This window comes from Pristiophorus japonicus, chromosome 6, assembly GCF_044704955.1.
Source record: "Pristiophorus japonicus isolate sPriJap1 chromosome 6, sPriJap1.hap1, whole genome shotgun sequence".
Taxonomy (NCBI): domain Eukaryota; kingdom Metazoa; phylum Chordata; class Chondrichthyes; family Pristiophoridae; genus Pristiophorus; species Pristiophorus japonicus.
Window position 1 is genome coordinate 66,002,479 of NC_091982.1, and position 144,179 is coordinate 66,146,657.

The 144,179-nt window shown below is 47.4% G+C and overlaps 2 protein-coding genes across 5 annotated transcripts in view; one reads left to right on the forward strand and one right to left on the reverse strand.

Annotated features, from left to right (window-relative positions):
- Window positions 1-8,591, forward strand: part of mcf2a (MCF.2 cell line derived transforming sequence a) — a 199,988-nt gene extending 191,397 nt beyond the window's left edge. For 2 of the 4 annotated variants that reach the window (XM_070882893.1, XM_070882896.1), the window contains 2 exons: window positions 3,459-3,559; window positions 7,380-7,518. In XM_070882893.1, coding sequence (XP_070738994.1) covers window positions 3,459-3,559; window positions 7,380-7,429 — 151 coding nt within the window. In that variant the 3' untranslated portion in view covers window positions 7,430-7,518. Of the gene's footprint in view, window positions 1-3,458; window positions 3,560-7,265 lie in introns of all 4 variants that reach the window. The other 2 variants (XM_070882894.1, XM_070882895.1) reach the window with 2 other exon arrangements.
- A 25,848-nt stretch (window positions 8,592-34,439) lies between these two features.
- Window positions 34,440-120,685, reverse strand: f9a (coagulation factor IXa). Its single transcript, XM_070883965.1, has 10 exons — window positions 120,619-120,685; window positions 109,095-109,255; window positions 108,397-108,421; window positions 101,089-101,202; window positions 91,782-91,916; window positions 80,400-80,653; window positions 73,136-73,256; window positions 70,733-71,264; window positions 70,129-70,153; window positions 34,440-34,874 (listed from the first exon to the last, which is right to left on the reverse strand). The coding sequence occupies exons 1-10, from the start codon at window positions 120,683-120,685 to the stop codon at window positions 34,440-34,442; spliced, it is 1,869 nt and encodes a 622-aa protein (XP_070740066.1).
- Between the last annotated feature and the right edge of the window lie 23,494 nt (window positions 120,686-144,179).

Sequence of the window (144,179 nt, forward strand, 5' to 3'; positions counted from 1 at the left end):
CTCTTCCTCCACTTAGGGCGGTCTTTGGCCAGAGACTCCCAGGTTTCAGTGGGGATGTTGCATTTTATCAAGGAGGCTTTGAGGGTGTCCTTGAAACATTTCCTCTTCCCACCTTTGGCTCGCTTGCCGTAAAGGAGTTCCGAGTAGAGTGCTTGCTCAATGAGACATGATATAGAAAGAAAGGAAAGAAAATGTCTTGCATTTATATTGTACCTTTCATTACAAAGTACAAATTATTTACAGCACAGAAACAGACCATTCAGCCCAACAGGTCCGTGCCGGGATTTATGCTCTACACCAGCCTCCTCCTACCCCTCTTCATCTCACCCTATCAGCATATCCTTCTATACATAAGAACATAAGTACATAAGAAATAGGAACAGGAGTAGGCCATACGACCCCTCGAGCATGATTCAGTAAGATCATGGCTGATCTGATCATGGACTTAAGTCCACTTCCCCGCACGCTCCCCATAACCCCTTATCCCCTTATCATTTAAGAAACTGTCTATTTCTGTCTGAAATTTATTCAATATCCCAGCTTCCAGAGCTCTCTTAGGCAGTGAATTCCACAGATCCACAAACCTCTGAGAGAAGAAATTTCTCCTCGGCTCAGCTTTAAATGAGCGGCCCCTTATTTTAAGATCATACCCTCTAGTTCTAGTCTCTCCTAACAGTGGAAACATCATCTCTGCATCCACCTTGTCGAGCCCCCTCATAATCTTATAAGTTTCGATAAGATCACTTCTCATTCTTCTGAATTCCAATGAGTAGACGCCCAACCTACTAAACCTTTCCTCATAAGTCAACCCTCTCATTTCTGGAATCAAACTTGTGAATCTTGCCTCCAAAGCAAGTATATCCTTTCGTAAATTTGGAAACCAAAACTACACGCAGTATTCCAGGTGTGGTCTCACCAATACCTTGTATAGCTGTAGCAAGACTTCCCTGCTTTTATACTCCATCCCCTTTGCAATAAAGGCCAAGCTACCATTGGCCTTCCTGATCACTTGCTGTACCTGCATACTATCCTTTTGTGTTTCATGCACAAGTACTCCCAGGTTCCGCTGTACTGCGACACTTTGCAATCTTTCTCCATTTAAATAATAACTTCTCTTTGATTTTTTTTCTGCCAAAGTGCATGACCTCACACTTTCCAACATTAGTCTCCATCTGCCAAATTTTTACCCACTCACTTAGCCTGCTTATGTCCTTTTGCAGATTTTTTGTGTCCTCCTCACGCATTGCTTTTTCTCCCATCTTTGTATCGTCAGCAAACTTGGCTACGTTACACTCGGTCCCTTCTTCCAAGTCGTTAATATAGATTGTAAATAGTTGGGGTCCCAGCACTGATCCCTGTGGCACCCCACTAGTTACTGATTGCCAACCAGAGAATGAACCATTTATCCCAACTTCCTGTTCTCTGTTGGCATTGATAGAGGATTGGCTAACTAATATATTACCCCCAACCCCGTGAACTTTTATCTTGTGCAGTAACCTCTTATGTGGTACCTTTCTCCCTCATGTGTTTATCCAGCTTCCCCTTAAATGCGTCGATACTATTCGCCTCAACCACTCCCTGTGGCATGAGTTCCACATTCTCACCGCTCTCTGGGTAAAGACGTTTCTCCTGAATTCCCTACAGGATTTATTAGTGACTATCTTATATTGATGACCCCTAGTTTTGGACTCCCCACAAATGGAAGCATCTTCTCTACGTCTACCCTATAATTTTAAAAATCTTTATTAGGACAGGTCTCGGTCATCTCTGTTCTAGAGAAAAGAGCGCCAGCCTGTTCAGTCTCTCCTGATGGAACCTCTCAGTTCTGGTATCATCCTTGTAAATCTTTCTTGCATCTTTTCCAATGTCTCATATCCTGGAGACCAGAAATGTGCACTCCAAGTGTGGTGTAACCAAGGTGCTATATGAGTTTAACACAACTTTTTTGCTTTTCAAGTGTATCCCTCTAGAAATTAACTGCAGTGTTTGGTTTGCCTTTATGTCTGTATTAACCTGCATCGCTATTTTTAGTGATTTGTGAATGCATATCCCCAGACCTCTCTGCTCCTCTACCCCATTTAGAATCCTATTTTCCAAGGAATATGTTGCCTCTTCATTCTTCCTACCAAAGTGCACTACCTCACACTTATCGATATCGAAATTAATTTGCCAATGACAGGCCCATTCCGAAAGTTTATCAATGTTGTCATGTATTTTGTCGCGTGTTAACCACACCACCCAATTTGGTGTCGTCTTCAAATTTTGAAATTGTACTTCCGATTCCTGAGACTAAATCCTTTATGTAAATGGTGAAGAACAGTGGCCCCAGCACCGATCCCTGTGGAGTACAGCTTCCCACCAGTAGGGGGCACTAAAGCGAGTGGTGTTCCAGTTTGATTTAGGATCAGGAGGAGGCCATTCAGCCCCTCGAGGCTGTTCCGCCATTCAGTGAGATCATGGCTGATTGGGATCATTTTCTATATTTCCTTTAGAAATACGAGGGGGGATTGCACAAACCAGGGTTGCATTCCTAAGAATTTAGAAGGTTAAAGGGTGATCTGATCAAAGTTTTCAGGATATTAAGGGGAACGGATAGGGTAGATGGAGAGAAACTATTCCCGCTGGTTGGGGAGTCTAGGACTAGGGGCCATAGTCTAAAAATTAGAGCCAGACCTATCAGGAGTGAAATTAGGAAATGCTGCTACAAGTTGAACCTTCCTTATCCGGAACCCTCTGGACCTGGCCTGTTCCGGATAAGGGATTTTTCCGGACAAGGGGTGGTCACCTTAAATTGGATGGTACAGGTACTGAGCAAGGGGATATCTGCTTGGGGCTGGGAGTGTGGCAGAGAGCTCATTGGGGGGGGGGCACGCGGTGGATCGGGGTGAGGTGGTGGATCGGCGGTGGGGGGGCTCGGTGGATCGCAGGGAGTCGGCAGCGAGGAAGGACTTCAATTTGTTCATGTCGGAGTTCTGCGCATGCGCCACCCAGTGGCCGGGAATGGTTCCGGACGAGGGGTGGTTCTGGATGAGGGCGTTCCGGATAAGGGAGGTTCAACCTGTACACACAAAGGGCGGTAGAAGTTTGGAACTCTCTTCCGCAAACGGCAATTGATGCTGGGTCAATTGTTAATTTGATTGATAGATTTTTGTTAACCAAAGCTATTAAGGGATATGGGCCAAAGGTGGGTGGATGGAGTCAGGTCGTAGGTCGGCCATGATCTCATTGAATGGCAGAGCAGACTCGAGGGGCCAAATGGCCTACTCCTGCTCCTATGTTGGAGGTTGGAATGCTTTGCCAAGGGATGTGGTTGAGACCAAGACCAAGACCTTTGCACCTTTTACAGGGAGAGTCGATTAACAGATGCAGGCCGTGGAGAGGGAGCAGGGCAGTGGGAGTTGGGTTTTGGAACAATGGGAATGCTTCAATGATTGACGCATGCTCTGTGATATTTAAAGGTTTGTGAAAAACCTGAACCGGGGGCAGCAAGCTTGGGTCTCTGTCAACAGTTTACAGATCATTGTTGGAGATTGTCGCTCCCAAGCCACCAGCTCATCGGGTAAGGAGACTGCTCTTGCACTCAGATATTGTACTGAACCTTTGTGTTGCATGTGATATTAATGAACATAGGAACAGGAAGAGGCCATTCAGCCCCTCGAGCCTGCTCTGTCATTCAATTAGATCATGCCTGATCTGCAACCTAACTCCAGCTTACCCGCCTTTGGTTCCGTAACCCTTAATACCCTTACCCAACAAAGATCCATCAATCTCAGTTTTGACATTTTCACTTGACCCCCCCAGCCTCAACAGCTTTTTGGGGGGAGAGAGTTCCAGAGTTCCAGATTCCCACTGCCCTTTGTGTGAAGAAATGCTCCCTGACATCATCCCTGTATGGCCTGGCTCTAATTTTAAGGTGACACCCCCTTGTTCCCACCAGAGGGAATAGATTCTCTCCATTGACCCTGTCAACTCCTTCAATCATCGTAAACACCTCAATTACATCGCCCCTTAATCTTCTACACTCGAGGGAACACCAGAGGGTACGGTAGCCCAGTGGTTATGTTATGGGACTAGTAATCCAGAGGCCTGCACTAATTCAGTTAATTAGATAAATTTGGAATAAAAACTAGCATCAGTAATGGTGACCATGAAACTACCGGATTGTTGTAAAAACCCATCTGGTCACTAATGCCCTTTAGGGAAGGAAACCTGCCGCCCTTACCCGGTCTGGCCTCTATGTGACTCCAGACCCACAGCAATGTGGTTGAGTCTTAACAGCACTCTGCAGTTCAAGAAAGCGACTCACCACCTTCTCGAGGGCAATTTAGGGATGGTCAATAAATGCCAGAATCCCGTGAATGAGTAACCAAAAGCCCAGTCTCTGCAACCTGGTTAACCCTTTTAGCCCCGGTATCAATCTAGTGAATCTGTGCTGCTCCCTCTCCAAGGCAAATATCTCCTTCCTGAGGGTCAGTGCCCAGGACTGAGCGCAGTTACTCCATATGTGGTCTGACCGAGGCTCTGTACAATTGGAGTATCACGTCCTCCCCTTTGCATTCCAGCCCTCTTGAGGTAAAGGCCAACACTGCAGCGCTCCCTCAGTACGGCCCCTTCGACAGCACGGCGTTCCCTCAGTACTGCCCCTCCGACAGTGTGGCGCTCCTTCAGCACTGCCCCTCCGGCAGTGCGCCTCTCCTTCAGCACTGGCCCCTCCGACAGCGTGGCACTCCCTCAGTACTGCCCCTCCGACAGCATGGCACTCCTTCAGCACTGCACTGGAGTGTCGGCTTAGATTTTTGTGCCCAAGTCCCTGGAGTGGGACTTGAACCCACGACCTCCTGACTCAGAGGTAGGTGTGCTACCCACTGAGCCACAGCTGTTGTGAGGTACTTTTTTGTCTGGCTGTGCTGTACCTGAGCTTGGAGTGGCCAAAGTGAAAAGTTGGAACACTTGAGTACCAACTCCATCCCTGCTCAAAGAAGTATTGTGAATAAACAGTGAATACATGTACATTATGAATAATATACAAATTAACTGAACTCAAAGTAATATTTTGTACTAAAATAAACTCTGCTTATCCAGTTAAACAATTTAAATAAATCAGCAAAAGCAATTTTATTGTGAATTTAAAACAAATTGAATTAAGTGACTTTGAAATAACAGGAGCAGATATACTCTGGAAGTAGTTTATTTTCTATGGGTGAGCAGCCCAGGCATGTTCTGTACTCGTCGAATTTATGAAAGACAGATGTATGTGGTTATATTTGTTTGGCTTTAGTTTATCATTGTTTCCGCTACCTGATTCTTGCCGTGCAGCGCTGCACGGTTGGAGGGTACATGATACTGCGCTGTGTACGCTTCAGAATTAGTCTGAGTCTGAACCTTTCACTGTGTGATAACACAGAAAGGAGCTACATACTGCAGATGCTGGAAATCCGTAAGAGGAACAGAAAATGTTGGAGACACTTGGCAGGTTAGGGACCATCTGTGGATTCTAATCTGCTGCCTGACCTGCTGAGTGTCTCCACCATTTTCTGTTCCCTTACAGTATGCTGTTGTTCAGCTGAGCTGTTGCCAGAGTTTGCACTGCACTCAACAGGCCCTCCCTCCCACCCTCTGAAATATCTTCAGCCAAGAAAAGCAACTCTTGGCAACCATTGGTAATGCCTCATAAATAACAGTATAAAAGTACTGTGCCCAGATATTGTTGTCCAGTATAAAAGGAACAGGAGGAGGCCATTCGGCCCCTCGAGCTTGTTCCACCATTCCAATATATCAGGGCTGATCTATATCTTAACTCCATTCCCCGCCTTTGCACCATATCCCTCGATACCCTTGCCCAACAAAAATCTCTCCATCTCAGTCTTGAAAGCTCCAACTGCCCCTAGCATCTACAGGCTTTAGAAACATAGAAATTTACAGCGCAGAAGGAGGCTATTTCGGCCCATCGTGTCCACACCAGCGACAAAGAGCCGCATGGCCCTCGGTCAGCCGCCCTAAAGGTTACATACAACCCATGAACAATGACGGAAAGGCAAAGAGCACCCAGCCCAACCAATCCGCCTCACACCACTACAACACCTCTTATACTAAAAACATCTACACTCCACCCTAACTCTGGGGAGAGAGGTGCAGATTTACACTGCCCTTAAAATGAAGAGGGCCTTCCTGATTTCATTGATCTTTGTGACATTGTTTGTGACACACTTGGACGTTGCATGAAACACCAGAAAGAAAGTTCCACTCGTTGCTTGACTGAAGCCCAAACCATTGAACATCTTGCCACTGGTTTTACACATTGTATAAATTGCTCACATTTCTGTGGCTGCCGTTAATGGACAGAAAATGGAAGAATCACCCTGCACAGAAGGTGGCCATTCGGCCCATCGCTTCTGGTATTGGCTTCTGAAGGAGTTATCCATCTAGTCCCATTCCTCCGACCTTTCCCCACGTCCTTTCAAAATTTTTATAGAATCATGGGAAAATCATGGGAGTGGCTTGCCTGAAATTCCTGATTTGTAGTCCCAGTGGGTGATGTCCCCACACCTGGAGTGCAAATATGTAAAGCGTTATAACGCTGTGCCACGCGCCTTGTGCGTTTCCGCACTTTCCTCTTCCGCTGACACAATCCAACGTGACTGCATAGCTCAACAAGGCAGAACGGCTCTTTAAGCTGTTGCCTTCATCCAAGCTTAGAAATGATAGTAGGCGATTTCAACAAATGCTTGATGCCTTTGGACGACAGTTGTCTCTCTGCTGTTTTAATTGCCAGCATTGACCTGTTCAGAATAAAGGGGTTTGACGCCTGAATTAAACTTGCGGGCAGAAGGAATGTAATAGAAATGCATTTAAGCATTTTTCCATCAGTAATTTATAGGCCAGACATGTCTGTTCATCAAAGATTGACCTTTTTCTAACTTCTGCTATTACCATCTCAATTCGGCCCATCATCCCTTGCGTCTCTCTAATCTCTCCTGCCTTCCACCTTATCACCAACCTTCCCTTTTGTTCATTCAGCCCCTCCCCCCTTTCAGTGCTCTGTAAAAATCTGTTCATTTCGAACATTCGCCAATTTTGACGAAGGGGTCGTCGACCTGAACAGATGCTGCCTGATCTGCCGGGTATTTCCAGCATTTTCTGTCCTTATTTCAGATTCCAGCATCAGCAGTATTTTGCTTTCGTTTTGATTGTTCATCAGATACTTGCACTAAGGAGACGTTTGTGGTTGAAGTGTGAAGAGTGCAGCCTTGTGTTTTGTCTTTCAGGGTTGGACATTCACAAGATAAGAAAAATCAATTCATCACCTTGAGCTGAATAATTCAGGAGACCTGGCCCTGACACATTCGGTATATAGCTTATCCTCTCTTTTTCTCAAACAGCTTCTCCATATCTTGGCTTCCTCTCGTGTTGGAGGAGCTTTGCAGGATGAATGTTTCTCCACCTGTACCTCATGCCTCTAGTCAGCAGGGACCTGCGGAATCCATCCCATAATTCATGGATGAAGAGGAAGCCGTTTCTTAAGGCAGTTGTGCAATAAACTCAGAGACGGGTCTTGATGGCGTGACTCTGTGAACCGCAAGAGAGTAAAAGACATTCAGAGACGGAGCGATGAGCACGGAGCCGACCTTCTTGCGGCCATTCAGGCAAAGACCCACACTTATGGGCAGTTCCATGGACCTGCTGCATTCTCCTGACTGAATTCTTGGGTTCTTGTGCTGAATATGGAGAGGAGTCTCCTTGTTTTTGTAATTGCTAAGTATTTTGTGTGTGGATGCTAGATCATTCTGAGGAAATAATGTTTACATAATCCATATTTTTAATGTTGCGTTGACATAGAAAAATAATATAACTCCGTGTAAGAAAGTTCTATGTTTTTATCAATGATATATGTTGACATTGTTGACAATCATGGCTGATTTTTATATGTAATTATAACTGTCACAAGGCTTCTTGTGGAAGTATTTAGTGTGTTGGTATGTTTTCATACTTTATTTGTGTCCGCAGAGAAGACTAGGGATCCCCAATACTCCCATTGGCCTTCGACTCGTGTCCCATCATGCACAGCACCCTAGTGACCACCGGCTGATGTCCTTCCTCACGTTATGATCCTTCGACAGCTCGGAGAGTGCATTGCCTCGTTCCCATAGCTTGCCTTCTTTGTCCCTTTTCTTTATGCCGTGTCCCTCCCGATACCTCATATCCCTTCCCGCCCTGGATCCATCGGATTCCCACCTTCCACTCTTTCTGAGGTCGATCGGATTCAGATGCCCAAATCCCGCATCACCACAACCTTTGGGGAAATTAGTGGGAGGGATGGGATCAGCCATTCTCCACTAAATATTAATTCAATATTTGAAGCCGCAGAAATCCATTAAAAATGTAAATGCCTCTCCTACTGCAGCAGGTTGCATCCCCTGAATCTTAATTGCATTGCGCTCATACCAGAGAATGTTTCTCTCTATCTGTTTCTCTCTCCCTATTTCTCTCACTCTCTCTCTATCTTTCTCTCTCTCTCTATCTGTGTCTCTCTCTTTCTCTCTCTTTCTCTCTCTTTCTATCTGTTTCTTTCTTTCTCTCTTTCTCTCTCGCTCTCTCACTGTTTCTCTCTCTTTCTCTCTTTCTCTCTATCTATATATATCTGTTTCTCTATTTCTCTCACTCTCTCTATCTGTTTCTCTCTATTTGTTTCTCTCTCTCTATTTGTTTCTCTCTCTCTATTTCTCCCTCTATCTGTTTTTCTCTCTTTCTCTTTATCTGTTTCTCTCTCTCTCTCTCTATCTATTTCTCCCTCTCTCTATTCCTTTCTCTCTCTCTCTCCTTTCTCTCACTCACTCTCTCTCTCTCTCTCTCTCCCTCTTGTACACTCTCCAACACTTATTGCCCTTCTCAGTTGTACCTGACCTGCTGATGACCTGCTAACCATGCCATTGCATTCAGGTAGACCTCATTCACCAAAGAGTCCTCAGCTCTTCCGTTCGTCATTCCTTCATCTGTCGCTCGCCTTCCTTTGTGTCCATCTGTCCTTCATCCCGTCACACCCAATGCCACTTTTGTACGTATTGGCTCCCTTCAGTGACAGTCACTGTTCCCAGTGCTCTTCAGCATGTACCAGTCTATGAGAATGAAGCGGCTTCACGCACACTGAAGGCTACAGTGAAGGCCGGAATCACTGGCGCAATTCCAACCGCAGTGAAATCCGGTGCGGCTCCGGACGCACCTTCACTCCTCTTGACATAACTGGTGACCTTTTGAAATATGTAGAGAGAGAGTGTAACTGCAAAAAAGAATAACCGTGTGTAGACCTAAATCCTCAGCATGCATGTCCCTGCTTGGCTCTAAGCTTGCTTGCTACGCATTCGGCGATTAGAACACGATGAAATGTTCTGCATCACAACCTCGAGCAGTTCACCGGGCACTATAGTAGCCCCTCTACCTCTTTGTACTTCACATTTCCCATTGTTATTCATTTTAAAGGTAAGGATGGTAACTGTACCATACTGAACTGAGTATTTAATCCTTATTTATCTATTTATAATAGTTATTGTTTTGTTTGTGACATTGAGATGAAAACTGAGATAAGGAGAAATTTCTTCTCTGAGGGTTGTAAATTTGAGGAATTCTCTGCCTCAGAGAGCTGTGGAATCTGGGACATTGAATAAATTTAAGACAGAAATAGACAATTTCTTAAACAATAAGGGGTTATGGGGAGCGGGCGGGAAAGTGAAGCTGAGTCCATGATCAGATCAGCCATGATCTTATTGAATGGCGGAGCAGGCTCGAGGGGCCGTATAGCCTACTCCTATTCCTATTTCTTATGTTATTATTGTGTTCGAAGCTCTTATTCTGTGAGGGAGTGTACTCCACAGTGACGCTTTTAAGGTTGAATGATATGGCAACATTCCCATTTTTTTGGTGTGTGGTCCCTTAAAGTTTTCGCGCATGTGCGGTTTCTCTACAGTCTGCACTCCATTCATAAAAACAGAAGAAATAGGAGCAGGAGTCATCCATTCGGCCTCTCGAGCCTTCTCCATCATTCAATATAATCGTGGCTGATCTTCGACCTCAACTCCACTTTCCCGCCCAATCCCCATATCCCTTGATTCCTCTTGAGTCCAAAAATCTATCGATCTCAGCCTTGAATATATTCAACGACTGAGCCTCCACAGTCCTCTGGGCAGAGAATTCCAAAGATTCACCATCCTCTGAGTGAAGAAATTCCTCCTCATCTCAGTCCTAAATGGCCAACCCCTTATCCTGAGACTGTGACCCCTGGTTCTAGACTACTCAGCCCGGGGGAAACATCTCTACCCTGTGATCACCTCTCGTTCTTCTAAACTCCAGAGAGTATCGGTCCAATCTACTAAATCTCTCCTCATAGGACAACTCTCTTATCTACATCAGGTCTTTAGGGACCAGTGTATGAATAAATCAATTATCTCAACCCAGGGTCAGTGTTCGTGAAGGTGGCAATAACTGTATAGAATCAGCCTCCCTCCGACTTCAGAGGAAGTTCTAACTGCTACTGTGCCACTGATGACTTCCTCCCCATTCCGGTTCTTACCCTACCTTTAATCTACGAATGTAACTCAACACTTTTGCTCAACTCTTTAACCAGGTAACTAGTCTCAATTCATACACAAGCATCTGGTAGAAAGAAAATTGTGAGGTATTGAAAGTAAAAGAGCCAAAAAATGAGACAACCCGTTCATTGCGAATTTAATTCCCCGGCAGGCGGACAGATCTGCTCAGAGGTACCGCGCGCACTTGGCCATTAGTCATTCGATATCTAGACGCATCCAAATGCAAGATCTTCCAGGATATTAGATGAACGCCCCCTCTTTCATCATCTCTGATGTTTCAGTTCCATCCCCGCTCCTGCACTGAGGGGCTGCTCTGCGTTTGCTGGGGACACAGCGGATGGTTCAATTCCTATTTATCTTCACCTTCGTTCAAAGCAGAAGAATGGATGTGAGAGAGAGCGACGTATGTTCTGTGCAATACGGCTAGTGCTGTCGCAGCTATTCCGTCCTATGTCGGGACTGTCTGGTGTACGAGCACTTTAAATGCATGAAGGAACTGATATTTGATAAGATTATGTGCAAAGTGCAAAGTCTAATATACTTCTTGCCGCTGTTGCATAATCTAATTTATTTTCAATTCATCAACTTTGTCACTTAGTACACACACCGCTGACTACAGCTCTTGCATTGAATAGGGTGAAGTCTGTACATAGTCGTAAATAAAATGAAAAGATTCCAAGATTAAAACTTTGATTTGATTTTTTTTCCCCCCAGTTTCTCTTTTTTTCTTCTCTTTTCAACTTGCTGACGGATACTCCTCTCCTCCAGCCTGGTCTGGGCAATCGTTGTGTATCTCTCTGATCCCAATTACGAACATGCGGAATTTTTTAAAAAATCATTCACGGGATGTGGGCGTCGCTGCCAAGACCGGCATTTATTGCCCGCTCCCGAGTTGCCCCTGAGCAGGTTGTGGTGATCACAAGTGAGGGGCCTGCTAGTGGCCATTTCAGAGGGTAGTTAAGAGTCAAGGGCCAACCACATTGCTGTGGGTCTGGAGTCACATATAGGCCAGACCAGGTAAGGGCGGCAGATTTTCTTCCCTGAAGGACATTAGTGAACCAGATGGGGCTTTTTTTAATGATAATCATTAGTCCAGGCCGCTGGATTCCTGGCCCAGTAACATTGCCACTATACTGCCATCTCCTGATCCAGAGGTTATGGATTGAAGTATTCTAGTAGCAAATCAAATCAAACATCAATATCTAAGTCAGATATCCAGGCCAAAGCTTCCGGTGTAACAGCGTGGATATCCTGTAGGCTGCCTGTGAATTCCCTCTGAGGGCAGTGCTCAATGATGTGCTTCTGGGTCTGATTAGGAGCTCTGCAGTCGCATGATGGGGAGGCTTTAATCTTCCACCTATGGACAAGGTGGCAGCATCGACCGTGACCGGTTCTGAGGCGGTTGATGGTTGTCCACTGTTTGCGAGGAAGGTTTGATCCTTCAGGTTGTACTGTGGGCTCCTCGATAAGGAATCCATTCCATATGTCGCAATTCTTCCAAGCATTTCGCCATCCGTCATTGAGGCTGAGGGGAGATTGCTGAAGGACTTCAGCAATGGTGCAGAATGGCCTTCTAGATTTGAGATGGATTGGTGGCAGGTTGTTCAAGTCGGCCTGGATCGGCATGTCTTTGCGGGTGTAGCGGTTGTATTCTCTGGAGATGGCATATTCGCGGTGTAGTTGTGGTGGTGAGATGTTTGCAAGCACAGACAGCCAAGGTGTTGGTGTTGATAAAAGCATACCATGCTTGAATTGGGCGTAAGGTGCCCTGTCTTTGCAAATAGGGGTCCTAATGCTGGTTGTGGGACCTCGATCCAAATTGGTCAGCAAATGGAAAGGAACACCAGGGGAGTGGTTGTATTACAGACAGTCAATTTGCTGCCACCCATTTTCTGCAAATGCCCCAACTGGGAGGCACAGAATTAGTCCTCGGGCCGTGTAGACATTTTTTGGCGCGCACTGCTAGATCATCTGTTCTTAACAACGTTTGTGAGCGATAAATATTGGGCCAAGACACTGGGAGAACTGGGAAGTGCTGCACTGTCGGAGGGCAATACTGAGGGAGTGCCACACTGTCGGAGGGGCAGTACTGAGGGAGTCCCGCACTGACGAAGGAGCAGTACTGAGGGAGTGCTGCACTGTTGGAGGGGTAGTATTGAGGGAGTGCTGTACTGTCGGAGGGGCAATTCTGAGGGAGCGCTGCACTGTCGGAGGGGCAGTACTGAGGGAGTCCCGCATTGTCGGAGGAGCAGTACTGAGGGAGTGCTGCACTGTCGGAGGGATAGTACTGAGGGAGTGCTGCACTGTCGGAGGGGCAGTACTGAGGGAGCGCTGCATTGTCGGAGGGGCAGTACTGAGGGAGCACCGCACTGTCGGGGGAGGCAGTACTGAGGGAGCCCGGTACACTGTTGGAAGGGCAGTACTGAGGGAGTGCTGCACTGTCAGAGGTGCCCCTTTCAGTTGAGATGTTAAACCGTCTCATCTGAAGGTAAAAAATCCCACGGCACTATTTCAAAGCAGAACTGGGAAGTTTGCCCCGGCGTCCTGCCCAATATTTACTCCTTTAGCCAACACCCAAAACCAGATTGTCTGGTCATTATCACACTGCTGTTTGTGGGAGCTTCCTATGCGCAGATTGGCTGTCGCATTTCCTACATTACAACAGCGACGGCACTTCAAAATGTACTTTGTCGGCTGTAGAGCTCTTTGAGACATCCTGAGGCGCTATAGAAATGCAAGTTCTTTCTCTGAACAGTTGCTGGTGGAATTCCATTGATGAGGTATGAGAAAATCCTGACCACCATCAAGGCAAAGCATGTGGGGGAATAACGCTCAATGTCATTCACCGGGCAGCAATCTGCTGGAGCGGATTGCTCATCCATCATCGAACCCAACCGATTGTCATGCTATTGAAATCTCTAATGGGCGGGCGAGCGATGCACTCGGCCAGATTACCAGAAGTGAAAATGACCCCTGTGGGGTTTGAGGCAGAGGTTAAGACCATTGATTCTTGGTGGCAGTGTGTCCTGTCAGAATGAAGAGTGAAAATCCTCAATCTTGCATTTGAGGACTCGGTTTCAGAAGGTTGTGAGCTTCTGATAAAGTGAAACATTCAGTCCTTTAGCCCAAATGCAATTTCGTGCAATCAGTGTGGTATTGACAGCAGTCATGATGCCCAGATCTATCTCCCTGAGGGGCTGAACGTTTGTGTATGGCTGGATCGATTATAGGAAAAAAAATGAGAGACTTACATTTCTAAAGCGCCTTTCACAACCTGAGGAATGTCCCAAAGCGCTTTACAACCAATGAAGTACATTTGAAGTGTAGTCACTGTTGTAATGTAGGAAATGCAGTAGCCAATTTGCGCACAACAAGCTCCCACAAACAGCAATATGATAAGGACAAGATAATCTGTTTTTAGTGATGTTGATTGAGGGATAAAACATCAGGGATAGCTCCTCTTCTTCAAAATAGTGCCATGGGATTTTTTACATCCACCTAAGAGGGCAGACGAGGCCTCAGTTTAATGACTCATCTGAAAGTCAGCACCTCTGACAGTGCAGCACTCCCTCAGCACTGCACTGGGAGTGTCAGCCTAGATTATTGTGCTCAAGTCTCTGGAGTGGGACTTGAACCCACGACCTTCTGATTCAGAGGTGAGAGAGCTACTCACTGAGTCATGACTGACACCTTTGTCAGGGCGATTGTAGGACCTGAAAAGATGGAAAAGTAGGAAAGGAAAGGTGAGCGGACAGCTACAAATTCTCACTCTGGCAAATTCACCGATGCCACACTGGCAGCAGGGAGATACACTTGAATGGAATGTTGGTCTTCATTACAAGGGGGTGGAGTATAAAAGCAGAGAAGTCTTGCTACAACTGTACAGGGTATTGGTGAGGCCACACCTGGAGCACTGCGTACAGTTTTGGTCTCCGTATTTACTTGCATTGGAGGCAGTTCAGAGAAGGTTGACTAGGTTGATCCCGGGGATGAGGGGATTGACTTATGAAAACAGGTTGAGCAGGTTGGGCCTCTACTCATTGGAATTCAGAAGAATGAGAGGTGATCTTATCGAAACATATAAGATAATGAGGAGGCTCGACAAGGTGGATGCAGAGATGATATTTCCACAGATGGGGGAAACTAAAACTAGGGGACATAGTCTCAGAATAAGGGGCCGCCCATTTAAAACTGAGATGAGGAGGAATTTCTTCTCTCAGAGCGTTGTAAATCTGTGGAATTCTCTGCCCCAGAGAGCTGTGGAAGTTGGGACATTGAATAAATTTAAGGCGGAGATGGACAGATTTTTGAGTGATAAGGGAATGAAGGGTTATGGGGAGCGGGCAGGGAATTGGAGCTGAGTCCATGATCAGATCAGCCATGATCTCATTGAATGGCGGAGCAGGCTCGAGGGGCCAAATGGCCGACTCCTGCTCCTATTTCTTATGTTCTTATGTTGAAGAGAGTGCAGGGAGGGCTGCAACACTGATTCTCCTACCCACGCCCCCACTCGTTCCCTCCTGAGAGTGTGGGATTGGTGACTTCACCCTGAAGTGGTTAATTGATATTGTGGGTGGATATTAAATTGAGAGAGACTTCAACATAAGTTAGAACTCTAAAACTACCGCCAACGTTTCCAGTACCTCTGCCAATCGCAAGTGTTCTTGAAGAATAGATATTTGTTGCATTTGCAATTCCCATTTATTTTTATAAATTTAATGCCTTTGGCAAAACTAACAAGAGCATCCCACAGTAAATTTACATTTTTGAAATGGAATATTATTCACAGTGTCAAACTATTAACTAGGAGAGAGGTCTTCCCAGTCAGGCTAACATAAATCATGGAATGATAAAGCTCAGAAGGAGGCCATTCGGCTCATCATGCCTTTGACAGGGCGATCCAATTAGTCCCACTCCCCCTGCTCTTTCCCCAGAGCATTAACATATTTACTTTCAAAGTATTTATTCAATTCCCTTGTGAATGCTACCATTGAATCTGCTTCCACCACCCTTTCAGGCAGCGCATTCCAGATCATAATAACTCGCTGTGTAAAACAAACTAACCTGGAAGTGTTTACATAAGATATACGGCACAGAAACGGGGCATTTGGCTCAACCAGTCCATGCCGGTGTTTATTCTCCACTTGAGCCTCCTCCCGTCTTTCCTCATCTAAATCTAACAGCATAACCCTCTATTCCCTTCTCCCTCTCATGCTTGTCCAGCCTCCCCTTAAATGCATCGATACTATTCGTTTCAACCCCTCCCTGTGGCAGCAAGTTCCACATTCTCACCACTCTCTGAGTAAAGAAGTTTCTCCTGAATTCTCTGTTGGATTTCCTGGTGACTGCCTTATATTGAAGGCCTCGAGTTATGCTCGTCCCCACAAGTGGATCATCATCATCATCGGCAGTCCCTTGTATCGAGGAAGCCTTGCTTCGACGCCAAAAAGGGATGCGTTCACAGGTGTTTCAATGAAGGAACTAATATTCCAGATCGTGAACTACATCTTGAAGGATGGAAAATGCCTGTGCATGGATATTTTTTAACAAACATTCTTTAACTACTCTATCAAAACCTTTCATATTTTAAAGACCTCTATTAGGTCACCCTCAGCCTTTTTTCAAGAGAAAAGAGACCCAGTCTGTTCAACCTTTCCTGATATGTGTACTCTCGCATTCCTGATATCATCCTTGTAAATCTTCTCTGCACCCTCTCCAGTGCCTCCATACCCTTTTTATAATATGGCGACCAGAACTGTTCGCAGTGCTCTACTCCAATGGGTAATAGTTTCTCCTTATTTTTTCTCAAGGGTATCAAGGGGTATGGCGAGAAAGCAGGAATGGGGTACTGAAGTTGCATGTTCAGCCATGAACTCATTGAACTCATTGAATGGCGGTGCAGGCTAGAAGGGCCGAATGGCCTACTCCTGCACCTATTTTCTATGTTTCTTAAAAACCCTCAAAATTTTAAACATCATCATCATCATCAGAGGCAGTCCCTCGAAATCGAGGAAGACTTGCTTCTACTCTAAAAGTGAGTTCTCAGGTGACTGTGCAGACCAATAGGGGAATTACAGTCTCTATCACAGGTAGGGCAGACAGTGGTTGAAGGAAAGGGTGGGTGGGGAGTCTGGTTTGCCGCACGCTCCTTCCACTGTCTGCGTTTTCTGCATACTCTTGGCGACGAGACTCGAGGTGCTCAGTGCCCTCCTGGATGCAGTTCCTCCTCTTAGGGCGGTCTTTGGCCAGGGACTCTCAGGTGTCGGTGGGGATGTTGCACTTTATCAAGGAGGCTTTGAGAGTGTCCTTGAAACGTTTCCTCTGCCCACTTGGGGCTCGCTTGCCGTGTAGGCGTTCCAAGTAGAGCGCTTGCTTTGGGAGTATTGTGTCCGGCATGTGGATGATGTGGCCCGCCCAACGGAGCTGGTCGAGTGTGGTCCGTGCCAATAAAACCCCTCAAGATTTTAAACAGCTCTATTAAATCTCCCCTCAACCTTCTCTGCTGCAACGAGAACAATCCCAGCGTCTCCAGTCTCTCCACGTCACTGACATCCCTCAGCCCTGTTCTGCCACTCAATCAGATCACGGCTGATCTGTATCTAAACTCCATTTACCTGCCTTTGCTCCATATTTCTTGATACCTTACCCAACAAAATCCGGTCTATCTTGGTCTTGAAAGCTCCATTGATCCCCAGCATACAAAGCCTTTTGGGGAAGAGAGTTCCAGATTCCTCTGAGCCTCTGTGTGGAAAAACCGGGAGGATGGTGTAAGAGAAGACATCCAATAGAATGTTTCTTCTTGAATGAGCAAAGTTTTGTTAACACAAGAGTGCTGTTCACTGATACATGTCGACAGTAATTGTGGTGTTTGTTGCAAAAATGCTGAAAACAAGCTTTTCATTTGGATTTGGTTTCTGGTATTGATGCCTCCCAGATGCTATAGGCAAATGTTCTGTCTGACTATATCGTGCGGCATGAATGGTCTGGGGGCACTCTCGTGTCTCTCTCCCCCCCCATGTCTCTCTCCCTCCCGTGTCTCTCTTCCCCCCCTCCAACCCCCCCTGTGTCTCTCTCCCCGTGTCACACCCCCCTCCCCCCCTGTGTCTCTCTCCTCCCCCCCCCACGTGTCTCTCTCCCCCTGTGTCTCACCCCCCCCCCCCCAACCATGTCTCTCTCCCCACCCCGTGTCCCTCCCCCCCGCCCCATTGGAATATGGTGCTACAGGAGCGATGGAACTTTAACTCCTACGATGCACCTCTCTCACACGCAGAATTCGCCCATAATCGCTGGCAATCCCAGGCGTCTCTGGCTAGCTATCTGCTCGGGAACACTTGCTACCATTAAATGACCATTATTGAGGGTATGTTTAATGATTTTGGTAAATTTCAAACGCTGGCTCTGAAATGACGCTCTTGTTCCATTGTACTCCCACCGTGAGCCCACAGGATTCTGCTGCGGCAGACATTAACTTGCCGCCTGCCAATGTTCCTCGGAGGGCCTGACTGGGTAGAGCCTCAGTTCATCCCTACAAGAGTACTGTTGAGGGGGATGACTCATCAGGGGAGGGCAGCAGCAGCCAAGTTCATGGCACCGTGGCTGGCTCTGTTGCACAGGAGGGCAGGAAAAAGAGTGGAAGAGCGATAGTGATAGGCGATTCAATTGTAAGGGGAATAGATAGGCGTTTCTGCGGCCGCAACCGAGACTCCAGGATGGTATGTTGCCTCCCTGGTGCAAGGGTCAAGGATGTCTCGGAGCGGGTGGAGGACATTCTAAAAAGGGAGGGAGAACAGCCAGTTGTCGTGGTGCACGTTGGTACCAATGACATAGGTAAAAAAAGGGATGAGTTCCTACGAAATGAATTTAAGGAGCTAGGAGCTAAATTAAAAAGTAGGACCTCAAAAGTAGTAATCTCAGGATTGCTACCAGTGCCACGTGCTAGTCAGAGTAGGAATCGCAGGATAGCTCAGATGAATACGTGGCTTGAGCAATGGTGCAGCAGGGAGGGATTCAAATTCCTGGGGCATTGGAACCGGTTCTGGGGGAGGTGGGACCAGTACAATCCGGACGGTCTGCACCTGGGCAGAATCGGAACCAATGTCCTCGGGGGAGTGTTTGCTAGTGCTGTTGGGGAGGAGTTAAACTAATATGGCAGGGGGATGGGAACCAATGCAGGGAGATAGAGGGAAACAAAAAGGAGGCAAAAACAAAAGACAGAAAGGAGATGAGGAAAAGTGGAGGGCAGAGAAACCCAAGGCAAAGAACAAAAAGGGCCATTGTACAGCAAAATTCTAAAAGGACAGAGGGTGTTAAAAAAACAAGCCTAAAGGCTTTGTGTCTTAATGCAAGGAGTATCCGCAATAAGGTGGATGAATTAACTGTGCAAATAGATGTTAACAAATATGATGTGATTGGGATTACGGAGACGTGGCTCCAGGATGAGCAGGGCTGGGAACTCAACATCCAGGGGTATTCAACATTCAGGAAGGATAGAATAAAAGGAAAAGGAGGTGGGGTAGCATTGCTGGTTAAGGAGGAGATTAAGGCAATAGTTAGGAAGGACATTAGCTTGGATGATGTGGAATCTATATGGGTAGAGCTGCAGAACACCAAAGGGCAAAAAACGTTAGTGGGAGTTGTGTACAGACCTCCAAACAGTAGTAGTGATGTTGGGGAGGGCATCAAACAGGAAATTAGGGGTGCGTGCAATAAAGGTGCAGCAGTTATAATGGGTGACTTTAATATGCACATAGATTGGGCTAACCAAACTGGAAGCAATACGGTGGAGGAGGATTTTCTGGAGTGCATAAGGGATGGTTTTTTAGACCAATATGTCGAGGAACCAACTAGGGGGGAGGCCATCTTAGACTGGGTGTTATGTAATGAGAAAGGATTAATTAGCAATCTCGTTGTGCGAGGCCCCTTGGGGAAGAGTGACCATAATATGGTGGAATTCTGCATTAGGATGGAGAATGAAACAGTTAATTCAGAGACCATGGTCCAGAACTTAAAGAAGGCTAACTTAGAAGGTATGAGGCGTGAATTGGCTGAGATGGATTGGCGAATGATACTTAAGGGGTTGACTGTGGATGGGCAATGGCAGACATTTAGAGACCGCATGGATGAACTACAACAATTGTACATTCCTGTCTGGCATAGAAATAAAAAAGGGAAGGTGGCTCAACCGTGGCTATCAAGGGAAATCAGGGATAGTATTAAAGCCAAGGAAGTGGCATACAAATTGGCCAGAAATAGCAGCGAACCTGGGGACTGGGAGAAATTTAGAACTCAGCAGAGGAGGACAAAGGGTTTGATTAGGGCAGGGAAAATGGAGTATGAGAAGAAGCTTGCAGGGAACATTAAGACGGATTGCAAAAGTTTCTATAGATATGTAAAGAGAAAAAGGTTAGTAAAGACAAATGTAGGTCCCCTGCAGTCAGAATCAGGGGAAGTCATAACGGGGAACAAAGAAATGGCGGACCAATTGAACAAGTACTTTGGTTCGGTATTCACGAAGGAGGACACGAACAACCTTCCGGTTATAAAAGGGGTCGGGGGGTCTAGTAAGGAGGAGGAACTGAGGGAAATCCTTATTAGCCGGGAAATTGTGTTGGGGAAATTGATGGGATTGAAGGCCGATAAATCCCCAGGGCCTGATGGACTGCATCCCAGAGTACTTAAGGAGGTGGCCTTGGAAATAGTGGATGCGTTGACAGTCATTTTCCAACATTCCATTGACTCTGGATCAGTTCCTATGGAGTGGAGGGTAGCCAATGTAACCCCACTTTTTAAAAAAGGAGGGAGAGAGAAAACAGGGAATTATAGACCGGTCAGCCTGACATCGGTAGTGGGTAAAATGATGGAATCAATTATTAAGGATGTCATAGCAGTGCATTTGGAAAGAGGTGACCTGATAGGTCCAAGTCAGCATGGATTTGTGAAAGGGAAATCATGCTTGACAAATCTTCTGGAATTTTTTGAGGATGTTTCCAGTAGAGTGGATAAGGGAGAACCAGTTGATGTGGTATATTTGGACTTTCAGAAGGCGTTCGACAAGGTCCCACACAAGAGATTGATGTGCAAAGTTAGAGCACATGGGATTGGGGGTAGTGTACTGACATGGATTGAGAACTGGTTGTCAGACAGGAAGCAAAGAGTAGGAGTAAATGGGTACTTTTCAGAATGGCAGGCAGTGACTAGTGGGGTACCGCAAGGTTCTGTGCTGGGGCCCCAGCTGTTTACACTGTACATTAATGATTTAGATGAGGGGATTAAATGTAGTATCTCCAAATTTGCGGATGACACTAAGTTGGGTGGCAGTGTGAGCTGCGAGGAGGATGCTGTGAGGCTGCAGAGCGACTTGGATAGGTTGGGTGAGTGGGCAAATGCATGGCAGATGAAGTATAATGTGGATAAATGTGAGGTTATCCACTTTGGTGGTAAAAACAGAGAGACAGACTATTATCTGAATGGTGACAGATTAGGAAAAGGGGAGGTGCAAAGAGACCTGGGTGTCATGGTACATCAGTCATTGAAGGTTGGCATGCAGGTGCAGCAGGCGGTTAAGAAAGCAAATGGCATGTTGGCCTTCATAGCAAGGGGATTTGAGTACAGGGGCAGGGAGGTGTTGCTACAGTTGTACAGGGCATTGGTGAGGCCACACCTGGAGTATTGTGTACAGTTTTGGTCTCCTAACCTGAGGAAGGACATTCTTGCTATTGAGGGAGTGCAGCGAAGGTTCACCAGACTGATTCCCGGGATGGCGGGACTGACCTATCAAGAAAGACTGGATCAACTGGGCTTGTATTCACTGGAGTTCAGAAGAATGAGAGGGGACCTCATAGAAACATATAAAATTCTGACAGGGTTAGACAGGTTAGATGCAGGAAGAATGTTCCCAATGTTGGGGAAGTCCAGAACCAGGGGTCACAGTCTAAGGATAAGGGGTAAGCCATTTAGGACCGAGATGCGGAGGAACTTCTTCACCCAGAGAGTGGTGAACCTGTGGAATTCTCTACCACAGAAAGTTGTTGAGGCCAATTCACTAAATATATTCAAAAAGGAGTTAGATGAGGTCCTTACTGCTAGGGGGATCAAGGGGTATGGCGAGAAAGCAGGAATGGGGTACTGAAGTTGAATGTTCAGCCATGAACTCATTGAATGGCGGTGCAGGCTAGAAGGGCCGAATGGCCTACTCCTGCACCTATTTTCTATGTTTCTATGTTTCTATGTTTCAAGAATTTAAGGTGATTGGCAGAAGAACCAAAGACGACATGAGGAATAACTTTTTTATGCAGTGAGTGGTTAGGATCTGGAATGCGCTGCCTGAAAGGATGGGGGAGGCAGACTCAATCACAAGGGGATTGGATAAGTACCTGAAGGAAAAAAAAATTGAAGGACTACAGGGAAAGGGCGGGGGAGTGGGACTGGCTGAGGTGCTCCTGCAGAGAGCCGGCACCGCTCGACGGGCCGAATGGTCTCCTTCTATGCTGTAACCATTCTATGATTCTAAGAAGCTCGACACATTCCGGGACAAAGCAGCCCACTTGATTGGCACCCCATCCACCACCTTCAACATTCACTCCCTCCACCACCGGCGCACCGTGGCTGCAGTGTGTACCATCTACAAGATGCACTGCAGCTCACCAAGGCTTCTTCGGCAGCACCTCCCAAACCCACAGTTGAAGAAGGCGGCTCACCATGACCTTCTCGAGGGCAATTAGGGATAGGTAATAAATGCCAGCCTTGCCAGCGACGTCCACATCCCATGATCAAATTTATTAAAAAGCTGTTTGACATCAGGTGGGACAGTTTGGGGTCGGGGGCGGGGGGGGAGGGGGGATGGTGGGGGTTGGGGACGGATGGTTACAAACTCCCTAATTCAGGAAACCCTACTCCGAGATCCTCAGTCGGGTCCCAACGTGACTGCTGTGGGTGCCGGGTGTACCCAGCAGGCTCGGACCCTGGATCAAGGGCTAAACATTTCGATCGGAGGGGCAGCGCGGGTGTTAAAGAAGCCTCCTTTGGGAGGGGGCCACTCAGTGAACTCAGAATCCTCAGCTGGGTTGTGACCCTTGACGTTTGACATGTACTTGTAGACAAGAGTTTCGGGAAGTGACATTTGAAGGAATGGAACACATGAAGGAAATAGTTGGAGGTTCTTGGCAAGCTATCGATTGACCTCACCATTTCTTTGTTCTCTTTTTGTGTCTCGATTCCTGTGGTTTTTATGAGTGCATCGCTCACTAGTTCCTTTGAAGTGTTGTGATGGAAATAGAAACCGCATGCTGAAGGAACAGAAACTGAGACTAATCTTGCAGCACTGACCATAAGATGACGCACTGTCACTCTGACCCTAACCTGGAGCAACGTGTGTCTGGCTTAAATTAGCAAAGCGTATATTAAAATATATCTCTCTTAAGTCACTATGGCCCCGCCCTGGGCTGTTCTCACGCAGGTATATATAGAATTACTGCAGTAAACAAGCCGATCATTGTTGCGATACCTGAAGGAGTCCAGTTTGTGTTGATGACCAGGACAAAGCAGCCGCTTGGTTGGCACCCCATCCACCACCTTCAACATTCACTCCCTCCGCCACCGGCGCACCGTGGCTGCAGTGTGTACCATCTACAAGATGCACTGCAGCAACTTGCCAAGGCTTCTTCGGCAGCACCTCCCAAATCCGCGACCTCTACTGCCGAGAAGGACAAGGGCAGCAGGCGCATGGTAACACCACCACCTCCTCGTTCCCCTCCCAGTCACACGCCATCCTGACTTGGAAATATATCAGCCTTTCCTTCATTGTCGCTGGGTCACAATCCTGGAACTGATTTTGCAGATGACACGAAACTTGGAAGTATCGTGAACAGTGAGGAGGAGAGGGATAGACTTCAGGAAGACACAGACAGGCTGATGAAATGGGCGGACACGGGGCAGATGAAATTTAACGCAGCAAAGTGCGAAGTGATACATTTTAGTAGGAAGAACGAGGAGAGGAAATATAAACTAAAGGGTACAATCCTAAAGGGGGTGCATGAACAGAGAGACCTGGGGGTATATGGGCACAAATCGTTGAAGGTGGCAGGGCAGGTTGAGAAAGCAGTTAAAAAAGCATGAGGGATCCTGGGCTTCATAAATAGAGGCATAGAGTACAAAAGCAAGGAAGTTATGATGAACCTATATAAAACATTGGTTCGGCCCTAGCTGGAGTATTGTGACCAATTCTGGGCACCGCACTTTAGGAAGGATGTGAAGGCCTTAGAGAGGGTGCAGAAAAGATTTACAAGAATGATTCCAGGGATGAGGGACTTCAGTTACGTGGATAGACTGGAGAAGCTGGGGTTGTTCTCCTTGGAGCAGAGAAGGTTAAGAGGAGATTTGATCGAGGTGTTCAAAATCATGAGGGATCTGGACAGAGTAGATAGAGAGAAACTGTTCCCATTGGTGGAAGGGTTGAGAACACAGATTTAAGGTGATTGCAGAAGAACCAAAGGCGACATAAGGAAATACTTTTTTACGCAGCGAGTGGTTAGGATCTGGAATGCACTGCCAGAAAGGGTGGTGGAGGCAGATTTAATTGTGGCTTTAAAAAGGAGTTGGATAAGGAGGTGCTCTTGCAGAGAGCCAGCACGGGCTCGATGGGCCAAGTGGCCGCCTTCTGTGCTGTAACCGTTCTATGATTCAAACTCTCTCCCTAACAGCACCGTGGGAGCACCTTCACCACATGGACTGCAGCGGTTCAAGAAAACGGCTCAGCCCCACCTTCTCGAGGGCAATTAGGGATGGGCAATAAATGCCGGCCTTGCCAGCGACGCCCACATCCCTAGAATGAATTTTACAAAATAGATTTTTGATGGGCAGGGAGAAGGAGGAAGAGATGAAATTGGAGAATGGTGAGCGAATCGGAGCAAAGATTTCTAAAGGGCAATTTTATCGCGCTATTTGAAGAAATGATAGAGAAGATAGATTAAGGAAATGCAGTGGATGTAGAGTGTACAGCTTCATGTACAGATTGTAAAAATCATGTCATAGTAATGATAATTAAGTAGTAGTAGTAACTTTCAAATGAAAATTGGATACATATTTGAAAAGGAGAAATGTACAGGACTATAGGGAACGAGCAGGGGGGAGCGATTGGACAGAGACAGGTGAGAGCCGGTACAGGCTCGGTGGGCTGAACGGCCGCCTCCTGTGCGGTATGATTCTATGGTTCTAACGACGTGAGGAGCTAAATGGCCTACGCCTCTTCCCATGACCGAGAGAAAACAATTCCTGCCCACAGTACTGCTGCATCTGCATCTCTTCAAGTCAGGAAGGTAAATTGCCCTAAGCTGCAGTACTCTCTACAATGAAAAGACTTTCCCACAGTGTGTAAAGGAAATCGGGCGGGGTGTAAATCGAGCGTCTGATTCGCTTTCGCTCATTTCACGCTAACGCCAAGACCGCTTTCACTCCTCGAATCCCATCACCACTTCTGCATTGTGAGGGTGACATCTAGCGATCAAAGCCAAGAATTGCAGCACCATCGTTCCGACTGTTTGGAGCAGTTTTTGTTCCTGTTGCGGGCGGGATTGTTGCTGCACCGCCGTCTCCCCTCCAAGCTGCACGTTGCCACGCAGTTACAGGAATGATCCCGCGCAGGCCGCTCACCCGCTCCCCCACTGTAAACACCGCGCAGGCATAGAGATTTAAAGGGACCGTGCGCTAAAAGAGACAGGGCCCCTCAGAGCAAAGCACAGTTCACAGGGAACATCGCTGTGCAGGTATACAATCTATGGGCCACAGGCAGCCTGGGATACTTGATTCTATTTGTGCCTCATACAATCACAGAGGTTTGGGGCGCAGAAGGTGGCCATTCTTATAATTCTGATTCACTGTTTGTCCTGTTCAAAACTTCTTGGGCCTGGGGTTCTGCATAGGCATTTGCCAGCATTGTTGCTTCATTATAAACCTTGAAACAGATCACTGAGATATTTCCCCACATTACAACAGTGACTACACTCCAAAAGTACTTCATTGGCTGTAAAGTGCTTTGAGACATCCAGTGGTTATGAAAGGCGCTGTACAAATAGAATCCTAGAAATTTACAGCACGGAAGGAGGCCATTCGGCCCATCGTGTCCGCGCCGGCTGACCAAGAGCTAAGCAGCCTAATCCCACTTTCCAGCTCTGGGTCCGTAGCCCTGTAGGTCACGGCACTTCAAGTGCACATCCAAGTACTTTTTAAATGTGGTGAGGGTTTCTGCCTCTACCACCCTTTCAGGCAGTGAGTTCCATGCAAGTATTTCTTTCTTTTAGTATCCACTACTTGTGATAATAAATGCCGACCTTTTGACTTCAACATTATATGTGACTTACAACAACAACAACCACCTGTATTTATATAGTGCCTTTGACGTGGTGAAACGTCCCAAGGTGCTTCACAGGAGCAATTATCAAACAAGATTTGAAACCGAGCTGCATAAGGAGAGACAGAAAGAAAGAACTTACATTTCTATAGCGCCTTTCATGACCACCGGACGTCCCAAAGTGCTTTACAGCTATGTAGTCACTGTTGTAATGTGGGAAACGCGGCAGCCAATTTAGGAACAGCAAGCTCCCACACACAGCAATGTGATAATGAGCAGATAATCGCTGTTTTTAAGTGATGTTGATTGAGGGATAAATATTGGCCCCAGGACACTGGGGAGAACTTCCTCCGCCCCCCTGCTCTTCTTTGAAATAGTGGCGTGGGATCTTTTGATGTACACAAAGCAACTGGGGATGGATAGTAAATGCTGCCCTTGTGACGTTCCCAGAATGAGAAAAGACAAAAATAAATATGCGCTAGTTGATGTGGTAGTGAGCCGTCTGGATCAGCAAAGTCACAGGGACAATCACCCGTCCGTGCTGTCTCTGGTGTCCGCACCTTGCCGGTAAGGAACAAATGAGGTCAGCGGACTAGTTTGCCATGCATTCAGCATCCTGCACCAGCTCATGACGTCCAATCGTGCTTCAGAGCCAATGAAGTACTTTTGAAGTGTTGTACTGATTGGATAAGCAGATACACAGTTGCTTGACCTGTTCATGCAGGTCCCAGGTGCCCTACAGAGGGCGCTGCGCTGTTTTGACGTTTGGCTGACAGCAACTTCCCTGTGCAAAAACCCGCAGAATATCTGTGGGCACATATAACAAACGTGAGGCACCGTTCAGAGTCAAATCTGGCCCAATGTTTTCTTCATGACTCTCTCAACAGCTGAGCATTTCCCAGCATTTTTCTGTTTTTATTTCTGATTTCCGCTGCAGTTTGCTTGTGTTGAGGGAATCAAATTGTTTATACCCGGTTCAGGGCCTTACACTCCCAATTTTACTTTCAAGGCAGCACAGAAAGCTGTTCAATGGCGCGGCTGAAGTTGCTGGGGTGCATTTAGCGCTCCACGTGGGGAGGGAGATGCTCTCAAAGTAACCTTGGGTGAGTTTGTGCAATACATCCTGTAGATCACACACACACTGCAGGCACAGCATAGATATCATCATAGCAGAAAGACACACAATAAAGCGTTGACAGAGTGTGCGTCAGTGGCAAACTGGGAGCAGGATACTGTTGCGATTAGAGAGAATAGGGAATGATAATGTTGTTTTCCAAATAGTTGATATAAATATTCATTGCCTGCTATTTTAACTGACCTAGTGTGCATGGGGTCAGTAGTGCAGTACTCGCAGTCCCTCAGAGTGCTGCACTGCAGTGCTCAAGTCTGCGGGAGATTCTGTGGGACTCTTTATGAACATATAATAAACTACATTGGCCCGGAACTGGCGGTCCTGATCATGGTGAGCTGCCGGCGTTAGCTGCCATTTCGCCTCTGTAACCGACTGCAGCTTCAGGGTGTAGCGTACACACAGCTTAACGTGGAAACCTTGAAGTTGCGGTCTGTCATTCACCGCTCCGCCGCAGGCTGAGCTTCTCCACCTTTATACCTATCTCCTACATAACACCGAGGCTGCAGTGTGTACCATACACAATATGCACTGCAGCAACTCGCCAAGGCTTCTTCGGCAGCACCTCCCAGACCCGCGACCTCTACCACCTAGAAGGACAAGGGCAGCAGGTGCATGGGACCACACCACCTCCACGTTCCCCTCCAAGTCACACACCATCCCGACTTGGAAATATATCGGCCGTTCCTTCATCGTCGCTGGGTCAGAATCCTGGAACTCCCTCCCTAACAGCACTGTGGGAGCACCTTCACCACACGGACTGCAGCGGTTCAAGGCGGCGGCTCACCACCACCTTCTCAAGGGGCAATTAAAGATGGACAATAAATACCGGCCTTGGCAGCGACACCCACATCCCAAGAATGAAAAAAAAAACAAAGTATTTCTAGTTCACCTCGCACCGGGAGTCAAGGTGGAGTGGAGTCTTCAGGGAAAGAGTATTAACTGGCTTGAGCCATGCAGTTTCCCAGTGTGCCAGGTGGGAAGAGGAAACGTCATAGGGACACCCTCAAAGCCTCCTTGATAAAGTGCAACATTCCCACCGACACCTGGGAATCCCTGGCCAAAGACCGTCCTAACTGGAGGACAAGCATCCGGGAGAGCGCTGAGCATCTCGAGTCTTGTCGCCGAGAGCATGCAGAAAACAAGCACAGGCAGCGGAAGGAGCGTGCGGCAAACCAGACTCCCCACCCACCCTTTCCTTCAACCATTGTCTGTCCCACCTGTGATAGAGACTGTAATTCCCATATTGGACTGTACAGCCACCTAAGAACTCACTTTTGGAGTGGAAGAAAGTCTTCCTCGATTTCGAGGACTGCCGCTGATGATGACATTGCTAAGCTTTTTGCTGCTAATCTAGTTGGGAATACTTTATTGGTTCGGACATTGGTTTGCAGGTTTATCTGGAACAGAATGGGAAGAATCGCTGGCCCCTCCAAATTCTATTAGTCAGTAAGGTTATCTGGATAATCATTAACGGTGGTCTAGAATACTCCAGCTCTGCCGTGTTCATGTACTGGATTACTGAATCTACCACAGAAGTGTGACTTGTTTCTGAGTTCCCGTTGTCCCGTGTACCATCTTGGTGCCACCTTAACCTTTCTTTTCCCTACTGACATTAGTCACTAGTACGTTGTCAGACAACTAATGTGCTTTAGCGCTCAGTTATGTGGAGACCATTAGCAACCGGGGCCTTTAGAGGGAGCAGCACGCGGCGGCATGCCACTGCAGTCAGCAGCGCGTGCTGCTACAGGAGGGCGACGGCTGACTGCAGTGCGGGCAGGTACAGCAGGAGCGGCGAGGTCGGGGCGAAGGAGCGGCGAGAGTTCGTAGAGCGATGTGATCGGGGCCCAGGAGAGGTGTGAGTTCGGGGCCCAGAAGAGGCGAGGGCCCAGGGGCAGCACGGGCCAGCCACACTGCGATGTGTGTGCGCACTAGGTCCATGCAGCAGAGCTGGTCTCCAGTCGTCTTGGTTAACCCTTGCCACTGGACCAAGGCCTAGCTCTGTGAAGCCCGTGTGGTGGCTGGTGTGCAACGTTCACCCCACATTAAAAAAATCCACGCACAGGCATCTTCCACCCTTCAGGATTTAGTTCGGGATCTGGAATATTAGGTCCTTCATTGAAACACCTGTGAACTCATCCCTTTTCGGTGTGGAAGCAAGTCATCCTCGATACGAAGGATCGCCTGAGATGATGTGGAGACACTGGAGAAGAGAAAGTTAAGTTAGATTTAATAGAGGTGTTCATAGTTATGAAGGGATTTGATAGAGTAAATAAGTGGTGGGAGGATCAGTAACCAGCGGACACAGATTTAAACGGGATTGGCAAAGGAACCAGAGGGGAGATGGGGAGAATGTTTTTACGCAGCAAGTTGTTGTGATCGGGAACGCGCTGCCTGAAAGGGCGGTGGGAGCAGATTCAATAGTAACTTTCAAACAGGGAATTGGGTAAATACTTGCAGAGGAAAATTTCCCGGGCTATGGGGAAAGAACGGGGAGTGGGACTGATTGGATCACTCTGTCACAGAGCCAGCACAGGCACGATGGGCCAAACGGCCTCCTCCTTGTTGTAAGATTCTATAAAAAAGCTGCAATATCAGTGTGAGCGGTGTTTAAATGCTATTTCAGATGTGATTTAAATAGAACTTGTTTGCTACTGAAAAGAAAGGGGACCAATATGTGTCTGATGACTCATTTAATGAAAGTTCAATAATTGTCTGAATTGCCTTCTATTGAATGGATCCTTTTAATTACCGTTGTACTTCATATTAAAGCTAGACTGTGGAGTTACGCCAATTACCACAAGTCTTGGATTACAGCCAGCAGTAACATGGCGAGAGCTGTGCTGGAACACAGCGAGACCCTGGATGAACTCGCAGCAAGTTTCCTCGGTGTTAGCTTGCTGTGGTGCTACATCAATCAGAGCACAGGAGCACCAGTACCCAGCGGTAGTACAAGTGATCAATCAATTATACTTTGGCAATCAATCTCCAACAAACTGCTATCACCATCGCACAATTGGAATGAAATCCTGCCTGTATTTGCCAAGAAATGGCAAGTAAGCAGATTAATCCTCCTGGATTTTTTGTGGTATGATTCAAAGGGTAGTCTGCTGGGCAGTGGGGGAGGTGGGGGTGGAGTGGAGTGGGAGTAGATCCAGAGTGGGGGAGAGGGGGAGTGTGGGAGAGGCAGAGTGTGGGAGAGGGGGAGGGGGGAGTGTGGGGGAGGGGGAGTGTGGGAGAGGGGGAGTGTGGGAGTGGGGGATTGGGGGGGATAATGGGAGTATGGGAGAGGGGGAGTATGGGAGAGGGGGAGTGTGGGAGAGGGGAGTGGGGGATTGTGCGGGCTAGTGGGAGTGAGGGGGAGTGGGGGAGAGGGGAAGTGGGAGTGTGCGAGAGAGGGTATGTGTGGGAGAGGGGGAGTGTGGGAGAGGCGGAGTGTGGGAGTGGGAGAGGGGGATGAAGCCACCTGATCTGCCAATTCTACCTGCGTCCAGTGAATGGGCATCGCAGCTGGCGAAGCGACCATCAGTATGACTGCAGTCCACAGGGTGCCTGTGCCGTGGGTGAAACCCCTCCCCCCCCCCACCCTGCCCCATTATTGCTCCTTCTAAATAGCATGTTTAGCGAGTTGGTCTTACCGCAGGTAAAGGGTACACAGCCAGATAGGGAATGGGTTACCAACAGGAAAAGCAGTGCAAGGAAGGTAGTGCAGGGGTCCCCTGTGGTCATCCCCCTGCAAAACAGATACACCGCTTTGGGTACTGTTGGAGGGGATGACTCATCACCAAGTTCATGGCACTGTGGATGGCTCTGCTGCACAGGAGGGCAGGAAAAAGAGTGGGAGAGCTATAGTAATAGGGGATTCGATTGTAAGGGGAATAGATAGGCGTTTCTGCAGCTGCAATCGAGACTCCAGGATGGTATGTTGCCTCCCTGGTGCAAGGGTCAAGGATGTCTCGGAGCGGGTGCAGGGCATTCTGAAAAGGGAGGGTGAACAGCCAGTTGTCATGGTGCATATAGGTGCCAACGATAAAGGTAAAAAACGGGATGAGGTCCTACAAGACGAATTTAAGGAGCTAAATTAAAAAGTAGGACCTCAAAAGTAGTAATATCAGGATTGCTACCAGTGCCATGGGCTAGTCAGAGTAGGAATCGCAGGATAGCTCAGATGAATATGTGGCTTCAAGAGTGGTGCAGAAGGGAGGGATTCAAATTCCTGGGACATTGGAACCGGTTCTGGGGGAGATGGGACAAGTACAAACCGGACGGTCTGTACCTGGGCAGGACTGGAACCAATGTCCTAGGGAGTGTGTTTACTAGTGCTGTTGGGGAAGAGTTAAACTAATATGGTAAGGGGATGGGAACCAATATAGGGAGACAGAAGGAAGTAGAATGGGGGCAGAAGCAAAAGATAGAAAGAAGAAAAGTAAAAGTGGAGGGTAGAGAAACCTAAGGCAAAAAGCAAAAAGGGCCACATTGCAGCAAAATTCTAAAGGGGCAAAGTGCGTTAGAAAGACAAGCCTGAAGGCTCTGTGCCTCAATGCGAGGAGTATTCGGAATAAGGTGGCCAAATTAACTGCATAAATAGCAGTTAACGGGTATGATGGCTCCAGGGTGACCAAGGCTGGGAACTCAACATCCAGGGGGTATTCAGCATTTAGGAAGGATAGGCAGAAAGGAAAAGGAGGCGAGTGGCATTGCTAGTTAAAGAGGAAATTAATGTAATAGTAAGAAAGGACATTAGCTTGGATGATGTGGAATCGGTATGGGTAGAACTACGGAATACCAAGGGGCAGAAAATGCTGGTGGGAGTTGTGTACAGACCACCAAAAATAGTAGTAAGGTTGGGGACAGCATCAAACAAGAAATTAGGGATGCATGCAATAAAGGTACAGCAGTTATCATGGTGACTTTAATCAACATATTGATTGGGCTAACCAAACTGGTAGCAATGCGGTGAAGGAGGATTTCCTGGAGTGTATTAGGGATGGTTTTCGAGACCAATATGTCAAGGAACCAACCAGGGAGCTGGCCATCCTAGACTGGGTGATGTGTAATGAGAAAGGACTAATTAGCAATCTTGTGCGAGACCCCTTGAGGAAGAGTGATCATAACATGGTAGAATTCTTTATTAGGATGGAGAGTGACACAGTTAATTCAGAAACAAGTGTCCTGAACTTAAGGAAAGGTAACTTTCATGGTTTGAGACGTGAATTGGCTAGAATAGACTGGCAAATGATACTTAAAAGGTTGACGGTGGATAGGCAATGGCAAACATTTAAAGATCACACATGGATGAACTTCAGCAATTGTACATCCCTATCTGGAGTAAAAATAAAATGGGGAAGGTGGCTCAACCGTGGCTAACAAGGGAAATTAAGGATAGTGTTAAATCCAAGGAAGAGGCATATAAATTGCCCAGAAAAATCAGCAAACCTGAGGACTGGGAGAAATTTAGAATTCAGCAGAGGTGGACAAAGGGTTTAATTAAGATGGGGAAAATAGAGTACGAGAAGAAGCTTGCCGGGAACATAAAAACTGACTGCAAAAGCTTCTATAGATATGTGAAGAGAAAAAGATTAGTGAAGACAAATGTTGGTCCCTTGCAGTCAGATTCAGGTGAATTTATAATGGGGAACAAAGAAATGGCAGACCAATTGAACAAATACTTTGGTTTTGTCTTCACGAAGGAAGACACAAATAACCTTCTGGAAGTACTAGGGGACCGAGGGTCTTGTGAGAAGGAGGAACTGAAGGATATCCTTATTAGGCGGGAAATTGTGTTAGGGAAATTGATGGGATTGAAGGCCGATAAATCCCCGGGGCCTGATAGTCTGCATCCCAGAGTACTTAAGGAAGTGGCCCTAGAAATAGTGGATGCATTGGGATCATTTTCCAACAGTCTATCGACTCTGGATCAGTTCCTATGGACTGGAGGGTAGCTAATGTAACAGCACTTTTTAAAAAGGGAGGGAGAGAGAAAGTGGGTAATTATAGACCAGTTAGCCTGACATCTGTAGTGGGGAAAATGTTGGAATCAATTATTAAGGATGAAATAGCAGCGCATTTGGAAAGCAGTGACAGGATCGGTCCAAGTCAGCATGGATTTATGAAGGGGAAATCATGCTTGACAAATCTTGTGGAATTTTTTGAGGATGTAACTAGCAGAGTGGACAAGGGAGAACCAGTGGATGTGGTGTATTTGGACTTTCAAAAGACTATGACAAGGTACCACATAAGAGATTGGTGTGCAAAATCAAAGCACATGGTATTGGGGGTAATATACTGACATGGATAGAGAACTTGTTGGCAGACAAGAAGCAGAGAGTCGGGCTAAACAGGTCCTTTTCAGAATGGCAGGCAGTGACTAGTGGTGTGCCGCAGGGCTCAGTGCTGGGACCCCAGCTCTTTACAATATACATTAACGATTTAGATGAAGGAATTGAGTGTAATATCTCCAAGTTTGCAGATGACACTAAACTGGGTGGCGGTGTGAGCTGTGAGGAGGACACTAAGAGGATGCAGGGTGACTTGGACAGGTTAGGTGAGTGGGCAAATGCCTGGCAGATGCAGTATAATGTGGATAAATGTGAGGTTATCCACTTTGTGGGCAAAAACACGAAGACAGAATATTATCTGAATGGCGCCAGGTTAGGAAAAGGGGAGGTGCAACGAGACCTGGGTGTCATGGTTCATCAGTCATTGAAAGTTGGCATACATGTACAGCAGGCGGTGAAGAAGGCAAATGGTATGGTGGCCTTCATAGCTAGACGATTTGAGTATAGGAGCAGGGAGGTCTTACTGCAGTTGTACAGGGCCTTGGTGAGGCCTCACTTGGAATATTGTGTTCAGTTTTGGTCTCCTAATCTGAGGAAGGTCGTTCTTGCTATTGAGGGAGAGCAGCAAAGGTTCACCAGATTGATTCCCGGGATGGCTGGACTGACATATGAGGAGAGACTGGATCAACTGGGCTTTTATACATTGGAGTTTAGAAGGATGAGAGGGGATCTCATAGAAACATACAAGATTCTGACGGGACGGGACACGTTAGATGCGGGTAGAATGTTCCTGATGTTGGGGATATCCAGAACCAGGGGACAAAGCCTTAGGATAAAGGGTAGGCTATTTAGGACTGAGATGAGGAGAAACTTCTTCACTCAGAGAGTTGTTAACCTGTGGAATTCCCTGCCGCAGAGAGTTGTTGATGCCAGTTGATTGGATATATTCAAGAGGGAGTTAGATATGGCCCTTACGGTTAAGGGGATCAAGGGATATGGAGAAAAAGCAGGAAAGGGGTACTGAGGGAATGATCAGCCATGATCTTATTGAATGGTGGTGCAGGCTCGGAGGGCTAAATGGCCTACTCCTGCACCTATTTTCTATGTTTCTATGTTTCTAACCGAGTGTGTGAGATCTGGCAGTGGGAGGTTTGTGTGTGACCAAGCCCGCCGGTCTGGGGGGTTGCTGGAGGAAGCTGCTTTGTGCTCTGGGGCTCTGGGCAGAATGCCAGGAAGATGCCCACTCGCCGCATGTATTGCTCCCACGGCGATGCCAGGATGGTCTCTGGCACGTGCTCCACCAGCTGCTGCAGGCGGCACTGGGCCAGCTCCAAGCGTATCATCATGGACATCTGCTCAACATTGACTGCCCTCCGAGGGGCGGTCCGGAGTGAAGCCATCCCTTGTCCATACACCTGGTGTACGCTGCGGGCAGTCCCACTGGCTGCCTTTCTCTTGTTCTCTTGTGATTTGAACAGCTCGGTGGAAAGTATCACTGAGCCACATGAGACCTGCACCCCGGCAGTTTCTGTTTTACGAGAGTGCTGTGAAAAGGGTAAACGTTCTGTGCTTGCTGTAATATATTTGCTTCTTGGGTTCTTTGCTTAAGAATTCATAGCAACACACTGCTGTTAAGAACCAGTTGGTTTATTAGCAAGGGTTTAACAATCACACGACACATTACCAGTTCATCCACCAGGCTCACAACCACCTGCCCCATCGTGGATCCCCCAAACCCAACTGGCTGGGGTTTTATTGAGTCTTGTCAACATCGCGTGACTGGCTCAGCCCTTCACAATGCAAAGCTCTACGACTATTTTGTGTAAAACCATAAATCAAATGCCCCCTTATTAACGGGGGGCACTAAAACCGACAATTAAACCAATTAACTTTTAACCAGAAACATCAACTAAATTAAAATTTGGTTGCCGGGGGTGATGATGCACTCCAGTCCCTCCGGTGCCCACCTCTCGTGGAAGGCTACGAGCATACCGGTGGACACCGCGTGCTCCATCTCCAGGGACACTCTGGCTCAGATGTAACCGCGGAAGAGAGGCAGGCAGTCAGGCTGAACAATCCCCTCGACCGCCCGCTGCCTGGACCGGCTGATGGTCAACAGCTCTACAAACATGTGAGCAATGACACTAGTGCATACATTTCCCTTGCTTTGCATGTCCCAGGAAGGGTGAATATTGGAGCCCATGTGTACCAAGCGGCGGGGGTGGGGTGGGGGGGACATACTTACCTCAGCATGTCTCCTGACACACCGACAAGATGCATTCACTTGCTCCAGAACCTCCCTGCATTCAGCTTGAACCTCCGATTGAGCAGCTGGTTGGCATTCCGTTCCATAGAGGGCCGCACTCCCCTGCTGCCCCTCATGTGGCAGGACCTCCTGTAACGGGGTGGTCCCGGGGGTCAGGTTCACCTCTGACCTATTTGAGCAGTTCGAATCGCTCCCACTCCTTGGGTTCTAGACTCTGGGTTTATTTGGGGGTGTGATAAAGTGCAAAGGACCATTGGTTTGATGCAAAGAACTTTGATTTTATTACAGACAAGAAAAATACTAGGTCAAACTTATAATCACTCTAATAAAGAACAATACATTACACATTCAAAGGGGGTTACAGTAAAAATTACACCTCCCACCTCCCAATACCTAGCTAGGTTAGACTCCAGGGCAGGCAGGGACTATGCTTACCAATCCTTTCTGGTCAGTTATCAGTAGTTCGCGATTTTGGGGTTTGTTGAATTCTGTAGGTTCTGCTTACCGTACCCCGAATCTCGGAGAAGACTTCTTACTGCGCAATCTTCAGTTGGGTTGAGTCCGCTGATGCGGTAAGATGCGTTTTGGATCTATGGGGTAAGTACCCGGTTTTCTTCATTAGAAATAGGTTCAAAGTCTCTTTAGGTAATGTTTTCACCTGTTGGTACTCAGGGCTTAGATTGTAGAGTGGAAACTTTCGATTCTTCGGTTTATTTCTGTTGGAGTTTTGTCTCGAGTTTGGTCGATCGCGGTGGTTTTTCCTTGGTACCACATTGGCTGTGGTCGGTTGCTGCCGCGATGGTGATGTTCTTCCTTCCTTCAGGACTTCAGGACTTTGAGGCTGGTGGAGTTCTTTGCAACGGTCGTGATGGTTTCTCTCCCATCTTGATGACATAAGCGTAGTATGGTACTAGGTGTAGAATGGCATACCCTTGGTTTATGGCACAGTGTGTCAAACCCTCTGTTAAAACAGGGGCCAGTTATAGGGTTTGAGTTGTCCTAATCTTTGCGCCAAATCAGTCCAGAATTCTTTGTTTAAATTTGGCGGGCTTGACTTTTCTTTGTAATATTTTGGTGGGCTCGTTAAAAGTTAATATGTCTTGGGTGGGTTGCATTTCTAAATCTATTTCCTGATGGAAATATTAGCTTGGTAATCGCAATGTCCTTTTGTGCTTGGTTTTTGCATACAGGCTGTAGTGGGCCCGTTGTTCTAATTCATGCTGAAGATGGCTTTTCTCAGTTCAATTCGATGGCTGGCCATCTCTGAGTTATTGTTGTAATGTAAATGTCTCTTGTGGAGAAGGGTTTTCGAGTATCCATTTCTCCAGACAATTTACCTTAGTCCCAACACTCAGACAGTTCCAATAATCAAGTGGGCTTCTTTAGTTCCTTAGGCCCGCCTACAGACTTGAATTTGTCTTGTAAAAGTCCAAAATTCGATTAAAGTTCACAGTTTCTTTCATAAGAACTTTAGGATTTCCAATTTTCCGGTAGATAGTCCCCAATTAAATTTCCTTTCCAATGAGCCCAAACACTGGGGTGGGAGATGGGGTAGGGGGTTCTCCTTGAATTTTGACCTTTCACTCCGAGGAATGGTCACTACATTAGCAAGTCTTCCCTGCTGCCCACACTTTGCCATAAAAGAATTGGACAATTCCTCGCAGCTAAAGGAAGAAAACTAAAGGGCTCATTCTTTAGTGAAAGAAAAGACTTGCATTTCTATAGAGCTTTTTACAACCTCAAATCATCCCAAAGCGCTTTACAGCCAATAAAGTACTTTTGGAGTGCAGTCACTGTTGTAATGTAGGAAACGCGGCAGCTATTTTGCGCACAGCAAACTCCCACAAACAGCAATGTGATAATGACCCAGATAATTTGTTTTCGTGATGTCGATTGAGGGATAAATATTGGCCCTAGGACACCAGGGATAACTCCCCTGCTCTTCGTCGAAATAGTGCCATGGGATCTTTTACGTCCACCTGAGAGAGCAGACAGTGCTTTAGTTTAATAATAAGAACATAAAAACATAAGACATAGGAACAGGAGTCGGCCATTTGACCCCTCAAGCCTGCTCCGCCATTCAATAAGATCATGGCTGATCTGATCATGGACTCAGCTCCACTTCCCTGCCCACTCCCCATTACCCTTTACTCCCTTATCGCTCAAAAATCTGTCTATCTCCGCCTTAAATATATTCAATGACCCAGTCTCCACAGCTCACTGGGCCAAAGAATTCCACACGTTTACAACCCTCTGAGAAGAAATTCCTCCTCATCTCAGGTTTAAATGGGCGGCCCCTTATTCTAAGATTATGCCCCCTAGTTTTAGTTTACCCTATGAGTGGAAACATCCTCTCTGCATCCACCTTGTTGAGCCCCCCCATTATCTTTTAAGTTTCAATAAGATTACCACTCATTCTTCTGAACTCCCATGTGTACAGGCCCAACCTACTCAACCTATCTTCATAAGTCAACCTCCTCATCTCCGGTAATCAACCTAGTGAACCTTCTCTGAACAGCCTCCAATGCAAGTATATCCTTCCTTAAATACAAAGACCAAAACTGTATGCAGTACTCCAGGTGTGCCCTCCCCAATACTCTGTACAGTTGTAGCAGGACTTCACTGCTTTTATACTCTATCCCCTTGCAATAAAGGCCAAGATTCCATTTGCCTTCCTGATTACTTGCTGTACCTGCATATTAACTTTTTGTGTTTCATGCACGAGGTCCCCAGGTCCTTCTACACTGCAGCACTTTGCAACTTTTCTCCATTTAAGTTATAATTTGCTTTTCTATTTTTTCTGTCATAGTGGATAACCTCACATTTTCCCACATTAGCCTCCATCTGCCAAATTTTTGCCCACTCACTTAGCCTGTCTATATCCCTTTGCAGATTTTTTGTGTCCTCCTCACAATTTGCTTTCCCACCCATCTTTATATCATCAGCAAACTTGGCCACATTACACTCGGTCCCTTCATCCAAGTCATTAATATAGATTGTAAATAGTTGAGGACCCAGCACCGATCAGTGTGGCATCCCACTAGTCACTGTTTGCCAACCGGAAAATTACCCATTTATCCCGACTCTCTATTTTCTGTTAGAAAGTCAATCCTCTATCCATGCTAATAAAATACCCCGAACCCCGTGAAATTATATCTTGTGCAGTAACCACTTATGTTATCATCATCATCATCATCATAGGCAGTCCCTCGGAATGGAGGAAGACTTGCTTCCACTCCTGAAGTGAGTTCTTTGGTGGCTGAACAGTCCAAGACGAAAGCCACAGACTCTGTCACAGGTGGGACAGACAGTCGTTGAGGAAAGGGGTGGGTGGGACATGTTTGCCGCACGCTCTTTCCGCTGCCTGCACTTGATTTCTGCATGCTCTCAGCATTGAGACTCGAAGTGCTCAGCATCCTCCCGGATGCACTTCCTCCACTTAGGGCGGTCTTTGGCCAGATGTGATGTCATACTTTATCAGGGAGGCTTTGAGGGTGTCCTTGTGATGTTTCTGCTGCCCACCTTTGGCTTGTTTGCCGTGAAGGAACTCCGCTTAGAGCACTTGCTTTGAGAGTCTCGTGTCTGGCATGCAAACTATGTGGCCTGCCCAGCGGAGCTGATTGAGTGTGGTCAGTGCTTCAATGCTGGGGATGTTGGCCTGGTCGAGGACGTTAACGTTGGTGCGTCTGTCCTCCCAGGGGATTTGTCGGATCTTGCGGAGACATCGTTGATGATATATCTCCAGCGACTTGAGGTGTCTTCTGTACATCGTCCATGCCTCTGAGCCATACAGGAGGGCGGGTATTACTACAGCCCTGTAGACCATGATCTTGGTGGTAGATTTGAGGGCCTGGTCTTCAAATACGCTTTTCCTCAGGCGCCCGAAGGCTGCACTGGTGCACTGGAGGCGATGTTGAATCTCATCAATGTCTGCTTTTGTTGATAAGAGGCTCCCGAGGTATGGGAAATGGTCTACGTTGTCAAGGGCCACGCCGTGGATCTTGATGACTGGGGGCCAGTGGTGTGCTGCGAGGACAGGCTGGTGGAGGACCTTTGTCTTATGAATGTTTAGCGTAAGGTCCATGCTTTCGTATGCTTCAATAAATATGTCGACTATATCCTGGAGTTCAGCCTCAGAATATGCACAGACACAGGCATCGTCTGCGTACTGTAGCTCAACGACAGAGGTTGGGCTGGTCTTGGACCTGGCCTGAGGCGGTGTAGACTAAACAGCTTCCCACTGGTTCTGTAGTTTAGTTCCACTCCAGCGGGGACTTGTTGACTGTGAGATGGAGCATGGCAGTGAGGAAGATTGAGAAGAGTGTTGGAGTGATGACGCAGCCCTGTTTGACCCCGGTCCGGACGTGGATTGGGTCTGAAATGGATTCGTTGGTAAGGATCATGGCCTGCATGTCATCGTGGAGCAGGATGTTGACAAACTTTTGGGGGCATCCGAAATGGAAGAGGACGCTCCATAGACCCTCGTGGTTGACAGTGTCAAAAGCCTTTGTAAATTCAAAAAAGGCCATGTATAAGGGCTAGTGCTACTCCCTGCATTTTTCCTGCAGCTGTCGCGCTGCAAAGATCATGTCCATTGTGCCCTGAGGGAGACGAAATCCGCACTGTGACTCCAGGAGGACTGACATATGAGGAGAGCCTGGATCGACTGGGCCTGTATTCACTGGAGTTTAGAAGGATGAGAGGGGATCTCAAAGAAACATATAAAGTTCTGATGGGACTGGACAGGTTAGATGCAGGAAGAATGTTCCTGATGTTGGGGAAGTCCAAAACCAGGGAACACAGTCTAAGGATAAGGGGTAAGCAATTTAGGACTGAGATGAGGAGAAACTTCTTCACTCAGAGTGTTGTTAACCTGTGGAATTCTCTACCGCAGAGAGTTGTTGATGGCAGTTCATTGGATATATTCAAGAGGGAGTTAGATATGGCCCTTACGGCTAAAGGGATCAAGGGGTATGGAGAGAAAGCAGGAAAAGGGTACTGAGGTGAATGATCAGCCATGATCTTATTAAATGGTGGTGCAGGCTCGAAGAGTCGAATGGCCTACTCCTGCACCTATTTTCTGTGTTTCTATGTTTCTATCTTTCCTCGGCCACAGGGAGAAGATGGTTGAGGAGAACTCTAGCGACAACCTTCCCAGTGGCTGATAGCAGGGTGATTCCCCTGTAGTTGCCGCAGTTGGACTTGTCCCCTTTTTTAAATATGGTCATGATCACTGCATCTCTGAGATCTCCCGGCATGCTCTCCTCCCTCCAGATGAGAGAGATGAGGTCATGTACCTGCACCAACAGCGCCTCTCCGCCATACTTTAGCGCCTCAGCAGGGATTCCATCCGCTGTCGTAGCCTTGTTGTTCTTGAGCTGTTTTATGGCTTTGCGTACCTCGTGCAACGTTGGGGTTTCACTGAGGTGGTGGTGGGTCGCATGCTGCGGTATGGAGTCTAAAACACTTGAGTCAAAGGCAGAGTCTCGATTAAGGAGATCTTCAAAGTGCTCCTTCCATCGGGCCCTGACAGCCTCGGTGTCCTTGATGAGTGTTTCCCCCTTCTTGGCCAGGAGTGGGGTGGGGCCTTAGGAGTTTGGACCGTAGGTAGCCTTGACTCCGATGAAGAATCCTCGCATATCATGGCAGTCGGCCAGTTGTTGCATCTCCTGTGCTTTCTCCATTCACAACCTGTTCTTTAGGTCCCGGGTTTTTTGTTGGACCTGAGCCTTAAGCCGTCTGTAATGTTGCTTTGCTGCTCCCGAGTTGGGTTGTTGCTTGAGGCTCAGAAATGCTCTGCGCTTGCGATCTATTAGTTCTTGGATCTCCTGATCATTCTCATCAAACCAGTCCTGGTGTTTTCTAGTTGAGTGACTAAGTGTCTCTTCACAGGCATTGGTTACAGAGGTCTGTGCAAGGGGTTCTCGGGGAGTGTTGTTGTGCCTTGGGTGTCTCTCTCTGGGCTTCTGCCCTCACAACTTATGCCTGGCCTGTGAACATAAGAACATAAGAACATAAGAATTAGGAACAGGAGTAGGCCATCTGGCCCCTCGAGCCTGCTCCGCCATTCAATAAGATCATGGCTGATCTGGTCGTGGACTCAGCTCCACTTACCCGCCCTCTCCCCGTAACCCTTAATTCCCTTATTGGTTAAAAATCTATCTATCTTTGACTTGAAAACATTCAATGAGCTAGCCTACATTTCCTCCGAAGCCACGTACCTTTATCTTCTGCAGTAACCTTTTGTGTGGTACCTTATCGAATGCCTTTTGGAAATCTAAATACACCACATCCATCGGTACACCTCTATCTGGGAAGAGAGAGACTGTGGGGGGAGAAGAGAGACGGGGTGGGGGGAAAAGAGAGACGGGGGGGGAAAGAGAGACGGGGGGGGGAAAGAGAGACTGGGGGGGGGGGAAGAGAGACTGGGGGGGGGAAGAGAGACTGGGGGGGGAAGAGAGACTCGGGGGGGGGAAGAGAGAGAGACTGGGGGGGAGGAGGAGAGACTGAGGGGGAGAGAGAGACTGGGGGGGGAAGAGAGACTGGGGGGGGAAGAGAGACTGGGGGGGGAAAGAGAGAGAGACTGGGGGGGAGGAGGAGAGACTGAGGGGGAGAGAGAGACTGGGGGGGGAAAGAGAGACTGGGGGGGGGAGAAGAGAGACTGGGGGGGGAAGAGAGACTGGGGGGGGGAAGAGAGACTGGGGGGGAAGAGAGACTGGGGGGGGGAAAGAGAGAGAGACTGGGGGGGAGGAGGAGAGACTGAGGGGGAGAGAGAGACTGGGGGGGGGGAAGAGAGACTGGGGGGGGGGAGAAGAGAGACTGGGGGGGAAGAGAGACTGGGGGGGAAGAGAGACTGGGGGGAAGAGAGACTGGGGGGGAAGAGAGACTGGGGGGGGAAGAGAGACTGGGGGGAAGAGAGACTGGGGGCGGAAGAGAGACTGGGGGGGGGAGAGAGACTGGGGGGGGGAAGAGAGACTGGGGGGGGAAAGAGAGAGAGACTGGGGGGGAGGAGGAGAGACTGGGTGGGGGAAAGAGAGAGAGACTGGGGAGAAGGAGAGAGAGAGACTAGGGGGGAGGAGAGAGAGAGAGAGAGAGAGAGAGAGAGAGAGAGATTGGGTGGGGAAGAGAGAGAGACTGGGGGGGGGGATGAGAGACTGGGGGGGAGAAGAGAGACTGGGGGGGAAGAGAGACTGGGGGGGAAGAGAGACTGGGGGGGAAGAGAGCCTGGGGGGGAAGAGAGACTGGGGGGGGGGAAGAGAGACTGGGGGGGAAGAGAGACTGGGGGGGGAAGAGAGCCTGGGGGGGAAGAGAGACTGGGGGGGAAGAGAGACTGGGGGGGGAAGAGAGACTGGGGGGGAAGAGAGACTGGGGGGGAAGAGAGACTGGGGGGGGAAGAGAGACTGGGGGGGGAAGAGAGACTGGGGGGGAAGAGAGACTGGGGGGGAAGAGAGACTGGGGGGGAAGAGAGACTGGGGGGGGAAGAGAGACTGGGGGGAAGAGAGACTGGGGGGAAGAGAGACTGGGGGGGAAGAGAGACTGGGGGGGAAGAGAGACTGGGGGGGGGAAGAGAGACTGGGGGGGGAAGAGAGACTGGGGGGGAGGAAGAGAGACTGGGGGGAGGAGGAGAGACTGAGGGGGGAGGAAGAGAGACTGGGGGGAGGAAGAGAGACTGGGGGGAGGAGGAGAGACTGTGGGGGAGGAGGAGAGACTGAGGGGGAGAGAGAAACTGGGGGGGGGAGAGAGAGATTGTGGGGGAGTGAGAGACTGGGGGGGAGAGAGAGAGACTGGTGGGGGAGAGAGAGAGAGAGCCTGGGGGGCGGGGGGAGAGAGAGAGATTGTGGAGGGGGAAGAGAGAAAGAGAGACAGGGCGGGGGGGGGAGGGGGGAAAGTGATAGAGAGACTGAGGGGAAGTGAGAGGGAGAGACGGGGGGAAGAGAGACTGGGGGCGGGAAGAGAGACTGAGGGGGGGAAGAGAGACTGGGGGGGGAAGAGAGACTGGGGGGGGAAGAGAGACTGGGGGGGGGAAGAGAGACTGGGGGGGAAGAGAGACTGGGGGGGGAAGAGAGACGGGGGGGGGGAAGAGAGACTGGGGGGGGGGAAGAGAGACTGGGGGGTGGAAGAGAGACTGGGGGGGGAAGAGAGACTGGGGGGGGGAAGAGAGACTGGGGGGGGAAGAGAGACTGGGGGTGAAGAGAGACTGTGGGGGGAAGGGAGACTGGTGGGGGAAGAGAGACTGGGGGGGGGAAGAGAGACTGGGGGGTGGGGGAGAGAGACTGGGGGGGCAGAGACTGGGGGGGGGAGAGAGACTGGGGGGGGAAGAGAGACTCGGGGGGGGAAGAGACTGGGGGGGGGAAGAGAGACTGGGGGGGGAAGAGAGACTGGGGGGGGGGAAGAGAGACTGGGGGGGGAAGAGAGACTGGGGGGGGAAGAGAGACTGGGGGGGGAAGAGAGACTGGGGGGGGAAGAGAGACTGGGGGAGGGGGGAAGAGAGACTGGGGGGGGAAGAGAGACTAGGGGGGGAAGAGAGACTGGGGGGGGGAAAGAGAGACTGGGGGGGGGAAGAGAGAGAGACTGGGGAGAAGGAGAGAGAGAGAGACTAGGGGGGAAGGAGAGAGAGAGAGAGAGAGAGAGACTGAGGGGGAAGGAGAGAGAGAGAGACTGGGGGGGGAAGGAGAGAGAGAGAGACTGGGGGCAAGGCGAGAGAGAGACTGGGGGCGAAGGAGAGAGAGAGACTGGGGGTGAAGGAGAGAGAAAGACTGTGGGGGGAAAGGAGAGAGAGAGACTGGGAGGGAAGGAGAGCGAGAGACTGGGGAGAGACGGGGGGGGTAAGAGAGACTAGGGGGGGCGGAAGAGAGACTGGGGGCGGAAGAGAGACTGGGGGGGCGGAAGAGAGACTGGGGGCGGAAGAGAGACTGGTGGGGGAGAGAGACTGGGGGGGGAAGAGAGACTGGGGGGGGAAGAGAGACTGGGGGGTGGGGAGGAAGAGAGACTGGGGGGGAGGAAGAGAGACTGGGGGGGGAGGAAGAGAGACTGGGGGGGAGGAAGGGAGACTGGGGGGGGAGGCTGAGAGACTGGGGGGGGAGGCTGAGAGACTGGGGGGGAGGAGGAGAGACTGAGGTACCCTGAGTGCTGCAAGAGCACCCCTGGAGAGACTGTGTCCACAGCTTATGAAGGGGGTTTTGAGACTCGTGCGTCCTCACAGCTTATGCCTAGCCTGTGAGGCACCTGTGAGTGTCAAACACTCCTAACCCCTTCTTCCCTAGCCTGTGACACACAGTTGAGCATTTTCGAGGAGCTCCTAGCTTCCCTTACACTGTTCTGACATGAGACTCACAATCAAGAGATGTAATACAATAGAACTGAGACAAGGTGATTCCAAGAGGAACTTAGGCTTCCAATTTATTTGACGAGATGTATCTCAACAAACAACAATCCACCAACAAAACAATCCCCCTAAATCCCACTAAACAGACACAACAAAAATCTTTACACAAGTTTAGCAGTACAATGCCCAACCTCCCACCTTTCCTGGCCTAACTGAGTTGGGAGTTCTGGGGATCAGAGGTTATACTCACTACTATGCCTTTTGCAGTCTGGTGGTTTGTTTCTTCTATCTTCGGTGTCTTCGGACACTGGTTTTCCTTCAGTGTCGAGAGGCTTGCTGGTTGTTGGATCACGAGAGCAGAGAACTCACACACTGGGTCAGAAACCCCTTTTTATAGCCAGATTATCCAGTCCGCCTCTCATGCTGAAATTGATCCTTCCCATTGGTGGGCTTTGTGATTTTGAAAAATGCAGCAGTTTTAGATTATTGCGGGTTTTTTCCACTGATGTTAACCTACTCAAGGTTTGAGTAGGGGTTGATTGCGTTGGCCTCCTGTAGCCATTGTGTAGGCCCTTGGGTTATTTTGGGTTCCCTAGTTTTCTGAAGGTCTGCATAATTTCCCTCCATAGTGTAAACATGGGGAAGACAATAGCCCGATAATGGCGATGAGTCAGTCCCACAGTTTTCGAGCAAGTGCTCCCCCATTGGCTTGAAAGCACCATGCTTCAGGCTGACTCTGTCCCACCATTGGCCCTCCGGTGTCCTCCCCCGTCCAATCACTGCTCTGCCAAGGTCAAACCGTCTCGGTTTCAATTCACATTGCAGCACAGACAGATCCCACAGCTCTTTACCTTCTGGGCAAAATGAGGGGGTTTTCGTCCTCCCCTACATAATCCCCCATCTGACACAGTCAGACACCACTCGAGTGTATCAAAGTTCAGGGTGGTGAGAAAACCCTAGGTCTCCCAAATTGCCCAACTTTCCCCAGTTTAACTCTAAACTGATCCCGTCGATATATATCATAATTTCTTTTAATGCGGTACAAAACACAGAATCCAACAGATTACAATATACAACAGCAATATACATATATGTTCTTAAGGTTACAGCAGTAATTGTACATTGAGTCTCATTTTAGTCTTAACCGTAAAACAAAGAAACCTGCCCTGCAAACTCCCCAGGGGCCATGTATGAAAACGCAGTCATCCCTGGGAATAACATAACCGCCTAAGTGTCGCGGTCAAGCTTTGTTTACACGCCTTGAGTGTTTAGCAACGGCTCTCCTGTCTGTGTAGTAGCCTGAGGAACTGCTTTCTTTTTCTTTTTCTCCTGAGCTTACAGCTTGTAACTAGCAGATATGCTACAATCAGGAGTTGGCCGATTACTAAGGCATGCGATCCCACCCGGATCCACGCAGGTATGTCTGCCCGTATCCCCAAATCCCACCATGCTGGGGGTTTCATCTGGGCAATCTCCCCTGCTAGAATTTTAGTTTTCTGCTCCATGGTGTAAAAATGTTTTTGAGACAAATCCACTGCCTGGAGGAGGGCTGTAAGTTTCTCAGGTAGTGGAGCAATGGGATAGCCAAAATGCGCGACATTTTGTTGTAGGTGGCTGAGATTGTTTTGTACCGTGAGGTGAATCGTGGAAGGTTCAGGGATGGGTGTGATTCTGGTGTGTGCTACTTGAACCTCTGCCCTGGGTTTAAAGCAAAAGCTGCTGTACGGTATTGGACACCACCTTCCCGGTCCATGTTCATACCGTTGGGCACTTGTGGTGACACAATATGTCCCACCGCCTACATATGCTACCTGTGGAGGCATGTGGTTAGGGGCTATTACCTCCATTGTGCAATTGATGGACTCTGCCCCAGCAGTGCTGAACCCGCATTGTGGCCTTGCAAAAGCATTCAAGTGCTGGGGGCACAGGATTACCTGTGCTCCCCTGCTCCGACAACCCGAGAGGTCTGTACCTGTCACAGTGTGCTCCCACATTGTGACATAAGGTGGGACCTCTTGGAATCGAACATGCACCCCTCCACGAATGACTCCCACATTCTCCACTCGGTACAGGGGTGCTGGTCGTGGGGACGCCCCCATCATGGGCATCCTGACCACCACACCCATGATGGTATGGTTTGACTTTCCACAGTCCACCGGTACCGGGTAGGCTTTTGACGCTACACGAAGTTGGCAAGGACTCAAAACATTATCTTAAGGGTGCAGTGCTGCTAAGTGCTGGTTGCTGATCCAGGAGGGGACCTGTCCCTGTCTCAGATCCTCGTGGTTACTCCGTCCCTCTCCCAGCAACCAGGCCCCATAGAGCACGCACTCCTCATTTTAGGCGGCTTGATCGGAGGCGTTTCTATCCTCCTGAATCAAGGCGTTTACAGCCCTGGCCTGTGCCTCCAATTGAGAGATAATCTCTTTTAAGTGAACTGTCATTGCCACCTCTTCGTGGAATGCAGATCCCACTACGGTACTCTCGTCCCCCAGGATTTTGCGCAGCTGATTCTTTAACCCATTTATCTGGAGGGCCAGCTGCATGTTATCCAAACTGTTTATGGTGGGCGCCCCGATGTTAAACCCCGTGAAAATGTCATTTAAAGTGCCACGCCTCTGCCTGCCCGGTTCGGCCCTATCCCACTGTTTATACAATTCTGTCACTTTGACATCCCCGAAGTCCAGTTCATAGAACTTCCGGAACATCTCCCGCAGCAGAGCCTGGTATAACAGCTCGGTTTCCCGGGGACACCACGTAGGTAGACGGACTTCTGTCAGATTTAGCACCACTGATGCCACCGCATAGTGTACCCCCTGATAAAATAGTTTCTCGGTAGGGACCAACACTAAACCATTCCCCGGCCCCCTGGTTGTTGTCGGGCACCCGTGTGGGATGGTGGGCTTGGCCGTGGGTGTTTTTTTTTTCCAGAACTACAAGTTCGGTGGCGTTTACTGGGGGATTGGGGGTCACACACGCCTCCCCACTGCGATCCCATACCACCCCATCCCCGACATCCTGCCACCACCTATAGAAAGCAATGGAGACCCCCTCTGAACACACGCGAGTGGATCCCCACATACACAAATAGATTCCTTGGTCGTACGCCCACCATTTCTCCCAGCACACCGTGACCCCGCCAAATGACCCCATGATGGTTCGGTAGGTATCATTATCCAGACGTTCCCAGTCCGAGTGTTGGTCTCCCACATCCCTCTTGAGCTTTCTGAGCCACCACCACCGTCCCAGAGGTATGTCCCCTTGGCAAGTTAGGCATACATTCCTGCCTTCTGTCACTCTCACTCTGGAAGTGGCCACAGTGATCTCCAGGCAGGGGATGGAGGCCTCTCTGTAGGTAAAGTCCTTATGGTTGGAGTACTTGGTGGAGTTCGATCCCAACCATCCAGGCCATCTCCCCTCGTGGGAGTAGGTGACCCGGCCATCCGCCGCCGGAGTCCCTTCTCCTGTGGTCACTGTCGGTGCTCTGCCCCCGGAGCATCCGAAAACCAGGGAGTCCTCGGTGTCCCCTCGGTGCCCGGTGCAGATCTTTAGCGATACCAGCATCACTAACGTCCAGTAGGGAGGTGTTGACATCTGAAAGGCAAGAAGAACATGGCCTTGCCTTGAGAGACCTCTCCAGGCTTGGCCCACGTAACATGTTCCGAACACAAAAATGCTGTACCCAACCGTCACTGCCTTACCTAAACACATATGCACACAACACAAAGTAACAAAACAGGAAGGGAAAATATACACACCGCCACCCGTCCCCAGGTGGCCAGGCTACACCCTGTCACTGTACAGGCGTCGTCGACCACTCAGCTGACCGTACCCTGGGGACCAGGATGCCCTCCGCTGAGGGGCTCGTATAGTCCCCCTTAATGAGTCTTGTGCTGCCCTCCAAGGCCCTCCCGAGCCCCGGATAATCGGTGGGAGACCCTTGATAGCGCAACAGAGCACCCTCCCTGTTGTCTTTTGCCTTCTCGGTCTGGGGCGGGGAGCTAAGTAAAGAGGGGACCACGGCGTCCTGGGCTGTGGCACTCTGGCACTCCTCCTTACTGTCGGTGCAGAGTCCCACGTTATGGGCTGCAATGCTATCTCCTCCACCTCTTGGGCTAGCCCCAGCTGATCCACCATGGGAGGTTCAGCTTCCCCTTGGACCTTGCTAATGATAGAGCCTTTCTCCCTACTTCTGTTAGTGGGCTGAGAACCTCTACCCAGTGGTGGGATAGCCTTACTGGAGCAGTGAACCATCCCCGGCTGTAGAGCTTCGGGGCCCGCTGCCTCCTCCGGAGCCTCCAAATCTACCGGGGCCTGTTCTTCCCCCAGTGCCTGATTCCCTTCCCTTGCTCGTCCCCTCTGTTTTTTTACCTCTTTTGGGGTAAAACAATTTACACTGATTAATGTGATACCACTTCACCCGGCGAGATAATTGAACCGCATAGACCATAGGGCTAGCCTTGTCGACTATGCTGTATGGTCCCATATACAGTGGTTCAAATACCCCGACCCGGGCGAAGCTTCTCACCATCACCTGGTCGCCCATCTCCCAATCATGGTGACTGCGGGGTTCCAGCAGCAGCCGATTGGCACGGTGCTGTTTACCCATGTTGTTAGCCGCCTGCCAGTGAATCTGTTGAAGCTGTTCAAACAGATTCCTGACGAAGCGGTCCCGGTTCACCTCTCGAAGCTGCCCTTCGGTGAGAACCGGCGCCAACACATGCACTGGGGTTCTCATGATCCGGCCAGCCATCAGCTCATGGGGTGAGTACCCTGTGCTCTTTGACTGACTGGCCCGGATTCCCATGAGGACCAACGGTAAGACCTCCACCCACTTGTTCGGTGAGTCTCCCGTCTCCTTGCGCAGCCTTTCCTTTAGGGTCCGGTTCAGGCGTTCTACGGGGCCTGAGGACTGAGGGTTGTAGGCGACATGCCATTTGGCTCTTATCCCCAGCACCTTTACGGTGGCCTGCATCACCTGGCCGGTGAAGTGGCTTCCCCGGTCGGACTCCACGATTTGAGGTAGACCCCACCGAGAGAACACCTCCCTCACCAGGATTTTTGCAGTCCCCACCGCGGTAGCTGTTTGGCAAGGGAAGGCTTCCACCCACTTGGAAAACACATCCACCAGGACGAGGCAGTATTTATAACCTCCCTGGGCGGCCGGTAGGGGTCCAATGTAGTCGATCTGGATCGACTGCCATGGTCCCTCTACACACCTGACGTGTCCCATAGACACCTTCCTTTTCTGAGGGTCTGGGTTGTTTGCAGCGCAAACCAGACAGCCCGCACAGAAGTCGCGGACGTCTTCCCGGAGGCCTGGCCACCACCCTGCCTTTTCTACCCATTGCCAGGTAGATTCCGGCCCGGGGTGTCCGGCACCTGGACCCTCATGAGCCAGCTGAAGGAATTCCCTCCGGTGTTGTGGCGGCACTACCCATTTGTCCCCTTTAAACAATATGTCTTCCCGCACAGCAATATCTACGGCACTGTATGGGCCCTCCGCCTTTCCCCCCTTATTGATAGCAGCCAAGGCAGCCTTCAGGACCGGATCCTGCATCTGGACTACTTTAAGGTCCGGGGCCTCAGCTGCCCCTATGCTCCCTTGTGTTCCTGGCTTGCTTCTTGCTGCTGCTATCCTGCCTGCATCGTATGGGTCCCATGGGCAACCTGTACGAGCACCTTCCCTTGCCAGCAGGTCTGCCTGCTGGTTACCTTCCCCCGGTGGCTCAGTTTTGGAGTGGGCCTTTACTTTATGGATATAAACATCCCTGGTTTCTCCCACTGCTGCCACGATCTTTCCTAGCAGGGGTTTGGTCAAAAGGGGCTTCCCATCCGCAGAGGTGTACCCCCGGCGTGACCAAATCGGCAGATACTCTGTACACGAATTGCAAGTGAACATGCTGTCTGAGCAAATCGTGTATGGGGTAGGGAATTCCTCGGGGTGTGTGACCACATACATCACCGCCGAGAGTTCCGCCTGCTGGGCGCTCAGGGTGCATGGGAGTTTAAGAGCCAAGGCAATCCCTTCCTTGGGATGCCAAACTCCGCAGCCCATGAGTCTTATACCCGCGGACACTGAACTGGAGCCATCAACGTAGATCTCGCGGCCTGTGGGGTGTATCCCTGCCCGAAATCCAAAGTTGATGTCCCATACCCCCTCCACAGAGCATCTATGCGGCTGCCCTGGATAGATTAAATTTGCTGCAAGCTTGGGCTCGCAGAGGCCCTTGACATTTAAAGTCATTTGGGAGAGGAGGAGGGTCCAGCGAGTGATTGTAGCACTGCTCACTGTACCGTCCTTAATCTTCCCGTCCAACAGCATCTGCGTCGGGGTATGATGGGTGAGGAGTGTAATGGGGGATACTCCGGTAAAGATCTGAGCTCTCTTTACTGCCCAGTGCAAGTGCCTCTCACAATTGGAGTATCCCTTTTCTACCTCCGTGAGGACCCTGGAGGAGTACACCACTGGTCTCAGCTGACCGTTTCGTTCCTGGAGCAACACTGCACTTAAGCTGTCGCCACTGGCCACCTCCAGGAAGAATTCCTTCCCCCCATCAATTGCCCCGAGGGCTGGTGCTACCTGCCGGTCTCTCTTAAGAGGGACAAATGCTGCCTCACAGCCCTCGTCGCATTCCTACTCGACCCCCTTGTGTAGGAGTCTGAGCAGAGGGGCGGCAGTGGCTGCATAGTCCTCGATGAAGTCCCTACAGTAGCCAGTGATTCCCAGGAAAGACCTTACCCCCGACACATCCCTAAGGACAGGGAGTTCTTGCACTGCCTTTCTTCTAGCCTCATCAATGGCCCTTTCTCCTGCCCTTATCGTCAGGGCCAGGAATTTTACTTCTACTAGACCTATCTGGGCTTTCTTGGGGTTAACTTTAAAACCCCCTTCCTTCAGTAAGACCAGCAGTTCGGCCAGCAGTGGACCGTGTTCCTCACTGCTGTCTGTGAACAACAACAGGTCGTCCACATACTGGACCAGCTGGTGTGGTTTTAAGCAGTTCGCCATGCATTGGTGAAAGATGCTGGGACTATTATGAAAGCCCTGTGGGAGGCAGCTCCATGTATACTGCTGTTCCTGGAAGGTGAAGGCAAACTTGTACTGGTCTTCCCTCTGTACAGGGATAGACCAGAACCCGTTGGATATGTCCAACACTGTGAATGTGGTTGCGGATGCAGGGATTTCCCCTATCAGATCCACAACCGCCGCTACTGTGGGGGCACAAGCTGGGATGATTTTATTGAGCATCCTATAACCCCCGTAGCCCTCCAAGAATTGTCCGGTTTCCTAACCGGCCAAAGCGGGGAGTTGACATGGGTGGCTATGGGTCTCAAAACACCCTGCTCGACAAGTGAGCTTAAAGCTGTCTCCAAGTCTGCTTCTGCCTCTCGGGGAAAGCCATACTGCTTTTGCGGGCGGGACATGGGATCCCCATCTATTCTAACCTCCACTCCTGTGACTCTCCCACAATCGTGTTTATGGGTGACAAATGCTGTAAGATTTGCTTGCACATAGGCCCGGTACTCGGCCGGGGTGTTACTGACCAGAACCTTCAGGTCGTATCCCCCTTTTGGCTTCATTGTACACAGAGTCCATTTTCCCTGTTTCTTATCAATAACCATGACTTCTCCCTCTGCTCCCACTGTGCCCCATAAACAGTGATTCTTCAAGTCTACTAGGATCTGGCGAGCGATGATGAAATCAACCCCCAAGATCCCTTTTCCCACCTGCTCCCAGTTCATCAGGACGCATTTCCATTGTGTTTGGAGTGCTCCTAAACGAACTGCGAGCGGGACTGAGAAAAACCCAGCCTTCTCATTTCCTGTGAACCTAACTAGTTGATACGGCACCCCGTTTGATAGAGGTGACGTTGCGGGGTCCTCCGAATGGACTATCGTGCTGGAAGTGTCCAAAAGGTAAGTACCCAGTACACCCTCAACCTCCATCTTGACCCAGGGGTCGTATTCTAGTGGGCACAGGTATGCAGGCTGGCTCTGGGCTAGTCACGGCCTCTGTACTGGCAGGGTTGCCGTGGCTACCTTGCCAGTCCCTTCCAGCGCTGTCCTCACTGCAGCTACTATCTCGTCAAGGGACGGTGAGGAGCTCCCTCCACTTCCCCCACTCTAGGCAGCTCCTGAAGGACTTGTCCCCCCATATCTCTTTACTCCTGCAATCCCTTTTAAAATGCCCAGCTTTCTCGCACCCGTAGCACGCTTCCTCCTTATCAGACGAGCGGCCACTCTCCTGGTGCCATTCCCTTTTGGGAATTGAGTTGGGTTTTACTTCATTTACCCGACCTTTGGAGGTTTTCTCCTCCTCCCCTCCTCCATTCCGTTGGATTAGTGCCAGTTGCCTGACCACTTCTTCCTCAGTGAGGGTGGGGTCCCGGGAATTGAACCACAGTTCTGCCCTGGCCTTGAGCCGGGGCAAGCAGTTTGCCACCAGCATCCTCAGCCAGCGGCTAGTCTGTACCGTGGAAAGATTCGCCCGGTCGAGGAGCTCCCCACAGGCTGCGTGGTGTACCACCCACAGCCTGTCCGCAAACGCCTGCGGAGTTTCCCCTGCGAGCTGCCTTGTCCTCTCGACCCGTTCGAAAGGACTGCCATCATCGAAGCCCATGGCCTCAGGGACGGCCCTCTGGAACTCAGTAAATGTGCGCTGCCCCCTCCAGCATTTTGCCGGTAGGGCCTGGTACAGTTTGCTGTCCAGAGAGAAGAGCAGCAGCTTGGCTGTCTCTTCCTCGTCGCACCCATTAATTTCCCCTGCCTGCATCACCTCCATGAAGTGGATAGACGGGTCCCCGCTGCGAGTGAGTTTGGCCAAATGGGCCACCATGGCCCTGAGTGTTTGAACTCCATGGGGAATAATAAAGTCGCTCTCCAGCGCTCCCCGACCTTGGCCACCTCCCTGTGGAGGACCGTACTTGCGCTGCCTGACCGGGCACATCCGCCCTGGTTCAGGATCTTTCTGCGCTGGTCCCTCTACCACCGGCTGTCCCACCATACCCGGTGAAGCAGACAGTGCCTGGTCGCCTGATCCAGCCCTTAACTGACCCTCGGCGGGAGCCTCACATTCCTGCTGCCGAGTGGGACATATTGGTCCAGCCCCCAGCCCTGGGCATGCTACTAACTGCGCACCCCGCTCCTTCTGGTTCCCCACCGGACAAACCACCGGTGCCTCAGGAGGTGGTCGGGCGTCTCTTGCCTTTGGATTCTCCTCTAACCCCCAATACTCTCCTTTGTCCCCTGTGGACCCTCCAGGTCCTATCAGGGCGACCATCCCCTTTGCCTGGGATGGAGCGTGGGTGAGAGTTTTAATCCTCTCCTGGCAGGGACCGTGATCTGCAAACTCATTGCTACTGGCCACTTTATAGGCTGCCTGTACGTCTTTTAATTTATTCTCTAGTTTCCAAATTTTCTGGGTGTACCGAGAGTTCTGTTCCCGGAGGGACCCCTCACTACCCTTGGCCTCAGTGACCTGACACTGAAGATAGTCCCGGCTATTTCGGAAGGTCTCCTCCAACTGCCTCTTCCCTTGCTGCTCCTCAGCTAATTTGGCCAGCAGGTTGTCCCCAACCGCAGCCCGGATAGCAGAGAGCGCCTCTGATTTCTGAAGACTCTATTCCAAGTCCTTCACCGCTGGTCGAGCTTTTGCACTTGGCAGGTGAAGCAGATAAGCCAGATGGCCTTTTCCACCCAGCGGTTGTGTCCTTCCCTGCTGTCCACTGGGCAGCAGCATCCACTGGCGCTCTGCCCGTGTGAGGGCTTGCACCCAAGGTTTGGTGAGGTTCACCTTGCCAAAAATGTATGAGGAAATTATCTCCTCCATTTTAGTTTCCTCTCTTATCACCTCATCTGTTATATTAATATCTTATGTTTGCTTATGTCCTGCCGCAGTCACCATGTTCTGTAAGGGGTTCTCGGGGAGTGTTGTTGTGCCTTGGGTGTCTCTCTCTGGGCTTCTGCCCTCACAACTTATGCCTGGCCTGTGAGGTACCCTGAGTGCTGCAAGAGCACCCCTGGAGAGACTGTGTCCACAGCTTATGAAGGGGGTTTTGAGACTCGTGCGTCCTCACAGCTTATGCCTAGCCTGTGAGGCACCTGTGAGTGTCAAACACTCCTAACCCCTTCTTCCCTAGCTTGTGACACACAGTTGAGCATTTTCGAGGCGCTCCTAGCTTCCCTTACACTGTTCTGACATAAGACTCACAATCAAGAGATGTAATACAATAGAACTGAGACAAGGTGATTCCAAGAGGAACTTAGGCTTCCAATTTATTTGACGAGGTGTATCTCAATAAACAACAATCCACTAACAAAACAATCCCCCTAAATCCCACTAAACGGACACAACGAAAATCTTTCCACAAGTTTAGCAGTACAATGTCCAACCTCTGACCTTTCCTGGCCTAACTGAGTTGGGAATTCTGGGGACCAGAGGTTATACTCACTACTGTGCCTTTTGCAGTCTGGTGGTTTGTTTCTTCTATCTTCGGTGTCTTCGGACACTGGTTTTCCTTCAGTGTCGAGAGGCTTGCTGGTTGTTGGATCACGAGAGCAGAGAACTCACACACTGGGTAAGAAACCCCTTTTTATAGCCAGATATCCAGTCCGCCTCTCGTGCTAAAATTGATCCTTCCCATTGGTGGGCTTTGTGATTTTGAAAAATGCAGCAGTTTTAGATTATTGCGGGTTTTTTCCACTGATGTTAACCTACTCAAAGTTTGAGTAGGGGTTGATTACGTTGGCCTCCTGTAGCCATTGTGTAGGCCCTTGGGTTGTTTTAGGTTCCCTAGTTTTCTGAAGGTCTGCATAATTTCCCTCCAATTCAGTTTTCTCTAACCTACTCAAGATTTGAGTAGGTGTTGATTGGGTTGGCCTCCTGTAGCCATTGTGTAGGTCCTTGGTTTGTTTTGGGTTCCCTAGTTTTCTGAAGGTCTGCATTTCCCTCCATAGTGTAAACATGGGGAAGACAATAGCCCGATAATGGCGATGAGTCAGTCCCACAGTTTTTGAGCAAGTGCTCTCCCATTGGCTTGAAAGCCCCATGCTTCGGGCTGACTCTGTCCCACCATTGGCCCTCCGGTGTCCTCCCCCGTCCAATCACTGCTCTGCCAAGGTCAAACCGTCTCGGTTTCAATTCACATTGCAGCACAGACAGATCCCACCGCTCTTTTCCTTCTGGGTAAAATGAGGGGGTTTTCGTCCTCCCCTACACCTGGAGGGCAGACCAAGCACTGTGGACATTCAGCATCTCAGGGTCATCAAGGCACGCCAGGTTAGCTGTGAGGCGCTGGTGTATAGGGCTTTCTTAGCTGGGTCCTTAAGTGCCCTGGCATTGACTTTTTTGCGGCATTGCTTCTGCTGTCCCCTCTGCTTTGGGGCTATGATCATGCCGATGATGGATCGGATTAGGCAGTGGTCCATCCAGCAGTGTACAGCTCCGGTCATGACGCGGGTGATGCGCACATCCTTGCGATCCCTGGCTCGGACGATGACATAGTCGAGCGGGTGCCACTGTTTGGAGCGAGGGTGTTGCCACGATGCCTTGTATTTGTCCCTCTGGTGGATGAGGAGTTCATGTTCTCGACATTTTATCAGGAGTAGGGCACGACTGGATTTGGCTTTCCCTATCCCCTCTCTTCCAATCACGCCTCCTCAGAGGTTGGGACATATGCACTGATGACTGTGGCACATTGTTTCCAGGATAGGGTGAGTCGACGATTCAGGAGGCATTTGTTAACCCCACAGGGGGAGTCTTTGAGGCAGTCGATCAGCTCATTTTTGATGATGAAGCCAACTCCGTGAAGGCGGCGTTCTTCCTCTGGTTTTCCTTTCCAGAAAAAGGTGTAGCCTCCACCTTGTTCCTTGAGCTGGCCTTCCCCTGCCCGCCAGGTCTTGCCTTGGGCGGCGACGTCGATGTCAAAGCATCTAAGTTCCCGGGCAACTATGATGGTGCAGCATTCCGGCCTGTCGCTGTTGGAGTTGTCCATGGTGGTCCTGATGTTCCAGGTCCCGAACTTCATGTTAACGAAGTGGAAGATGTCTGTGCGTGAATTCTTTTAATATGGGGTGGCCGTTGCACATCGGCAACCACACGGGCTTACTTGAGCAAGGTCTTGGTCCAGTGGCAAGGGGGTCCAAGACAACTGGAGACTAGGCACAGCAGTATGAGCCTAATTGCCTATGGCGAGATGTTGGCCGCAAACTCAGCGCCAAGTTGCGCCATTGATGGTAGATGGCCCGAGGCTTGGTTGGGGGCAGGCATTAGGAAGGTCAGCTGTCCGCTGGAGTTCCGCGGGATATTTTAAAAGTTTCTTCCAAAGTTTTAATTAAAAAAAAGGTTTTCCAAAATTATTGAAAAGTTTCTCCAGAGGTTCCAAAAAAAATTTCTCCAAGTTGTTTAAAAATTTTAAAGTTTTCCCAAATTTAAAAAAAAGTTTCTCAAGTTGATTAAAAGTTGATTAAAAGTTTAAAATGTAGGTCAGAAGCAGGTTATTCCCTTGGCACTGCTCCATGGGCGTTGCCAGCCCTCTGCAGCTGCACAAAGCCCTGGGAGGCCACACCCGGAGTACCACGGGGAAGTAAAGGCCCAGTCGTCCCCGAAGGCTTAACCGGCCGAAGGGACTCCGGGGCCGGAACTACCCGAAACTCCTGCTCAACACACCCAGCTTGCGCTCGGGCCCCCGGCGACATCCAGGCCTCTCCCCGCTGGCATCCGGGCATTCCTCTTATGTGGCACCTTATCGAATGCCTTCTGGAAATCCAAATAAATATCCACTGGTTCCCCCTTATCCACCCTGCTCGTTACATCCTCAAAGAACTCCAGCAAATTTGTCAAACATGATTTCCCTTTCATAAAACCATGCTGACTCTGCTTGATTGAATCACGCTTTTCCAAATGTACCAAAATCAAGACTGAAGCACGTCAAGGTTATTTATGGCATTGTTCATGTCACTACATTGGGCTCCGTCAGCTTACCCCAGAAAGAAACGGTTAAATGATTGACCCAAATCAACCGATAGCTTTTTGCTGTTCCTAATGTCTTGTGCAAATGCAGGAAATTTGTGTGATCTGGTGTTTTGCCTGGGGGCCTTGCTACGTAAAGAGCAGCTGTGAATTTCGACAGACTTATCTCAAAAGTGGCTCAAACGATTGAGGAAATCCGTCTGTCAATGCTTTGGCGTAAACGTGGTGTAACTCATTTTACCCACAAATTTCCTCTCAGAATAAAGAGGGTAACACTGCATTTACCCTCTAGTTATGCCAACAAGGTCCAGGAAAATCCATCCAGCAAACTACTTTTGAAGTGCAGTGACGCGTGTACAGGCAAATCTCGTAATCATTCTGCGAATAGCAAGATCCCACAAGCAGCAACGAGAGAATGAGGAATGAGAGCAAGTGTCTGAGGGAGAAATGTTGGTCAAGATAGAAACATAGAAACATAGAAAATAGGTGCAGGAGCAGGCCATTCGGCCCTTCGAGCCTGCACCACCATTCAATATGATCATGGCTGATCATGCAACTTCAGTACCCCATTCCAACTTTCTCTCCATATCCCTTGATCCCTTTATCCTAAGGGCCACATCTAACTTCCTTTTGAATATATCTAACGAACTGGACTCAACAACTTGCTGCGGTAGAGAATTCCACAGGTTCACAATTCTCTGGGTGAAGAAGTTTCTCCTCATCTCGGTCCTAAATGGCTTACCCCTTATCCTTAGACTGTGACCCCTGGTTCTGGACTTCCCCAACATCGGGAACATTCTCTTTCAATGTCCTTCAACAAGCAGTAAAAAAAGAAAAGCACTTGCATTTCTATAGCACCTTTCACATCCAAAACTGCTTTCCAGCCAATGAAGTACTTTTGAAGTGTGGTCACTGACTTGGAAATATATTGCCCAATGTTCAAGTTAAGGCCACACAGCTCTCCAGGGAGCCCACGCAAGAGGCGTTTGAATGTAAAAACCATGCATGCGTGGTATTTTGAATGGCCCACGCAGCCCCTTACCGGAGCAGTGCAAGGCCAAAAAACATTACAGGGAACATTGGTATCGCCGTTCCTTCATCGTCCCTGGCCCAAAATCCTGGAACTCCCTCCCTAACAGCACTGCAGCGGTTCAAGGAGGCGGCTCACCACCACCTTCTCAAGAGACAATTAGGAATGAGCAATAAATGCTGGCCTTGCCAGCGATGCCAACATCCCATGAACGAACAAAAAAAAAACTGCTGTCCTGTAGGGAAGCTTGAACATCTCATCCCAGGGAGAGTGGTTACTGGAATAGGCCTCAAACCCGTGACCTTCTGATTCAGAAGAAAGAGTGTTGTCAACTCCTGCCAAACTACCACCTCTACCCAAAATGGCACAGCTATTCTGGCCCAAGGTGCAGATGGACCTCAGCAGGTACGCCTGCTTCGGCGAATTTTGGGAGGAAAGCCCCTCCCTCTAATTTCCACTTGCTCCCTGCACATGGAATAAGAACACAAGGTCCCAGGCTTGCAAAATGATTGGCTTGGGTAGTGCAAAATTGAGCGGGCCAGCAGCTCTTAAAGGGATGATGCTTGTATTTGTGTCAGCTGCGGCTCAGTGGGTCATAATCTTGCCTCTCAGTCGGTAGGTCGTGGGTTCAAGCCCCACTTGAGATAAATGAGAACAAAATCTAGGCTGACACTCCCAGTGCAGTGCTGAGGGAGTGCCGCACTGTCGGAGGTGCCGTCTTTCAGGTTAAATCGAGGCCCCGTCTGCTCTCTCAGGTGGACGTAAAAGATCCCGCGGCGCTATTTCAAAGAAGAGCAGGGGAGTTATCCCCGGTGTCCTGGGGCCAAAATTTATCCCTCAATCAACATAACAAAAACAGATTATCTGGCCATTATCACATTGCTGTTTGGGGGACCTTGCTGTGTACAAATTGGCTGCCGCGTTTCCCACATTAAAACAGTGACTACACTCCAAAAAGTACTTAATTGGTTGTAAAGCGCTTTGGGACATCCTAAGGTCATGAACGCTGCTATATAAATGCAAGAGCTTTCTTTTGTGTTGACATAGAGTTATGCACAACTATTCAGGCACATCACGCCCTGAATTCACCTGCTATCAGCGTGCCCGAGATTTCTGGTTTGATAGTGATTTTCTTTTTTTTAAATAGAAGCAGGAGTAGGCCATATGGCCTCTAGAGCCTGCTCCGCCATTTAATACGATCATGGCCGATCTGATCATGGACTCAGCTCCACTTCCCCGCCCACTCCCCATAACCCCTTATCCCCTTATCGTTTAAGAAACTGTCTATTTCTGTCTTAAATTTATTCAATGTCCCAGCTTCCACAGCTCTCTGAAGCAGCGAATTCCAGAGATTTACAACCCTCTGAGAGAAGAAATTTCTTCTCGTCTCAGTTTTAAATGGGCGGCCCCTTATTCTAAGATTATGCCGTCTAGTTCTAGTCTCCCCTATCAACGGAAACATCCTCTCTGCATCCACCTTGTCAAGCCCCCTCATAATCTTATACGTTTCAATAAGATCACCTCTCATTCTTCTGAATTCCAATGAGTACAGGCCTAATCTACTCAACCTTTCCTCATAAGTCAACCCCCTCATCTCTGGAATCAACCTTGTGAACCTTTTCTGAACTGTCTCCAAAGCAAGTATATCCTTTCGTAAATATGGAAACCAAAACTGCACGCAATATTGCAGATGCGGCCTCACCAATACCCTGTACAACTGTAGCAAGACTTCCATGCTTTTATACTCCATCCTCTTTGCAATAAAGATTCCATTGGCCTTCCTGATCACTTGCTATACCTGCATACTAATCTTTTGTGTTTCATGCACAAGTACCCCCAGGTCCCGCTGTACTGCGGTACTTTGCAATCTTTCTCCATTTAAATAATAGCTTTCTCTTTGATTTTTTTCTGCCAAAGTGCATGACCTCACACTTTCCAACATTATACTCCATGTGCCAAATTTTTGCCCACTCACTTAGCCTGTCTATGTCCTTTTACAGATTTTTTGTGTCCTCCTCACACATTGCTATTCCTCCCATCATTATATCGTCAGCAAACTTGGCTACGTTACACTCAGTCCCTTCCTCCAAGTCATTAATATAGATTGTAAATAGTGGGGGTCCCAGCACTGATCCCTGCGGCACCCCACTAGTTATTGATTGCCAACCCGAGAATGAACCATTTATCCCGACTCTCTGTTTTCACTGAACTTACTGAACTTAACACTTACGCTCTATTTAATTGCGGTGCAGTCAGTCTCTGTGTGACTGAAATGTTTCGTAGGGCCTCCCGTTCCGCAGTGCATTGAGAAGGATCCAGCTACTGGAAGGGGCTTTCCATTATCGACTCCACTGTCCTGCAAATTAACGGAAGAGAAAGAGTAGCAGCAGAGGCTCGAGGCTCTGAGAGGGCGACGCCAGGGCAGGAGATGGAAGCTCATTTACTGTTACCCCCATCGGTGGTGCTGGATTTGCCATTGTTTTATGTCAGTCTTTGCATAGGCACAGGGAAGCTTCGGCGAAAGTTGGGCAAGATTGGCGCAGCAATCGATGTCAATTTTGGCGTAAAAGCGCTCAAGGAAATGTCGGTATTCGCGAGACAATAATTCAATTATTTCAGTTTTGTGGCAGATGTTTAAGCGACCTTCAGCAGAAGTGGGTCCCTGGGAAATGTTCCCTTTAAAGTGTTAGCTCAGTGGGCAGCACCCTCGCCTCTGAGTCAGAGATTGTGGGTTCAAGTCCCACTCCAGAGACTTGAGCACATAAATCTAGGCTGACACTCCCAGTGCAATGCTGAGGGAGAGCTGCACTGTCAGAGGGGCATTACTGAGGGAGAGCCGCACTGTTGGAGGGGTAGTACTGAGGGAGAGCCGCACTGTCGGAGGTGCCGTTGTTTCAGATGAGATATTCAGATGCTCTCTCAGGTGGACAGTGGTTGGTTATAATGTGGTGATAATAACGCCAAGGTACCCAATTTGATCCCCGTAAGGGCCATTCGAATATTAAGTCAGTGGCTGCGTAGCTTAATGGATAAGGCATCTGACTTCAATTCCCATCGCAGCATTATCAGAAGCTTGCAGGTTTGAGTTCTGCTCCAGTTAGTTAATTCGCTGCATGGAATTTTTACGATAAAAGTCATAAAAGATCCCACGGCACTATTTTGAAGAAGAACAGGGAAGTTATCTCCGGTGTCCTGGGGACAATATCCCTCAATCAACATGACAAAAAAATAGATGATCTGGTCATTATCACATTGCTATGTGTGGGAGCTTGCTACGTGCAAATTGGCTGCCACATTTCCCACATTGCATCAGTGACCACACTTCAAAAAGTACTTCATTGGCTGTAAAGTGCTTTGAGATGTTCGGTGGGTCATGAAAGGCGCTATAGAATTGCAAGTTCTTCTTCTAAGCTGCGTGGCCGTGCAGTGCTCTGGAGCTCCCGTGCAGCCGGCTTTCAAATGGTAAAGCTGCATGGGCGCAGAATTCTGAAGGGGCTGCGTGGCCCATAAAGCAAATAGATGGAACATTGGTTCCGGGGCTTGTGTACGCTGGCTGCTGTCCGATTCGGGAGTGAGATGCTGCTTCAGGTTATTGTCGTCGGACGAGAAAAAGGCTGAAGATGTAGGTGATAAACGAGATGGAACAGATTATTGAATCATTCAAGCGCCGGGACTGCAAGCTAAACGCTTCCCATTTATAATGCAGCATAAAGTGTTTACATTGCAGTTTGTCACAACGCGAATGAATAGGCTTACACCACAGCTCACAGTATCCCTCCATTACGCTGCACAAGCACTGACAGTTCAGATTTGTAAAAATCTAATCGAAACAGGAGATAAAAGAAATCTGCAGGCAGCAGGTCCTTCGAATCTGTAGGGAGACCAATTAACCCTCCGGAGTGCGGACAAAGGGTTCACAATATTATGTTCCTAACACAGATGAGACTGCACACAGGGAGGTTGAAGTAACAGTGACCTCAGTCTTTATTAAGACACTCCAGAGTGAGGAACAGGCCTTAGGGGTCGGCTTATATTCAGTGCTCCCAAGGGATGCTGGGACCCTTGGGACTTCAGGGGATGAGCTCCTTGGTGGCGGAACATGTGAGTGCATGTTTTACAGATACACAACATCACTCCCCCCCCCAAAGTGAAAGTGAAAACTATTTACAAGGTGAGGCGGTCGGGAGCCTTTCTTTCCCTGGTGGACCGCCTCAGTAAAAATGTCTGTCTGGTGTGTTGGCTGTGCCCTCGCTGGGCTGGCGTGTTGTTGGCCCTGCAGGGCTGCTGCGTGAGCCTGGCCTTGCTGGGCTGTTGGGCGTGATGGGTTCGATTTCCTGATCTGGGGTGGTGTCGTTGCTCCTTTGGGTGTGTGTTGTGGGCTCAAAAAAGGTGGTGTCTGCTGTGGGTTGTTCAGGGCAGTCTGTGAACCGCAGCCTCGTTTGGTCCAGGTGCTTTCTGCAAATTTGTCCATTGTCTAGTTTGACTACAAACACCCTATTTCCTTCTTTAGCTATCACCGTGCCCGCGATCCACTTGGGACCATGTCCATAGTTTAGCACATACACAGGATCATTCAGATCAATTTCCCGTGACACAGTGGCGCGACCATCGTTTACATTTTGTTGCTGCCGCCTGCTCTCTACCTGATCATGCAGGTTGGGGTGAACCAGTGAGAGTCTGGTTTTAAGTGTCCTTTTCATGAGTAGCTCAGCCGGGGGCACCCCTGTGAGTGAGTGGCGTCTCGTGCGGTAGCTGAGCAGTACTCGGGACAGGCGGGTTTAGAGTGAGCCTTCTGTGACTCGTTTGAGGCTCTGTTTGATTGTTTGTACTGCCCGCTCTGCCTACCCATTGGAGGCTGGTTTAAACGGGGCCGAGGTGACATGTTTGATCCCATTGCGGGTCATGAATTCTTTAAATTCGACACTGGTGAAACATGGCCCGTTGTCACTGACCAGTATGTCAGGCAGACTGGGTGGCAAACATGGCCCTCAGGCTTTCAATGGTGGCGGTGGCGGTGCTTCCTAACATTATTTCATATTCAATCCATTTTGAAAAAGCATCCACCACCACCAGGAACATTTTACCGAGAAACGGGCCCGCATAGTCGACATGGATCCTTGACCATGGTCTGGAGGGCCAGGAGCACAAACTTAGTGGTGCTTCTCTGGGTGCGTTGCTCAACTGAGCACAAACGTTGCATTGCCGTACACAGGACTCTACGTCAGAGTCGATACCGGGCCACCACACGTGGGATCTAGCTATCGCTTTCATCATTAATATACCCAGGTGTGTGCTGTGGAGATCCGAGATGAACGTCTCCTTGACCTTTTTGGGTAGCACTGCGCGGTTACCCCACAACAGGCATCTGCCTGAATGGACAGCTCGTCCTTTCGCCGCTGGAATGGTTTGATTAGCTCTTGCATTTCAACGGGGATGCTGGCCCAGCTCCCATGCAGTACACAGTTTTTTACTAGGGACAGCAGAGGATCTTGGCTGGTCCAAGTCCTAATCTGGCGGGCCGTGACAGGTGATTTATCATGTTCAAACGGTTCCATGACCATCAGCAAGTCTGCGGGCTGCGCCACCATCAAAAAGTTTGCAGGCTGCGCCATTTCCACCCCCGTGGTGGGCAATGGTAGCCGACTGAGAGCATCCGCACAGTTCTTGTGGCCTGGCCTGTGGCGGATGGTATAGTTATATGCTGATAGCGCAAGTGCCCACCTTTGTATGTGGGCTGAGGCATTGGTATTTATCCCCTTGTTTTCAGTGAACAGGGATATGAGGGGCTTGTGATCGGTTTCCAGCTCAAATTTGAGGCCAAACAGGTACTAATGCATTATCTTTACCCTGAACACACACGCTAATGCCTCTTTTTCAATCATACTGTAGGCCCTTTCAGCCTTAGACAAGCTCCTGGAGGCATAGGCGACAGGTTGCAACTTCCTCGCAGCATTAACTTGTTGTAATACACACCCGACTCTGTACGATGACGCATCACATGCTAGTCTTTTACACGGGTTATACAATACAAGCAGCTTGTTGGAGCATAAAATGTTTCTGGCTTTCTCAAAAGCAATCACTTGTCGGGGCTCTAAGAGCGTGCTTAACCCCGGTAGGAAGTTACCAAAATAGTTGAGGAGTCCCAGGAACGACCGCAGCTCTGTGACATTCTATGGCCTGGGCGCGTCCCTGATAGCGTCTGTCTTGGCGTCTGTTGGCCGAATGTCGTCCACAGCGATCTTTCTCCCCAAAAACTCCACTTCCGTTGCCATGAAGACGCATTTCGACCTCTTCAGCCACAGCCCTACACGATCCAGTCGCTGGAGGACCTGCTCCAGGTTTTGTAGGTGCTCGACGGTGTCCCGACCCGTGACCAATATGTCGTCCTGAAAAACCACATGGTACCGACTTGAGTAAGCTCTCCATGTTTCTCTGGAAGATCGCTGCAGCCGACCGAATTTCAAACGGGCATCTGTTGTAGATGAACAGTCCCTTGTGCGTGTTGATGCAGGTGAGGCCCTTCGAAGACTGCTCCAGCTCCTGCGTCATGTAGGCCGAAGTCAGGTCGAGCTTGGTGAACGTCTTGCCTCCTGCCAACGTCGCAAATAGGTCATCTGCCTTAGGTAGCGGGTATTGGTCCTGTAGCGAGAAACGATTAATAGTTACTTTATAATCGCCGCAAATCCTGACCGTGCCATCACTTTTGAGTCCTGGAACAATCGGGCTGGTCCACTCGCTGAAGTTCACTGGGGAGATGATGCCCTCACGTTGCAGCCTGTCCAGCTCGATTTCCACTCTCTCCCTCCTCATGTGAGGTACCGCTCGTGCCTTGTGGTGAATGGGTTGTGCCTCTGGGACCAAATGGAACTGCTACTTCGCCCCGGAAAAGTTTCCAATGCCTGGTCCAAAAAAGGAAGGAAATTTGTTAAGAACTTGGGTACATGAGGCCTCATCGACATGTGATAGCGCTCGGATGTCATCCCAGTTCCAGCAGATTTTGCCCAGCCAGCTCCTTCCAAGTAGTGTGGGGCCATTGCCCGGGACAATCCAGAATGGCAGTTCATGCACCGTGCCATCGTAGGTGACCTTGACCATGGCACTGCCCAGGACAGTGATAAGCTCTTTGGTGTACGGTCTCAGTTTCGTGTGGATGAGGCTCAGGGCTGATCTGCACCCCGCGTACTTCAGCATCTGCCTCCTCTCTCTGAGGCTTGAAATTGCTTTGATCCACCATGGACCGATCTTCCTCTGCCACATGGTGGTTAGTAGGTTTTTCAGAGCTTACAGCCTGTCTGCAAGCTCGTTGGAGGTGCCCCATTGTTCCATAGCTCTTGCAAACATACCCTTTGAAGCGGCATGAATAGGCTGAATGGAAGCCTCCACAACGCCAACAAGGTGTGAATTGCCTTGCATTCATCCTTTGTTGGGGACTCTGAGTCATCTGGGTCACCTGAGTCCTGCTGGCAGTTGTAGACTCATGGTTTCTGCCCTGTACCTTTCTGCTTGCAAATACAGTTCCAGTTAATTTATGAACATTGCTAGCACTTGTGTGCTGAGAGATTTGTTTGGAGTTATCACTGGTGGACATAAATGCCTGTGCTATCGCAATGGCCTTACTGAAGGTCGGTGTCTCTACAGTCAAAGGTTTTCGGAGGATGGTCTTGTGGCCAATGCCCAGTACAAAAAAGTCTGAGCATCTGCTCCAGGTAGCCATCAAGCTCACATTTTCCTGCAAGTCACCTAAGCTCGGCGATGTAGCTCGCCACTTCCTGACCTTCAGATCACTGGCACGTGTAGAACCGATACCTCGCCATCAGCACACTCTCCCTCGGGTTAAGATGCTCTCGAACCAGTGTACACAGCTCCTCATATGACTTATCTGTGGGTTTCACCGAAGCCAGAAGATTCTTCATGAGGCTGTAGGTCGGTGCCCCGCAGACTGTGAGGAGGACCGCTCTCCTTTTTGCAGCGCTTCCTTCTCCGTCCAGCTCGTTGGCTACGTACTGGTCTAGCTGTTCAACATAGGCTTCCCAGTCCTCACCCTCCGAGAACTTCTCCAGGATGCCCACAGTTTGCTGCATCTTTGCATTGGATTCGTATCCTCGTCGCCAGTTATTGTGTTCCTAACCAGATGGGACTGCACACAGGGAGGTTGATGTAACAGTGACCTCAGTCTTTATTAAGACACTCCAGAGTGAGGAACAGGCCTTAGGGGCCAGCTTATATACAGTGCTCCCAAGGGATGCTAGGATCCCTTGGGATTTCAGGGGATGCGCTTCCTGGTGGTGGAACATGGGAGTGCATGTCTTCAATATAGTTCACTTCGAAATAGACAGTTCAAAGGTCCGACCTAGAGTGTGATTAATAGATAGGAACTAAACACAGAAAATGCTGGAAACACTCAGCAAGTCATACAGCATCTGTGGAGAGAGAAACAACAATAGCAACTTTATTTAAATAGCGCCTTTAACTGTGAAATGTCCCAAGGCGCTTCACAGGAATATTAGGATACAAAGATTTGACACCGAGCCAAAAAAGGAGAAGTTAGGGCAGGTGACCCAAAAGCTTGGTCAAAGAGGTAAGTTTTAAGGAGCGTCTTGAAGGAGTTGAGAGAAGTAGAGAGGTTTAGGGAGGGAGTTCCAGAGCTTGGGGCCCAGGCAACACAAGGCACGGCCACCAATGGCTGAGCAATTATAATCAGGCAGAATTAGAGGAGCACAGATATCTTGGGGGGATTGTGGGGCTGGCGGAGGTTACACCTTGAACATAGAATCAGGAGGAGGCCATTCAGCCCCTCGAACCTGTTCTGCCATTCAGTTCGATCATGGCTGATCTATACCTTAACTCCATCTACCCGCCTTGGTTCTGTAATCCTTAATGTCCTTGTCTAACAAAAATCTATTAATCTCAGTTTTGAAATTTTCGATCAACAGTTTTTTGAGGGAGAGAGTTCCAGATTCCCACTGCCCTTTGTGTGAAGAAATACTTCCTGACATCACCCCTGAATGGCCTCTCTCTAATTTTAAGGTTCTGCCCCTTGTTCTGGACTCCCCTCACCAGAGGGAACGGTTTCTCTCGATCTACCCCATCAACTCCTTTAATCATCTTAAACACCTCGATCAGATCATCCCTTAATCTTCGACACTCGAGGGAATACAAGCCTAGTCTGTGCTTCCTGTCCTCATTATTTAACCCTTTAAACCTTGATCTCTGTTTCAGATGTTAATCGACTTGCTGTGCATTTTCTGTATTTTATTGCAGATTCCCAGTGGGATTGTTTCTCCCCGTTCTGTAAATGACACATTGGCATGACAAGTGTAATCCCGATAGTCAGTGTGAAGTGATATATTGGTGTTTTGAAAATTCTCACCCTTGTGTTCAATGTCCGTCCATGGCCTCGTCCCTCCCGATCTCTGTAACCTCCTCCAGTCCTACATCGCCTCCGAGATCTCTGCGCTCTTCCAATTCTGGCTATTTGGGCATCCCTGATTTTCAATGCTCCACCATTGGTGGCCGTGCCTTCAGCTGCCTGGGCCCGAAGCTCTGGAATTCCCTCCCTAAACCTCTCCGCCTCTTCCCCGCTATCTCCGCCTTCAAGAGATATGAGAGGGTTCATGTGGGAGTACAGTAGCATAGTGGTTAAGTTACCGGACTAGTAATCCAGAGGCCTGCAGTAATAATCCGGGAACACTGAAATGGCCCAGCGAGACACTCCGTTGTACCAAACTTCTGCGACAAAGTCAGCACCTTCACCACACGGACTGCAGCGGTTCAAGAAGGCGGCTCACCACCACCTTCTCAAGGGCAATTAGGGATGGGTAATAAATGTCGGTCTTTCCAGTGATGCCCACATCCTGTAAAATAAATTTTAAAAAGACGATCCTTAATATCTATCTCTTTGACCAAGCTTTTGGTCATCGGCCCTAACATCTCCTCTTGTGATTGGGTGTCAGATTTTGTTCGATAATCGCTCCTGTGAAACACCTTGGGACATTTTACTATGTTAAAGATGTTACATAAATACAAGTTGTTATTTTAAAACTGTTTTCCTTTAAACACAAATTGTACGCCTGGAATCAATAAATCATACAGCACAGAAGGAGGCCATTCGGCCCATCATGCCTGTGCCAGCTCTTTGTGAGAGCAATCCCATTAGTCCCACTCCCTGTAAATTGTCCCCGTTCAATTATTTATCCAATTCCCTGTTTGAAAGTTACTATTGAATTTGCTCCCACCACCTTTTCAGGCAGCGCGTTCCCGATCACAACAACTCACTATGTGAAAATAAATGGTTTCATCTCCCCTCTGGTCCTTTTGCCGATTATCTTAAGTTTGTGTCCTCTGGTTACCAACCCTCCTGCCAGTGGGGACAGTTTCTCTCCATCTACTCTATCAAAAAACGCTCATAATTTTGAACACCTCGATTAAATTTCCCCTTAACCTTCTGTGCCACCGAAGATAAAATAGCATCAGTTGCTGGTAACTAACTGATCTTGCTGCATCCAATTTAAGATTTATCCCGCAAAAAAACTTGGAATAATGGGGAAGGAGCGGGGGAGTGGGACTAATTGGATCGCTCTATCAAAGACCCGACACAGGCACGATGGGCCGAATGGCCTCCCTCTGTGGTGTATCGTTGTGTGATTCAACCAACGAGGCAGCAGTGCTCAGAACACCCCCTTTCCAAAACTTCAGACCCACAAAGTTCAAACTGGACCAATCACCGAGCAAGGTCAAAAGCCCAAATAGAAAGGAGGTGGCGTTGACTTTGACGGCCAGATTGTCAGCGCCCTGGTGGAGCTGTAGTAATACCCGCCCTCCTGTATGGCTCAGAGACATGGACCATGTACAGTAGACACCTCAAGTTGCTGGAGAAATACCACCACCAATGTCTCTGCAAGATCTTGTAAATCCCCTGGGAGGACAGACGCACCAACGTTAGCGTCCTCGACCAGGCCAGCATCCCCAGTATTGAAGCACTGACCACACTTGATCAGATCCGCTGGGCAGGCCACATTGTACGCGTGCCAGACACGAGATTCCCAAAGCAAGCGCTCTACTCGGAACTCCTTCACGGCAAACGAGCCAAAGGTGGGCAGAGAAAACGTTACAAGGACATCCTCAAAGCCTCCTTGACAAAGTGCAACATCCCCACTGACACCTGGGAGTCCCTGACCAAAGACCGTCCTAAGTGGAGGAAGTGCATCTGGGAGGGCGCTGAGCACCTCGAGTCTCGTCGCCGAGCGCATGCAGAAATCAAGCGCAGGCAGCGGAAAAAGCGTGCGGCAAACCTGTCCCACCCATCCCTTCCCTCAACGACTATCTGTCCCACCTGTGACAGGACTGAGGTTCTCGTATTGGACTGTTCAGCCACCTAAGGACTCATTTTAAGAGTGGGACTGCCTATGATGAAGATGATGATGATGATGAGGGGCCCACAACCTGTATCTGGGCTCCTCAATGGCCCAACAGATGTCAAGCTAATTGTGGTGAGTGACAAAGCATGGAAAAGGCAGCAATAATACGGGCAGAAATGTAATTTATTAGGAAATAACAGAGGGATACACAAGAGTTCGGTACAGGTTTGCATAAATTCAGATTAATCTAGCACCAAAAACTGATTGATAAATGCTTGCAGGCAACTCTGAAGATTATTATGGTGAAGATTGACACTTTCCCTTCGTTCCTGTTAGTACGAAATCATAATGTTTTATTTTGTATAGTAGATATTCCATTTTTAAAGATTCCCAGTCAGCAATCGTCATGTAGATGTTACTGTTATACATCAATCAAATCCCTGTTATCTTTTTAATCCAACCGTAATATCTCGATACTCTTGTGTAAAAGCCATATTTCCCAGAGACCGCACAGCCATCCCCCCAGCTCACTATCCCTGTTAGAAACCAAGTCTGCTTGTATCTGGTGATGTGCGGGCCCCCACTGTCTCCTTGACACGCGTCCTTTTTAGCGTCGTAAGTCCCGGCGCAGAACATGTTGTTTGTAACGCTGAACCTGCTCGAGTCCTTGCACACGCTGCGCTCAACATAAGGCACGTTGATTTTCAGCAGCACATCTGACTGGTGCCCCAGGACTCCCAGGGTCTTCCCCCAGCCGCTGACCATTCCGTAACTTTGAGCCATCAGCACCTTCTCGGCGAAGGGCTTCTCGGGCAAACAGATGGGGATGACGTAGATGCTGTAGACTATGGGCGTCGTCAGCAGGATCAGTGCTATGTCGTGATCGTATAAGCTTTTGCTGGGGTTATACTTCGGGTACTGTACCACTCGCTCCACTTCGTGATAGGCTTCCGTGTGTTCGTCTCTGGCCACATTGTGCTCACCTGTTGCAGAAATAAAGAGAGAAGCGCTAAAATGGGCAAATATATAGAAAGAGAGAGAGAGAGAGAGAGAGAGAAGACGACCTCAGGACGTCCCAAAAGCACTTTACAGCCAATGAAGTACATTTTGAAGTGTAGTCACTGTTGTAATGTAGGAAATGCGGCAGCCAATTTGCACACAGCAAGCTCCCACACACAGCAATGTGATAATGACCAGATCATCTATTTTAGTGATATTGATTGAGGGAAAAATATTGGCCCCAGGACACCAGGGAAAACTTCCCTGCTCTTCTTCGAATTAGTGCCATGGGATCTTTTACATCCATCCAAAAAGGGCAGACGGGGGCCTCGTTTTAACGTCTCATCCAAAAGACGGCACCTTCGACACGAAAATAGGCTGTGTGAACAAACATAAGAATTAGGAACAGGAGTAGGCCATCTAGCCCCTCGAGCCTGCGGTTGATAATGAAGAAGAAAGCTGTGGACTGCAGGAAGATATCAATGAACTGGTCAGGCGGGCAGAACAGTGGCAAATGGAATTCAATCCAGAGAAGTGTGAGGTAATGCATTTGGGGAGGGCTAACAAGGAAAGGGAATACACATTAAATGGTAGGACACGGAGAGGAACAAAGGGACCTTGGAGTGCAAATCCACTGATCCTTGAAGGTAGCAGGCCAGGTGGATAAGGTGGTTAAGAAGGCATACAGAATACTTGTCTTTATTAGTCAAGGCATAGAATACAAGAGCAAAGGAGGTTATGCTTGAACTGTATAAAACACTGGTTAGATCACAGCTGGAGTACCACGTGCAGTTCTGGTCACCACATTACAGGAAATATGTGATTGCACTGGAAAGGGTGCAGAGGAGATTTACAAGAATGTTGCCTGGACTGGAGAATGTTGGCTATAAGGAAAGATTGGAGATGCTGGGTCAATTTTTTTGGAAGAGAGGAGACTGATGGGTGACCTGATTGAGGTGTATAAAATTATGAGGGCCCTGGATAGAGTGGATAGGAAGGAACTGTTTCCCTTAGCAGAGAGGTCAACAACCAGGGTGCATAGATTTAAAGTAATTGGGGAGAGGTTTAGAGGAGATATGAGGGGAAATTTCTTCACCCAGAGGGTGGTGGGGGTCTGGAACTCACTGCCTGAAAGGGTGGTAGAGGCAGAAACTGTCACCACATTTAAAAAATACTTGGATGTGCACTTGAAGTGCTGTAACCTACAGGGCTACGGACCATGAGCTGGAAAGTGAGATTAGGCTGGGTAGCTCTTGGTCGGCCGGCGCGGACACGATGGGCCGAAATGGCCTCCTTCCGTGCTGTAAATTTCTATGATTCTATGATTCTATGCAGCACTCCCTCAGCACTGCACTGATTTTATGCTGATGTCTCTGGAGTGAGACTTGAACCCACACTCTTTGACTCAGAGGCGTTAATTGTGGGCCTTTCTTTAAAGTGATGATAAGCAGCCGGGAGGGACAGTTGGAAGCAGGTCTGGGACTCGGGATTCTTTTGGGAGCTTTGAGCCTTAAAGGTTTCCTTAACTTCGCCCGCTTGCTGCTTTGGCCAACCACTGAAATAAGCTGCAACTCTGGACTCTCCCCAGCTCTCCCGTTTGATGTGCTATGAGCAGTGTTTGCTGTGCCGAGTGTCCAGTGAGCAGCCTAATTACATGCTACAACTAACGAGGCCCAAGCATGGAAATCGATCAGGACCTCCCACCCGAAGCCACTGATCTCCCCACCCCGCAATAAAACGGACCGCTCCTTGATGACCCAACAACACCCGTCACTAAGGGCAAAGCTGTGTGTAATGCAGGGGATATTTTAGCGCTCTCTATAAGAGCAAGAAACCATTGTCAAATCGTGCTTACCCACAACAACCCTGAAGTTGACTACTGATTTGAAACAATGTGCGGCTGTGATCACCCACTTCTCGTTCAGGATGGTTCCACCACAGAATCCTTGCTTCTTAGTGTAATCCAGCAGCATGGCCTGTCACAAGACGCAGAGATACATCAGCAAGCTGGACACAGTTAAATATGTACGTTTGCAAACAATGACAGCTATAGTTTCTGTTACGTCTCAAATAAAGCAATGTGACTGAGTGTGACCTTAGCTCCTTTATTCCAATTCCAGAGTGCTGGTACAGCATGGGAGGCCTGCTTATATACAGTGCTCCCAAGGGATGCTGAGATCGCTTGGACTCCAAAAGATGCACCCTCTGGTGGTGGTAGAATGCTGGTTACAAGGTGTTGCATACATAACAGTTTCTGCAAAGAAACTGTGAGCTTTCTTGCTCTGTTCCTCCACTGGTAAACAAGAAAGACTTGCATTTATATAGCACCTTTCACGACCACCAAAGCCAATGAAGTACTTCTGGAGTGTAGTCACTGTTGCAATGTGGGAAACGCGGCAGCCACTCCCACAAGCAACAATGTGATAATGACCAGATACCCTGCAATATGTTTTAGTGATGTTGACTGAAGGATTAATATTGGCCCCAGGACACTGGAGATAACTACCCCCTGCTCTTCTTCGAAATAGTGCTATGGGATCTTTTACGTCCACCTGAGAGCACACGGAGCCTCGGTTTAACGTCTCATCTGAATGATGGCATCTCCGATAGTGCAGCGGGGCCCCCTCAGTACTGCACTGGAGTGTCAGCCTAGATCAAATACAGTCCCCACCACTTATAGCAGGTGCGTTCAATTTTCCCACTGTAAGCATTTTGCCCACTGTACACGATTTGGTCCCTTTAACAGGGTAGCATTATTATGGTACTAAGCCACGTGCCAATTGGCATAGGGATAAGCAGATTAGAAGGTTAAATGCGTGGCTGAAAGAGTGGTGTGGGAGGCAGGGGTTTTGCTTCATGGGGCACTGGCACCAGTACTGGGGAAAGAGGGATCTGTTCCGTTGGGACGGGTTCCACTTGAACCATGCTGGGACCAGTGTCCTGGCAAATCGTATAACTAGGGCAGTAGACAAGGCTTTAAATTAATGAAGCGGGGCGAGGGGGGTGGTTGGGAGGATTTAGGAAAGAGTAAATTTAAAAGCTGCAAGAGAAATGTCATGGCTCTAAAGCAGAGCAAAGTTTGGGGTAAAAATAAGCAGCATGGGTCAGGAAGGGACAGAGAGAGTAACAAAAGTGATAGGCATCAGTGGCATCAGAAAAAAATAGAAAAAAGTCAAAGCTGAAGGCACTATATCTGAATGCGTGAAGCATTCGCAACAAAATAGATGAATTAATAGCGCAGTTAGAAATTAATGGGTTTGATCTAATAGCCATTATGGAGACATGGTTGCAAAGTGGCCAAGGTTGGGAACTAAATATTCCAGGCTATTTAACTTTTAGAAGAGATAGGCAAAATGGAAAAAGGGAAGGGATAGCCCTGATAATAAAGAGTGGGATAAAGACAGTAGACAGAAAGGATCTTCGCTCTGAAAATCAAGAAGTAGAATCAGTTTGGGTGGAGATAAAAAATAGCAAAGGGCAGAAAACATTGGTGGGAGTTGTTTATAGACCCCAAACAGTAGTTGTAATGTACAGCACAGTATAAATCAGGAACTTAGAGGTGCATGTATCAAGGGTAATACAGTAATCATGGAAATAATCTACATATAGACTGGGCAAACCAAATTTGCAGTAATAGTGTGGAGGACGAATTCATGGAATGTATACAATATAGCTTTCTGGATCAGTATGTTGAGAAACCAACTAAGGAACAGGCTATTTTAGATCTAGTATTGTGCAATGAGAAAGAGTTAATTAATAATTTTGTAGTAAAGGGACCCTTAGGGAAGAGTGACCATAATATGATAGAATTTTATATTGAGTTTGAAAGTGATTTAGTTAAGTCCGAAACTAGAATCTTAAATCTAAACGTAGGTATGAGGGGCGACTTGGCTAAGGTAGATTGGGAAACTACATTAAAAGGTATGACGGTAGACAAGTAATGGCTAGCATTTAAAGAATTAATACATAATTTACAACAAACATACATTCCTTTAAGGCACGAAAAAGCCACAGGAAAAGTGGTCCAACCGTGGCTAACAAGAGAAGGTAAAGATAGTATTAGATCAAAGGAAGAGGCTTAAAATGTAGAATTCGGCAAAGGAGGACCAAGAAATTGATAAGGAAAGAGAAAAAGGAATATGAGAGTAAACTAGTGAGGGACATAAAAACAGATTGTATACATTTCTATAGCTATGTAAATAGGAAGCGATTAGTGAAGGTAAATGTGGGCCCATTATAGGCAGAGACAGGAGAAATTATAATGGGGAATAAGGATTTGGCAGAGACACTAAACAAATACTTTGTGTCTGCCTTCATGTTAGAAGACACAAAAAAATAATGGGGAACCAAGGGACTAGAGAGAATGAGGAACTGAAAGAAATCAGTAGAAGTAAACACATTGGGGACAAAATTGCCCCGCGTTCGGTATTGGGGCACACAGTTCGAATAACCAGAAATTTAGCAAGACGGGCGGCTAAATCTCCAAGAATTGGCCTCTTAAAAAACAATTGTTGGGGGCGGTAATGGGGAATGTGTGTGGCATGCTCAGTGCCATGCTCAGCACATCAGTGCCGTGCTGATGATGTCAGTGCTACGCGGATGTGCCGCATCACACTGACGCATCGCACCATCCCGCCCCGCTCTGCAGCCACTTTAGTGGCGCCCACTGGGCCACCAGGGAGGGTGTCAGCCGGGCCAGCGGTCTGGCGCCCAAGAGGGGGTGCTGGGCTGCCTGCTGGCGGCCCGGCCGAACCAACGGCCATTTTTGTCGTGCTGACGGCAAAAAAAAGATGGCGGCCGCAGCGCAAGTCTCTTTCCTTTATCATCATCATAGGCAGTCCCTCGAAATCGAAGAGGACTTGCTTCCACTCTAAAAGTGAGTTCTCAGGTGGCTGTATAGTCCAATATGGGAATTACAGTCTCTGTCACAGGTGCGGCAGACTGCCGTTGAAGGGCAGGGTGGGTGGGACTGGTTTGCCGTCCGCTCCTTCCGCTGCCTGCGCTTGGTTTCTGCATACTTTCGGCGACGAGACTCGAGGTGCTCAGCACGCTCCCAGACGCTCTTCCTCCACTTAGGGCGGTCTTTGGCCAGGGTCTCCCAGGTGTCGCTGGGGATGTTGCATTTTATTAAGGAGGCTTTGAGGCTGTCCTTGAAATGTTTCCTCTACCCACCTTTGGCGCGCTTGGCGTGTAGGAGTTCCGAGTAGAGTGTTTGCTTTTGGAGTCTTGTGTCAGGCGTGTGAACAATGTGGCTTGCCCAACAGAGCTGGTTGAATGTGGTCAGTGCTTCAATGCTGGGGATGTTGGCCTGATCGAGGACGCTAATGTTGGTGCACCTGTCCTTCCAGGGGATTTGCAGGATCTTGCGGAAGCATCGTTGGTGGTATTTCTCCAGTGATTTGAGGTGTCTACTGTATATGGTCCACGTCTCTGAGCCATACAGGAGGACAGGTATCACCTGTAGACCATGAGCTTGGTGGCAGATTTGAAGGCCTGATCTTCGAACACTCTCTTCCTCAATCTGCCGCCATTCAGATAATATTCTGCCTTCGTGTTTTTGCCTCGAAAATGGATAACCTCACATTTATCCACATTATACTGCATCTGCCATGCATTTGCCCACTCACCTAACCTGTCCAAGTCACCCTGCAGCCTCTTAGCGTCCCCCTCACAGCTCACACCGCCACCCAGTTTAGTGTCATCTGCAAACTTGGAGATATTACACTCAATTACTTCATCTAAATCGTTAATGTATATTGTAAAGAGCTGGGGTCCCAGCACTGAACCCTGCGGCACCCCACTAGTCACTGTCTGCCATTCTGAAAAGGACCCATTTATCCCGACTCTCTGCTTCTTGTCTGCCAACCAGATCTCTATCCACGTCAGTACATGAGCCCTCAGTACCATGTGCTTTGATGTTACACACCAATCTCTTGTGCAGGACCTTGTCAAAAGCCTTTCGAAAGTCCAAATACACCACATCCACTGGTTCTCCCTTGTCCACTCTGCTAGTTACATCCTCAAAAAATTCCAGAAGATTTGTCAAGCATGATTTCCCTTTCATAAATCCATGCTGACTTGGTCCGATCCTGTCACTGCTTTCCAAATGCGCTGTTATTTCATCTTTAATAATTGATTCCAACATTTTCCGCACTACTGATGTCAGGCTAACCAGTCTATAATTAACCGTTTTCTCTCTCCTTCCTTTTTTTAAAAGTGGTGTTACATTAGCTACCCTCCAGTCCATAGGAACTGATCCAGAGTCGATAGACTGTTGGAAAATGATCACCAATGCATCCACTATTTCTAGGGCCACTTCTTTAAGTACTCTGGGATGCAGACTATCAGGACCTGGGGATTTTTTGGCCTTCAATCCCATCAATTTCCCTAACCCAATTTCCCGCCTAATAAGGATATCCTTCAGTTCCTCCTTCTCACTAGATTCTCGGTCCCCTAGTACTTCCGGAAGGTTATTTGTGTCTTCCTTCATGAAGACAGAACCAAAGCATTTGTTCAACTGGTCTGCCATTTCTTTGTTCCCCATTATAAATTCACCTGAATCTGACTGCAAGGGACCTACGTTTGTCTTCACTAATCTTTTTCTCTTCACATATCTATAGAAGCTTTTGCAGTCAGTTTTTATGTTCCCGGCAAGCTTCCTCTCACACTCTATTTTCTCCCTCCTAATTAAACCCTTTGTCCTCCTCTGCTAAATTCTAAATTTCTCCCAGTCCTCTGGTTTGTTGCTTTTTCTGGCCAATTTATATGCCTCTTCCTTGGTTTTAACACTATCCTTAATTTCCCTTGTTAGCCACGGTTGAGCCACCGTCCCTGTTTTATTTTTACTCCAGACAGGGATGTACAATTGTTGAAGTTAATCCATGCGATCTTTAAATGTTTGCCATTGCCTATCATCCGTCAACATTTTAAGTATCATTTGCCAGTCTATTCTAGCCAATTCACGCCTCATACCATCGAAGTTACCTTTCCTTAAGTTCAAAACCCTAGTCTCTGATTTAACTGTGTCACTCTCCATCTTAATAAATAATTCTACCATATTATGGTCACTCTTCCCCAAGGGGCCTCGCACAACACGATTCCTAATTAGTCCTTTCTCATTACACATCACCCTGTCTAGGATGGCCAGCCCTCTAGTTGGTTCCTTGAGATATTGGTCTAGAAAATCATCCCTAATACACCCAGGAAATCATCCTCCACCATATTACTACCAGTTTTGTCACCCCAATCTATATGTAGATTAAAGTGACCCATGATAACTGCTGTACCTTTATTGTACGCATCCCTAATTTCTTGTTTGATGCTGTCCCCAAACTCACTATTACTGTTTGGTGGTCTGTACACAACTCCCACTAGTGTTTTCTGCCCTTTGGTCTTCTGCAGCTCCACCCATACAGATTCCATATCATCCAAGCTAATGTCCTTCCTTACTATTGCGTTAATTTCCTCTTTAACCAGCAATGCTACCCCGCATGGTAATGGAGGAGAAAGAGATAAAGAGGCGAAGAGGGTTAAGGAGGGAATTCCAAAGCTTAGGACCTAGGCAGTTGACATTGTCATTAAACCCAAATGGATAATGGCTATCGCTTTTTGGCTGATACAAGTGTCCTGGCCAATATTTATCCTTCCGTCAACATCACTAAAACAGATGGTCTGCTCATTATCACATTGCTGTTTGTGGGAGCTTGCTGTATGCAGAATCGACTGCTGTGTTTCCTACATTGCAACAGTGACTACACTTCAAAAAGTACTTCATTGTCTGTAAAGCGCTTTGGGACGTCCAGGGTTCATGAAAGGCGCTATATAAATGCAAGTTATTTCTTTCTTACTACATCTTCACCTTGAAGGTGCCAATTTGATCCCATTTCCCAACTTCCCATACTCTTTATGTGCTCTCTCAGGTGGATGCAAAAGATCCCTATTCGAAGAAGTGGGGGAGGAGTTATTCCTCGTGTCCTGGGGCCAACATGCATCCCTCATGCATTAATGATTTAGACGAGGGGATTAAATGTAGTATCTCCAAATTTGCAGATGACACTAAGTTGGGTGGCAGTGTGAGCTGCGAGGAGGATGCTATGAGGTTGCAGAGTGACTTGGATAGGTTAGGTGAGTGGGCAAATGCATGGCAGATGAAGTATAATGTGGATAAATGTGAGGTTATCCACTTTGTTGGTAAAAACAGAGAGAAAGACTATTATCTGAATGGTGACAGATTAGGAAAAGGGGAGGTGCAAAGAGACCTGGGTGTCATGGTACATCAGTCATTGAAGGTTGGCATGCAGGTACAGCAGGCGGTTAAGAAAGCAAATGGCATGTTGGCCTTCATAGCGAGGGGATTTGAGTACAGGGGCAGGAAAGTGTTACTACAGTTGTACAGGGCCTTGGTGAGGCCACACCTGGAGTATTGTGTACAGTTTTGGTCTCCTAACTTGAGGAAGGACATTCCTGCTATTGAGGGAGTGCAGCGAAGGTTCACCAGACTGATTCCCGGGATGGCGGGACTGACCTATCAAGAAAGACTGGATCAACTGGGCTTGTATTCACTGGAGTTCAGAAGAATGAGAGGGGATCTCATAGAAACTTTTAAAATTCTGACGGGTTTAGACAGGTTAGATGCAGGAAGAATGTTCCCAATGTTGGGGAAGTCCAGAACCAGGAGTGGTCACAGTCTAAGGATAAGGGGTAAGCCATTTAGGATCGAGATGAGGAGAAACGTCTTCACCCAGAGAGTGGTGAACCTGTGGAATTCTCTACCACAGAAGGTTGTTGAGGCCAATTCACTAAATATATTCAAAAAGGAGTTTGATGTAGTCCTTATTACTAGGGGGATCAAGGGGTATGGCGAGAAAGCAGGAATGGGGTACTGAAGTTGCATGTTCAGCCATGAACTCATTGAATGGCCTACTCCTGCACCTATTTTCTATGTTTCTATGTTTCTATGTTTCAACCAACATCACATTGCAGTTTGTGGGAGCTTGCTGTGCGCAAATTGGCTGCCCCATTTCCTACATTGCAACAGTGACTACACTCCAAAAAGTACTTTATTGGCTGAAAAGCACTTTGGGACATCCTGAGATGATGAAATACGCTGTAGGCCATACCTGCCAAGGGCATTGCCCCTTCTGACATTCTTGGCCACCCACTATTCTGGTATTATCGGCTGCAGATTCTTTGATGAAGGTGTAGTTATAGGCTCCTGTGGCATTACTGATATTGTCAGCAAGAGTCGTGTTAGTGCTATGGGAATTGCCTGTAACATTATACAGATGCGAGCTGGCTTCAGAGTCCGGCATTGAATGGGTATCTAGCGATCGCACTGCATTGATGTCTGCGATTCTTCCACATGGGTGCTCAGCTGTCAAAAAAAGGAAAGAAATTAATAACCAAATGATGCCCGACTTTCTCGGTATGTCAGTGCCTGCCCTCCAATTTTCTTTTAAGCTCCGGTCTACTTTGCATTACCTGCTACCTCCTCTCCACTTGTGACATGGTCTCAGAGCGGGCAAATATCCTGGAACACCCACCAGCTCCCAACCTCTTCCCCCTCCCTTCAGCAGCTTCCTCAAGACTTATCCATTTTGACCACGTATTTGAACATCTCTCTAACTTTTTTATTGAATTTATCCATTCACGGGATGTGGGCATCGCCAGCAAGGCCGGCATTTATTGCCCATCCCTAATTGCCCCTTGAGAAGGTGGTGGTGAGCCGCCTTCTTGAACCGCTGCAGTCCGTGTGGTGAAGGTGCTCCCACAGTGCTGTTAGGGAGGGAGTTCCAGGATTTTGACCCAGCGACAATGAAAGAATGGCCGATATATTTCCAAGTCAGGATGGTGTGTGACTTGGAGGGGAACGTGGAGGTGGTGGTGTTCCCATGCGCCTGCTGCCCTTGTCCTTGTAGATGGTAGAGGTCGCAGGTTTTAAACTGCTACAACTGTACAGGGCGAAGGTGAGGCCACACCTGGAGTACTGCGTACAATTTTGGTCTCTTTATTTAAGGAAAGATATACTTGCATTGGAGGCAGTTCAGAGAAGGTTCAGTAGGTTGATTCCTGAAATGAGGGGGTTGACTTATGAAGAAATGTTGAACAGGTTGGGCCTATACTCATTGGAGGTTAGAAGAATGAGAGGTGCTTATTGAAACATATAAGATACTTAGGGGCTCAACAAGGTGGATGCAGAGAGGATGTTTCCACTCGTGAGGAATCTAGAAGTAGGGGGTATAGTTTACGAATAAGGAGTCGCTCATTTAAAACTGAGATGAGGAGGAATTTCTTCTTTCAGAGGAAAGGAGTACTGAGGGAATGATCAGCCATGATCGTATTGAATGGTGGTGCAGGCTTGAAGGGCAAAATGGCCTACTCCTGCACCTATGTTCTATGTTTCTACGTAAATCTATGGAATTCGCTGCCCCAGAGAGCTGTGGAGGCTGAGTCATTGAATATATTTAAGGCGGAGATAGACAGAATTTTGAGCGACAAGGGAGCAAAGGGTTTTGGGGAGCAGGCGGGGAAATGGAGCTGAGTCCATGATCAGATCAGCCATGATCTTATTGAATGGCGGAGCAGACACGAGGGGCCAAATGGCCGACTCATGGTCCTATTTCTTATGGACCTTATAGCACGTTTGGCGAGTTGGTCTTACCGCAGGTAAAGAGTATACAGCCAGATAGTGAATGGAAGACCAACAGGAAGAGCAGTGCAAGGAAGGTAGTGCAGGGGTCTCCTGTGGTCATCCCCCTGCAAAACAGATACACCGCTTTGAGAACTGCTGAGGGGGATGACTTATCAGGGGAGAACAACGGCAGCCAAGTTCATGGCACCGTGGCTGGCTCTGCTGCACAGGAGGGCAGGAAAAAGAGTGGGAGAGTGATAGTGATAGGGGATTCGATTGTAAGGGGAATAGATAGGCGGTCCTGCAGCCGCAAACGAGACTCCGGGATGGTATGTTGCCTCCCTGGTGCAAGGGTCAAGGATGTCTCGGAGCGGGTGCAGGACATTCTGAAAAGGGAGGGTGAACAGCCAGTTGTCGTGGTGCATATAGGGACCAAAGATATAGGTAAAAAACGGGATGATGTCCTACGAGACGAATTTAGGGAGCTAGGAGTTAAATTAAAAAGTAGGACCTCAAAAGTGGTAATCTCAGGATTGCTACCAGTGCCACGTGCTAGTCAGAGTAGGAATCGCAGGATAGCTCAGATGAATATGTGGCTTGAGGAAGGGAGGGATTCAAATTCCTGGGGCATTGGAACCGGTTCTGGGGGAGGTGGGACCAGTACAAACCGGACGGTCTGCACCTGGGCAGGACTGGAACCAATGTCCTAGGGGGACTGTTTGCCTGTGCTGTTGGGGAGGAGTTAAACTAATATAGCAGGAGGATGGGAACCTATGCAGGGAGACAGAGGGAAATAAAATAGAGGCAGATGCAAAAGAAAGAAAGGAGAATAGTAAAAGAGAAACCCAAGGCAAAAAACAAAAAGGGCCGCATTACAGCAAAATTCTAAAGGGGCAAAGTGTGTTAAAAAGACAAGCCCGAAGGCTCTGTGCCTCAATGCGAGGAGTATTCGGAATAAGGTGGACGAATTAACTGCGCAGATAGCAGTTAACGGATATGATGTGACTGACATCACGGAGACATGGCTCCAGGGTGATCAAGGTTGGGAACTCAACATCCAAGGGTATTCAGCATTTAGGAATGATTGACAGAAAGGAAAAGGAGGCGGGGTGGCGTTGCTGGTTAAAGATGAAATCAATGCAATTGTAAGAAAGGACATTAGCTTGGATGAAAACATCTAGTGGGAGTTGTGTACAGGCCACCAAATAATAGTAGCGAGGTTGGGAACAGCATCAAACAAGAAATAAGGGAGGTGTGCAATAAAGGTACGGCAGTAATCATGGGTAACTTTAATCTACATATTGATTGGACTAACCTAACTGGTCGCAATGCGGTGGAGGAGGATTTCCTGGAGTGTATTAGGGATGTTTTTTTAGACCAATATGTCGAGGAACCCACCAGAGAGCTGGCCATCCTAGACTGGGTGATGTGTAATGAGAAAGGACTAATTAGCAATCTTGTTGTGCGAGGCCCCTTGGGGAAGAGTGACCATAATATGGAAGAATTCCTTATTAAGATGCAGAGTGACACAGTTAATTCGGAACTAGGGTCCTGAACTTAAGGAAAGGTAACTTCGATGGTATGAAGCGTGAATTGGCGAGAATAGACTGGCAAAGGATACTTAAAGGGTTGACAGTGGATAAGCAATGACAAACATTTAAAGATTACATGGATGAACTTCAGCAATTGTACATCCCTGTCTGGAGTAAAAATAAAATGGGGAAGGTGGCTCAACCATGGCTAACAAGGAAAATTAAGGATAGTGTTAAAGCCAAGGAAGAGACATATAAATTGGCTAAAAAAAGCAACAAACCTGAGGACTGGGAGAAATTTAGAATTCAACAGAGGAGGACTAAGGGTTTAATTAAGAGGGGGAATATAGAGTCCGAGAGGAGGCTAGCAGGCAACATAAAAACTGACTGCAAAAGCTTCTATAAATATGTGAAGAGAAAAAGATTAGTGAAGACAAACGTAGGTCCCTTGCAGTCGGATTCATGTTAATTTATAATGGGGAACAAAGAAATGGCAGACCAATTGAACAAATACTTCGGTTCTGTCTTCACGAAGGAAGACACAAATAATCTTCCAAATGTACTAGGGGACAGTGGGTCGAGTGAGAAGGAGGAACTGAAGAATATCCTTATTAGGCGGGAAATTGAGTTAGGGAAATCCCCAGGGCCTGATAGTCTGCATCCCAGAGTACTTAAGGATGTGGCCCTAGAAATAGTGGATGCATTGGTGATCATTTTCCAACAGTCTATCGACTCTGGATCAGTTCCTGTGGACTGGAGGGTAGCTAATTTAACACCACTTTTTTAAAAAGGAGAGAGAGAGAAAATGGGCAATTATAGACTGGTTAGCCTGAGATCAGTAGTGGGGAAAATGTTGGAATCAATCATTAAGGATGAAATAGCAGTGCATTTGGAAAGCAGTGACAGGATTGGACCAAGTCAGCATGGATTTATGAAAGGGAAATCATGCTTGACGAATCTTCTGGAATTTTTTGAGGATGTAACTAGCAGGGTGGACAAGGGAGAATCAGTGGATATGGTGTATTTGGACTTTCAAAAGGCTTTTGATATGGTCCCGCACAAGAGATTGGTGTGCAAAATCAAAGCACATGGTACTGGGGGTAATGTACTGATGTGGATAGAGATCTGGTTGGCAGTGAGGAAGCAGAAAGTCGAGATAAACATGTCCTTTTCAGAATGGCAGGCAGTGACTAGTGGTGTGCCGCAGGGCTTAGTGCCTAGACCCCAGCTCTTTACAATATACATTAACGATTTAGATGAAGAAATTGAGTGTAATATCTCCAGTTTGCAGATGACACTAAACTGGGTGGCGGTGAGAGCTGTGAGGAGGACGCTAAGAGGCTGCAGGGTGACTTGGATAGGTTAGGTGAGTGGGCAAATGCATGGCAGATGCAGTATAATGTGGATAACTGTGAGGTTATCTATTTTGGGGGCAAAAACACGAAGGCAGAATATTATCTGAATGGTGGCAGATTAGGAAAAGGGGAGGTGCAATGAGACCTGGGTGTCATGGTTCATCAGTCACTGAAAGTGAGCATGCAGATACAGCAGGCGGTAAAGAATGCAAATGGTATGTTGGCCTTCATAGCTAGGGGATTTGAGTATAGGAGCAGGGAGGCCTTACTGCAATTGTACAGGGCCTTAGTGAGGCTCACCTGGAATATTGTGTTGAGTTTTGGTCTCCTAAACCGAGGAAGGACGTTCTTGCCATTGAGGGAGTGCAGCGAAGGTTCACCAGACTTATTGCAGGGATGGCTAGAATGTCATATGAGGAGAGACTGGATCAACTAGGCCTTTATTCACTGGAGTTTAGAAGGATGAGAGGGGATCTCATAGAAACGTATAAGATACTGACGGGACTGGACAGGTTAGATGCTGGAAGAATGTTCCCGATGTTGGTGAAGTCCAGAACCAGGGGACATAGTCTACGGATAAGGGGTAAGCCATTTAGGACTGAGATGAGGAGAAACTTCTTCACTCAGAGAGTTGTTAACCTGTGGAATTCCCTACCGCAGAGAGTTGTTAATGCCAGTTCATTGGATATATTAAAGAGGGAGTTAGATATGTCCCTGACGGCAAAGGGATCAAGGGATATGGAGAGAAAGCAGGAAAGGGGTACTAAAGGAATGATCAGCCATGATCTTATTGAATGGCGGTGCAGGCTCGAAGGGCCGAATGGCCTACTCCTGCACCTATCTTCTACGTTTCTATGACCTTTGGGTAGGAAACATACTGATCAAGAACGTTCTTGTGAAAACACCAGAAATTTTCCCCCTCTCTGCCCTTCACTCTATTACGATTATTGTGTTCCTAACACAGATGAGACTGCACACAGGGAGGTTAAAGTAACAGTGACCTCAGTCTTTATTAAGACACTCCAGAGTGAGGAACAGGCCTTAGGAGCTGGCTTATATACAGTGCTCCCAAGGGATGCTGGGATCCCTTGGGACTTCAGGAGATGTGCTCCCTGGTGGCGGAACATGGGAGTGCATGTTTTACAGATAGACAACATCACTCCCCCCCCCCAAAGTCAAAGTGAAAACTATTTACAATGTTAGGTGGTCGGGAGCCTTTCTTTCCCTGGTGGGCCGTCTCGGTACAAGTGTCTGTTCTGGTGTGTTGGCTGTGCCCTCGCTGGGCTGGCGTGTTGTTCGCCCTACAGGGCTGTTGGGTGAGCCTGGCCTTGCTGAGCTGTTGGGCGTGATGGGTTTGATTTCCTGGTCCGGGGTGGTGTCGTTGATCCTTTGGGTGTGTGTTGTGGGCTCGAAAAAGGTGGTATCTGCTGTGGGTTGTTCAGGACAGTCTGTGAACCGCAGCCTCTTTTGGTTCAGGTTCTTTCTGCAAATTTGTCCATTTTCTAACTGCAAACACCCTATTCCCTTCTTTAGCTATCACCGTGCCCGCATTCCACTTGGGACCATGTCCATAGTTTAGCACATACACAGGGTCATTCAGATCAATTTCCCGTGACACATTGACGTGACCATCGTTTACATTTTGTTGCTGCCGCCTGCTCTCTACCTGGTCATGCAGGTTGGGGTGAACCAGTGAGAGTCTGGTTTTAAGTGTCCTTTTGATGAGTAGCTCAGCCGGGGGCACCCCTGTGAGCGAGTGGGGTCTCGTGCGGTAGCTGAGCAGTACTCGGGACAGGCGGGTTTGGAGTGAGCCTTCTGTGACTCGTTTCAGGCTCTGTTTGATTGTTTGTACTGCCCGCTCTTCCTGCCCATTGGAGGCTGGTTTGAACGGGGCCGAGGTGACATGTTTGATCCCATTGCGGGTCATGAATTCTTTAAATTCGGCACTGGTGAAACATAGCCCGTTGTCACTGACCAGTATGTCAGGCAGGCCGTAGGTGGCAAACATGGCCCTCAGGCTTTCAATGGTGGCAGTGGCAGTGCTTCGCGACAATATTTCACATTCAATCCATTTTGAAAAAGCATCCACCACCACCAGGAACATTTTACCAAGAAACGGGCCCACATAGTCGACATGGATCCTTGACCATGGTCTGGAGGGCCAGGAGCACAAACTTAGTGGTGCCTCTCTGGGCGCGTTGCTCAACTGAGCACACACGTGCATTGCCGTACACAGGACTCTAAGTCAGAGTCGATACCGGGCCACCACACGTGGGATCTGGCTATCGCTTTCATCATTACTATACCCAGGTGTGTGCTGTGGAGATCCGAGATGAATGCCTCCCTGCCCTTTTTGGGTAGCACGACGTGGTTACCCCACAACAGGCAGTCTGCCTGAATGGACAGCTCGATCTTTCGCCACTGGAACGGCTTGATTAGCTCTTGCATTTCAACGGGGATGCTGGCCCAGCTCCCATGCAGTACACAGTTTTTTACTAGGGACAGCAGAGGATCTTGGCTGGTCCAAGTCCTAATCTGGCAGGCCGTGACAGGTGATTTATCATCTTCAAATGCTTCCATGATCATCAACAAGCTTGCAGGCTGCGCCATTTCCACCCCCGTGGTGGGCAATGGTAGCCGACTGAGAGCATCCACACAGTTCTCGGTGCCTGGCCTGTGGTGGATGGTATAGTTCTACGCTGATAGCGCGAGTGCCCACCTTTGTATGTGGGCTGAGGCATTAGTATTTATCCTCTTGTTTTTAGCGAACAGGGATATGAGGGACTTGTGATCGGTTTCCAGCTCAAATTTGAGGCCAAACAGGTACTGCTGCATTTTCTTTACTCTGAACACGCACGCTAATCCCTCTTTCTCAATCATGCTGTAGGCCCTCTAGGCCTTAAACAAGCTCCTGGAGGCATAGGCGACAGGTTGCAACTTCCCCGCAATGTTAGCTTGTTGTAATACACACCCGACTCCGTACAACGATGCATCACATGCTAGCACAAGTCTTTTACACGGATTATACAATACAAGCAGCTTGTTGGAGCATAAAATGTTTCTGGCTTTCTCAAAAGCAATTACTTGTTTTTTCCCCATTCCGAGGTCTCACCTTTACGCAATAGCACATGTAGGGGCTCTAAGAGGGTGCTTAACCCCGGTAGGAAGTTACCAAAATAGTTGAGTCCCAGGAACGACCGCAGCTTCGTGACATTCTGTGGCCTGGGCGCGTTCCTGATAGCTTCTGTCTTGCGTCTGTTGGCCGAATGCCGTTCGCCACGATCTTTCCCGCCAAAATCTCCACTTCTGTTGCTTTGAAGATGCATTATGACCTCTTCAGCTGCAGCCCTACGCGATCCAGTCGCTGGAGGACCTCCTCCAGGTTTTATAGGTGCTCGACGGTGTCCCGACCCATGACCAATATGTCGTCCTGAAAAACCACCGTACATGGTACCGACTTGAGTAGGCTCTCCATGTTTCTCTGGAAGATCGCTGCAGCCGACTGAATTCCAAACGGGCATCTGCTGTAGATGAACAGTCCCTTGTGCGTGTTGATGCAGGTGAGGCCCTTCGAAGACTCCTCCAGCTCCTGCGTCATGTAGGCCGAAATCAGGTCGAGCTTGGTGAACGTCTTGCCTCCTGCCAGCGTCGCAAATAGGTCGTCTGCCTTAGGTAGCGGGTATTGGTCCTGTAGCGAGAAACAATTAATAGTTACTTTATAATTGCCGCAAATCCTGACCGTGCCATCACTTTTGAGTACTGGAACAATCGGGCTGGCCCACTCGCTGAATTCCACTGGGGAGATGATGCCCTCGTGTTGCAGCCTGTCCAGCTCAATTTCCACTCTCTCCCTCATCATGTGAGGTACTGCTCGTGCCTTGTGGTGAATGGGCCATGCCTCTGGGACCAAGTGGATCTGCACCTTCGCCCCCGGAAAAGTTTCCAATGCCTGGCTCAAAAAGGGAAGGAAGTTTGTTAAGAACCTGGGTACATGAGGCCTCATCGACATGTGATCGTGCTCAGATGTCATCCCAGTTCCAGCGGATTTTCCCAGCCAGATCCTTCCAAGCAGTGTGGGGCCATCGCCCGGGACAATCCAGAGTGGCAGTTCATGCACCGTGCCCTCGTAGGTGACCTTGACCATGGCGCTGCCCAGGACAGTGATAAGCTCTTTGGTGTACGCTCTCAGTTTCGTGTCGATGGGGCTCAGGACTGGTCCGAGTGCCTTATTGCACCACAGTCTCTCAAACATCTTTTTACTCATGATGGATTAGCTAGCGCCAGTGTCCAGTTCCATGGCTATGGGTAAGCCATTCAATTTTACATTTAGCATTATAGGTGGACATTTTGTCGAAAATGTGTGCACCCCGTATACTTCAGCATCTGCCTCCTCTCTCTGAGGCTCGAGATTGCTTTGATCCATCATGGACCGATCTTCCTCTGCCACGTGGCGGTTAGCAGGTTTTGCAAGCTCGTTGGAGGTGCCCCGTTGTTCCACAGCTCTTGCTAACATACCCTTTGAAGCAGCATGAATAGGCTGATTGGAAGCCTCCACAACGCCAACAAGGTGTGAATTGCCTTAAATTCATCCTTTGTTGGGGACTCTGAGTCATCTGGGTCACCTGAGGCCTGCTGGCAGTTGCAGACTCATGGTTTCTGCCCTGTACATTTCTGCTCACAAACACAGTTCCAGTTAATTTTTGAACATTGCTAGCACTTGTGTGCTGAGAGATTTGTTTGGTGTTATCACTGGTGGACATAAACGCCTGTGCTATCGCAATGGCCTTACTGAGGGTCGGTGTCTCTACAGTCAAAGGTTTTCGTAGGATGGTCTCATGGCCAATGCCCAGTACAAAAAAGTCTCTGAGCATTTGCTCCAGGTAGCCATCAAACTCACATTGTCCTGCAAGTCGCCTTAGCTCGGCGACGTAGCTCGCCACTTCCTGACCTTCAGATCGCTGGCATGTGTAGAACTGATACCTCGCCATCAGCATGCTCTCCCTTGGGTTAAGATACTCCTGAACCAGTGTACACAGCTCCTCATACGACTTATCTGTGGGTTTCACCGGAGCCAGAAGATTCTTCATGAGGCTGTAGGTCGCTGCCCCACAGACCGTGAGGAAGATCGCTCTCCTTTTTGCAGCGCTTCCTTCTCCGTCCAGCTCGTTGGCTACCAAGTACTGGTCTAACCGTTCGACATAGGCTTCCCAGTCCTCACCCTCCGAGAACTTCTCCAGGATGCCCACAGTTTGCTCCATCTTTGCGTTGGATTCGTATACTCGTCGCCAGTTATTGTGTTCCTAACACATATGAGACTGCACACAGGGAGGTTGACGTAACAGTGACCTCAGTCTTTATTAAGACACTACAGAGTGAGGAACAGGCTTTAGGGGCTGGATTATATACAGTGCACCCAAGGGATGCTGGGATCCCTTGGGACTTCAGGGAATACGCTCCCTGGTGGCGGAACATAGGAGTGCATGCTTTACGGATAAACAACAACGATCCCAGTCTATATTAGGAAAATTGAAGACCCCCATTATCATTATCTATAGTTCTTGCACCTCTCTGTAATTTCCCTTCAAATGTCCTCCTTTATATCCTTCCCACTGGTTGGCGGCCGATATAATACACCTGGTAGTGTAATGGCATCTCTATTTTTCTCAACTCTAACCAAATAGATTCTGTCCTTGACCCCTCCAGGACATCCTCTCTCTCCAGCACTGTAACATTCTCCTTAATCAATACTGCCATCCCACCTCCTTCTTTTCGTTCCCTATCTTTCCTGAACACCTTATATCCCGGCAAATTTAGTACCCAATCCTGCACTTTTTTGAGCCAGGTTTCCGTTATCACCACAGCATCATATTCCCATGTGGTTATTTGTGCCTGCAGCTCACCAACCTTGTTTACCAGGGGATTGATGAGGTAGATGTTTTGACTTGTGCGGGAGACCAAAACTAGGGGCCACAAATATCAGATAGTCAGTAATAAATCCAACAGGGAATTCAGGAGACACTTCTTTACCCAGAGAGCGGTGAGAATGTGGAACTCGCTGCCACAGGGAGTGGTTGAGGTGAATAGTATTGATGCATTTAAGGGGAAGCTGGATAAACACATGACGGAGAAAGGAATAGAAGGATATGGTGAAGGGGTGAGATGGAGAGGGGTGGGAGGAGGCTGGTGTGGAGCATAAACACCGGCATGGACCTGTTGGGCCGAATGGTCTTGGTCTTTATTGCAAAGGGGATGGAGTATAAAAGCAGGGAAGTCTTGCTATAGCTATATAAGGTATTGGTGAGGTCACACCTGGAATACTGCGTGTAGTTTTGATTTGCATAGTTACGAAAGGATATACTTGCTTTGGAGGCAGTTCAGAGAAGGTTCACTAGGTTGATTCCGGGGATGGGGGTGTTGACTTATGAGGAAAGATTGAGTAGGTTGGGCCTCTACTCATTGGAATTCAGAAGAATGAGAGATGATCTTATCGAAACATATAAGATTATGAGGGGGCTTGACAAGATGGATGCAGAGAGGATGTTTCCACTGATGGGGGAGACTAGAACTAGGGGGCATGATCTTAGAATAAGGGGCCGCCCATTTAAAACTGATATGAGGAGAAATTTCTTCTCTCAGAGGGTTGTAAATCTGTGGAATTCGTTGCCTCAGAGAGCTGTGGAGGCTGGGACATTGAATAAATTTAAGACAGAAGTAGACAGTTTCTTGAATGATAAGGGATAAGGGGTTATGGGGAGCAGGCGGGAAAGTGGAGCTGAGTCCATGATCAGATCAGCCATGGTCTTATTGAATGGCGGAGCAGGCTCGAGGGGCCGAATGGCCTACTCCTGCTCCTATTTCTTATATTTTTATGTTCTTATGAATGGCCTGTTTCTGCGCTGCAGACTCGATGTAACTCAATGTCGAACATTGTGACATAGCAGACTTTCTTGAAAAGTGTAACGTAGCAAATAACATGGCCTTTACCTGCAGGGATACAGGAATTTAGATCAGCAGCGAGTTTGTAAGTCGGCGCGCACAAACACTTCACTCCACTTGTTGTGTCGGTTTTGCAGAAATGATGGCAATTGCCGTTATCTAAACTGCACAATTTCAATGGTTCTGCAGGGGTACAAAGATATTCAGCAATTAACAGCCACGATGGAACGTGTTAAGGTGCTAATATTTTAGAACTTCACTTTTCAAAATAATCACTTTTATCTTTTCAATATAACAAAATATTTGAAGCATTTCACTGGCAATGAGGGCCAAGCTGCAAGGGCTGTAGTGATTATGGGGTCAAGTTTCGGCCTGAGTTGCTCCTATTATTTTGGAGCAACTGGTTTAGAATGGAGTATCTTAGAAATTGCAATTCTCGGCCTTTAGTTTGCTCCAGTTCTAGAGAGTTGGAACAGTTTCATTTTGGAACAGATTTTTTTTTTCAAAAGGGGGCGTGTCCAGCCACTTACGCCTGTTTTGCAAGTTTAGGCAGCGAAAACTTACTCCAAACTAACTTAGAATGGAGTAAGTGTAGATTTTTGTACGCTCAGAAAAACCTTGCCTACACTTAGAAATCAGGCATAGGGAACGAGAGATGGGGGGGTGGGGGGAGAGGGAAACTTACAAACATTAAACATTTCACTTTTACAAATAAAGAGCCATCATCAATAATAAATGATAAATAAGTCAATAAATCAACCAATAAATCACTCAAAAAAATTAAAAAATAAAAAATAAAAAAAATAATTTAAAAATCAATAAATAAAAAATTAAGTTTCTACTCACCGACTTCAGCACCGGGAGCCCTCCAACAGTGTGCTGAGATGGCCCCACCCCCAGTGTCTCTCTCTCTCTGTCTGTGTGTCTCTCTCTCTCTGTGTCTGTCTGTCAGTGTCTCTCTCTGTCTGTCAGTGTCTCTGTGTTTCTGACAGCGAGAGGTGGGGGAAAGAGGGGGGGAGAGGGGGGGAGCGAGAGGGAGGGGGAGATGGGGGGGAGAGAGGGGGGTGGAAGAGGGGGAGAGAGGGTGGAGGAGAGAGGAGAGGGAGAGAGGTGGGGGTAGAGGAGAGGGAGGGGGAGAGGGAGGGAGGGAGAGAGGAGAGGGGGGAGGCTGAACGGGCCCGGCCGACGAGAAGCAGCCGGGCCGAAGACTTCGGGCAGGGCCTGCCTCCAGCAAGATGCCGAGCGGGCAGGCCCCACCGAAGACGTGGGGAGGGAGCGGACTGGACCTGAGGGGACAGGGGGAGCCGGAGCGGAGCGGGAGCTGGAGGGGGGTTGCGGGAGAGAGCAGGACCGGAAGCGGGAGCGGGAGCTGGGAGGGGGGAGCTGGAGCGGAGCGGGAGCTGGGGGAGGGGGGGGGTGCGGGAGAGAGCGGGAGCGGGAGCTGGGGGAGGCGGGAGAGAGCCAGAGGGAGCGGGAGCTGAATGGGGGGGGGAGCCGGAGCCAGGGCAGGAGCTGGAGGAGGGAGCTGCAGTCCAATCTTCACCGCCCCAGTGAGCCCATTCGGCCAGGGCTAGGGGCGGCGTGCTTCGGGCCCCTCCCACACAGTTTCGGGTGCCTGGAGCTACTGCACACGCGCACACACTGTAGCGCACATGTGTAGAGGTCCCGGCACTGTTTTCAGTGCAGGGACCTGGCTCCACCCCCCACGGCTTGTGCTGCGCTGTGCCAAGGGCCTAGATCAACCTGAGGGAGTGGAGAATACCGAGTTAAGTCCTCGGCGCGGTTTTGAGCGCGGAAATTAGGCGTATCTTGCGGGGCGACCCGAAACTTGACCCCTATGTTGTTGGGCTAATAATCCATGGAGCGTGAGTTCCAATCCCACCATGGCAGTTTTGAGAATTTGAATTCAGTTTATACAAAGAAATCTGACTCAGTAAAGGCGACCATGAAGCTGTCGGATTGTTATAAAACCCAACAGGTTCACTGATGTCGCTTTAGGGAAGGAAACTGCAATCCTTACCCAGTCTGGGTCTATGTGACCATCGTCCCACACCAAAGTGGTTCATTTTTCACTGCCCTTTGAAGTGGCCAAGTGAGCCATTCAGTCATACCGAGCAGCAAGAAGGCGGCCCACCACCATCTTCTCAAGGGCACACTCGGGATGGGCAATAAATGCCGGCCTGGCCAGGAACACCCACACCCCAACAAAGAACATTTTCAAAATCCCGTTTGTACGCAAACAAAATTTTGGAGAAATTATCGATTGGATTATCCTCCCACTTTCTATTTTATTCCAAATTTATGTTAAGTTGAAATATAGATCAGCCATGATCTAATTGAATGACGGAACAGGTTTTGGGGGCTGAATGGGCCTCCTCATCTGTGTAACAGGCTCGAGGGGCTGAATGGCCTCCTCCTGTTCCTGTGTAACAGGCTTGAGGGGCCAAATGGGTGTGTAACAGGCTCGAGGGGTTGAATGGGCCTCCTCCTGTTCCTGTGTAACAGGCTCGAGGGCTGAATGGGCCTCCTCCTGTTCCTGTGTAACAGGCTCGAGGGGCTGAGTGGGCCTCCTCCTGTTCCTGTGTAACAGACTTGAGGGGCTGAATGGTCTCCTCCTGTTCCTGTGTACAGGCTCGAGGGGCTGAATGGCCTCCTGTTCCTGTGTAACAGGCTCGAGGGGCTGAATGGCTCCTCCTGTTCCTGTGTAACAGGCTCACAGGGCTGAATGGCCTCCTCCTGTTCCTGTGTAACAGGCTCATGGGGCTGAATGGCCTCCTCCTGTTCCTCAAAATTCTTATGGCAGTTATTTATTATTTTACCAAAACCCGTCCTTCAATCTTTGTGAATCCCACCCTTTCCCAGTGACGCAGATACTTTGCTGGGACAGAAGTCTACACATGTCAGTCAACATTCAGCACTTTGCTGTTCTCTGGGAACATAGGAACACAGGTACAGGCGGAGGCCATTGAGCCCCTTGAGCCTGTTCCACTCACATGTGACTCTGGACAGTGAGTGTCAGCAGAATATTCAGACACAAGGGAGCACCATGTTACGTCTGATTAAACACTAGAGTTGGTGTGATAACGTAGTGACTGCTTTTACTTCAGGTTCTCTGGAACAGTCACTCTCGATAGAACTTCAGTATAAGAGGATACCTTGCAATGTGCTTAGGGCTCTCTAGTGATCAGCTAATGATATACAAGTACAATACACAGCACTTCACACAAGGACCCAATCAAATCCTCATCAGACATCCACACACGCACTTCGAGTGGAAGTTACTTAAATCAATAGGTCTGATTTTACGGTATGAATAATGGTCGGGCTAACAGCACCCACCGTTATCAGCATGGAAATCAGACAGCAACAGTAATTGATTGGACAAAGCAAATTGGCCAAGGTAGACTTTAGGAAGAGTTCATAGAGTGTATTTGGGATAGTTTCCTTGAACTGTATGTTGCAGAACCAACCAGGGAGCAGACTATCTTAGATCTGGTACTGTGTAATGAAACAGGATTAATAAATGATCTTGTAGTAAAGGATCCTCTAGGAATGAGTGATCATAACATGGTTGAATTTCAAATTCAATTGGAGGGTGAGAAGGTTAGATCTCAAACAGTCTCCTGAGCTTAAATAAAGGAGACTACAAAGGTATGAGGGCAGAGTTGGCTAAAGTGGACTGGGAAAATAGCTTAAAGTATGGGACGGTTGATGAGCAGTGGCAAATATTTAAGGAGATATTTAATAACTCTCAACAAAAATATATCCCAATGAGGAGGAAAAATTGTAAGAGAAGGGAGAACCATCCGTGGCTAACGAAGGAAATAAGGGATGGTGTCAAATTGAAAACAAGGGCATACAGAGTGGCCAAGACTAGTGGGAGGCCAGAGGATTGGAAAACTTTTAAAAGCCAGCAAAGAATAACTAAAAAAATAATAAAGAGAGGGAAGATAGATTATGAAAGTAAACTAGCACAAAATATAAAAACAGATAGTAAGAGTTTCTACAAGTACATAAAAAGAAAAAGAGTGACTAAAGTAAATGTTGGTCCCCTGGAGGATGAGACTGGAGAATTAATAATGGGGAACAGGGAAATGGCAGAAACGTTGAACAAATATTTTGTATCAGTCTTCAAGGTAGAGGAAACTAAAAACATCCCTTTGGGGGAAAATCAAGGGGCTATAGGGATGGAGGAACTTAATACAATCACTATCACTAAGGTAGTAGTACTCGGTAAAATAATGGGACTAAAGGCGGACAAGTCCCCTGGACCTGATGGCTTGCATCCTAGGGTCCTAAAAGAAGTGGCTGCAGAGATAGTGGATGCATTGATTGTAATTTACCAAAATTCCCTGGATTCTGGGGTGGTCCCAGCGGATTGGAAAATCACAAATGTAACGCCCCTATTTAAAAAAGGAGGCAGACAGAATATAAGAACATAAGAACATAAGAAATGGGAGCAGGAGTAGGCCATACGGCCCCTCGAGCCTGCCCCGCCATTCAATAAGATCACGGCTGATCTGATCATGGACTCAGCTCCACTTCCCTACCCACTCCCCCTAACCCCTTTTCCCCTTATCGTTTAAGAAACTGTCTATTTCTGTCTTAAATTTATTCAATGTCCCAGCTTCCACAGCTCTCTGAGGCAGCGAATTCCATAGATTTACAACCCTCTGACAGAAGAAATTTCTCCTCATCTCAGTTTTAAATAGGCGGACCCTTATTCTAAGATCATGCCCTCTAGTTCTAGTCTCCCCCATCAGTGGAAACATCCTCTCTGCATCCACCTTGTCAAGTCCCCTCATAACCTTATACGTTTCGATAAGATCACCTCTCAATCTTCTGAATTCCAATGAGTAGAGGCCCAACCTACTCAACCTTTCCTCATAAGTTAACCCCCTCATCTCTGGAATCAACCTAGTGAACCTTCTCTGAACTGCCTCCAATTCCTCGTCGCACAGCACTGCCCCCCAAACATCAAGATCCGCGGCGAGACCCTGGACAACATGAACCACTTCCCCTATCTCGGGAGTCTCCTATCAACAAGAGCAGGCATTGATGATGAGATCCTACACCGCCTCCAGTGTGCCAGTGCAGCCTTCGGCCATCTGAGGAAAAGAGTGTTTGAAGATCAGTCCCTCAAAACTGTCACCAAGCTCATGGTCTACAGGGCCGTAGTAATACCCGCCCTCCTGTATGGCTCAGAGACGTGGACCATGTACAGTAGACACCTCAAGTTTCTGGAGAAATACCACCAGCGATGTCTCCACAAGATCCTCCAAATCCTCTGCGAGGACAGACGCACAAACATTAGCGTCCTCATCCAGGCCAACATTCCCAACATTGAAGCACTGACCACACTTGATCAGCTCCACTGGGCAGGCCACATAGTTCGCATGCCAGACACAAGACTCCCAAAGCAAGCGCTCTACTCGGAACTCGTCCACGGCAAGCGAGCCAAAGGTGGGCAGAGGAAACGTTACAAGGACACCCTCAAAGCCTCCCTGATAAAGTGCGGCATCCCCACTGACACCTGGGAGTCCTTGGCCATAGACCGCCCTGTGTGGAGGAAGTGCATTCGGGAGGGCGCCGAGCTCCTCGAGTATCGTCGCCGAGAGCATACAGACATCAAGTGCAGGCAGCGGAAGGAGCGTGCGGCAAACCAAGCTCCCTGCCCACCCTTTCCCTCAACGACTGTCCCACCTGTGACAGAAACTGTGGTTCTCGTATTGGACTGTACAGCCACCTAAGAACTCATGCTAAGAGTGGAAGTAAGTCTTCCTCGATCCCAAGGGACATAAGATGCTGTATAGCTGTAGCAAGACTTCCCCGCTTTTATACTCCATTCCCTTTGCAATAAAGGCCAAGATTCCATTTGCCTTCCTGATCACTTGCTGTACCTGCATAATAATCTTTTGTGTTTCATGTACAAGTACCCCCAGGGCCCGCTGTACTGCAGCATTTTGCAATCTTTCTACATTTAAATAATAGCTTTCTCTTTGATTTTTTTCTGCCAAAGTGCATGACCTCACACTTTCCAACATTATACTCCATCTGCCAAATGTTTGCCCACTCACTTAGCCTGAAACTATAGACCGGTTAGCGTAACATCTGTCATTGAGAAAATGCTGGAGTCCATTATTAAGAAGCAGTAGCAGGACATTTGGAAAGTTATAATTCAATCAAGCAGTCAGCATGGTTTTATGAAAGGGAAATCATGTTTGACAAATTTGCTGCAGTTCTTTGAGGATGTAACGAGCAGGGTGGATAAGGGGGAACCAGTGGATGTGGTGTATTTGGATTTCCATAAAGCATTCGATAAGGTGCCACATAAAAGGTTACTGCACAAGATAAAAGCTCACAGGGTCGGGGGTAATATATTAATATGGATTGAGGATTGGCTAACTAACAGAAAACAGAGATTCGGGATAAACGGGTCATTTTCCAGTTGGCAAACTGTGACTAGTGGGTTGCCGCAGGGATCGGTGCTGGGGCCTCATCTATTTACAATCTATATTAATGACTTGGCTGAAGGGATCGAGTGTCATGTAGCCAAGTTTGCTGATGATACAAAGATGGGTAGGAAAGCAAATTGTGAGGAGGACACAAAAGATTTGCAAAGGGATATGGACAGGTTAAGTGTGTGGGCAAAAATTTGTCAGATGTAGTATAATGTAGGAAAATGTGAGCTTATCCACTTTGGCAGAAAAAATAGAAAAGCAAATTATAATTTAAATGGAGAAAAATTGCAAAGTGCTGCAGTACAGAGGGACCTGGGAGTCCTTGTGCACGAAACACAAAAGATTAGTATGCAGGTATAGCAAGTGATCAGGAAGGCAAATGGAATGTTGGCCTTTATTGCAAGGGGGATATAGTATAAAAGCAGAGAAGTCCTGCTACAACTGTACAGGGTATTGGTGAGGCCACACCTGGAGTACTGTGTACAGTTTTGGTCTCCGTATTTAAGGAAGGCTATACTTGCATTGGAGGTAGTTCAGAGAAGGTACACTAGGTTGATTCCGGAGATGAAGGGGTTGACTTATGAGGATGGGTTGAGTAGGTTGGGCCTATACTCATTGGAGTTCAGAAGAATGAGAGGATATCGAAACATATCAGATAATGAGGGGGCTCGACAAGGTGGATGCAGAGAGGATATTTCCACTCATAGGGGAAACTAAAACTAGGGGACATGGTCTCAGAATAAGGGGCCGCCCATTTACAGATGAAGAGGAATTTCTTCTCTGTGAGGGTTGTAAATCTGTGGAATTCTCTGCCCTAGAGAGCTGTGGAGGCTGGGTCACTGGATATATTTAAGGCAGAGATAGACAGATTTTTGAGCGCGAAGGGAGTAAAGGGTTATGGGGAGCGGACAGGGAAGCGGAGCTGAGTCCATGATCAGATCAGCTATGATCTTATTGAATGGCGGAGCAGGCTCGAGGGGCCAAATGGCCTACTCTAGCTCCTATTTCTTATGTTCTTATGTTCTTATGTAACACCTTCATCACCAGCACCAACCTGCTGAGCTGAGCTACAGACCAAAGGTTGAATCTGAGGATCTGCTTGGAAACGTTTAGCTCAGCCATTCATTAGAGAAACTCACTGAGCATTCAGGAATACCGAAAAAAAGTATCCAAGCAAAAAAGAACAAAGTAGAGATGATTATTTCATTCATCGAAATGATGATTTTTTCATTCTTCAACAAAGCAGAAGGAAGCTCCTCATTGTAATTCCTCATCCAACACAGTAATGCCCGACACAAAAATCGGGATTTGGACATCCAAGCTAAATTTCAGCTGTAACAAATGGCTTTGGCCATATCTTGCCATTGACATGGTGAAGCTTCAATCAGTCATTAATGGGCTTTGAATACGTCAGCAAGGCTGTCAGATTCTCCAGCACATACCACAGATAAGTAGATTCACGGGAGTAATTTACATTGCAACCACTCACTGTGTGTTAGCCTTCGCTTAGTGGGTAGCTCCCTCACCTCTGAGACTACACCTGGAGTACTGTGCTCAGTTTGGATCCCCTTATCTAAGGAAGGATATACTTGCCTTGGAGGCAGTAAAACGAAGGTTCACTAGATTGATTCCTGGGATGAGAGTGCTGTCCTATGATGAGAGATTGTGTAGAAGGGGCTTATACTCTCTGGAGTTTAGAAACATAGAAACATAGAAAATAGGTGCAGGAGTAGGCCATTCGGCCCTTCTAGCCTGCACCGCCATTCAATGAGTTCATGGCTGAACATTCAACTTCAGTACCCCATTCCTGCTTTCTCGCCATACCCCTTGATCCCCCTAGCAGTAAGGACCTCATCTAACTCCTTTTTGAATATATTTAGTGAATTGGCCTCAACAACTTTCTGTGGTAGAGAATTCCACAGGTTCACCACTCTCTGGGTGAAGAAGTTCCTCCGCATCTCGGTCCTAAATGGCTTACCCCTTATCCTTAGACTGTGACCCCTGGTTCTGGACTTCCCCAACATTAGGAGAATGAGAGGTGATCTCATTCAAACTTCCAAGATTCTGAAGGGGATTGACAGGGTAGATGCTGAGAGGTTGTTTCCCCCGGGCTGGAGAGTCTAGAACCAGGGGTCACAGTCTCAGGATAAGGGGCAGGCCATTTAGGACTGAGATGAGGAGGAATTTCTTCACTCAGAGGGTGCTGAATCTTTAGAATTCTCGACCACAGAGGGCTGTGGATGCTGAGTCTCTGAATATTTTCAAGGCTGAGATCGATAGATTTTTGGAGTCTGGGGAAATCAAGGGATATGGAGAGCGGGCGGGAAAGTGGAGTTGAGGTCAATGATCTTCTTGAATGGCGGAACAGGCTCGAAGGGCCGAATGGCCTACTCCTGCTCCTAATTCTTATGTTCTTTTGTCGAAGGTTGTGGGTTTACAGTCCCACTCCAGAGACATGCGTGCAAAATCCAGGCTGACACTCCCAATGCAGTACTGAGGGAGTGCTGCACTGTCAGAGGTGCTGTCTTTCGGATGAGACGTTAAACCGAGGCCCCGTCTGCTCTTTCAGGTGGACATAAAAGATCCCATGGCCACTATTTCTAAGAAGAGCAGGGGAGTTCTCCATTCTTTGCCAATCTTTATCCCTCAACCAGCATCATTAAAACAGATTACCTGGTCATTACTACAATGCGTTTTTGGGATCTTGCTGTTCTCAAATTGGCTGCCGCGTTTTCTTAATTACAACAGTGGATTTACATAGAAACATAGAAACATAGATGAGGAAAGTTCTTCATTGGCTGGAAAGGCCGCTGTGTAAATACAAGTTTTGCTTTTCTACCACCAGCAGTGCATACCGGAAAAGTGTTGGGCAGTGACCATTCTTGCTTTCTTACCTATTTCGCAGTGTTTCCCTTGAAAACCTGGTCGGCACCAACAGGAATAGGAGCCAAGTCCATCCTTGCATTCAGCTTCATTCAGGCAAGGTTTGGGATCGCACTGGTTTCCATCTGAAAATTAATCATCTCAACTTCAATAAACGGTGAAAACCAACCAGAACCTCCAGCGCTCGCAATCTTGGGGAAAGGTCATGGGGTGGGACTTAGGGCCAGAAAGACTGAGACGGATTACAAACCTGTGTTTATTTTGAACATAGGATTACATCGGATATACGGCACAGAAACGGGCCATTGGGCCCAACCAGTCCATGCCGCCGTTTATATGCCCCCCTCGAGTCTCCTCCTGTCTTTCCTCATCTAAATCTATCAGCATAACCTTCTATTCCCTTCTCCCTCATATGCTTGTCTAGTCTCCCCTTAAATGCATCGATACTATTCGCCTCAACCACTCCCTGTGTCAGCGAATTCCACTTTGGTACCACTCGCTGGGTATACAAGTTTCTCCTGAATTCCCCATTGGATTTGGTGACTGCCTTATATTGATGGCCTCTAGTTTTGCTCTTCCCCACAAGTGGAAACATTCTCTCTGTATCCACGCTAGCAAGATACATCAGTCAGAACCACAAATAGTGACTTCACTGTAAGTGACTGAGATGTGACAGAGGCTACACCTTGAGTATTATGTCCAGTTCTGGTCTCCAAGAGAGAAGTTAAACTTTAAGTGAACAAGCACAATGCTGATTCCCAGCATTAGAGAATGCAGTTAGGAGAGAGGGACCGGAGAAATTGGCCACTTGAGTTTGAAACGAAGCATGGGAGAGCAGGAATTATAGATTCAGACATTTACTTCAAACCAAACCTTGAGGTTAGGATGAGAGGTCACGGCTTTAAACCAGTAAAAAGTAAATTTCGAACTAATGGGCCCAAGTTTCCACATGATTTGCGCCTGATTTTTAGGAGCAACTGGTGGAGAACGGACTATCTTAGAAATCGCAATTCTCCACATTTTTTTTTCTGCAGTTCTAGTCAGGTAGAACAGTTCTAGTTTAGAACAGAATTTTTTCTTCAAAAGGGGGCGTGTCCGGCCACTGACGCCTGATTTGAAAGTTTCCACAGTGAAAATGTACTCCAAACTAAAGTAGAATGGCGCCAGTGAAGATTTTTGTAGAACTGAAAAAACCTGTTCTACACATTAAAAAATCAGGCACAGGTTACAAATTAGGCGTCCAGAACGAGGTGGGGGGGGGGGGGGGAAGGGAATTCATTAAATTCTACAATAAATCCTTATTTATACTTCTACAAATATTATACAAATAAATCCAACCTGAATAAACATTTATAAGCCAAGAAAAGATTTAATAAACCATCTTCCTACCTGTGTGAAAGTGCTTCAGCCAGGGAGAATTCTGCAGCCGTTCGTGCCGCTGAGCGGGAGGGGGAGAGAGAGAGAGAGGGAGGGAGAGAGAGAGGGAGGGAGGGAGAGAGAGGGAGGGAGAGAGAGAGAGGGGAGGGAGGGAGAGAGAGGGGAGGGAGGGAGAGAGAGAGAGAGAGGGAGGGAGAGAGATAGAGGGGAGGGAGGGAGAGAGAGGGGAGGGAGGGAGAGAGAGAGAGGGGGAGGGAGAGAGAGAGAGAGGAGGAGGGAGAGAGAGAGAGAGAGGAGGGAGGGAGGGAGAGAGAGAGAGGGGGAGGGAGGGGGGGGGGAGAGAGAGGTGGGGGGGGGAAGGGAGAGGTCAGGTCGGATCGGATCCAGTCCGGGAGAGGGAGTCGGGTCCAGTGGGGTGGGGCGGGTCGGGTCGGGTCAGTCGGGGGGGGGGGGGGGGCGGAGCGGGTGTCGGGTCTGGTCCGGAGGCGGGGGCGGGGAGGAGCGGGTGTTGGGTCTGGTCCGGAGGCAGGGGGGAGCGGGTGTCGGGTCTGGTCGGGGGCGGGGGGGGGAAGCAGGAGCTGGCCGTGGGAGAAGCCTTATTCACGCAGCCCCAGTGAGGCCATTCAGCCAGGGCTAGGGGCTGCGTGCTTCGGGCCCCTCCCACACAGTTCGGCGCCTGGAGCTACTGCACTTGCGTGCCCACTGTAGCGCGCATGTGCAGAGGTCCCGGCACTGTTTTCAGCGCAGGGACCTGGCTCCGCCCCCCCACAGCTCGTGCCGGCTGCGCCGAGGGCCAGAGGACCTGCAAGTAGGTGGAGAATACCGAGGATTTTTTCAGGCGCCGTTTTAGGCGCGAAAAACAGGCGCCCAGCTCGGAGGGGCGCCGTTTTTTTTCTTGTGGAAACTTGGGCCCAATATCTCTTCTCGCCCATGCAGCTCAGAACAGATAGATTTTACACATGAACTCTTAATGTATCACTAAGTGGAGATTGTTATATTCATTCAAATATTGGCAAATTTAATGTCAGTCCAAATTGGCTTCACTTAAGATCCTTTGCCTCGGAAGAGCTTTAAAGGCTGTTAGAGGGTGGTCAATATTCCAAACTTACTGAACACAAAATACAGAAATGATGTGAAGCTTCATGAGGAACCTGCATTAAATATTTGTAATATGCACCTCATTTGGACTCTCACCCCGAAGCTTTCTGTTGTGTGTTAGTTTGTAAATCATAGAATTCTGCAACACAAGAGGAGGCCATTCGGCCCATCGAGCCTGTGCCGGCTCTGTGAAAGAGCGATCTCATTAGACCCACTCCCCCTACTCTTTCCACAGAGGCTTCTATTTCATTTCCCTTCAAGTATTTATCCAATTCCCTTTTGAAAGTTACAATTGAATCTGCTCCCACCGCCCTTTCAGGCAGCGCATTCCATAGAAACATAGAAACATAGAAAATAGGTGCAGAAGTAGGCCATTCGGCCCTTCGAGCCTGCACCGCCATTCAATAAGATCATGGCTGATCATTCACTCAGTACCCCTTTCCTGCTTTCTCTCCATACCCCTTGATCCCCTTCGCCATAAGGGCCATATCTAACTCCTTCTTGAATATATCCAATGAACTGGCATCAACAACTCTCTGCGGCAAGGAATTCCACAGGTTAACAACTCTCTGAGTGAAGAAGTTTCTCCTCATCTCAGTCCTAAATGGCCTACCCTTTATCCTAAGACTGTATCCCCTGGTTCTGGACTGCTCCAACATCGGGAACATTCTACCCGCATCTAACCCATCCCGTCCCGTCAGAATCTTATGTTTCTATGAGATCCCCGCTCTTCCTTCTAAACTCCAATGTATAAAGGCCTATTGATCCAGTCTCTCCTCATATGTCAGTCCAGCCATCCCGGGACTCAGTCTGGTGAACCTTCGCTACACTCCCTCAATAGCAAGAATGTCCTTCCTCAGATTAGAAGACCAAAACGGAACACAATATTCCAGGTGAGGCCTCACCAAGGCCCTGTACAACTGCAGTAAGAGCTCCCTGCTCCTATACTCAAATCCCCTAGCTATGAAGGCCAACAAACCATTTGCCTTTTTCACCGCCTGCTGTACATGTATGCCAACTTTCAATGACTGATGAACCATGACACCTAGGTCTCGTTGCACCTCCCCTTTTCCTAATCTGCCGCCATTCAGATAATATTCTGTCTTCGCATTTTTGCCACCAAACTGGATAACCTCACATTTATCCACATTATACTGCATCTGTCTTGCATTTGCCTACTCACCTAACCTGTCCAAGTCACCCTGCAGCCGTCTATCATCCCCCTCACAGCTCACACCGCCACCCAGTTTAGTGTCATTTGCAAACTTGCCGATATTACACTCAATTCTTCCATCTAAATCATTGATGTAGTTTGTAAAGAGCTGGGGTCCCAGCACTGAGCCCTGCGGCACCCCATTAGTCACTGCCTGCCATTCTGAAAAGGAACCATTTATCCCGACTCTCTGCTTCCTGTCTGCCAAGCAGTTCACTATCCACGTCAGTATATTACCCCCAATACCATGTGCTTTGATGTTGCACACCAATCTCTTGTGTGGGACCTTGTCAAAAGCCTTTTGAAAGTCCAAATACATCATATCCACTGGTTCTCCCTTGACCACTTTACTAGTTACATCCTCAAAAAATTCCAGATTTGTCAAGCTTGATTTCCCTTTCATAAATCCATGTTGACTTGGACTGAACCTGTCACTGCTTTCCAAATGCGCTGCTATTTCATCCTTAATAATTGATTCCAATATTTTCCCCACTACTGATATCAGGCTAATCGGTCTATAATTACCTGCTTTCTCGCTTCCTTCCTTTTTAAAAAGTGGTGTTACATTAGCTACCCTCCAGTCCATAGGAACTGATCCAGAGTCAATAGGCTGTTGGAAAATGATCACCAATGCATCCACTATTTCTAGGGCCACTTCCTTACGTACTCTGGGATGCAGACTATCAGGCCCCGGGGATTTATCGGCCTTCAATCCCATCAATTTCCCTAACACAATTTCCTGCCTAATAAGAATATCCTTCAGTTCCTCCTTCTCACTAGACCCTCGGTCCCCAAGTATTTCCGGAAGGTTATTTGTGAATTCCTTCTTGAAGACAGAACCAAAGAATTTGTTCAATTAGTCTGCCATTTCTTTGTTCCCCATTATAAATTCACCTGAATCTGACTGTAAGGGACGTACGTTTGTCTTCACTAATCTTTTTCTGTTCACATATCTATAGAAGCTTTTGCAGTCAGTTTTTATGTTCCCAGCAAGCTTCTTCTCGTACTCTATTTTCCCCCTCTTAATTAAACACTTTGTCCTCCTCTGCTGAATTCTAAATTTCTCCCAGTCCTCAGGTTTGTTGCTTTTTCTGGTCAATTTATATGCCTCTTCCTTGGATTTAACACTATCCATCATTTCCCTTGTTAGCCATGGTTGAGCCACCTTCCCCGTTTTATTTTTACTGCAGACAGGGATGTACAATTGCTGAAGTTCATCCATGTGATCTTTAAATGTTTGCCATTGCCTATCCACTGTCAACCCTTTAAGTTTCATTTAAGTCTATTCTAGCCAATTCACGCCTCAAACCATCGAAGTTACCTTTCCTTAAGTTCAGGACCCTAGTTTCTGAATTAACTGTGTCACTTTCCATCTTAATAAAGAATTCTACCATGTTATGGTCACTCTTCCCCAAGGGGCCTCGCACAACACGATTGCTAATTAGTCCTTTCTCATTACACATCACCCAGTCCAGGATGGCCAGCTCCCTAGTTGATTCTTCGACATATCGGTCTACAAAACCATCCCTAATACACTCCAGGAAATCCTCCTCCACCGCATTGCTACCAGTTTGGTTAGCCCAATCAATATGTAGATTAAAGTCACCCATGATAACTGCTGTACCTTTATGGCATGCATCCCTAATTTCTTAGTTGATGCTGTCCCCAACCTCACAACTACTGTTTGGTCATCTGTATACAACTCCCAATAGCGTTTTCTACCCTTTGGTATTCCGTAGCTCCACCCATACCGATTCCACATCATCCAGGCTAATGTCCTTCCTTACAATTGCATTGATTTCCTCTTTAACCAGCGACGCCATCCCGCCTCCTTTTCCTTTCTGTCTATCCTTCCTAAATGTTGAATATCCCTGGATGTTGAGTTCCCAGCCTTGGTCACCCTGAAGCCATGTCTCCGTGATGCCAATTACATCATATCCGTTAACTGCTATCTGCGCAATTAATTCGTCCACCTTATTCCGAATACTCCTCGCATTGAGGCACAGAGCCTTCAGGCTTGTTTTTCTAACACACTTTGCCCCTTTAGAATTTTGCTGTAATGTGGTCCTTTTAGCTTTTTGCCTTGGGTTTCTCTGCCCTCCACTTTTACTTTTCTTTTTATCTTTTGCTTCTGCCCCCATTCTACCTCCCTCTGTCTCCCTGCATAGGTTCCCATCCCCCTGCCATATTAGGTTAACTCCTCCCCAACAGCACTAGCAAACACTCCCCCTAGGACATTGGTTCCGGTCCTGGCCAGGTGCAGACCGTCAGGTTTGTACTGGCTCCACCTCCCCCAGAACTGTTTCCAGTGTCCCAGGAATTTGAATCCCTCCCTTCTGCACCACTCCTCAAGCCACGTGTTCATCTGAGCTATCCTGCGATTCATACTCTGACTAGCACATGGCAGTGGTAGCAATCCTGCGATTACTACTTTTGATGTCCTACTTTTTAATTTAGCTCCTAGCTCCATAAATTCATCTCGTAGGACCTCATCCCGTTTTTTACCTATATCGTTGGTACCTATATGCACCACGACAACTGGCTGTTCACCCTCCCTTTTCAGAATGCCCTGCCCCCGCTCCGAGACATCCTTGACCCTTGCACCAGGGAGGCAACATACCACACTGGAGTCTCGGTTGTGGCCGCAGAAACATCTATCTATTCCCCTTACAATTGAATCCCCTATCACTATAGCTCTCCCACTTTTTTTCCTGCCCTCCTGTGCAGTAGAGTCAGCCACAGTGCCATGAACTTGGCTGCTGCTGCCCTCCCCTGATGAGTCATCCCCCTCAACAGTACCCAAAGCGGTGCATCTGTTTTGCAGGGGGATGACTGCAGGGGACCCCTGCACTACCTTCCTTGCACAGCTCTTCCTGTTGGTCACCCATTCCCTATCTGGCTGTGTACCCTTTATCTGCGGTAAGACCAACTCACTAAATGTGCTTTTCATGTCATTCTCAGCTTCGTGGATGCTCCAGGGTAAATCCACCCGCAGCTCCAGTGCCGCAATGTAGTCCGTCAGGAGCTGCAGGCGGATGCACTTCCCGCATACGTAGTCGTCAGGGACACCGGAAGCGTGCCTGACTTCCCACATAGTACAGGAGTAGCATAACACGTGTCTGAGCTCTGCTGCCATGACTTAGATAAACTTAATTTGGTAAGATCACAACAACTCACTGTAAAAAGATTTTCCTCGTGTTGTCTCTGGTTCTTTTGCCAATCACCTTAAATCTGTGTCCCTCTGGTTACCAACCCTCCCGCCACTGGAAACAGTTTTTCTTCATTTACTCTCTCAAAACCCTTCATCATTTTGAAGACCTCTATAAAATCTTCTCTTATAATGTGGTTTACAGGTTTATTAAAACTAATGCACAGTGGGAGGTATTGGCGACTGCTTTGGTTAAGGTAGTAGAGAGTGTTTGGGGAACTAATAGCGCTCCCCACTGTGAAACAAATGTCCATCAATTTTATTTGTTGAGGTTATTGTGCTTTACAATGCTGCGTGAATGTATAATTTTATATAACACATTGCTCAGGACAGGAGAAAATTGAAGATAAACCGTTTCTGCTATATGTTTAGAACTTTAGTTCACGGAAGGTTAACACTGAACAGTTATTATAAATCTCTTACCTATATATTCAGTCCAAAACTCAACCTACAAAAAAATGTAAAAATTATTATGCAGATATAGATTTCAAATTTATAAATAACTCTCATACCGACATTATGTACTTTTCAGAAACGATTGCACTGTACTTACAGCTCGGAAACAGGCCATTCGGCCCAACATGTCCATGCTAGTGTTTATGCTGCATTCCCAAGGATCATTGCAACTTTCACGGAGTCAAACATGCTTCCCAAAGAGGGCCCAGACAAGGAGCAGGAGTTTTTGAGCAAGATTATGAGGGGTCTCGATAGAGTGGATAGGAAGGGCCTATTTTTCTTAGCAAAGAAGTCAACAACCAGGGGGCATAGATTTAAAGTAATCGGGAGACGGATTAGAGGGGATTTGAGGAAAACTCTTTTCACCCAGAGGGTGGTGGAGGTCTGGAACTCACTGCCTAAAAGGGTGGTAGAGGCAGAAACCCTCACCACATTTAAAAAGTACTTGGATGTGCACTTGAAGTTCTGTAACCTACAGGGCTACGAACCAAGAGCTGGAAAGTGAGATTAGGCTGGGTAGCTCTTGGTCGGCCGGCACGGACACGATGGGCCGAAATGGCCTCCTTCCGTGCCGTCAATTTCTATGACGCTCTGACCAATAGGTTCACTCCGCAGCATTAGTCACTGTTCATTCATGTTCTCAATTCTGTATTTTAAAAACTTACCGTGCGTTCCTTGTTTTCAAACGCTTCTCGTGCTTCTTCGAAGGAACATTTTTCTTCCAAACATTCCCTTTCCAGGTTATCCGGCTTGAGCTCTTCAAACACAGAATTAGCTCGTTTCTGCCTCTGTAACATGTTGTTCGCTTTTTCACTTTGGAGAAAAACTGAGATGAATTGAAACAGAATAAAAGTTAAAACTGAATATCGACATCTTTCAGAAGTGTCTGAGAGGATCTCAAACTCCTGCCCATCTTTCTGGCCTTTACGTACCTGGCTATGTGAGGAGACTCTTGCCTATGAGCCTGGACTTGGGTATTGGGGTTTCAGCTCAAAGGTTGCAGATGACACAAAACTCAGGAATTTAGTAAACAGTGAGGAGGAGAGCAACAGACTTCAGGAGGACCGTAGACAGACTGGTAAAATGGGTAGACATGTGGCAGATGAAATTTAACCCAGAGAAGTGTGAAGTGATTTACTTTGGCAGGAAGGATGAGGAGAGGCGATACAAACAAAATGGCACAGTTTTAAAAGTGTTGCAGGAACAGAGACACCAGCGGGTGTATGTACACAAATCACAGAAGGGGGCAGGACAAGTTCAGAAGGTTGTTAAAAAAACACATTGGATCCTTCGTTTTATTAATCGAGGAATAGAATACAAAAGCAAGGAAGTTATGCTAAACCTTTATACAACACTGCTTAGGCCTCAGCTGGAGTGTTCAATTCTGGGCATCGCACTATAGGAAGGATGTCAAGAACTTAAAAAGGCTGCAGAGGAGATTTAGAAATATAGAAATTTACAGCGCAAAAGGAGGCCTTTTCAGCCCATCGTGTCTGCGCCAGACGACCAAGAGCCACACAGCCCTCGGTCAGCAGCCCTGAAGGTTACATACAAACCTATGAACAATGAACAATGAACAATGACGGAAAGGTAAAGAGCTCCCAGCCCAACCAATCTGCCCCACACAACTGTGACACCCCTTAAACCGCAACCTTCTACACTCCACCCCAACCGGAGCCATGTGCTCTCCTGGGAGAGGCAAAAACCAGATAAAAACTCAGGCCAATCTAGGGAGAAAAAATCTGGGAAAATTCCTCTCCGATGGATCCAGGTGATCGAAACTAGTCCAGGAGATCACCTTGGCCATATTCGATTCCCTGCAGTACTTACCATCGTATCTGTACCAGCCAACAAGTGGTCATCTAGTCTAATCCCACTTACTAGCTCTAGGTCCGTAACCCTGCAGGTTATGACACTTCAAGTGCCCATCCAAGCACCTTTTAAATGTGGTGAGGGTTTCTGCATCCACCACCCTTCCAGGCAGTGAGTTCCAGATCCCCACAACCCTCTGCGTGAAGAAGCTTCCCCTCAAATCCCCTATAAACCTTCCACCAACCACCTTAAAACTATGCTCCCTCATAATAGACCCCTCCACCAAGGGAAATAGGCCCTTGCTATCCATTATATCCATGCCCCTCAAAATTTTATACACCTCATTGAGGTCTCCTCTCAGCCATCTCTGTTCCAACGAGAACAAACCCAGCCTATCCAATCTGTCCTCAAAGCTAAGATTCTCTATTCCAGACAGCATCCTAGTAAATCTCCTCTGCACCCTCTCTAGTGCAATTACGGCGACCAGAACTGCGTGCAGTACTCCAGCTGTGGCCTAACCAAACTATTATAGAATTTAAGCATAACCTCCCTGCTCTTATATACTATGCCTCAGCCAATAAAGGCAAGCATTCCATATGCCTTCTTAACATCCTTATCCACCTGGCCTGCTACTTTCAGGGATCTATGGACAAGCACTCCAAGGTCCCTATATTCATCTACAATTTTAAGTGGCCTACCGCTTAATGTATATACCCTTTCCTTATTAGCCCTCCCAAAAGTGCATTACCTCACACTTCTCCGAATTAAATTACATTTGCCACTGCTCTGCCCACCTGACCAGTAGATTGATATCCTCCTGCAGCCCATGACTTTCCTCTTCATTATCAATCACACAGCCGATTTTAGTGTCATCTGCAAACTTCTTAATCATAGTCCCTATATTCAAATCTAAATCATTAATATATACCACAAGAAGCAAGGGACCCAGCACTGAGCCCTGCGGAACCCCACTGGAAACATCCTTCCAGTCACAAAAACATCCATCAACCATTACCCTTTGCTTCCTACCTCTAAGCCAATTTTGGATCCAACTAGCCACTTTACCCTGGATCCCATGGGCTTTAACCTTCGTGACCAGTCCACCATGTGGATCCTTATCAAAAGCTTTGCTGAAGTCCATATATACTACATTGTACGCACTACCTTCATCGACCCTCCTGGTTACCTCCTCAAAAAATTCAATCAGGTTAGTCAAACACGATCTTCCCTTAACAAATCCGTGCTGACTGTCCCTAATTAATCCTTGCTTTTCCAAATGTAGATTTATCCTTCTTTCAGGATTTTTCCAATAATTTTCCCACCACTGAGGTTAGGCTGACAGGCCTGTAATTACTCGGCCTATCCCTTTCTCCATTCTTAAACAAGGGTACTACATTAGCAGTCCTCCAATCCTCCGGCACCATGTCCAAATCCAAAGAGGACTGGAAAATGATGGTCAAGGCCTCTTTTACATCTGGGCCTGGGGACTTATCCACTTTCAAAGCTGCTAAACCCCTTAATACATCCTCCCTCACTATGTTTATTTCATCCAGAACTTCTCACTCCTCCTCGATAGCAGTATCTGCATTGCCCCTTTCCTTTGTGAAAACAGATGCAAAGTATTCATTGAGAACCCTCCCAACATCTTCCGCCTCCACACAAAGACCACATCATGGTCTCTAATAGGCCCTACCCTTTCTTTAGTTACCCTCTTGCTCTTAATATATTTATAGAACATCTTTGGGTTTTACTTAATTTTTACTAGCCAAGAATGTTTCATGCTCTCTCTTAGCATTCCTAATATCCTTTTTAATTTTACCTCTTAACTTTCTATATTCCTCCAAAGATTCTATAGATTCTATAGTATCTATCCGTCGGTATATGAAATAAGCTTCCCTTTTTTTCTTTACCCTCTCCTGTAAGTCCCTAGACATCCAGGGGGCTCTAGAATTGTTATTCTCACCCTTTTTCTTTAAGGGCACATATTTGGTCTGAGCCTTCTGGATCTTCTCCTTGAATGCCTCCCATTGTCCCGACACAAGTAGTTGTTTCCAGTCCACTAAGGCCAAATCACTCCTCAACTTAGCAAAATTAGCTTTTCCCCAATTCGGGACTTTTATTCCAGATCTATCCTTGTCCTTATCCATAACTAACTTGAATCTGACTGAATTATGGTCACTGGCACCCAAGTGCTCTTCCACTAATACCCCTTCCACCAGCCCAGCTTCATTCCCCAAAACTAAACCGAAGACCGCCCCCTCTCATGTTGGGCTTGTTACATACAGACTAAAAAAGTCCTCTTGAATGCATTTTAAGAATTCCGCACCCTCTATAATCTTCACACTATATTTGTCCCAATCAATATAAGGATAATTAAAATCCCCTACTATTACTGCCCTATGGTTTTTGGACTTCACAGCAATTTGCCTACATATTTGCTCCTCTATCTCCCTCCCACGTTTGGTGGTCTATAATACACACTCAGCAGTGTGATCACCCCTTTTTCATTTTTCAATTCGACTCATATGGCCTCATTTGATGATCCCTCTAACATATCATCCCTCCTCACCGCTGTAATAGTTTCTTTAATCAATACCCCGACCCCCCCCCCTTTTTACTCCCCTCTCTGTCTTGTCTAAAAATCCTGTAACCAGGAATATTGATCTGCCAAACCTGCCCCTCTTTCAGCCATGTCTCTGTAATGGCTATAATGTCATACTCCCAAGTGTCTACCTGTGCTCTTAGCTCATCCGCCTTATTCGCTAAACTCCTTGAAATAAGAGTTTCAGTTATGTGGAGAGACTGGAGAAACTGGGATTGTTCTCCTTAGAGCAGAGAAGGTAATTTGCTAGAGGTGTTCAAAATCATGAAGGGTTTTGTTAGAGCTAATCAGGAGAAACTGTTTCCAGTGGCAGGAGGGTCGGTAACCAGAGGGCATAAATTTAAAATAATTGGCAAAAGAACCAGAGGGGGAGATGAGGAGAATGTATTTTAAGCAGCGAGTTGTTGTGATCGGGAATGCGCTGCCTGAAAGGGCGGTGGGAGCAGATTCAATAGTAACTTTCAAAAGGGAACTGGATACATACTTGAATGGGAATAATTTGCTGGGCTATGAGGAAAGAGCGGGGGAGTGGGACTAATTGGATCGCTCTTTCAGAGAGCTGGCGCAGGCACGATGGGCTGAATGGCCTCCTTCTGCACTATACATTGCCAAAGAATGCAGGATTAATGAATTTATTCTTCAAATCAAGAAAACCTCCATTAAAGAGCACAGAACCAAAATGCACGGATTTCTTTTATTCATTCCAGGATATGGGCATCACTGGCAAGGCCGGCATTTATTGCCCATCCCTAATTGCCCTTGAGAAGGTGGTGGTGAGCCGCCTTCTTGAACCACTGCAGTCCGTGTGGTGAAGGTGTTCCTACAGTGCTATTAGGGAGGGAGTTCCAGGATTGTGACACAGCGACGATGAAGGAACGGCCGATATATTTCCAAGTCAGGATGTGTGTGTGACTTGAAGGGGAACGTGGAGGTGGTGGTGTTCCCATGCACCTGCTGCCCTTGTCCTTCTAGGCAGTGGAGGTTGCGGGTCTGAGAGGTGCTGCCGAAGAAGCCTTGGCGAGTTGCTGCAGTGCATCTTGTAGATGGTACACACTGCAGCCATGGTGCGCCAGTGGTGGAGAGAGTGAATGTTTAAGGTGGTGGATGGGGTGCCAATCAATTGCCAATCAAGCTTTGTCCTGGATGGTATCAACCATGAGTGTTGTTGGAGCTGTACTCATCCAGGCAAGTGGAGAGTATTCCATTACACTCCTGACTTGTGCCTTGTAGATGGTGGAAAGGCTTTGGGGAGTCAGGAGGTGAGTCACTCATCACAGAATAAAAAATAAGAAATAGGAAAAGGAATCGGCCATTCGGCCCCTCGAGCCTGCTCTGCCATTCAATATGATCGTGGCTGATCTTCGACCTCAACTCAACTTGCCTGCACTATCCCCATATCCCTTGATTCCCTTAATATCCAAAAATCTATCGATCTCTGCCTTGAATATACTCAACGGCAGCATCCACAGCCCTCTGGGGCAGAGACTTTCAAAGATTCACAACCAGCTGACTGAAGAAATTTCTCTTCATCTCAGTCCTAAATGGCCGACCCTTTATTCTGAGACTGTGACCCCTAGTTCTAGACTCCCCAGCCAGGGGAAACATCCTCCCTGCATCTACGTTGACAAGCCCTGTAAGAATTTTGTATGTTTCAATGAGATCACCTGTCATTCTTCTAAATTCCAGAGAATATAGGCCTAGTCTATTCAATCTCTCCTCATAGGACAGTCCTCCCATAAGAACATAAGAAATAGGAGCAGGAGTCGGCCATTTGACCCCTCGAGCCTGCTCCGCCATTCAATGAGATCATGGCTGCTCTGATCATGGACTCAGCTCCACTTCCCTGCCCGCTCTCCATAAGCGTTTACTCCCTTAGCGCTCAAAAATCTGTCTATCTCTGCCTTAAATATATTCAATGACCCAGCCTGAACAGTTTCTGGGGCAGAGAATTCCATAGATTTACAACCCTCTGAGAGAAGAAATTCTTCCTCATCTCAGTTTTAAATGGGTGGCCCCTTATTCTGAGAGTATGTCCCCTAGTTTTAGTTTCCCCTATGCGTGGAAATATCCTCTCTGCATCTACCTTGTCGAGCCCCCTCATTATCTTATATGTTTCGATAAAATCACCTCTCATTCTTCTAAACTCCAATGTGTATAGGCCCAACCAGCCAAACCTATATTCATAAGTCAACCCCTTCATCTCCGGAATCAACCTAGTGAACCTTCTCTGAACTGCCTCCAATGCAAGTATATCCTTCCTTTAAATACGGAGACCAAAACTGTACGCAGTACTCCAGGTGTGACCTCACCAATACCCTGTATAGTTGTAGCAGGACTTCTCTGCTTTTATACTCTATCCCCCTTGCAATAAAGACCAACATTCCATTTGCCTTCCTGATTACTTGCTTTACCTGCATACTAACTTTTTGTGTTTCATGCACAAGGACCCCCAGGTCCTTCTGTATTGCAGCACTTTGCAATTTTTCTCCATTTAAATTATAATTTTGATTTTCTATTTTTTCTGCCAAAAGTGGATAACCTCACATTTTCCCACATTATACTCCATCTGGCAAATGTTTGCCCACTCACTTAGCCTGTCTATATCCCTTTGCAGATTTTTTGTGTCCTCCTCACAGTTTGCTTTCCCACCCACCTTTGCATCATCAGCAAACTTGGCTACATTACACCTGGTCCCTTCATCCAAGTCATTAATATAGATTGTAAATATTTGAGGACCCAGCTCCCATCCCAGGAATCAGTCTGGTGAACCTTCGTTATACTCCCTCTATGGCAAGTATATCCTTCATTAGGTAAAGAAACCAAAACTGTACACAATACTCCAGCCGCGGTCTCACCAGGGCCCTGTATAATTGCAGTAAGATATCTTTACTCTTAAACTCAAATCTTCTTGTAATAAAGGCCAGATTTCGCTGCATAAAACAATGTCTCCTCATCTCGCCATTGATACTTTTACCGATTACCTTCAATCTGTGTCCTCTGGTTATCGGCCCTCCTGTTTCTCTCCATCTACTATATCAAAACCATTCATAATTTAGAACACCTCCATTAAATCTATGAATTAATTTTTAAATGTTGCAGTTCATCTAAGGACAACTGGTTGGCGGCTTAAAATACTTCATTTGTTGCAAAGAGATGAGGGGAAGACGAAATCATGTTAAGTACACTCTGAGCTTCCATTTCGGTTAATAAAGTTTAGGATAAAACTGGCCTGCTTGCATTGATTTGTCACATGACCAGTGACTTCACGCAGTTATGGCTAGATTTGTTATACATAACATTACACTTAATGCCGATAAGTGTACATTCGCTGCTTGAGAAATAAACTTTCTGGGCTACAGAGTCACAGCACAAGGTGCCAAGCCGACACTTGACAACATTGACGCTATCCAGCGAATGCAGGAGGCTACCAATGTCTAAGAACTTTCATCATTCCTCGGCACTTCAACTTCTATCTGAAGTTCACCCCACACTCCGCGCACATTGTCGAACCACTTCGCAAGTTGCTGCGTAAGGACATCCCTCAGGAATGGACAGATTCCTAGGCTCAGGGATTCACCACGCTTAAGGAGAAAATCACATCCCCTCCTATCCTCACACACTTTGATCCAATGCCACTATGTACGTCACCACGGATGCATCAGGCACCACCATGGGTGCTGTGCTCTCGCAATGGATTGATGGCCCGGAACGCCCAGTAGCCTTCGCCTCTCGCACGCTCTCCTCTGCAGAACGTAAATACTCTACAGGGGAACGCGAAGCACTCGCTTGCATCTACGCATGTGAACGCTGGCACATCTCTATGGCAGGAAATTTACCCTCCGTACGGATCACCAAGCGATAACCACGCTACTCGCTACAACTGGATCTGGGCACAGACCACTACGAATCAACCGATGGTCAGATCGCCTTCAGCAGTATAACTTTGATGTACGGTACATCGCAGCCATGTAGCTGACCTGCTCAGCCGCTCGACACCTGCTTCGGACTCTGGTGCTGACTTGTTCACAGATGACGACACATATGTCACGTCGATCATCACTCAGTCCATCAGAAACCTTGTCTCCTGTGACGAACACAAAACCGAATCACAGAGTGATGCTACGCTCCAGCACGTGTGCAACTTCCTCCAGACTGAGTGACCTAAGCAAATTCCGGAAGAGCTGAAACCCTTCCACAGACTTTGCGATAAATTTTCCACTTGGAATGATGGCTGCCTAGCTCATGGTGATAGAGCAGTAATTCCCAAGTCGCGTCAACAGCGCGTTCTCTCATTGGCAAACGATGGACACCTTGGCATTGTCCGCATGAAGCAGAGATGTCGCGACTCAGTATGGTGGCCTGGGATTGACACTCACATCGAGGAGTTTGTCTCACACTATGAAGCCTGCAGTCTGAGCGAAAAGGCCACAAACATCCGACCAGCGCCAATAAATCTCATTCCATGGCCACAAAGATCATGGCAACAACTTCAGTTGGATATCTTCGGCCCAGTTGAAGCAGCTCCACAGCACCAGCGTTTCCTTGTTGTAGTACATGACCTGCATTCCAAATGGCTAGAAATCGTTACAACAAGTTCAGTGACCTCATCAACGATCATCACTATACTGCAGCGTATGTTCACGAAGTCGGACCTCCCAGAGGTCAGAATCACTGACAATGGACCACAGTTTGTGTCCGACCAGTTCGCGGATTTCCTCACCCATCATGCTATCGAGCATCGCCTTACTGCTCGGTACAAACCTCGAAGCAATGGAGGTGTTGAGCGGTTTAACTGCATCATCAAAGAGGGTTTGAAAGCCAACCTCGCAGCAGGCCAAACATGCAACGAAGCGGTTCAAACCATTCTCCGCACATACCGTTCGACAAAGCAGTCGCTAACGGGGAAGACACCCGCTGAGCTCATGATTGGGTGGAATCTTCGCTGGCTACTGGACATTCTCAAACCCCTAGCCAAACCGAGCGTGAAGATAACCACACTCGCATCCCAGATTTCGGATCGGCAACAAAAAGCGAAGTTGTGCACTGACACAAAATGACACGCTCAAAAGCCTCAACTGAAGCACGGAGATTGGGTCAGAGTTAAGCGCCCAAACTGCAGTCATAAACTTGCATCTTCACTTTCACCTCCGACAGATCGGGCGAAAGGTCAGCCCTCACACCTACGAGCTCAATGATGGAACTCAGTGGAACGCTCCTAGACTGATCCCAACTCACAGGCCAACAGACCAGCAGGATGGAACAGAGGCACCGTTCTGTTTCCCAACCGGAAACCTCGATCAAATACCGCAAGCTCCACACCGGTCTCAGCGTATCAGAACATGGCCTGGTTATCTCAAGGACTTTGTCTGTTCATAGACTGTGGTTTCAGAAGGGGGGAGATATGTTGTGTTCATACTCTGTTTGTTATAGGACACTAGACCAGCATTAGGATCCTGCAGGAGCTATTCACACACTGCTGTAAACATGCTGGTTCATGCTGGTTTTGGGTTACCATTTTGGGAGTTGCTATAAAGGACACAGTTAAGTTAACTTTACTCCTCTTGCAGTTAGTCTGTTTATTTATGTACACAACATAATTCATCCAATACTTTTACTACCCTCTCTTGAGATGTTCAAAGCCATAATACTGCTCTTGGGGCAACCACTACCATATACCACCAGCTAGCCCCTTGTTCTAGATGTCTGAGTAGAGCACAATATGTCTCAACAACAACAGTTTGCATTTATATAGCACCTTTAACGCAGTAAAACATCCTGAGGTGCTTCACAGGAGCAATTATCAAACACAATTTGACACCGAGCCAAGTAAGGAGAGATTAGAACAGGCGACCAAAAGCTTGGTCAAAGAGTGTCTTAAAGGAGGAGAGAGAGGTGGTGAGGCGGAGAGGCTTAGGGAGGGAATTTCAGAGCTTGGGGCCCAGGCAGATGAGTCCAGCATTAACACAATCTCACCTCTGAACATGAGCACCACCTTCTAGACCAAGCACTCTGTGGCAATCCTGGTGAAGGCATCAATAGATCATTGAGGAAACCATTGAACAGGATGATGACATTGGAGAGATCTGCCTCACTCTTGTATGGATCATGTTCCATGGCTCAGGTTTACGTGTTGGTATCTAGATTTCTGGCACCAGTCTTCAGTATAACCCGTAAAGCACAGTGGTTCATGAAAACGCAAACAGTGGCCTCCAAGTCCCCTCAAGCGAGGGTCTGAGCTCAGGATTTCCTTTGATGGCTTGAGGAGAGCGACATCTTATAGGGCAGTCTCCCCTGCAGCTACCTCCTCCACAGACACTGGTAGCGATGGAGAGGACTGTGGAATTGTCTGCCCAAAGGCACAATGTCCTGTCTTGAGATGGCTGATGATGAAAATCAAACATCAACAGCAAATATCTCCATTGAGATTTCTTACGGTTGACTAGTTCTTGGGAGGTACTGAATGTTTGTTCAACTAGCTGCCTGGCAAAGTCTTGGCAAGTGATTCAAATATGGATCAGGCATGGTTAGTATAGTGGTTACATTGCAATTCAGTGACATGGTCTAATAATCCAAAGAATGTGAGTTCATCTTCAGTTTCAGAATTTTAATTCAGGTTATAGACAGATGGAGATAGACAGATTTTTGAGTGATAAGGGAGTAAAGGGTTATGGGGGTTGGGCAGGGAAGTGGAGCTGAGTCCATGATTAGATCAGCCATGGTCGTATTGAATGGTGGAGCAGGCTCGAGGGGTCGTATGGCCTACTCCTGCTCCTATTTCTTATGTTATTATAAGCATCTGTTAATTAAAAAGCTGGTGTCAGTAAAAGTGATCATGAAGTTGTCAGATTGTCGTAAAAACCCAACTGGTTCACTGATGTCCCTTTGGGGAAGGAAACCTGCCTCCCTTACCCGGTCTGGGCCTATATGTGACTCCAGACCCACACCATCGTGGTTGACTTGTCATCATAGGCAATCCCTCGGAATCGAGCTAGACTTGCTTCCACTCCTGAAGTGAGTTCTTTGGTGGCTGAACAGTCCAATACGAGAGCCACAGATTCTGTCACAGGTGGGACAGATTGTGGTTGAGGGAAGGGGTGGGTGGAACTGTTTTGTCGCACGCTCTTTCCGCTGTCTGTGCTTGATTTCTGCATGCTCTCGGCATTGAGACACGAGGTACTCAGCGCCCTCTCAGATGCACTTCCTCCACTTAGGGCGTTCTTGGGCCAGGGACTCCCAGGTGTCGGTGAGGATGTTGCACTTTATCAGGGAGGTTTTGAGGGTGTCCTTGTAGCATTTCCGCTGCCCATCTTTGGCTCATTTACCATGAAAGAGCTCCGAGTAGAGCTCTTGCTTTGGGAGTCCCGTGACTTGTAACCACCCCCTGAACCGGCCCGGCAAGACACTCAGTTGTACTAAAACACTACCAGGGATGGGCAATAAATGCCGGTCTTGCCAGTGACGCCCAGATCCCGAGGAGTCCCACATACCGAGCTCCAACTCTCCGGCAGTGCATTCGATAGAATCACCTAATGTAAGACCCTTTCCCTCACTGGAGCAGCACTGCGTCCTGGGATCGTTCACGGTCAAGGGAATGACAAGGGTGAGAAACAAATTTAGGGAAAGGTTGGCCGGAATGGATATAGTCCCCCAGGTCATCAGGCAATGTGAAAGAAAGGTCATTTAAAAAAAATAAATGACAAGTTCTGAAGCCTGCAGTTTTTATTAATATATTGCGTTTTGCCTTCTTGAGAAAAGTTAAGCTGAGAATGACCTACCTTCACAATCACTGCACTGGATGAGTCCCAGCAGACTGCCGATTAATAACAAGCAGATTTCTGCCATTGTCGTCCGTTTGAAAATTAGGAATTTAATGCATGAACTAAATGGAAGGGAGGAAGTCAGGAGTTCAATGATTAGCCCAAGAGTCCATGTAGTTTACTGTGTTTTATTTGCAATACAGTTTACTCAGAGACCCGCCTCAAATCCAAATCTCTGACAGTGTATAGAAACTGCAGTGTACCGTGTCAAAAACCAAGCTGGAAATCAGGACTTTACACATTCATATTCACACAATTCGAAAACTCGCCATGCATTTTTTCCCCCTCAAGATGGATTTGAGTTTTACATGAAATAATAATTTCACAAAACAAACAATCTGTTTATAAAGCTTATCAGGTTATTTGGCAAATCAATGCAAGCAGGCCAGTTTTATCCTAAACTTTATTAACCGAAATGGAAGCTCGGAGTGTAGTTAACATGATTTTGTCTTCCCCTCATCTCTTTGTGACAGATGAAGTATTTCAAGCCGCCAACCATTTGCCCTTAGATGGACTACAACATTTAAAAATTTATTCCATAGGTTTGATGAAAGTGTTCAAAATTATGAGGGGATTTGATCGAGTAGATAGAGAGAAACTTTTTCCACTGGCAGAAGGGTTGACAGATTGAAGGCAATCGGTAAAAGTACCAAAGGCGAGATGAGGAGACGCTGTTTTAGGCAGCGAGTGGTTGTGATCTGGAATGCACTGCCTGAGTCAGTGGTAACTATCAAAAGGGAATTACATATATATAATTTTTGCAGGACTACGGGGAAAGAGCAAGGAGAGTGGGACTAATCGGATCGCTCTTTCACAGAGCCAGCACAGGCACGATGGGCTGAATGGCCTCCTCCCGTGCTGTATCATTTTATGATATCATAATTTGATAACCAGCCTGACAGTCGTTTTTCTGGAATTCATTGACATGCAGTACCTGGTAGTTAATAATTAACCTTCACAGAGATACAATAGTTGTGCAATATTTACTGATGTTTACCAGTCAGAGAGCTATGTTTAAATTCTGCTCAATGCTGGCAATATTTGCTGATATCCATGGAGCAAACTAGTTGCAAGGGACTGTTCTCCAGCAAGTGAGAGTTAACTGGCCCTTGTTGACTGATTTGGTTTCAATTAAACTGTCCCTCGGCATCCTAGTTGTAGCTGAAACCAACTTTCTAGGCTGGATTTTTGGTTGTCTAACGCCTCAGTTAGCAGCCACAAGGGGCGTTAATGCGGCATGAGAATTTACCGACTGGGAGCACAGCGTTTAGCACCCCAACGGGAAATTCATTTGCGGCTCATTGGGGGCACAGACCAGTAGCGCCCGGCTGCTGACGATTGCTCCGATGCTGACGTAATGCCTACGCTTGCGCCCCGGTCGGTAAATTCGGTGTGTGTGCCTCAATTGAGCGCCCGTCAATAACAACGTCCGGAGAACCAGTTGGTGCAGGTTTGTAGAATCATTAACTGGCGGCTACTTAAAGGGATGAGGAAGCGCTTCCCTCGGGGGTCACAGTCAGTGCAACGTTTACACACAGCACGGCGCGCGAGCCTCCCAGTTTGCAGCGGCAGACAGACATAACGGTGCGGCTTGAAAACAAATGATTTTGAAAACTTCATTGGTGCTCCCTCAGTACTGCCCCTCCAACAGTGCAACACTCTCTCAATATTGCCCCTCCAACAGTGCAGTGCTCCCTCAGTAATGCCCCTCCGACAGTGCAGCACTCTCTCAGTACTGCCCCTCCGACAGTGCAGTGCTCCCTCAATACTGCCCCTCTGACAGTGCAGTGCTCCCTCAGTCAAGTACTGGAGTGTCAGCCTAGATTTTTTTGCATTCAAGTCCTTGGAGTGAGACTTGAACCCACATCCTTCTGATTCAGAGGCAAGGGTGCTACCCACTGAGCCACAGCTGACACTGGCAAAAGTAAAGAAAAATGAAAGAAAGAACTTGCATTTCTAGAACTACTTTCACGACATCAGGTCATCCCAAAGCGCTGTACAGATGATGAAGTACTTTTTGAAGTGTAATCATTGTTGTAACATCAGGGAGCTGTTGTAATGTACCCTGTGGGAAACACTTGCTTCAGGCCTTGAAGGTGGTTATGGAATAAGAACATAAGAACATAAGAAAGAGGATCAGGATAAGCCATACGGTCCCTCGAGCCTGCTCCGCCATTTAATACAAACATGGCTGATCTCATCATGGACTCAGGTCCACCTCCCTGCTCGCTCCCCATAACCCCTTATTCCCTTATCATTTAAGAAACTGTCTATTTTTGTCTTAAATTTATTCAATGTCCCAGCTTCCACAGCTCTCTGAGGCAGCGAATTCCACAGATTTACAACCCTCTGAGAGAAGAAATTTCTTCTCATCTCAGTTTTAAATGGGTGGCCCCTTATTCTAAGATCATGCCCTCTAGTTCTAGTCTCCTCTATCAGTGGAAACATCCTCTCTGCATCCACCTTGTCAAGCCCCCTCATAATCTTATAAGTTTTGATAAGATCACCTCTCATTCTTCTGAATTCCAATGAGTAGAGGCCCAACCTACTCAACCTTTCCTCATAAGTCAACCCCCTCATCCCCGGAATTAACCTAGTGAATCTTCTCTGAACTGCCTCCAAAGCAAGTATATCCTTTCGTAAATATGGAAACCAAAACTGCACACAGTATTCCAGGTGTGGCCTCACCAATACCCTGCACAACTGTAGCAAGACTTCCCTGCTTTTATACTCCATCCCCGTTGCGATAAAGGCCAAGATTCCATTGGCCTTCCTGATCACTTGCTGCACCTGCATACTTGTGTTTCATGCACAAGTACCCCCAGGTCCCGCTATACTGCAGCACTTTGCAATCTTTCTCCATTTAAATAATAACTTGCTCTTTGATTTTTTTTCTGCCAAAGTGCATGACCTCACATTTTCCAGCATTATACTCCATCTGCCAAATTTTTGCCCACTCACTTAGCCTGTCTATGTCCTTTTGCAGATTTTTTGTGTCCTCCTCACACATTGCTTTTCTTCCCATCTTTGTATTGTCAGCAAACTTGGCTATGTTACTCTCGGTCTATTCTTCCAAACCGTTAATATAGATTGTAAATAGTTGGGGTCCCAGCACTAATCCCTGCGGCACCCCACTAGTTACTGATTGCCAACCCATGAATGAACCATTTATCCCGACTCTCTGTTTTCTGTTAGTTAGCCAATCCTCTATCAATGCTAATATATTACCCCCAACCCCATGAACTTTTATCTTGTACAATAACCTTTTATGTGGCACCTTGTCAAATGCCTTCTGGCAGTCCAAATACACCACATCCACTGGTTCCTCTTTATTCACCCTGCTCCCTACATCCTCAAAGAATTCCAGCAAATTTGTCAAACATGACTTCCCCTTCATAAATCCATGTGACCGAATTTTGCTTTTCCAAGTGTCGTACTACTGCTTCTTTAATAATGGACTCCAACATTTTCCCAATCACAGATGTAAGGCTAACTGGTCTATGTCTGCTTTTTGTCTGCCTTCTTTTTTAAATAGGAGCGTTACATTTGCAGTTTTCCAATCTGCTGGGACCTCCCCACAAAGCAGGGAATTTTGATAAATTACAGCCAATGCATCCACAATTCCTGCCGCTACTTCTCTTAAGACCCTAGGATGCAAGCCATCAGGTCCAGGGGATTTATCTGCCTTTAGTCCCATTATCTTACTGAGTACCACCTCATTAGTGATTGTGATTGTGTTAAGTTCCTCCCCCCCCCCATAGCCCCTTGACTATCTGCTGTTGTTTGGGCTATCTTGGATCTTCAAGGAGGTCCAATTATTATGGCTAAAAGCCTTCAGGTTGTGACTGTAGCAGGGTGAGTGTTTCAAGGCCAAGGTCCCATTGATTCCAGCTGACACTCACCTCATCGATCTTTGAACATCTGTTTTTTGTCTTTTGTGGAATCTTGATCGGCGGCAGCATCGAGAAGGTGGAGCGGGAGAATGTGAGGCCTATAAAGGCCAGTTGGTGCAGCGGCAGAAGGTAAACAAAGAAATAGAAATAAATTGAAAGGTGACGTCACAGCCAAGGGTGTAAGTGATTGGCTGGTGATTGGTGAGTAGTTTTTCTTTTTCTTTTCCCTATCAGTAGGTAACCTTTATCATTGTTTTGGACAAGTTAAGATAATCTAGGGGTTAAGTCATGGCAGGAGAGCTCGGACACATGTTATGCTTCTCCTGTGCTATGTGGGAACTCAGGGACGCTTCCAGCATCCCTGACGACTACATGTGCGGGAAGTGTATCCGCCTGCAGCACCTGACAGACCACATTGCGGCACTGGAGCTGCGGGTGGATTTACTCTGGAGCATCCGCGATGCTGAGGATGTCGTCAATAGCACGTTTAGTGAGTTGGCCACACCGCAGGTAAAGGGTACAGAGCCAGATAGGGAATGGGTGAACAACAGGAAGAGCAGTGGAAGGAAGGTAGTACAGGGGTCCCCTGCAGTCATCACCAAGCAAAACAAATACACCACTTTGGATACTGTTGAAGGGGATGACTCATCAGGGGAGAGCAGCAGCAGCCAAGTTCATGGCACCGTGGGTGGCTCTGCTGCACAGGAGGGGAGGAAAAAGAGTGGGAGAGCTATAGTGGTAGGGGATTCTATTGCAAGGGGAATAGATAGACGTTTCTGCAGCCACAATCGAGACTCCAGCATGGTATGTTGCCTCCCTGGTGCAAGGATCAAAGATGTCTCGGAGTGGGTGCAGGACATTTTGAAAAGGGAGGGTGAACAGCCAGTTGTCGTGGTGCATATAGGTACCAACGATATAGGTAAAAAATGGGATGAGCTCCTACAAGCTGAATTTAGGGAGCTAGAAGTTAAATTAAAAAGTAGGACATCAAAGGTAGTAATCTCAGGATTGCTACCAATGCCACGTGCTAGTCAGAGTAGGAATCGCAGGATAGCTCAGATGAATACGTGGCTTGAGAAGTGGTGCAGAAGGGAGGGATTCAAATTCCTGGGACATTGGAACTGGTTCTGGGGGAGGTGGGACCAGCACAAACTGGACGGTCTGCAACTGGGCAGGACCGGAACCAATGTCCTAAGAAGAATGTTTGCTAGTGCTGTTGGGGAGGGGTTAAACTAATATGGCAGGGGGATGGGAACTTATGCAGGGAGACAGAGGGAAGTAAAATAGGGGCAGAAGCAAAAGATAGAAAGAAGAAAAATAAAAGTGGAGGGCAAAGAAACCCAAGGCAAAAATCAAAAAAGGTCACATTACATCAAAATTCTAAAAGGTCAAAGTGTATTAAAAAGTCAAGCCTGAAGGCTCTGTGCCTCAATGCGAGGAGTATTCATAATAAGGTGGATGAATTAACTGCACAGGCAGCAATTAATGAATATGATATAATTGGCATCACGGAGACATGGCTCCAGGGTCACCAAGGCTGGGAACTCAACATCCAGGGTATTCAACACACAGGAAGGATAGACAGAAAGGAAAAGGAGGTGGGGTAGCGTTGCTGGTTAAAGAGGAAATTAACGCAATAGTAAGGAAGGACATGAGCTTGTATGATGTGGATTCTGTATGGATGGAGCTGCGGAATACCAAATGGCAGAAAACGCTAGTGGGAGTTGTGTGCAGACCACCAAACAGTAGTAGTGAGGTTGGGGACAGCATCAAACAAGAAACAAGGGACGCATGCAATAAAGGTACAGCAGTTATCATGGGTCACTTTAATCTACATATAGATTGGGTTAACCAAACTGGTAGCAATACAATGGAGGAGGATTTCCTGGAGTCTATTAGGGATGGTTTTCTGGACCAATATGTCGAGGAACCAACTAGAGAGCTGGCCATCCTTGACTGGGTGATGTGTAAGGAGAAAAGACTAATTAGCAATCTTGTTGTGCGAGGCCCCTTGGGAAAGAGTGACCATGATATGGTAGAATTCCTTATTAAGATGGAGAGTGACACAGTTAATTCAGAGACTAGGGTCCTGAACTTAAGGAAAGGTAATTTCGATGGTATGAGATGTGAATTAGCTAGAATAGACAGGCAAATGATACTTAGAGGGTTGACACAATGGCAAACATTTAAAGATCACATGGATGAACTTCAACAATTGTACATCCCTGTCTGGAGTAAAAATAAAACGGGGAAGGTGGCTCAACCGTGGCTAACAAGAGAAATTAAGGATAGTGTTAAATCCAAGGTAGAGGCATATAAATTGGCCAGAAAAAGCAGCAAACCTGAGGACTGGGAGAAATTTAGAATTCAGCAGAGGAGGACAAAGGGTTTAATTAGAAGGGGGGAAATAGAGTATGAGAGGAAGCTTGCCGGGAACATAAAAACCGACTGCAAAAGCTTCTGTGAAGAGAAAAAGATTAGTGAAGACAAACGTAGGTCCCTTGCAGTCAGATTCAGGTGAATTTATAATGGTGAACAAAGAAATGGAAGACCAGTTGAACAAATACTTTGGTTCTGTTTTCACGAAGGAAGACACAAATAACCTTCCGGAAGTACTAGGGGACCGAGGGTCTAGTGAGAAGGAAGAACTGAAGGATATCCTTATTAGGCGGGAAATTGTGTTGGGGAAATTGATGGGATTGAAGGCCGATAAATCCCAGGGGCCTGATAGTCTGCATCCCAGAGTACTTAATGAAGTGGCCATAGAAATAGTGGATGCATTGGTGATCATTTTCCAACAGTCTATTGACTCTGGATCAGTTCCTATGGGCTGAAGGGTAGCTAATGTAACACCACTTTTTAAAAAAGGAGGGAGAGAGAAAACGGGTAATTATAGACCGGTTAGCCTGACCTCAGTAGTGGGGAAAATGTTGGAATCAATTATTAAGGATGTCATAACAGCACATTTGGAAAGCAGTGACAGGATCGGTCCAAGTCAACATGGATTTGTGAAAGGGAAATCATGCTTGACAAATCTTCTGGAATTTTTTGAGGATGTTTCTAGTAAAGTGGACAAGGGAGAACCAGTTGATGTGGTATATTTGGACTTTCAGAAGACTTTCGACAAGGTCCCACACAAGAGATTAATGTGCAAAGTTAAAGCACATGGGATTGGGGGTAGTGTGCTGACATGGATTGAGAACTGGTTGTCAGACAGGAAGCAAAGAGTAGGAGTAAATGGGTACTTTTCAGAATGGCAGGCAGTGACTAGTGGGGTACCGCAAGGTTCTGTGCTGGGGCCCCAGCTGTTTACACTGTACATTAATGATTTAGACGAGGGGATTAAATGTAGTGTCTCCAAATTTGCGGATGATACTAAGTTGGGTGGCAGTGTGAGCTGCGAGGAAGATGCTATGAGGCTGCAGAGTGACTTGGATAGGTTAGATGAGTGGGCAAATGCATGGCAGATGAAGTATAATGTGGATAAATGTGAGGTTATCCATTTTGGTGGTAAAAACAGAGAGACAGACTATTATCTGAATGGTGACAGATTAGGAAAAGGGGAGGTGCAACGAGACCTGGGTGTCATGGTACATCAGTCATTGAAGGTTGGCATGTAGGTACAGCAGGCGGTTAAGAAAGCAAATGGCATGTTGGCCTTCATAGCGAGGGGATTTGAGTACAGTGGTATGGAGGTGTTACTACAGTTGTACAGGGCCTTGGTGAGGCCACACCTGGAGTATTGTGTACAGTTTTGGTCTCCTAACTTGAGGAAGGACATTCTTGCTATTGAGGGAGTGCAGCGAAGATTCACCAGACTGATTCCTGGGATGGCGGGACTGACCTATCAAGAAAGACTGGATCAGCTGGGCTTGTATTCACTGGAGTTCAGAAGAATGAGAGGGGACCTCATAGAAACGTTTAAAATTCTGATGGGTTTAGACAGGTTAGATGCAGGAAGAATGTTCCCAATGTTGGGGAAGTCCAGAACCAGGGGTCACAGTCTAAGGATAAGGGGTAAGCCATTTAGGACCGAGATGAGGAGAAACTTCTTCACCCAGAAAATGGTGAACCTGTGGAATTCTCTACCACAGAAAGTTGTTGAGGCCAATTCACTAAATATATTTAAAAAGGAGTTAGATGAAGTCCTTACTACTAGGTGGATCAAGGGGTATGGCGAGAAAGCAGGAATGGGGTACTGAAGTTGCATGTTCAGCCATGAACTCGTTGAATGGCGGTGCAGGCTAGAAGGGCCGAATGGCCTACTCCTGCACCTATTTTCTATGTTTCTATGTTTCTATGACCCTGCTATTTACAATATAGATTAATGATTTAGATGAAGGAGTTGAGTGTAATATCTCCAAATTTGCAGATGACACTAAACTGGGTGGCGGTGTGAGCTGTGAGGAGGACGCTAAGAGGCTGCAGGGTGACTTGGACGGGTTAGGTGAGTGGGCAAATGCATGGCAGATGCAGTATAATGTGGATAAATGTGAGGTTATCCACTTTGATGGCAAAAACACGAAGGCAGAATATTATCTGAATGGCGACAGATTAGGAAAAGGGGAGGTGCAATGAGACCTGGCTGTCATGGTACATCAGTCATTGAAAGTTGACATGCAGGTACAGCAGGCGGTGAAAAAGGCAAATGGTATGTTGGCCTTCAAAGCTAGAGGTTTTGAGTATAGGAGCAGAGAGTTCTTACTGCAATTGTACAGGGCCTTGGTGAGGCCTCACCTGGAATATTATGTTTAGTTTTTATCTCCTAACCTGAGGAAGGATGTTCTTGCTATTGAGGGAGTGCAGCGAAGGTTCACCAGACTGATTCCCGGAATGGCTGGACTGACATACGAGGAGAGACTGGATCAACTGGGCCTTTATTCACTGGAGTTTAGAAGGATGTGAGGGGCTCTCATAGAAACATATAAAATTCTGACGGGACTGGACAGGTTAGATACAGGAAGAATGTTCCTGATGTTGGGGAAGTCCAGAATCAGGGGACACAGTCTGAGGATAAGGGGTAAGCCATTTAGGACTGAGATGAGGAGAAACTTCTTCACTCAGAGAGTGGTTAACCTGTGGAATTCCCTACCGCAGAGAGTTGTTGATGCTAGTTCGTTGGCTATATTCAAGAGGGAGTTAGATGTGGCCCTTACGGCTAAAGGGATCAAGGGGTATGGAGAGAAAGGGGTACTGAGGTGAATGATCAGCCATGATCTAATTGAATGGTGGTGCAGGCTCGAAGGGCCGAATGACCTACTCCGGCACCTATTTTCTATGTTTCTATGTTGACAGCGACTTATCAAGATTAAACTTCACTATCATTTACCCTAATAGGTTGAAGCTGAGCTTTAGTCCAGAGTTACATTCGTCCGAAGATGTCAGCTGTTAAAATACAGGATGAAGCCTCTGTCTTTATGTGCCCCTCACAATACCCTCTATCTTTGTATAGATGTAGAATCATAGAATGGGTACAGCACCGAAGGAGGCCATTCGGCCCATCGAGCCCGTGCCGTCTCTCTGCAAGAGCACTTCAGCCAGTCCCACTCCCCCGCCCTTTCCCCGTAGCCCTGACATTTGTTCCCCTTCAGGTACTTATCCAACTCCCTTTTGAAAGCCACGATTTAATTTGCCTCCACTATACTTTCTGGCAGTGAATTCCAGATCCTAGCCACTTGCTGTGTAAAAAAGTTTTTCCTCATGTTGCCTTTGGTTCTTCTGTCAATCACCTTAAATCTGTGTCCTCTGGTTCTCGGCCTTCTGCCAATGGGAACAGTTTCTTTCTATCTACTCTGTCCAGACTCCTCATGATTTTGAGACCTCGATCAAATCTCCTCTCAACCTTCTCTGCTCCAAGGAGAACAACCCCAGCTTCTCCAGTCTGTCTATGTAACTGAAATCCCTCATCCCCGGAACTATTCTCGAAAATCTCTTCTGCACCCTCTCCAAGGCCTTCACATCCATCCTAAAGTGCGCTGCCCAGAATTGGACACAATACTCCAGTGTGAGGCTGAACCAGTGTTTTATACAGGTTCATCATAACTTCCTTGCTTTTGTACTCTATGCCTCTATTTATGAAGCCCAGGATCCTGTAAGCTTTTTTAACCACTTTCTCAACCTGCCCTGCCACCTTCAGCGATTTGTGTCCATATACCCCAGGTCTCTCTGTTCCTGCAACCCCTTTAGGATTGTACTCTTTAGTTTATATTGCCTCTCCTCGTTCTTTCTACCAAAATGTACTGCTTCGCACTTTTCCGCTTTAAACTTCATCTGCCCCGTGCCCGCCCATTCCACCAACCTGTCTATGTCCTCTTGAAGTCTATCACTCCCCTCCTCACTGTTCACTATACTTCCAAGTTTTGTGTCATGTGTTCATCAGTCACAGCACATTAGCCCGATTGAGGTAAACGGAGCTCAGTTTTGTCTCTGAGTCTTGAACCATGTTCCTTTTAAAGGTAAACATTTATTCCAGCGTCTTCATTATTGTGGCTCTGTCAACTTCCCTTGCCTTTCAATGTTTGTTTGAATGTGGCTCAGTGGGCAACACTCTTGCCTCTGAGTCAGAAGGTTGTGGGTTCAAGTCCAACCCCAGAGACTCAAGCACAAAAATCCAGGCTAAAACTCCCAGTGCAGTGCCGAGGGAGCGCTGCACTGTGGGAGGTGCCGTCTTTTGGATGAGACGTTAAACCGAGGCACCATTTGCTCTCTCGGGTTGATGTAAAAGATCTGCTGCATTTCCTACATTACAACACTGGCTATATTTCAAAAAGTACTTCATTGGCTGTATGTGCTACCATTTGCTTTTATCTTGTGCTGAAACCCATCGAGGGCCTTTGAATCCTGAGTTAGATTTGGGACGTCCTTATGACGTGAAAGGTGCTTTGGAAATGCAAGTCTTTCTATGCAACCCACCAAATTTTGCCTCTCTCCATCTTGTGAGCAAGGTCACATTCTTGGCCCTGTCCGATTCACTTTAATTCTCATATTTGGGATGCTCTCAAGATTATTCGGAGGCATTTGCAATCCAAATCATTGAACGCACTCTCAGCAATATTTGCATCGCTCACCATCGATTCAACGCAGACGGTGCTAACCCTCAATTGTCTCCATTCAATTTGGTGCTCACTGGTGACATTATTATTCGGCAATTCTGCTAATAATTAAAGCCGAGTTACACAGTTATTCTTTCAATGGCAGCTCACAAAAATTCAAAAGTGCTCTGTTCTTCGTTCAATCATGTCATTTCTACTTTAAACGTGATAGAGTCCATTGACTGTGTAGGTCGCATGCATTAATAGACCTTGCCTAAGTAATGTGGAAAAATATGAGCTGATCAGAGAGACAACCAGTCTCAATTTGTAAAGGGTAATTTCATGTCTAACTTATCGAGTTGAAATTTTTGAGGAGGTCGCTGACGTGGCGGGTAAGGGAGTCTCTATGGTTGTTATTTAGGCAGTTAAATACTGAGCTGGGCCATTCAGCAGGGAAGCACTTCTTACCATAAAGGGCAGTGAAAATCTGGAACTCTCTCCCCCAAAAGGGCATTGAGGCTGGGAGTCAATTGACAATTTCAAAACTGAGATTGAAAGATTTTCATTAGGCAAGGGTATTAAGGGTTATGGAACTAAGGTGGGTAGATGGAGTTAAGATACAAATCAGTCATGATCTAAATGAATGGCAGAACAGGCTCGAGGGGCTGAATGGCCTCCTCCTGTTCTTAAGTAACAATCCTGAGCAACAGGACTGCGGGAAGTGTGCTGTAGTTTTTACGACATCTCTAACAAACGCACTACACAAGATGACTCCAATACATCATGTGACTTTTATTGTATTTGCAGCAGTACTTGCATTACCACTGTAGTCCACTAGGTGGAGCAGCAGTCCACTAAAGGTAGTTCTATATTACACTTCTCCCTCCTTAATGAAGAAGTAATCATAATAAAATAATCATCATATATATCTTGCATGGTTACACACAAAAGATGAGGCATTATTTTGCCATATTTACAAATCAAACTTAATCACTCGCTCTCGAACAGAACCTTCCAAACTTGGTGGCGAACTCATTCCCGGCTGAGCCTGAGGAGAGTTTTTCTCCAAGGGCAACCCTCGATCTACATTTTGACTCTCTACAACTTCAGACTGTTTGTCTGCCTGACTCAGACTCGGATTTAAATTCTGACTTTCTCTTGGACTTGTTTCTAGTAAATCTGATATAGGATTTGCTACTGGTACTGTACTTGTAATAAGACTATTTGACTCATTAGAAATAATCAAATCATCCCAACCTTCAAATTCTTCCATATCTGCAGGTAAAATATGATCAATGTGAACAAACCTAACCTGTCCATGATCAAACATCTTGACCAAATATATGTGAGGGCCACACATCTTCACCACTCTTCCTGGTATCCACTTTAACCATTTATGGTGATGGTTCTTCACTCTCACCTTCTGATTCAGTTTCACACCTCTCTCTTACTCCACCTCTATCATGATTCTCTTTCTGTCTTAATTGTTTATCGTCTATTCATTGTGCCAAGTTTGGCTTTAACAACGAGAACCTGGTTTGTGGCTATCGTTTGATAAACAACTCTGCTGGTGTTCTACCAGTAGTTGTATGAGAAGTATTACAATAAATAATCGAATTATTGGATTTGGATCAAACATTTGTTTGATGAGGGCACGTTTTACAATTTGTACTGTGCGCTCTGCTGCATCATTTGAAGCAGGGTGATACAGTGGAACCTTGGTATGTTTCACACTGTTTCTGCTCATGAACTGTGCAAATTCTACTGACCAAAATTGCAGCTCATTATCAGACACAATTTCTTCTGGGAGGCCTTATGAAGAAAACAATCTTCGCAAATTGTCTAGTGTTTTAATTGTTGTTACTTTCCGCATCGGAAACACCTCTACCCACTTTGAATGGCTATCAATCACAATGCACAATTGTTGTCCTTCTAGTTCAGCAAAATCTACATGTAACCTTTGCCACACCCTGGGAGGCCATTTCCATGGCCATAATGGTATTGATAGTGGTTGCTTGCTCCCCGATTGACATGTTGTACACTGACAAAAGGGAGTTAGATATGGCCCTTATGGCTAAAGGGATCAAGGGGTATGGAGAGAAAGCAGGAATGGGGTACTGAAGTTGCATGATCAGCCATGATCATATTGAATGGTGGTGCAGGCTTGAAGGGCTGAATGGCCTACTCCTGCACCTATTTTCTATGTTTCTATGTTTCTATGACTGATGATGTACTCTATATCTTTATCTAGACTGGGCCACCATAAGTAACTGTGTGCAAAATTCTTGGTCAAGCACATTCCCAGGTGCTGGTCATGAAGATCTCCTAATAAGTTGGATCTGAACCTATTTGGAATAAGTAATCTTGCACCACACATGATACAATCTTTATCCACTGACAATTCATTCCTATGAATGAATATCTTTCTCTGATACTTGGTTTGGCCAGCCATTTGCTATGTAATCATACACCTTTGACATAACTGGGTCACGTTTGGTTGCTCTACCAATCTCTTCAGCTGTGACTGGCAGTTCATTAATGTATGAGAAATAGAACACTTCTTCCTGGTTGGATGTAACTTGTGATGGGGATGACAACCTGGACATAGCATCAGCATTACCATCTGACTTAGGTACAACAACAATGGAGGTTGCCCAATTACTTAGATCTACCTTACAGATAATGTTCTCAGTCTCTAGTCTTTTGAATTCTTGCTCACTTCCTCCTTGAGTGCATATGGTATGGGACGTGGCTTGTAGTAAACTGCTGTAGCGTCCTTTGTACTCTGACACTCGCCTTGAAGCCTTGGATCGGACTGTCTGTTTCGCGGAACACCTTCGGCTACTGCTTGATGACATCATCCTTTGATGCAAATCTCATTTCAACACGAAAAATCTCATTCCAATCCAGCTTCAGTGATCCCAACCAATTTCTACCTAGTAAGGAAGACTTGTTTTCTGCCACTACTAAGAGAGGCAAGCTCTGAAACTGATCCTTCTATTTCACCGGTATGGTGATTCATCCAACCACAGGGATTTTCTCTCCTGGGTAGCCTCGCAGCTCTATCTTCAACTTCTCCATCGAAAAATCAATCAAATTGTCAAGATATAGCAATTCAGGTGCTATGCTCACAGATGAACCAGTGTCGATTTCCATGGGTATCCTGGTTCCTGCAATGTCTACTTGGATGACAATACATCACGAATCATTGTTAGATACCCTCGTGCTCCTGATGACGTGGATCTCCAGAACCTCCTCATCCTGTTGCTTCCCTTCAATGTTATGTAGCCTCTCCCAATTTCTACTTCTAGCATTGAACATCGGTTTATTCTTCAGTCGGCATGCCTTCACAAGATGTCCAGTTTTCTTGCAGTAGAAACACTCTGCCTTCACGTATGGACAACTTTGAGCAATGTGTTGTCCTAGACATTAATAGCACGACTTCAATGCTCTGTTACCATGGCCAGTTGCTGAGGCCTTGGGGCCCAACTGCCTTTTACTTTTAACCTGCAGGCGATTCACCTCGGTTGTCTGATGACTAGAAATGGCTTGAAATTCTCAGGAGTATTGGTCGGCCATGTCCATCGACATAGCTGTCTGACAAGTTAAATCAAAAGTCAAGTTAGGGGTTGTCATTAACTTTCTTCTGATTGCTTCCCTTTTCATCCCACAAACAAAGCGGTCATGCAATGCCTGGTTCTAACATTTTCTGAAATGACAGTGAATGGATAGTTTTTTAATGCTACAATGTACTCACTGATACTCTCGTCAATTAATTGATCTCATATTCCAAAATGATAACTTTCAGCAATTTCCAGGGGCTCAGGATTGTAGTGTTGTTATAACTTGGTTAGAATCTCCATCAGTGATGTGTCCTTTGGCTTGACAGGAACAAGCACATTTTTCAGAGTTTCATGCACCCTGAGGCCTGATACAGTCAGGAAAATAGCTCGTTTTCATTCTAACACCACCCGGTTACGTTTTTTATCATCGGGGACTTCGATGACACTATTTGCGATGAAAAACATTTCTAGCCGCTCCACATACGCTCCGAAAGTCTCAGTCATGATGGAACTCACCCAAGCATTTCTTTAAAAAAAATTAATTCCGAGGTTGTGGGCGTCGCTGGCAAGGCCAGCTTTTATTGGCCATCCCAATTGTCCTCGAGAAGGTGGTGGTGAGCTGCCTTCTTAAACCACTGCAATCCGTGTGGTGAAGGTTGTAGCAGTTTGACAGCTGAGTGGCTTGCTAGGCCTTTTTATTTTATTTCAGAGGGTAATTAAGAGTCAGCAGCATTCCTTTGAGTCTGGAGTCACCTATAGGCCAGACCGGGTAAGGACGGAGGATTTCCTTCCCTAAAGGGCATTAATGAATCTCCTGCACCTATTTTCTATGTTTCTATGTTTCTATGTTTCAAGCACTGACCTGTATCTTAGCTTTTATTGATATCCAGCCTGAGGAAAATTCATCGACTCTGGAAGCTGCTCTGGCCCCTGTGTGAAATTTATTTGCAGCAATGTTATTCCAGACGTGCAGCTACAGCACAAACGATATGGCTGCCCTCCCCAAATGGTCTAAAAAATGGAAGACCTCGAAGGAGGAAGAAAGAAAGGTAACAACACATTAGCTAGAATATTAGGAGGCAAATAATTAAGTCTTCTTTAGAAGAATAAGAGGTGAAACATACAACATTCCTACAGGGCTTGATAGGGTCGATGCAGGGTGGATGTTTTCCCTGGGCTGGGGAGTCTAGAACCAGGGGTCACACAGTCTCAGGATAAGGGGACGGCCATTTAGGACTGAGATGAGGAGAAATTTCTTCACTCAGAGGGTGGTGAATCTTTGGAATTCACTGTCCCAGAGGACTGTGGAGGTCAGTCTTTGAATATATTCAAGATAGAAATCGATAAATTTTTGGATATTAAGGGAATCAAGGGATATGGGGATTGCGCAGGAAAGTGGAGTTGAGGTAGAAGATCAGCCATGATCTTATTGAATGGTGGAGCAGGCTCGAGGGGCCGAATGGCTGACTTCTGCTCCTAATTCTTATGTTCTTGTGATCTGCATGAGACTCTTTTGTCTATTATTACAACACAGGCGGTAACCAACAAATAACATCTCTTTTCAATTGTGGACAAGGAACTTTCGTACGATCATGTCAAGCAATCGTAATCTGATCCCTTCACATCTTAATTTCAATGCCCATGTTTCTTGTGGGACTATGGCTGTCAACTGACAAAATTCTGAGTGTTATCATTCTGTGATGGTGAATACAAATTTCATTCATATATTAAACTTATTTTTTACCTGGATCCTTTTCGAGAACAAAAAACCTGAAATTGGACGAGGGGTAAGTGGAGAATCTGCCTGTGAATGAATGAGGGTGAGGACAATGTGTCGGGGTGAGTTGTGTGCCTCTGTCCAGTGTAACATCATCCACACTTAGTATAGTTTATATTATTTATTGCCAATTGTAAAAGCCTGGATGATAGGAGAAGTTCTGCAGCTGCCGGTGTCAGCTGTGGCTCAGTGGGCAGCGCTCTCGCCTCTGAATCAGAAGATCGTGGGTTCAAGTCCTGTGCCAGAGACTTCAGCACAATATCCAGGCTGATGCTCCAGTGCAGTGCTGAGGGGGTGGTGCCATCTGTCAGATGAGACATTAATCCTAGGCTCTCTCAGGTGGATATATTATATCCAATGACACTATTTCAAAGAAGACCAAGTGAGTTGTCCCTGGTGCCCCCGGCCAATATTTGTCCCTCAACCAACATCACAAAAAAACCCCCAGGTTATTTGGCCATTATCTCATTGTTGTTTGTGGGAGCTTGCTGTGCTCAAATTGGCTGCTGTGATTTCTGCATTACAACAGTGGCTGCACTTCAAGAGTACTTCATTGGCTGTAAAATGCTCCGGGGCAGCAGCATGTTTGGAAGGAACCTGTAAGTGCAGTGCTTAGACCCTCAGTATTGCACTGAAATGTCAGCCCCGATTCTGTACTCCAGACTCTGGAGTGGGACAGCAGAGTATAAGGACCTTGAAGTTGGGGACACAGGATGGCGGGAGTCCAGAACAAAGAGGTATCACCTTAAAATTAGAGCCAGGCCGTTCAGGGCTGATGTCAGGAAGCATTTCTTCACACAAAGGGCAGTGGGAATATAGAACTCTCTCCCCCAAAAGGCTGATGAGTTGGGGGGGGGGGGGAGGAGAGAGCAATTGAACATTTCAAAACTGAGATTGATAACTTTTTGTTAGGCAAGAGTATTAAGGGTTACAGAACCAAGGTGGGTAGATGGAGTTATGATACAAATTAGCCATGATCTCATTGAATGGTAAAACAGTCTTGAGGGGCTGAATGGTCTCCTCCTGTTCCCAAGTTCCCAGACACATGCGCCAGAGCAGGTCTCCAGTTGTCTTGGATCCCCTTGCCACTGGACCAAGACCTCGCTCCGTCAAGCCCATGTGGTGGCTGGTGTATAACAGCCACCCCACGTTAACAGAATTTACGCACAGGCATCTTATCAAGAAAGACTGGATCAACTGGGCTTGTATTCACTGGAGTTCAGAAGAATGAGAGGGGATCTCATAGAAACGTTTAAAATTCTGACGGGTTTAGACAGGTTAGATGCAGGAAGAATGTTCCCAATGTTGGGGAAGTCCAGAACCAGGGGTCACAGTCTAAGGATAAGGGGTAAGCCATTTAGGACCGAGATAAGGAGAAACTTCTTCACCCAGAGAGTGGTGAACCTATGGAATTCTCTACCACAGAAAGTTGTTGAGGCCAATTCACTAAATATATTCAAAAAGGAGTTAGATGTCGTCCTTACTACTAGGGGGATCAAGGGGTATGGCGAGAAAGCAGGAATGGGGTACTGAAGTTGCATGTTCAGCCATGAACTCATTGAATGGCGGTGCAGGCTCGAAGGGCCGAATGGCCTACTCCTGCACCTATTTTCTATGTTTCCACTTTTTTAAATGGGTTCATCAGGCACCTTAGAACTCACTTATAGTGTGGAAGCGAGTTATCCTCGACCCCGAGGGACTGCCTATGATGGTGATGCTGATATTCCAGGTCTGCAGTTGACAACAGGGAAAGTATCTTTACTTTTCAGGGTATGACTCAGGTTGAACTTTCTAATGACTTTGTTGTACTAAGGTCAGCATTATGACCGAGAAGGATGTTGATTCATAACCGTTGTGCTAGGTCTCGGCCAACAAACTGTCCATTGAAACATTATCTCAATTGAGCCTTTCCGGTAGAATGGTTTTCAACAAATGGTGACATTTTCTCCCAGTAATATTGTATTTTAATTTTTCCAATCGTTCCTGTGCTTTAAAGCATTCTATCACCCAAAGTAATGTTCTCCTTTAAGCGGCTGGGTGCAAGGACTAATACACGTTAGCATTGATTGACTTGTAGCTCAGCAACATTAAAGGTTTTGCACAATCGAGGATTCACAGGTGTCACACCGCTCGCTACGCCGTGGAGGGAATAAGTCGGGTAAATGGTCGGGAATGAGTTTGGTTTCATAGAATGACACAGCACAGGAAGAGGTCATTCGGCCTATCGTGCCTGTGCTGGATCTGTGAAAGAGCGATCCGATTACTTAATAGGAGCAGGAGTAGGCCATATGGTCCCTCGAGCCTGCTCCGCCATTCAATAAGATCATGGCTGATCTGATCATGGGCTCAGCTCCACTTCCCTGCCCGCTCCCCATAACCCCTTATTCCCTTATCGGTTAAGAAACTGTCTATCTGTCTTAAATTTATTCAATGACCCAGCCTCCACAGCTCTCTGAGGCAGTGAATTCCACAGATTTACAACCCTCTGAGAGAAGAAATTCTTCCTCATCTCAGTTTTAAATGGGCGGCCCCTTATTCTAAGTCCTCTAGTTTTAGTTTCTTCTATCATTGGAAACATCCTTTCTGCATCCACCTTGTCGAGTCCCCTCGTTATCTTATAAGTTTCAATAAGATCACCTCTCCTTCTTCTGAACTCCAATGTGTAGACGTCCAACCTACTCAACCTGTCCTCATCCCCGGAATCAACCTAGTGAACCTTCTCTGAACAGCCTCCAATGCAAGTATATCCTTCCTGAAACACTTCACATCCAATGATTACTTTGAAGTGTAGCAAGATTTGACAAATAAATAATGAGAGACATGACCAGTGAATTTATTTTTTAATGGAGTTAGTGAAAAGATTGATGTAATGTATTTGCTTCATGGGTTCTTTGCTTAGGAATTCATAACAACACATTGCTATTAAGAACTAGTTGCTTTATTAACAAAGGTTTAACAATCACATTTCACATTACCAGTTCATCCACTAGGCTCACAACATAGAAACATAGAAACATAGAAAACAGGTGCATGAGTAGGCCATTCGGCCCTTTGAGCCTGCACCGCCATTCAATGAGTTCATGGCTGAACATGCAACTTCAGTACCCCCATTCCTGCTTTCTCGCCATACCCCTTGATCCCCCTAGTAGTAAGGACTACATCTAACTCCTTTTTGAATATATTTAGTGAATTGGCCTCAATAACTTTCTGTGGTAGAGAATTCCACAGGTTCACCACTCTCTGGGTGAAGAAGTTTCTCCTCATCTCGGTCCTAAATGGCTTACCCCTTATTCTTAGACTGTGACCCCTGGTTCTGGACTTCCCCAACATTGGGAACATTCCTGCATTTAACCTGTCTAAACCCGTCAGAATTTTAAACGTTTCTATGAGATCCCCTCTCATTCTTCTGAACTCCAGTGAATACAAGCTCAGTTGATCCAGTCTTTCTTGATATGTCAGTCCCACCATCCCAGGAATCAGTCTGGTGAACCTTCGCTGCACTCCCTCAATAGCAAGAATGTCCTTCCTCAAGTTAGGAGACCAAAACTGTACACAATACTCCAGGTGTGGCCTCACCAAGGCCCTGTACAACTGTAGCAACACCTCCCTGCCCCTGTACTCAAATCCCCTCGCTATGAAAGCCAATATGCCATTTTATTTCTTAACCGCCTGTTGTACCTGCATGCCAATCTTCAGTGACTGATGTACTATGACACCCAGGTCTCGTTGCACCTCCCCTTTTCCTAATCTGTCACCATTCAGATAATAGTCTGTCTCTCTGTTTTTAACCACCAAAGTGGATAACCTCACATTTATCCACATTATACTTCATCTGTCATGCATTTGCCCACTCATCTAACCTATCGAAGTCACTCTGCAGCCTCATAGCATCCTCCTCGCAGCTCACACAGCCACCCAACTTAGTATCATCCGCAAATTTGGAGATACTACATTTAATCCCCTTGTCTAAATCATTAATGTACAATGTAAACAGCTGGGCCCCCAGCACAGAACCTCGCAGTACCCCACTAGTCACTGCCTGCTATTCTGAAAAGTACCCATTTACTCCTACTCTTTGCTTCCTGTCTGACAACCAGTTCTCAATCCATGTCAGCACACTACCCCCAATCCCATGTGCTTTAACTTTGCACATTAATCTCTTGTGTGGGACCTTGTCGAAAGCCTTCTGAAAGTCCAAATATACCACATCAACTGGTTCTCCCTTGTCCACTCTACTGGAAACATCCTCAAAAAATTCCAGAGAAATTGCATACCTCATCGAGGATCCCCCGAACATAACTGACTGGGGTTTTATTGAGTCTTGCGAACATCACGTGACTGGCTAAGCCACTCAATGCAACAGCTCTACAACTATGTTAGTAAAATGTAAAATTAAATTGACGGCCCCTTATTCTAAGATTATGCCCCCTAGTTCTAGTCTCCTCCATCAATGGAAACATCCTCTCTGCATCCACCTTGTCAGGCCCCCTCATAATCTTATACGTTGCAATAAGATCACCTCTTATTCTTCTGAATTCCAATGAGTAGAGGCCCAACCTACTCAACCTTTTCTCATAAGTCAACCCCCTCAACTCCGGAATCAACCTAGTGAACCTTCTCTGAACTACCTCCAAAGCAAGTATATCCTTTCGTAAATATGGAAACCAAAACTGTACGCAGTATTCCGGTTGTGGCCTCACCAATACCTTATATAGCTGTAGCAAGTCTTCCCTGCTTTTATACTCCATCCCCTTTGCAATAAAGGCCAAGATTCCATTGGCTTTCCTGATCACTTGCAGTAACTGTGGCCTGGGTTTGTATCTGGTTTTTGCCTCTCCCAGGAGATCACATGGCTCCGGTTGGGGTGGAGTATAGAATGTTTCAGTATAAGGGGTGTCACAGTTGGGTGAGGTGGACGGGTTGGGCTGGGTGCTCTTTACCTTTCCGTCATTGTTCATAGGTTTATATGTAACCTTTAGGGCTGCTGACCGAGGGCATGCAGCTGTTTGTTGGCCGGCGCGGACACGATGGGCCGAAATGGCCTACTTCTGCATTGTAAATTTCTATGTTTCTACCTGCATACTAACCTTTTGTGTTTCATGCACCAGGAACCCCAGGTCCCGGTGTACTGCAGCACTTGAAATTTTTCTCTATTTAAATAATAACTTGTTCACTCTCCTTCTCTTTCCTCGCAGCCCTGCAAATTTTTTCTTTTCAGGTATTTATTCAATTCCTTTGTGAAAGTTACTATTGAATCTGCTCCCACTACCCTTTCAGGCAGCGTGTTCCCGATCACAACAACTCACTGCGTAAAAACATTCTCATCTCCCGACTGATTCCTGGCTGATCTTCGACCACAACTTCACCTTCCTGCACTATCCCCATATCCTTTAATTCCATTTGATTCCAAAAATCTATCGCTCTCGGTCCTGAATATACTCAGAGACTCAGCATCCACAGCCCTCTGGGGCAGAGAATTCCAAAGATTCACCACCCTCTGAGTGAAGAAATTCCTCATCTCAGTACTAAATGGCCAACCCCTTATCCTGAGACTGTGACCCCTGGTTCTGGACTCCCCAGCCAGGGGAAACATCCTCTCGGCAGGATACCAGATTGTAGAATCATACAGCAGAGGACAAGGCCATTCGGCCCATCGTGCCTGTGCCAGCTCTCTGAAAGAGCGATCCAATCAGTCCCACTCCCCCGCACTTTCCCCACAGCCCTGCAAATTTCTCCTTTTCAAATATTTATTCAATTCCCTTGTGAAAGTTACTATTGAATCTGCTCCCACCACCCTTTCAGGCAGCGCGTTCCCAATCACAACTTTCTGCATAAAAAATTCTTCTCTTCTCCCTCTCTGGTTCCTTTGCCAATTACCTTAAATCTGTGCCCTCTGGTTACCGACCCTCCTGCCTCGGGAACTGGTTTCTCCTTATTTACTCTAACCAAACCCTTCATGATTTTAAACACATCTATTAAATCTCCCCTTAACCTTCTCTGCTCTAAGGAGAACAATCCTAGCTTCTCCAGTCTCTTCACAAACTCTTGTAATTCTACTGAATCTCCTCCGCACAGTCTCCAAGACCTTAACATCCTTCCTAAAGCGCGATACCCAGAACAGGTCACAATACACCAGCTGGGGCTGAATCAGAGATTTCTAAAGGTGGAGCAGAATTTCTTTGCTCTTGCACTCTATGCCTCTGTTGTTGAAGCCAAGGAGTCTGTGTGCTTTTTAACAAAAAACAGCTTTCTCAATGCGACTTGCCACCTTCAAAGATTTGTGTATGGTTTGATCCAAGCTGTGAATCCTGAATTATTAATACTGCAGGACCAGCTCAGAATTGAAGAATAAAATTGGATTTAAATTAAAACCTGCGGGATTATGGATACTTTGATTGATCTCAATGGTATGCTGCTTTTCCCGGTGTGGGATGGACTTTGTTATTTTTGATGCCAAGCCTGTTGAGCTTCAGGAATAACCAGAGTTTTTAGAAGCTTCAGTTGGGCCATAATCTCATGACAACACCCAGGGTTGGAGTGAGGAGGGGGAAGGTGAGTGAGGGGGAGGGACATTGTGGGATTCTGGTGGGTGATTCTGCCTCAGTGGAAGGGTCGATGTTGGAGGGTCTATAATTCATCAGAAGGGGAGGGGGCTGCACATGTTGTAGGGTTTTTTTCATTCAGCAAGGGACGCTGCCTTAGGAGGGGGTTCCAAATTTTGCTGCAGCAGTGAGGGGCGAGAGACAGGGAAGAGGTGACTTGTTATCATTACCCGAGGGGGATCCAGTGGGTATTATTCAGTCAGCTCGGTGGCAAAGGAGAGATTGTGTGTAGGTTATCAGTCTTCAGGTGCTGTTGCTCAACATCTTTGTGTTCTATTTCATGCTCGTTTCATGGTGCACGCTTGCCTACCTTTGTTACCCTGGTTGTGGTTCACCATTAGCCCAATTTCTGGCCATGGCAGAATCTTCGTAAGAACATAATAGGAGCAAGAGTAGGCCATACGGTCCCTCGAGCCTGCTCTGCCATTTAATACGATCATGGTTGATCCGATCATGGACTCAGGTCCACTTCCCTTAATCCTTTATCGTTTAAGAAACTGTCTATCTGTCTTAAATATATTCAATGTCCCAGCTTCCACAGATCTGAGGCAGAGAATTCCACAGATTTACAACCCTCTGAGAAGAAATTGGAACGTGGTACTGCTGCACACCTGCGGCCCCTTATTCTAAGATTATGCCCCCTAGTTCTAGTC

What these genes read in the sequence shown, in the direction of transcription:
- f9a (XM_070883965.1), bottom strand. Translation starts at nt 120,685, where the DNA reads ATGGCAGAAATCTGCTTGTTATTAATCGGCAGTCTGCTGGGACTCATC. An exon ending in CCAGTGCAGTGATTGTGAAG is followed by an intron (nt 109,256 to 120,618) that starts GTAGGTCATTCT and finishes AATTCATCTCAG; the next exon opens with TTTTTCTCCAAAGTGAAAAA. An exon ending in TGCTCAGCGCCCTCCCAGAT is followed by an intron (nt 34,875 to 70,128) that starts GCACTTCCTCCA and finishes CCCTTTTCACAG; the next exon opens with CACTCTCGTAAAACAGAAAC.